Source organism: Mustelus asterias, chromosome 24 (genome assembly GCF_964213995.1).
Source record: "Mustelus asterias chromosome 24, sMusAst1.hap1.1, whole genome shotgun sequence".
Taxonomy (NCBI): Eukaryota; Metazoa; Chordata; class Chondrichthyes; order Carcharhiniformes; family Triakidae; genus Mustelus; species Mustelus asterias.
The window spans coordinates 8344876-8489054 of NC_135824.1; the positions used below are offsets into that span (position 1 = coordinate 8344876).

Below are 144179 nucleotides of genomic sequence, written 5' to 3' on the forward strand. Positions count from 1 at the left end.
GGCCAATGCACTTAACCAGCCCATTCTTTGGACTGTGAGATGAAACTGGAGCACCCGGAGGAAACCCACGCAGGCACGGGTAAATTTGTAGACTCTGCACAGACAGTGACCCAAGCCGGGAATCAAACCTGGGTCCTTGGCGCTGTGAGGCAGCAGTGCCAACCACTGTGGCACCGTGCCGTCCTATGCTAGTGGTGAGTTCCAGAAACTGTGGTCAACTTGTGAATCATGTGACCTGTAGCAGCCATCAATGGCTTCGGCAAAGTCCACTTTTAAATAACCATAAAAATGTTTGATTTACACAGTTTATGATCTCTTTCATGTCTTAGGGATATGACAGTATGAACATACAAATTAGAAGCAAGACATCATTCTGCAAGTATGGGATCAGTGAGGAGGCAGGCTTCCTAACATTCACTATGAGGGCAAATAAAACCCATGGAACTGCATCTTTAGGAGCTGAAGGTGTACAACTCAGCCAGGAACAAATTATTTTGAGGTTGAACAGGGTTTTGATACTAAACAGTATTTCAGGTCTGAGCAGATCACAGAGGCAGTGCAGAAATCCTTTTACATTTCTGCAGGTAACAAACCAAGAAAATCCCAGATTCAAGCTACCTTTTGCCCTAAGTTAATTGACCTCAGCTGCTATGGTAACGGAAGCTCGACAAATGGCCTTAGTACCCTGGGTAAGGCAGAGGAAAGTGGATCAACAGTCCATCCTGAATGTTAACCAATGTTATCTGTTAGAAATGGGAAATTATAATGTACATTATGGATAAATAGTATCCCAACACATCTTATGTGTGAATAATGAATGAAACATCGGACAAGGTGTTGGAGGTTTGAAGGGGTGAAGGACTTTTTATGAGATAAAGAGAAAATAGAAAAAAATGGCTGAGAAAATTAGCAAGGGAATAACTTTTAGACAAGAACTAAGAACATAAATATGAGTAGGTTTTTCTGCTCCACCATTTGATAAGGTCATGGCTGATCAAGTTCTGACCTCAACTCTACTTTCCTGTCTACCCCATACAAACTTTGACTCCTTTGCTTATCAAGAATAACAAAGTCTTAAAAATACGAAATGAACCAACCTCCTTTGCTCTCTGGGGAAGAGATCTTCTGAGAGAAAAAAATTCTCTTCACCTCCATCTTAAGTGGTCAGAGTTGACCTGCCTGGTTTGAATTTAAAGAAAAGCTCAGCAGTTAACTGTTCTCTGGTGCATGCTCAATGGCAATGCCTCTACCAATCAGAGTCCACATCCCAACCAATCAGCACTCTCTTATCATGCCGCATAAATAGTTGTTTCCTTTACAATTAGTATCCTTGCGAACTGTCACTACCAGAAGGATGTGCATGCTTTGGAGAGGGTACAGAAGAGATTTACCAGGATGTTGCCTAGTCTGGATGGTATTAGCTATGAGGAGGGGTTGGATAAACTCGGTTTGTTCTCACGGGAACGACGGAGGTTGAGGGGTGACCTGATAGAGATTTACAAGCTTACAAGTGGCATGGACAGAGTGGATAGTCAGATGCTCTTTCCTAGGGTAGAAAAGTCAAGTACTAGGGGACAGAGGTTTAAGGTGTGTGGGGAAAAGTTTAGAGGAGATGTGCGAGGCAAGTGTTTTTACACAGAGGGTGGTGAATGTCTGGAACGCATTGCCTGGGGTGGTGGTGGTGGGAGCAGATACAATAGCGGTATTTAAGGGGCATCTAGACGAATACATGAATAGGATGGGAATGGAAGGGTACGGACTCCGAAAGTGCATACGGTTTTAGATTAGACAGGCATCATGATCAGCGCAGGCTTGGAGGACCGAAGGGCCTGTTCCAGTGCTGTACTGTTCTTTTGTCCTGATGAGTGCAAGATGAAAAGCTTCGACACTGACCCTTTTTTCAACACTACTCTCAAGTTCCGCACTACCGAGCAACTGTTTGTATGCCTGAGACAGAAATACAACAAAGACCAAAGTTTGGGCTAATAACAACATAGACTCACAGCCGAGTTAAGAACAGGTAAACTATCTATTGAGAGTGTATTAGAGCCACGTTGTGCCAGTATTCATTTAAGAACATAAGAACATAAGAAATAGGAGCAGGAGTAGGCCATCTAGCCCCTCGAGCCTGCCCCGCCATTCAATAAGATCATGGCTGATCTGAAGTGGATCAGTTCCACTTACCTGCCTGATCCCTATAACCCCTAATTCCCTTACTGATCAGGAATCCATCTATCCGTGATTTAAACATATTCAACGAGGTAGCCTCCACCACTTCAGTGGGCAGAGAATTCCAGAGATTCACCACCCTCTGAGAGAAGAAGTTCCTCCTCACCTCTGTCCTAAACTGACCCCCCTTTATTTTGAGGCTGTGCCCTCTAGTTCTAGCTTCCTTTCTAAGTGGAAAAAAATCTCTCCACCTCTACCCTATCCAGCCCCTTCATTATCTTATAGGTCTCTATAAGATCCCTCCTCAGCCTTCTAAATTCCAACGAGTACAAACCCAATCTGCTCAGTCTCTCCTCATAATCAACACCCCTCATCTCTGGTATCAACCTGGTGAACCTTCTCTGCACTCCCTCCAAGGCCAATATATCCTTCCGCAAATAAGGGGACCAATACTGCACACAGTATTCCAGCTGCGGCCTCACCAATGCCCTGTACAGATGCAGCAAGACACCTCTGCTTTTATATTCTATCCCCCTTGCGATATAGGCCAACATCCCATTTGCCTTCTTGATCACCTGTTGCACCTGCAGACTGGGTTTTGCGTCTCATGCACAAGGACCCAAGGATTTCCAAGCATTGTGATAATTACTAAAGTAAGACACTGATCCACAATTGAGCAACTAGTTTATTCAAGATGAGATTGAACTGATTGGCAATAGGGTTGCTAATTTATGCCATTGCCCAACATTGGGCTTGGGCTGAGATGTGCAAATGTCTTTCATTTATCGATTTGATCTGTTTGTGCCGCTATACTGCCTCAGTACAAGACTGCACCATAAATGATAGCTACTTGAAACATGCCCGCACTGTAAACTCACTTAAGCAGTAGCGCTCTTTGGCAGTGCAATCTCTTTGACCAAGTACTCTCAGAAAGCAAGGAGTTTGTTCCTGCGCATAGTTTCAATATTGGTGGGCCTGCATCCCACATCAAACAGGAAGAGGTATTTGCTGAGCTCGAACTCCTCTACTTCCAGCTGTCCCACCATAAACCGAAGATGCTGAACCCTTGAAAGCGTGTCTAACTAACCCAACACACATGTATTGCAGGATCCTGAAGGACTCGGCTAATTTTCAAATGCAAAGCAAATTTCTGTCTGAGCCCTCAAGATCAATGCAGACATACACAGCTGTAAATCTAACAAAGGGACAGCAATAGTTACCTTCAATAGGCATGACTATACCCACAAAATGCATGCCATTATTGTCAGGTTCAAATTTGTTTCTATTGGACCTGTCGCTAAGCATGACCGGATAGCCTGCCTCGAAAGCAAATTACAAAAACTTGTCATATATAAGATAGTGCGTAAAGGGACATTGCATTCTTGTGTCCTTTACATAGGCAGATGCAGTGAGCCATAAAAAAGAATCCTATTATATATACCAACTGCCAGCTCAATACTCTTACCCAAGTCCAACTTCTAAATTATTCTGTACACAAATTATATGACTAGTTCTAGAAACATAGAAGATAGGAGCAGGAGGCAGCCATTCGGCCCTTGGAGCCTGCTCCAGCATTCATCACCATCATGGCTGATCGTCCAATTCAATAACCTAATCCTGCTTTCTCCCCATAACCTTTGATCCCGTTCGCCCCATCTTGCCGCCTCTTGAATACATTCAATGTTCTGGCGAAAAACTGCAACAAAGTCAGACTTTCAGAGGAGGGTCGCACACCCGCTGCCAGATTGCTGTGCGCTGCCTCTTCCTGGCCCAATGAGGGGCTGGGAGCAGAGCTGTCAGTCCTGAGTTCCCGCCTCCTGGCTGCACCCCCTCCTCCCCCAAAACCTTGCTCCTCCCAGGCAACCGTCCCCGCCAACTCCATACCATCCCCCCTCTCTCGTTCCCCCCCCCGATTTCTGCGGAATATGAATTGGCCGAATAGTTGGGCAAGTCGCTACAACCAGTTTTTCACATAAGAGGTGAAGGATCCCTTTAGCAATGATTATAGAGGACTTGCCTAGTGATGGTAATGCTGTGTCCATGTGCTCACTAGACATCGCTAGCCTGTTCAAGAAGAATGGATTAAGAATTGATTTGCAGATTTCATTTTTGATTTGGTGTTTGATTCTCTGTTAATATCTAGCCATGCAAATTTAAAACTCATCTGGACAAAAGAACAGTACAGCACTGGAACAGTCCCTTCGGTCCTCCAAGCCTGCGCTGATCATGATGTCTGTCTAATCTAAAACCGTATGCACTTTCGGAGTCCGTACCCTTCCATTCCCATCCTATTCATGTATTCGGCTACCCCTTAAATACCGCTATTGTATCTGATCCCACCACCACCCCAGGCAATGCGTTCCAGACATTCACCACCCTCTGTGTAAAAACACTTGCCTCGCACATCTCCTCTAAACTTTTCCCCACTCACCTTAAACCTCTGTCCCCTAGTACTTGACTTTTCTACCCTAGGAAAGAGCATCTGACTATCCACTCTGTCCATGCCACTTGTAAGCTTGTAAATCTCTATCAGGTCACCCCTCAACCTCCGTTGTTCCAGTGAGAACAAACCGAGTTTATCCAACCCCTCCTCATAGCTAATACGATCCAGACCAGGAAACATCCTGGTAAATCTCTTCTGTACCCTCTCCAAAGCATGCACATCCTTCTGGTAGTGACAGTTCGCAAGGATACTAATTGTAAAGGAAACAACTATTTATACGGCATGATAAGAGAGTGCTGATTGGTTGGGATGTGGACTCTGATTGGTAGAGGCATTGCCATTGAGCATGCACCAGGGAACAGTTAACTGCTGAGCTTTTCTTTAAATTCAAACCAGGCAGGTCAACTCTGACCACTTAAGATGGAGGTGAAGAGAATTTTTTTCTCTCAGAAGATCTCTTCCCCAGAGAGCAGTGGAGGTTGGTTCATTTCATATTTTTAAGACTTTGTTATTCTTGATAAGCAAAGGAGTCAAAGTTTGTATGGGGTAGACAGGAAAGTAGAGTTGAGGTCAGAACCGGATCAGCCATGGCCTTATCAAATGGCGGAGCAGAAAAACCTACTCATATTTATGTTTTTAGTTCTTGTCTAAAAGTTATTCCCTTGCTAATTTTCTCAGCCATTTTTTTCTATTTTCTCTTTATCCATAAAGTCCTTCACTCCTTCAAACCTCCAACACCATGTCCAATGTTTCATTCATTATTCACACATAAGATGTGTTGGGATACTATTTATCCATAAAGTACATTATAATTTCCCATTTCTAACAGATAACATTGGTTAACATTCAGGATGGACTGTTGATCCACTGTCCTCTGCCTTACCCAGGGTACTAAGGCCATTAGTCGAGCTTCCGTTACCATTGCAGCTGAGGTCAATTAACTTAGGGCAAAAGGTAGCTTGAATCTGGGATTTTCTTGGTTTGTTAACTGCAGAAATGTAAAAGGATTTCTGCACTGCCTCTGTGATCTGCTCAGACCTGAAATACTGTTTAGTATCAAAACCCTGTTCAACCTCAAAATAATTTGTTCCTGGCTGAGTTGTACACCTTCAGCTCCTAAAGATGCAGTTCCATGGGTTTTATTTGCCCTCATAGCGAATGTTAGGAAGCCTGCCTCCTCACTTATCCCATACTTGCAGAATGATGTCTTGCTTCTAATGTGTATGTTCATACTGTCATATCCCTAAGACATGAAAGAGATCATAAACTGTGTAAGTCAAACATTTTTATGGTTATTTAAAAGTGGACTTTGCCGAAGCCATTGATGGCTGCTACAGGTCACATGATTCACAAGTTGACCACAATTTTTGGAACTCCCCACTAGCATAGGGCGGCACGGTGCCACAGTGGTTGGCACTGCTGCCTCACAGCGCCAAGGACCCATGTATGATTCCCGGCTTGGGTCACTGTCTATGCAGAGTCTGCACATTTTTCCCGTGCCTGCATGGGTTTCCTCCGGGTGCTCCAGTTTCATCTCACAGTCCAAAGAATGGGCTGGTTAAGTGCATTGGCCATGCTAAATTCTCCCTCAGTGTACCCGAACAGGTGCTGGAGTGCGGCAACTAGGGGGATTTTCACAGTAACTTCATCGCAGTGTTAATGTAAGCCTACTGTGACACTAATAAATTAACTTCAAACATTTTCAAGGACAAAAGCCGAAACCTCATCCTTGTGGAATCTTACACCTCCCATTGTAAAGATACACTATAATCAACAAAACCCAGGGACCAGCGGATGCTCTGACTCTCCAGCCTGGACTATAACAAAGAGAGAGCCATCAAACCTCATTTTATCTGCAGAGGCGACAACAGCCACCATTTCTCTCCTTTGCCCAGTGGCAGAAAAGCTACTTGTGCAGTTACCTCATTAAAGGGTAACATCACGTCACAAGTGTCTGGGTTTTGGGACAGATTTTAATATCACATTTCCATATTTGCAAGCAGTCCGTTCTTCAGCTCCAGCCGGCAAACATCAACGCAAGACTCCAGATTGAAAACAGACTGCAACAAGTCTCAGTCTCTTCAAAGTCTGTTCCTCTGGAAGACCCAAGCGATCATCTGCACAATTACATGAGCAAAAGTGTCCATGACAGAAATAATCAGAAAATGACTTCTAAATTATTCTGTACACAAACAAAGTAAATTGCATTTATATAGTTTACAGAGCAATTTATTTTTTTCAAGAAGGGAATCTATGAGGGTAAATAGATCCCCTTCTTGAAAAAAATAAATTGCTCTGTAAAACTATATAAATGCAATTTACTTTGTGTACAGAATAATTTAGAAGTCATGTTCTGATTATTTCTGCCATGGACACCTTTGCTCATGTAATTGTGTAGATTTAAACAAAATATACTGTTCAGGGAAGCTGTGGACATTTGCATTCACTAGATCGTGGGGATCAATAAGTGCCTCTATTGTCTGAATGTGTATTCGTTGAGTTTATGAACTGAGAAATTTATGCAGTTTAATTCACTTTAAACGACACCATGTGTGCCCAAATGAATGGCGTTACCGTGGGATCCCCTTTAGGCCCAGCTCTCGCAAGGATCTTTGTCGGTTTCCGTGAGATACATGTCGTTGAGGGAATAACCCTAACCTCCTACGCCTTGCCCTAGTTCAATACATTTGCCCAGTGGGCCGACGGTGGCGCAGTGGTTAGCACTGCCGCCTCACAGCACCAAGGACCCGGGTTCAATTCCCACTTGGGTCACTGTCTGTGTGGAGTCTGCACGTTCTCCCCGTGTCAGCGTGGGTTTCCTCCGGGTGCTCCGATTTCCTCCCACAGTCCGAAAGACGTGCTGCTTAGGTGCACTGGCCGTGCTAAATTCTCCCTCAGTGTACCCAAACAGGTGCTGGAGTGTGGCGACTAGGGGATTTTCACAGTAACTGCATTGCAGTGTTAATGTAAGCCTACTTCTGACATTAATAAATAAACTTTAAAAAAAAGTAATAATTTCCTTGCATACCTTTGAAATGGAGCAGCCGAATGAGCTCTCTTTCCTTGATGTGCCAGTTGAGAAATCTGTCAGTTTGTTTTCTACTACTCTCTACCCCAGCCCATCTCCACTGATCAATGTATGCATTGGGATTCCAACATTTCCACATGTTATAAGATTGATTCTGTCGACTACCTCCTAAACCTGAGCTGTTTGCTCATTGCACAAGTTTGAGGCGACATCAAAGGCATCCTGTGGGCTAATGGCTACCCCAATCAGATCTTTACTCACTGTGTATCGCACAAACTCATGAATGAGCCTAAGGCCAGCACCTTTGGTCCTGAAAAGTTCTCAGTTTACCGCAGATTACCCTGGAACAAAGACCAGTACAGCACAGGAACATGCCCTTCTGTCCACCAGGCGGCACGGTAGCACAGTGGTTAGCGCTGCTGCTTCACAGCTCCAGGGCCTGGGTTCGATTCCCGGCTCGGGTCACTGTCTGTGCGGTGTTTGCACATTCTCCCCGTGTCTGCGTGGGTTTCCTCCGGGTGCTCTGGTTCCCTCCCACGGTCCAAAAATGTGCGGGTTAGGTTGATTGGCCATGCTAAATTGCCCCTTAGTGTCCCGGGATGCGTAGGTTACAGGGATTAGCAGGTAAATATGTAGGGATACTGGGATAGAGCCTGGGTGGGATTGTTGTCGGTGCAGACTCAATGGGCCGAATGGCCTCTTTCTGCATTGTAGGGTTTCTATGGTTTCTTTCACCAGGCCTGCGCCGATCATGTCCTATCTAGACCAACCGCCTGTATCCCTCTATTCCCCACCTGTTTATGTGTCTATCCAGATAAGTCTTAAATGTCACTAATGTGCCTGCGTCAACCACCTCATTTGGCAGTGCATTCCAGGCCCTCATCACCCTCTGTAAAAAACGTCCTCTGCACATCTCTACTGAACCTTTCCCCCCTTTACCTTGAACATGTGCCCCCTTGTAATTGTCATTTCTGCTCTGGGAAAAAGCTTCTAACTTATCTATGCCCCTCATAATTTTATAAACTTCTACCAGGTCGCCCTTTAGCCTCCACTTTTGCAGGGAGAACAATCCCAGTTTATTCAATCTCTCCTCAGAGCTAATACCCTCCATACCAGGCAACATAAGGTAAAGTGTTGGAAATTTGAGCAAGAGGTGAAACAAGCCTTACACGCTGCTACTATGCAGTTGCAACACCAAGTGGACTAACTTCACTGACAGGATGCTGCCATCAAACCACAAAGATGTTCTGCCTATCACACAAAGGAGTATTGTGGTATATGAATTTCAGTGTCATTGTGATGCCGGATATGTAAGTTGTATGTCCCAATGACTGGTCTATCTTATCAAACGCAATGCCCTTTGAAGGTTTGCAACAAGCAAAGTATTGATCGTATCCAACCAGCCCGATGCTTACAAAACTCACAACATATTGTCCAACATTAGGTGTGATTCTGCGATTGTAAAGCACTTGCTATGCAAACCTGATTGTGCTATGATTCACACTGACAACCAATTTAAGATTATCAGTCGGGCTTGTTGTGTGTCACATTTACACATGCTCAAAGTTATATATATTCACACACGGCCCTGTCCTTTGCAGACGGAAGGAGCATGTGCATGCATTGTGACTTTTTCAACGAAATAAAGATTGGAGGCCAGCCATTCCCTAGTTCATTCCCTAGGGCAACGTCTTGGCCAATCAGAGTCGATCTGCCTGATTTGAATTTAAACAAAAGCTTGGCGGTTAACTGTTCCCTGGTGCATTCTCTATGGCAACACCTCTACCCATCAGAATCCATTTGTCAACCAATTAATACCCTCTTCCCATGCAGTATAAATAGTTGATTCCTCTTGTGATTCTGTCCTGATGAATGCGAGTTGAAAAGCTTCAACAGCATATATTTTTTCAGAAATATTCAAGTTCTTCTAGGACAGAGGTTTGAATATCCAACCTCTGTCCTATTGTTGCATTCACTTTGTTGATGTCGTCAGTCCAGTTAATTGTCCAGCCAGGCCTGAACCACAGGATGTTAATTAATGGTTTAAAGGGCAGAAATGGTTTTTGTCTTTTTTTTAGAACAAAGGACAAAGGAAGAACAAAGAAAAGTACAGCGCAGGAACAGGCCCTTCGGCACTCCAAGCCTGTGCCAATCATGATGTCCTAACTAAAAAAAGCCTTCTGCCCTTACTCGGTCCATATCCCTCTATTCCCTCCCTATTCATGTACCCATCCAGATGCCTCTTAAATGTTGCTAATGTGCCTGTTTCTACCACCTCCTCTGGCAGTGCGTTCCAGGCACCCACCACTCTCTGCGTGAAAAACATCACCCTCACATCTCCCTTAAACTTTCCCCCTCTCGCCTTGAACCTGTGCCACTTTGCAATTGACACTTCCACCATTGGAAAAAGCCTCTGACTATCCACTCTGTCTAAGCCTCTCATAATTTTGTAGACCTCTATCAGGTCTCCCCTCAGCCTCTGTCCTTCCAGTGAAAACAATTCTAGTTTATTCAACCTCTCCTCATAGCCAACACCCTCGAGACCCGGCAACATCCTGGTGAACCTTCTTTGCACTCTCTCCAAACCTTCCACATCCTTCTGGTAGTGCGGCAACCAGAACTGCACGCAATACGCCAAATGCAGCCTAACCAAGGTTTTATATAGGTGCAGCATGATTTCCCAACTCTTGTACTCAGTGCCCCGGCTGATGAAGGCAAGCATGCCATATACCTTCATAATCACCTTGGCCACCTGTGTTGTCACGTTTAGGGAACTGTGGACTTGCACGCCCAGATCCCGCTGTATGTTAATGTTCCTAAGGGTTCTGCCGTTTACAGTATAATTCACACCTAAATTTGATCCTCCAAAATGCATCACCTCACATTTGTCCGGATTAAACCCCATCTGCCATTTCTGTGTCCAAGTCTCCAATCTATCTATATCCTGTTGTATCCTCTGACATCCCTAGCACTATCACCAACTCTACCAATCTTCGTGTCTTCTTCAAACTTACTAATCAGACCACCCACATTTTCATATCAGATCATTTATATATACTACAACCAACAGAGGTCCCAGCACTGATCCCTGCAGAACACCACTAGCTACAGAACTCCATTCTGAAAAACACCCTTCCACTGCTACCCTCTGTCTTCTATAACCAAGATGTGGAGATGCCGGCGTTGGACTGGGGTAAACACAGTAAGAAGTTTAACAACACCAGGTTAAAGTCCAACAGGTTTATTTGGTAGCGTAGCTTTTGCTACCAAATAAACCTGTTGGACTTTAACCTGGTGTTGTTAAACTTCTTTCTATAACCAAGCCAGTTCTGTATCCATCTAGTCAGCCCACCCCGAATCCAAGGTGATTTTAGTTTTTGTACCAGTCTGCCTTGTGGGATCTTGCCAAAAGCCTTACTAAAGTCCATATAAACTAGATCCACAGCCCTTCCCTCATCAATTATCTTTGCTATCTCTTCAAAAAACTCAATCAAGTTGGTGAGACTTGCAATTTTGGTTGAAGATAGCCACTGATTGATATTAATGTTACTTGTTACTGCCTGGATGTTGTCCAAGCCTGATATGAGTGGCTTAATTATCTGTGTAAAAAGCTGTAGAATTATGATGGAGATTAGAAACAGTCCCTTATTAACAGACTTTACCAAATATGGGAAATGAAATCCTGGCCCCGAGGAACATTTTTAGATATTTGTTCATGGGGGGGTGGACATTGCTGGCTAAGCCATTTCAGAGAGCATTTGCTGTGGCTTTGGAGTCACATGTAGGCCGGACCAGGTAAGGAGAGCAGATTCCTTCCCTAAAGGACATTCGTGAATCAGATGCATTTTCACAACGTTTGATGTGTGGTCGTCGTTAGATTTTTAATTCCAGATTTTACATTGCACTATCTGCTGTGAGTGGGATTCGAACCTGGGCCTCCAGAGCATTACCCCGGACCTCTGGATTACTAGTCCAATGACTCTACGCTACAACCTCCCCATTGCTGCTGCAGTAATGTACAGTAATGTGTGATGACTTACCTCCAACAACCAGGAACAATCCCCCGTATCGGGTTAAACACCTCCCACTTCAGAGTTTTACTTGGTTCTGATGAAAGGTCACAGATTTTAAATGTTAACCATGTTCCTCTCTCCACAGTCGCTGCCTGACCTGCTGAAAATTCCCAGCATTTTCAATTTTTTTTTACCATTTCTGGACTTCCAGCATCTGCAGTATCTTGCTTTTGTGTTGCCACTTGTGGGGGCTTGCTGTGTGCAGATGTGGCTGCCGTGTTCCCTGCATTACAGCTGCGACAGTGCTTCACTGGCTGCAATCGCTGTGGGACATCTTAAGGTTGTGGAAGGCGTTGTGTAAATGCAAGTTCATCAATAACCACTTGAAAGGTGTAATTGAGAATAGATTGTCAGAACCATCTGTTCCTTGAAGAATCAGAAACCTTGAGGGGAGGAAACGAGAAAATTCAAGATCTTTCTTAAAAGTTGTGAAAATAACAAGAATTACTTGAATTTGTGCCTTGGAAAATATCCGTTTGTTCTGTGGTGACTTTATTTTCTTTGGAATTAGATGATACATTTTGGGAATTAGGTTTTCTGGAACCAATTAATGCTGTCATTGTTTTCAAGAGCAGAAATATTTGAATGGAAGCTTCATTAATATTCAGATTCATGTATAGAACCAAGCGTGCTCCTGAAAACTGCATCTCGCTGTCATCTGAAACTGGAGCCACTTGAAAGGTGTAACTGGGAATAGGTTGTCAACAGCACATGCTCCCCGATGAATCACTCGAAATCCTTTAATCTACGGACGAACGCACGTAACCATCACAAACCAGAGTGTGGGCATAACTTGAAAATCTTCTGTACTACCAGAAACTCAAAGACAGGATATTCCGTACTCGGATAACTCCACTGTACACAAAAGAGGGAAAAGAAAATCGAGGGAAAGAGATATCTTTAAACAGAATTGTCGCGAGATGCTTTGGACAATAGCTACATCTTCCCTGACATGGTTATGAATAATAACAGGTAAATCTGTTCCCTGTGTTTTTTTAGGTTTATTTTTAAAGTAATCCAACTATGTATTCAATATCTGAAGATCCAATTTTATGCACTGTTGCTGGATTCATGTTATTTAGATTTTTTTATTGCAAGAGTTTGATTTGTATGGTGCTAAAAAGCTTGAGGTTGAACCTTTACTTCCGGTTCTGTTGGGTGCATTTTTCTTCCAGCTATCGCCAATTTTGTCCTCTACCCTCTTGGAAAATGAAAGTGCCCATGTTGGCATGGTGGCACACTGGTTCGCGCTGCTGCCTCACAGCGCAAGGGACCCGGGTTCAATTCCCAACTTGGGTCACTGTCTGTGCGGAGTCTGCACGTTCTCCCCATGTCTGCGTGGGTTTCCTCCGGGTGCTCCGGTTTCCTCCCACAGTCCGAAAGACGTGCTGGTTTGGTGCATTGGCCATGCTAAATTCTCCCTCAGCGTACCTGAACAGGCGGCGGAGTGTGGCGACTAGGGGATTTTCACAGTAACTTCATCGCAGTGTTAATGTTAGCTTACTTGTGACACTAATAAAATAAACTTTGAGTCCCACAAATGCTGAGGATCCTTTGGTTCCTCACCAAGCACAATCTTCTTCATTGCAGAAATGTGATGGCCAAGCAGGCTATTAAGTCTGGAAGGAATTAGAGGTTAAACCTGATCATGTTCTGGTGAGACATCTGTGTTCAGGTAGCAGTAACCGGATAGCAATCAGGAGTGGGAAATTAAGCCAATTTCCCCCCCTCTGCAACTCACCATAGCATTCCAAACCAAGCTGTCAACAAAAGATGTTCCGAACCATGCTGTTTGGGATTAATTAATTCAAGGTTGATCATAGTTTGAGTGCCAGACATTCCTGGTGTCAGTATCATACTATTTAATGCAATTACGAATATTCAGTTTTGCACTAAATCCCAGTCGACGAAATTGCTTCTCATTTATTCCCATTGCAGAGACACTTCCCTTCCCATTCACTCCCAATGAATATCAGTTGCACTAATGAACAAATAAATTATTTTATACTCAATTCCTTTAAAGGTTATGAAGGGAGATCTGGTGTTAATTGTGTCGAGGGAGTTTAATTGTGTTCAGGTAGTGGCATTAATTGGAGGCTCATCTGTGCTCCGATATACAACAACAGCTTGTAACTTTGAAAGTTGGATTGCAGGCTTAAGATATCTTCCATCTCTATAAATAAACTGTTTGTACAAAGTGCATAAAGACTTGGCTCCAGGTCCACCCTTCACTATCTGGCTAGATAAATTGGGGCAGCACGGTGGCACAGTGGTTAGCATTAGTGCCAGGGACCCGGGTTCCATTCCCGGCTTGGGTCACTATCTGTGTGGAGTTTGCGCATTCTCCCCGTGTCTGCGTGGGTTTCCTCCGGGTGCTCTGATTTCCCCCCACAGTCTGAAAGACGTGCTGGTTAGAGTGCATTGACCCGAACAGGCACCGGAGTGTGACGACTCGGGGAATTTCACAGTAACGTCATTGCAGTGTTAATGTGAGCCTTACTTGTGACACTAATAAATAAACTTTAAATTGGAACAAGCTGTGCATATGTGATGCATTTTGTTTGTTTCTATACATAACTGAAGTAATGTGAGAATAGAGATCTTTATTTAAGGACTGTGCTTGCTCTCACATCATGACGAGAAAGTGCCGCTCATAGCTCATTGTTTGCCTACAGTAATTAGTATCAGCACAGTAGGACTTTCTGTTGTGCTAAGACCCTATAGTTTAACGGAGCCTTTTCCCAATGCTGTAATTGCTGAACTTCTCTCAGAGAAGATTAAGAGAGAGAAACTGAGAAAGCGTTTGGCTGATGGCTGAGAATTTCAACCAAATCAGGCAGGATGGGTGTTCATTTTTCCTTCAAAATTAGGCTGTCCAGGAGGCCCAATGGTAGCATCTCTGCATCTGAGGTAGAAACTCTGGGTTTAAGCCCCACCTGAGGATTTGATGACCAAGGAAGGTGCGTTCATAACGCGGTCAAACAGTTGAATATCAATCTATAAATCCTTCCAACGCAAGCCAATGGCAAACGGTAAGAGTGTGCTTTTACTCGCAAGGCATTCTTGGTTTAATTCTCTTTTTTGAAGTTTATTTTATGCACCTATTAGTTTTAAAATAATGCCTCCATGAAACACCACCTCTGAAGGCTAATTGGAAGTCCTAATGAGTTTAGCTTAAACAAGTCTAGTGCATTTATGTGTAAAGCACATGTGCAGAACTCCATTGTTTCCCTGTTCCCTCAAACACTGCTTTCAATAATCTTGATTTTTATTGATGAATCCTCATGTCCTTACTCCCCCTACGGTGGCACAGCAGTTAGCACTGCTGCCTCACACCTGGGTTCGATTCCCGGCTTGGGTCACTGTCTGTGCGGAGTTTGCACGTTCTCCCTGTGTCTGTGTGGGTTTCCTCCGGGTGCTCCGGTTTCCTCCCACAGTTCAAAAGACGTGCTGGTTAGGTGCATTGGCCATGCTAAATTCTCCCTCAGTGTACCCGAACAGGCGCCAGGGGATTTTCACATTAACTTCATTGCAGTGTTAATGTAAGCCTACTTGTGACACTAATGAATACACTTAAAAAAAGCCTGCAATCTCTTCAGCTTTTCTGCTTTCGTGACTGTCGTTTGCAGCCCGCTCTCTCAACTCTCCCTCCCACTGCTACTTAATTGTTGGAGCTTTCAGCCTCCTGACTCAATACTCAGAAACTCTTCCTGAATCTGTTCCTCTTTCTCCCCGAATCCCCTTCAAAATCTGCCTCTCCAACCTTCTCTGTAGTCACTGCCCAAATCTTTCTCCTGTTCCTCCCTTCCTCATGACTGTGAAGTGCCGTCATGTTAACTGCACTATACAAATGGGATTATTTGATGTGCACAATACTCCAATCACTTAGCTGTGAGGACAGGCTGAAGCTAATCTCCTCCCGGACCTCTTTGAAATACCACTCTGCTCAAATTAGGCAGAGTTTGTTACCCCACTGTTGTGCCCCTTCCATGGGTGGCAAGGTGGCACATTGGTTAGCACTGGTGCCTCACAGCGCCAGGGACTCGAGTTCAACTCAGCCTCGAGTGACCATCTGTGTGGAGTTTGCACCTTCTCCTCGTATCTGCGTGGGTTTCCTCCAGGTGCTCCGGTTTCCTCCCACAGTCCAAAGATGTGCGGGTTAGGTTGATTGGCCATGCTAAAATTGACCCTAGTGTCAGTGGATTAGCAAGGTAAATATGTGGGGTTACGGGAGTGGGGTCTGGGTGGGATTGTGGCCGGTGCAGACTCAATGGGCCGAATGGCCTCTTTCTGCACTGTAGGGATTCTATGATGACTTGGCCCGCCTTGGCCCCACACTCTCTTCTCAAACCCCTTCAGCTTGCTGCTTCTCTACCTTCCTTGAACCCTGAGAGTTTCCCAGGTAGGAGATTGCAGGTTGTCTTCACCACCTTGCACAGACTATGGGAATGTTGTGTCAGAAGAATCTCAAACCACAACATTTTTCCTCTCATGCGGTCACCGAGAGAATGCAGCCAGTAATTTCATCACGGTGAAAGGAAGACCAAATAGCTGGGGTTTAACGGTTTTGGCGTGATTTATTTTTGTTTCTGATGAGCTATTCAATCCTGACTAACAAGTCAACTGGGAACGAAAGCTTACTTAATCTGCATCTTGTTTCTGACAAATCAGGAAGGCAGCAACTGAATAAGAGCAACAATTCCCAACTGGGATGACACGGATCCAGTGAGAGAATCGGGAGCAGAACCGGAGATTTAGGTAACCTACACACATGTACCCGAAAATAGTTGGGAATTGCAGGTTTCATTTGAGGAAGCGCATAAATCTGAACTCTTTCTGCGTAATCTCAGAGGTCATGATGTGGAGATGCCGGCATTGGACTGGGGTAAACACAGTAAGAGTTTTAACACCAGGTTAAAGTCCAACAGGTTTATTTGGTAGCAAATACCATTAGCTTTCGGAGCGCTGCTCCTTCGTCAGATGGAGTGCCCTGTTTGAGAGCAGATTTCCACTCCATCTGATGAAGGAGCAGCGCTCCGAAAGCTAATGGTATTTGCTACCGAATAAACCTGTTGGACTTCAACCTGGTGTTGTTAAAACGCTTACTGTAATTTCAGAGGTGGCAGAGCAGGTAAATAGGATAGTTAGGAAGGCATATGGGACAATTGTTTTTATCAGACGTGGCACAGAGTATAAGAGCAAGAAGGTAATGTTGGAGCTGTACAGAATGTTGGTTAGGCCACAGCTTGAGTATTGTGTGCAGTTCTGGTCACCACATTATAGGAAGGATTTGATTGCACTAACGGGGGTGCAGAGGAGGTTCACCAGGATGTTGCCTGGGATGGAGCATTTGAGCTACAAGGGGAGACTGGATAGGCTTGGATTTTCTTCTCTAGAGCAGGGAAGGCTGAGGGGGGACATGGTTGAGGTGTATAAGATTATGAGGGGTAAGGACAGGGTGAGTAGGGAACAGCTGTTCCCCTCAGTTTAGGGGTCAATCACAAGGGGGCAAAGTTTTAGGGCGAGGGGCAGGAGATTCAGAGGGGACTTGAGAAAATAAAATTACTCAGAGGGTGGTGGGAATCTGGAATGTACGGCCTGGGAAGGTCTTGGAGGCCAGAAACCTTACAACCTTTAAAAAATATTTGGATCAGCACTTGAAATATCATAACGTTCAAGATGTGGGACCATGCTGGAAAATTGGGATTAGCACAACGTTAGAGGTAGTTAGTGTTGGTGTAGACTCAATGGGCTGAATGGTCTTTTCTGCACTGTATGACTCTGATTATGACTCAATGGGCAGAATTTTCCCATCCGGCCCGCCATGGGAATTGTAGTGGGTGGGAAAGAACCATGCAAAGGTCTGTTGAACTTGGGCGGGGTTTTCCGGTCTTGGGACGAGCACAGCTGGAGAATCCAGCCCTATGACTCTTTTCCTGAAAGCATTGATGGTGGTGAGTCATGAATTCAAACTCGGATATCAGCTCGGAAACAGTTTTTGTGGATTGATTGCTAGAAAGTAATCACAAGCAATAATGCTACCAGCTTCCTGGTTATATTGTCCCCAGCCACTGTTATACCCCGAGAACTAATAATCGAGTGATTTCATGGTCAGTGGCAAAGCAATGATGTTCATCACTGACTTCAAAGAAAACTGCTTACTTTTCTGTAGATTTCCTCTTTCCTCGAGTTTAAATCTGGGACCAAGTCCAAGAGAGCTCTAGGCATCCATCAGCTGCGATGTCAGCAACCAGGCTAAGCAGCCAATCACAATCGAGTATTCTCACAGACAGCAATAAAGGAAGTTAACAGCATCGAATCCTTCATTTAAGTTCACAGATAGTAAAATAAATGATTATGTGGATGGGAGCTAAAATATTCTAAACAAAGATTTAAAAAGTGAAAATACATGGAAGTTTTTAGAATTATAGATAAATCTTCTATTTCATAACACACAATCAACCTTTAGGGACCAGTGAAGGTTCTTTTTAGTAATAATTTTGAAATCAGCGTGCTACAAAAAAGACAGTTATACCTCACTCAACACTGTAATCTTTTTAGGTCACTGATTGCATCAATTACTTGAATAGAAACAATATGCAAGGGTACGGGGAATAGGCAGGAGAGTGGCACTAAGCCATAATGCTCATTTGGAGAACCGGTGCCGACACGATGGGCCAAATGGCCTCGTTCTACGCCATAACAATTGTGTGGTTCTGCTTGGAGATTGCTCTCTGAAGAACCTCAACAGCACGCCCACTAGAGGCAATTTCTGGATTTCTCTATTGTTCCGGACATGTGCGGACACCAAGATTTATTGTCAGTTTCAGTCGACCTACGGTTGTGACGCTGACATTTTGGTCATTTTTACCACTGCAAAGGCAGCTGCACATTTCCCTCTCACAATATCTCCTTTCTTGGATTAATATCTGGTTTGTGATTACACCTCGCACCATTCTTCTATGTTAAATGTGCCCTATCAGTCAGTGCAACCTTCTATCAGTGGACAGTCAGTGCGGATTGATTACTGTGCTGGTGTGCCTGCAATTTCTAGACACTCCTGTGGAGGGCAGAATTCCGGTCACAACACATTCCCGAAAGCTTGGCAGAAAGCCGATCAAAATGAAGAAGGGTCAGGGATTTTAATGCTCCTTGATTCCCACACAGAATGATTTCATTTCACTTTCAGTGTGATTTTGTACCCGCGTCCACCAAGGGCGTAAACAGTGAAGCAAACGCAAAATCCTGCAAGAGTCAGGGGATGAGGTTCTCACCAGAGAGATCTCACTTCCCTCACTTACGCCACTCACCTGGTGACGTAATGAGGTTCCTGCCCACATTTGACTTTATTTTAATATTATTAGCGGGCCTTTCCACCACATGATCCCCCCCGCACCACTGCCCCCCAACCCCCCTTGAATATTCAAACCTTGGCGACATGTCATGCCAAAATAAGTATTGCCCCCCCAGAGGGAGAGGGACATATTGGCTCTGCTCCCTGGGATAGGTTTAAAGTTTATTTATTAGTGTCACAAGTAGGCTTACACTAACACTTCAGTGAAGTTACTGTGAAAATCCCCTAGACATCACACTCCAGCGCCTGTTCGGGTACACTGAGGGAGAATTCAGCACGGCCAATACACCCTAACCAGCACGTTTTTTGGACTGTGTGAGGAAACCGGAGCACCTGGAGGAAACCCATGCAGACATGGTGATAACATGCTGACTCCGCACAGACAGTGACCCAAGCCGGGAATCGAACCCGGGTCCCTAGCGTTGTGAGGCAGCAGTGCTAACCACTGTGCTACCGTGCCTCCCATGGCATTGCCTCTGGCACAAATTCACTACCCTCTGTGAGAAGTAGTTCCTCCTCATCTTAGTTTTAAATCTACTGCCTCTCAAACTATACCTGTGACCTCTTGTCCAAGATTGCCCCATAAGAGGAAACATTTGGTCTATGTTTACTTTATCAATTCCCTTTTTGTATTTTATATACCCTGATCAGATCCCCTCTCACCCTTCTAAACTCCAGCGACTATAAGCCCAAACTGTTTAATCTCTCTTCATCTGTCAACCCTTCGACCTTCAGTCCAAAGATGTGCAGGTTAGATCGATTGGCCATGCTAAATTTCCCCATAGTGTCAGAAGGACTGGTTAGGGTAAATGCATGGGGTGGGATTGTGGTGGGTGAACTGCCTCCAATGCCAGCACATCCTTCCTCAAATAAGGAGACCAAAACTGGACACAATGGAAGCAGCATCTCACACTGCCCTGTGAACCGGGCACGGGTTCCTATGTGCCAGCTGTTTGTTCCTCTTCAACCCAGACTGCTCTGGACTCGATGCGAATGAGTTAGTGGCTGTTCCATGCTGTAAGTATGGTTCATTTTGGCGTGGTTATTAAGGATATTTTAAGAGTGTTGCAGCCTCCTGCGCCACTTAGCTCAAGGCTTAATGTCTCTGGAGTCAGCCAGGATTAGTGTCAAATAAACAAGGTGTGAGTGACGGTAGAGGCTGTAGTTATGAAATATCTGCAGCTAAACTAACCTGACCCAAGTGTGAAACAAATTTAAGTTGACATTAATTGTTTCCCTTTGTCTGAATGTTGTTTGTAGCTGCCACAAGCATGACACAGGGTGTGTGAATGGCTGCAATGGTGCAGAGTCTCAAACTGTTTCGACACCAGTCCTGCCTCCAGGAAAGACAACATTAAATATATGAGGGGCCAGAGTGAGAAATAGCAGAGAAAATGAGCTAAATCATAGCCAGAGGTTCTGTTTCAGAGCAAGGGTCATGCTGCCACCATCCAGAGCGCTCAGCATGTTTGCATCCATGGGCGATACACTTTGCATCATGTTTTAAACTGGCTTGGAATTGAGTGGCAATGGAAAGGCTGTACTTTGAACATTTATATTAAGGGTTCTGTACCAAGATAAGGGGGATACATTAATCCCCACTGCACTTTTGTTTTGGATATTTTGAAGTAAACAAGAGTCTACTTACAAATGAGCAGCAAACAGAACCCTTGACTAAAACTACAGCAACATCTCCCAAAAACATGGGGCAATTTCTCCAGCTAAATGCAGTAAGTGGAGGATAGTTCCTTATACAAGTCAATCCTAGTCACTTACCCCAGAGGTGATTGATGGGGCAATTATTCAATCATCTCCATTCCGGCTGGGAATAGTGGCACTACTGTATGCAACCAAATTGTAGCACTTCCAACTCGAAAGCAGCTTATGGCAAGAATCAACTCTTTATAGAGTCATATAGTCATAGAGGTTTACAGCATGGAAACAGGCCCTCCAGCCCTACTTGTCCATGCCACCCTTTTTTTTTAAACTGCTAAGCTAGTCCCAATTGCCACATTTGGCCCATATCCCTCTCTACCCATCTTACCCATGTAACTGTCTAAGTGCTTTTTAAAAGACAAAATTGTACCCGCCTCTACTACTACCTTTGGCAGCTTGTTCCAGACACTCACCACCCTCTGTGTGAAAAAAGTGCCCCTCTGGACCCTTTTGTATCTCTCCCCTCTCACCTTAAACCTATGCCCTCTAGTTTTAGACTCCCCTACCTTTGGGAAAAGATATTGACTGTCTAGCTGATCTAAGCCCCTCATTATTTTATAGGCCTCGGTAAGATCATCCCTCAGCCTTCCACACTCCAGAGAAAAAAGTCCCAGTCTATCCAGCCTCTCCTTATAACTCAAACTTTATCATGAGGGCTAGAGTGAAACTAAGGGTAGCATGGCCATAAGGAGTCTGAACCTTAGGAGAAAGCGCCACCATGCCATCTCATCTATTGGCAATGAATGGGAGTCTCAGGCAGGGTTGGGCGGCACAGTGGTTAGCATTGCCATCTCACTGTGCCAGGGACCCGGGTTCAATTCCGGCCTTGGATGACTGTCTGTACGGAGTTTGCACATTCTCCCTGGGTGGAATTGTCCGGTCTTGCCCGCCACGGGAATCCTAGCGGGTGGGACAAGACCATACAAAGGTCCATTGACCTCAGGCAGGGTTTTCCGGTCTTGGGGTGAGCGCGGCAGGAAAATCCCGTCCTCTGTATCTGCGTGGGTTTCCTCCGGATGCTCCAGTTTCCTCCCACAGTCTAAAGATTTTGCACGTTAGATGGATTGGCCAAGGTGACTTACCCCTTAGTGTCGGGAGGATTAGCAGCGTTAATACATGGGGTTACAGGGTAGGGCCTGGGTGGGATTGTTGCCAGAGCAGACTTGATGGGCCGAATGGCCTCGTTCTGCACTGTCAGGGTTCTCTGACTCCATGATAATAAACTGCTGTGTCCCAAAACGAAAATATGTAGTTCTAATTTGCATATTTGCGTAATTAACATACAATCTCACAAATCTTATGTCAATTACTCTTAAACCTGCAACTGGTCAATAATGGGAGATAACAGCAAGTGTTACAAATTATACACATTAAAAATAATTCTCATTAAGTAAACTTGGGTAAGATCTTTGAATAAAGTCTGTAGAGAGAGAAGATTTACTCATGCTGTAAATGCATCAGTGACATTAAAAACGCAACAGGATGGTTTTTTATCTTTGTTTCTTCCAGTTCCACCCTAAACCTCTACGAAGAAAGTGAGTTTATGATGTTGGAAATTACAATTGCGAAATCGTCTTTTGAATTTGTTCATGGGATGTGGGCATCATTGGCTGGGCCAGCATTTATTGACCATCATTGAGGGCATTTAAACGTCAACCACATTGCTGTGGATCTGGAGTCACATGTTGGCCAGATCATGTAAGGATGGCAGATTTCTCTCCCTAACGGGCACTAGTGAACCAAATTTTTTTTTACAACAATCGGCAATGGGTTCACAGACTTCATTAGACTTTTAATTCCAGATTTTTTTTTAAATTTCAAATTTCACCATCTGCCGTTGTGGGATTCAAACTTAGGGTGATTACTTAGAGCATTACTCTGGTCTCTGGATTACTAGTCCAGTGATAAAGGGATTTAAGTGAAGGGATTTCTGCCTCTGCAGACTTGGGGTGGCACGGTAGCACAGCGGTTAGCACTACTGCTTCACAGCTCCCGGGACCTGGGTTCGATTGCCGACTTGAGTCGCTGTCTGTGTGGAGTTTGCACATTCTCCTCGTGTCAAAGAACAAAAGAACAAAGAACAGTACAGCACAGGAAACAGGCCCTTCGGCTCTCCAAGCCTGTGCCGCTCCTTGGTCCAACTAGACCAATCGTTTGTATCCCTCCATTCCCAGGCTGCTCATGTGACTATCCAGGTAAGTCTTAAACGATGTCAGCGTGCCTGCCTCCACCACCCTACTTGGCAGCGCATTCCAGGCCCCCACCACCCTCTGTGTAAAATATGTCCCTCTGATATCTGAGTTATACTTCGCCCCTCTCAGCTTGAGCCTGTGACCCCTCGTGATCGTCACCTCCGACCTGGGAAAAAGCTTCCCACTGTTCACCCTATCTATACCCTTCATAATCTTATACACCTCTATTAGATCTCCCCTCATTCTCCGTCTTTCCAAGGAGAACAACCCCAGTCTACCCAATCTCTCCTCATAGCTAAGACCCTCCATACCAGGCAACATCCTGGTAAACCTTCTCTGCACTCTCTCTAACGCCTCCACGTCCTTCTGGTAGTGCGGCGACCAGAACTGGACGCAGTACTCCAAATGTGGCCTAACCAGTGTTCTATACAGCTGCATCATCAGACTCCAGCTTTTATACTCTATACCCCGTCCTATAAAGGCAAGCATACCATATGCCTTCTTCACCACCTTCTCCACCTGTGTTGCCACCTTCAAGGATTTGTGGACTTGCACACCTAGGTCCCTCTGTGTTTCTATACTCCTGATGACTCTGCCATTTATTGTATAACTCCTCCCTACATTATTTCTTCCAAAATGCATCACTTCGCATTTATCCGGATTAAACTCCATCTGCCACCTCTCCGCCCAATTTTCCAGCCTATCTACATCCTGCTGTATTGCCCGACAATGCTCTTCGCTATCCGCAAGTCCAGCCATCTTCGTGTCATCCGCAAACTTGCTGATTACACCAGTTACACCTTCTTCCAAATCATTTATATATATCACAAATAGCAGAGGTCCCAGTACAGAGCCCTGCGGAACACCACTGGTCACAGACCTCCAGCCGGAAAAAGACCCTTCGACCACTACCCTCTGTCTCCTATGGCCAAGCCAGTTCTCCACCCATCTAGCCACTTCTCCTTGTATCCCATGAGCCTTAACCTTCTTAACCAACCTGCCATGTGGGACTTTGTCAAATGCCTTACTGAAATCCATATAGACGACATCCACGACCCTTCCTTCATCGACCGTTTTTGTCACTTCCTCAAAAAACTCCACCAAATTTGTAAGGCACGACCTCCCTCTTACAAAACCATGCTGTCTGTCACTAATGAGATTGTTCCGTTCTAAATGCACATACATCCTGTCTCTAAGAATCCTCTCCAACAACTTCCCTACCACGAACGTCAAGCTCACCGACCTATAATTTCCTGGGTTATCCCTGCTACCCTTCTTAAACAACGGGACCACATTCGCTATCCTCCAATCCTCAGGGACCTCACCCATGTCCAAAGAAGCGACAAAGATTTCCGTCAGAGGCCCAGCAATTTCATCTCTCGTCTCCCTGAGCAGTCGAGGATAGATGCCATCAGGCCCTGGGGCTTTGTCAGTTTTAATGTTCCCTAAAAAACCTAACACTTCCTCTCTTGTGTCTGTGTGGGTTTCCTCCGGGTGCTCCGGTTTCCTCCCACAGTCCAAAGGTGTACGGGTTAGGTTGATTGGCCGTGCTAAAGTTGCCCCTTAGTGCCCTGAGATGCGTAGGTTGGAGAGATTAGCGGGTAAATATGTAGGGATGTGGGGGTAGGACCTGAGTGGGATTGTGGTCGGTACAGACTCGATGGGCCAAATGGCCTCTTTCTGCGCTGTAGGGTTTCTATGATTCTATGATAATACCACTACACCACTGCCTTCCTATCCCCCTGAATCCATTAATGAGGCATATTTTTTATATTTGGTCAGCCACATTATTTTGGAATCTGAAGTTTATTTATGAAAAGAAATATTGGAGATGAGAGGGGGAAAGATGGTTTGACTGATTATTTGTTTTCCATTCACTATGGAAAGATGTGCCTTGGGAAGATGGATGTGTTGGGTGTTATACGTTCTGTACATCTCGGGGCAATCAGAGATGACATTCGTTTATAACTGCGGAACAGATTTATTGATAAGAGTTTGGAGATTTCTCTGCAATCACAAAATGTCTGCACTCATGCTTATAGCTTAGCTTCTGGCAGCTTCCAGCAACTCTGTTTACTTACCACCGAATCAACACCCAGGCTTAACCAATCAAACACAGTGAGCATAGATCAGTTATCAGACACACATAATCAAATGCGGGACAATTGGATTAAATAATTGTGGTGAACCATAGATGGTTACCACTATGGGTACTTGTATATATGTTACCCTCGTTACTGTTGGGGGTTAGGGTTTTGGGATGTTCCACCTGTTATTACTGTTTATGTGGTACAGTCCGTTCGGCTCCGCCCAGGACTCCGCCTTCTTACAGGAGTATAAAGGTCACTTCTACTTCCTAGTAGTCTTTAGTCTGGGATTATATTGTTGAGTAGTGTGCTCCTATTTGTAGTGAATAAAAGCCTTTATTCCCGGGTATGTTCTAGCCTCCCGTGTGAATCGATCGCGCATCAATAATGCTTCATTTTATAAAACCATCTCTTTCTGTTGTAGCACAATGAATGTCGACGATGATGCCAAGTGGTTGGAATGGGTGACAAAGCAGTTTGAAAATATTGCGGGTGAAGATAAAGAGATTAATTTGGAAGAATTCAAGACAGCGCTTAAAGTAAAAGAGGTAAGTTTACCTTCTTAACACACACAGAACATTTTATGACTGTTGCCATTTTGAAACTCAGTAGTTGTAGATTTTATAGTTAAAGTTAAAAATGATTACAGGAAGAATTTTCCTCTGTGTATTAAAGCAGCAGCCGTGTTTAATAAAAAAGTGTAATGACTTCAGTCGGGCCATTGAGGTTGGCCTATTGGAGTATGAACTCCCTGATTAATGACATTGAATATATGATGGACAGGGACCAGAGTAAGAAATTGCAGAAAAAATGAGCTAAGTCATTGCCAGACCTAACGCAGTCCAAAGATGTGCGGGTTAGGTGGACTGGCCATTCTAAATTGACCCTAGTGTCAGGGGGTTAGCAGGGTAATTAAGTGGGGTTATGGGGATAGGGCCTGGGTGGGATTGTGATCGGTACAGACTCGATGGGCCAAATGGCCTCTTTCTGTACTGTAGGGATTCTATGATTAAGAATCCAATTGATGGACCAATCAGGGAGTCTTTGCCTTGTATTTAACTGGGAGTGTCAGTTCCTCTGACACCCCCGGAGGTAGACTGCTGACGGGTAGCATTCTGTGTACAGCTGTTAGAGTCATAAATAAAGGGATTTTGGTGAAGGGATTTCTGCCTCTGCAGACTTATTACAAAAAGAAACATGTTAATGTCTTTAACTACAAACTTACAAGCAGAGGAAATCTTCCTGGCTGTGTGTATGTTCATTATTAGATAATATGTGCACCAATATTTGCAGCAGATTTCATCTTAACTATGTATTATATTAATTGTTAAGTGTATCTGGAGTACTTAGGGAACTGTTCAAAAAGAATTGCCTATTTTGTTTGTAATACTGTGATCAGAAGTTGAATATACAATGAGGTTTGCCCAATGCTGCACTATCCAGTTGCAAGCATCAGCCACCAGTGGGAAAATTCTTTGCAAATTTTCATTTAAAAATAAACTGCCAGCAGACTTAATGAAAGAATCATGGAGTCATACAGAAGGAGGCCATTCAGGCCATCGTGTCTGTGCTGGCTCTTTGAAAGAGCAATCCTTTTTTTTATTCATTCGTGGGACATGGGTGTCACTGGCTGGCCAGCATTTATTGCCCATCCCTTGTTGCCCATGAGAAGGTGGTGGTGAGCTGACTTCTTGAATCGCCGCAGTCCACCTGGTGTAGGTAAACCCACAATGCCGTTAGGGGGCGAATTCCAGGATTTTGACACAGTGACTGCGAAGGAACAGTGATATTCTTCCAAGTTAGGATGGTGAGCGGCTTGGAGGGGAACTTGCAGGTGGTGGTGTTAACCATTTATCTGCTGCTCTTGTCCTTCTGGGTTTGAAAGGTGCTGCCTAAGGATCTTTGGTGAATTGCTGCGGTGCATCTTGTAGAGAGTACACACTGCTGCTACTGAGCATCAATGGTGGAGGGAGTGGATGTTTGTAGACATGGTGTCAATCAAGTGGGCTGCTTTGTCCTGGATGGTGTCAAGCTTCTTGGGTATTGTTGGAGCTGCACCCATTCAGTGTATTCCATTACACTCCTGACTTGTGCATTGGCCAGGCCTTGGGGAGTCAGGAGGTGAGTTACTTGCCGCAGTGATTCTAGCCTCTGACTTTATTAGTCCCAATTATCTGCTCTTTCCCACAATTTATTCATGCAATTTATTTCTTTTTCAGTTATTTAGCAACTCCCTTTTGGAAGTTGATATTGGATGTACTTTTGGACGATGCAATGCATTCCAGGTCATAACAAGACTCTCTGTAAATTCTTTCTCTCACCACCCACCCCCGCCAATTAATTTGTCAATTAACCTTAAATTTGGATGCTCTGGCTACTGACGTTCCTGGTGGTGAAAGCTCTTTCATCCTACCTGCTCTAACAAAGACCCTCATAGCTGTGAACTGCTCTATTCAGTCCCACCCGAACCGTCTCTGCTCAGAGGACAATGAGCCCACCTCTCTCATCTTCCATTTAACTGAATAAAGAAATGAACATGAATATTTTATTTGAAAGTTTACTTATTAGTCACAAGTAGGCTTACATTAATATTGCAATGAAGTTACTGTGAAAATCCACTAGTCACCACACTCCGGCGCCTGTTCAGGTACACTGAGGGAGAATTTAGCATGGCCAACCTACCAGCACGTCTTTCAGACTGTGGGAGGAAACCGGAGCACCTGGAGGAAACCCACGCAGACACGGGGAGAACGTGCAAACTCCACACAGACAGTGACCTAAGCCGGGAATCGAACCCGGTTCCCTGGTGCTGTGCGGCAGCAGTGCTAACCACTGTGCCATCGTGCCGCACCTAATTGCTATGAAGCACCTTGTTGTGTAATTGGGACGTCCCAGAGCGCTGAACAACTAATTGGTTACTCTTCAAGTGGAAGTGGAGAAATTTGCATTCAGCAAAACACACAAATTTAAACAAAATGGTAAATAATTAGTTAATTTCCTTTTCACTTGGAAGTGCTCGTTGAAAGAATATTGGCCAAGAAAATGGGAGATCTTTTCTCAGCATCAAATTGCATCCAACAGGGATGGTGGGACATTGGGTAATGCACCGTCTACTCTGGCCATATTGCTCTTAATTTATTTGACAGTCAGAGTGTACATGATTACAGCTGTCTGATTCAAAGTTGAGTGTATCACCTATTGTCCCTAGCTGAGTTATCATGTGTATTTAAAGGTGTAGGGGGTTTCTAAGTGTTAAATGTGAACCTTGGCTCATTTGGTAGGTGGGAGGCCTGAGCTCATTAGCCAGGCTGACACTCCCAGTGCAGTGCTGAGGGGGTGCTGCACTGTCAGAGGTGCCGCATGAGATGTTAAACTGAGGCCTTGCCTGTCCTTGGGCTATGGGGAAAGAGCTAAACAAAAAGGAAAGATTGCGTCTAAATAGTGGCGCTTGTGACCACTGGACATCTCAAAGCACTTTACGGCCATTGAAGTACTTTTGAAGTGTAATAAAAGCAAAATACTGCAGATGCTGGAAATCTGAAATAAAAACAGAAAATTCTGGATAAACTCAGCAGGTCTGGCAGCATCTGTGGAGAGAGAAACAGAGTTAATGCTTCAAGTCCGTATGACTCTATAGTAGTTAACTCTGATTCTCTCTCCCTACAGATGCTGAAAGACAAGCCGAGTTTATCCAGCATTTTCTGTTTTTCACTTTTGAAGTGTTGTCACTGTGGCAATGTAGAAAATACAGCAAAGAGGACGTAGAATCAACTGGATAGCTCTTCCAAAGAGCTGGCACAGCTATGATGGCCTCTTTATGTCGTGGGGCTAAAGGAATCAAGAGCTATGGGGGGAAGATGTGATTGAATTTGATGATCAGCCACGATCATAATGAATGGTGAACCAGGCTCGAAGGGCTGAATGGCCTTCTCCTGCTTCTGTTTTCTATGTATGTTTCTATATATGTCCTGTATGATTCTAGGAACATGCTGCATCACTCATGGCTTTCTTTTTTTGGCAGGTGTGCTAATAGACTCTGTCTCCTTTTCTCAGTCCTTCTTTGCAGAAAGATTTTTCACTCTGTTTGACTCTGATGGAAGTGGCAGTATAAGCCTGGATGAATTACTGAAAGCTCTGAACCTCCTCACTCATGGAAGTGAAACAGACAAACTGCGATTCCTTTTCCAAGTCTATGATGTTGATGGTAAGATTACATTCCTTCACTGGCACGCCTTTGACAGGAAAAGCAAATCAGAGTTTTTGATTTGATTTTGATTTGCTTTATTATTGTCACATGTATTAGCATGCAGTGAAAAATATTGTTTCTTGCGCGCTATACAGACAGAGCATACTGTTCATAGAGAAGGAAATGAGAGAGTGCAGAATATAGTGTTACAGTCATAGCTAGGGTGTAGATCAACTTAATGCAAGGTAGGTCCATTCAAAAGTCTGATGACAACAGGGAAGAAGCTGTTCTTGAGTTGGTTGGTACGTGAGCTCAGACTTTTGTATCTTTTTCCTGAAGGAAGAAGGTGGAAGAGAGAATGTCCGGGGTGCGTGGGGTCTTTAATTATGCTGGCTGCTTTGCTGAGGCAGTGAGAAGTGTAGACAGAGTCAATGGATGGGAGGCTGATGGATTGGGCTACAATCATGACCTTTTGTAGTTCCTTGCGGTCTTGGGCAGAGCAGGAGCCATACCAAGCTGTGATGCAACCAGAAAGAATGCTTTCTATGTTGCATCTGCAAAAGTTGGTGAGAGTCGTAGCTGACATGCCAAATTTTCTTAGTCTTCTGAGGAAGTAGAGGCATTGGTGGGTTTTCTTAACTATGGTGTCGGTATGGGGGGACCAGTTTTGAAGCCCTTACAATGTAATGGAAATCAGTGAGCTGTGCACACAAGCAGTGGGAGAGAGCACAGCCTGAGTGAGACACAGCCAGGGTGAGTGTGAGTATCAGAAAGTTGGAGCACATTGGGGATTGGACTAGCAAGTCTCTCTCTTTCATTTGTAAGTTTGGTCGTCTAGTTAAAAGATTGATAAGGTAGCTGACTGAGTGACAGTTAACTGTCAATCAAATGAAGCCTGATTAGGGCCTCAATAGGTTTATCTCCTGCAGCCATGTTTTCATCCCACAGTTGATAAACCTTTAAACCCCATCGTAATAACTCAGGAGGCCAACTGGAAAGAAACAACGTTTTATTCATCAAAGCAGAAGTTAAACCACAGCCCTGTGGTACTGTACTGGAGTCCCATCCAGGACAATAGATCACCGGAGCTGCCCAGGGCTTCACTTTATCAAGGGCTCGTGATACAAGATGCATCCGGTTAGGTAATCGCCTGTTACCATGGGAACTCGTATTCCAATGGTCCCACAGGGAGGTCAGTTAGGGATTCCCCATGTCAGTCCTCGGGGTTACCACAGCACGGTGGCACAGTGGTTAGCACTGCTGCCTCACAGTGCCAGAGACCCGGGTTCAATTCTCGGCTTGGGTCACTGTGCAGAGTCTGCACGTTTTCTCTGTGTCTGCGTGGATTTCCTCCGGGTGCTCCGGTTTCCTCCCGCAGTCCGAAGATGTGCAGGTTAGATGGATTGGCCGTGCTAAATTGCCCCTTAGTGTCAGGGGGACTAGCTAGGGTAAATACATGGGGTTTTGGGGATTGAGCCTGGATGGGATTGTGGTCGGTGCAGACTCGATGGGCCAAATGGCCTCCTTCTGCACTGTAGGATTCTATGATTCTATGATTATCACTGAACATCTCTCATTTATTTCCTTGTATCTCTCGCTCTTGGTAACCTTGGTGATAACCTATACCTTAAACATTTGCTTAGATTTTCAACACAAGAAAGCTTCACTCATACAGCTTGCAATGGAAGAATTGTGGGACTCCTGTCTTGTTCCTCAAATTGCACATTATCATTTTATGTAAGGCCTATTTTTAGCCCTCAGTGAAATTACTCCCTTTAATCATTCCCTGGCAACCACTGATGTATGTGTATCCATCCAATCATCCCAATAAATGACAGCATACACATTGTTTTAACTCAAGTCATTCGAATTCCTCAGGTACATGATTACTTTGTGATGAATTCCAGTTATCCATTATTCTCGATACAACACTGAAATCCTGCTCTCACAGTTAATAAATTTGTCATAAATTTGAGTCGTAATTTTTTACTTACTAGCGTGTTTTTAGTAATATAATAATTACAAACTGGAAACAACCAGTTCAACCCAACCAGTGCACGTTGGTGACCACAGGAGCATAGGAATTAAGAGCGAGAGTAGGCAATTCAGCTCTTCGAGCCCGCTCCGCCATTCTATATGATCATGGTTGATCTCCGTCTCTTCCTAACTCTACTTTCCTGCCTTTTCCCCATAGCCCTTTATCTCGCTTTTGATCAAATGCTTATCTATCTCTTTCTTAAATCCATTGATTGATTCTGTAACCACTGCACTCTGGGGCAGTGAGTTCCATAGATTCATGAATCGTGAGCCATAGTCCTCATCTCCTGTTCTCACATCCCTTATAAACACTTCGCCTCAACCAACTCGCTCATCTCTACCTAAACGTTGACATGATTCCTGCTTCAATCAGAAACTCCCGTAGTTCCTATTGCATCCTCACAACCCTATGTGTAAAAATAGTTCTTCTGCTCCATCACCTAAACCTTCTAAAATAGCAACGTGAATTTATATCACATCTTTAACGAAATAAATGTCCCCAAGGCACTTCACAAAAGTGTTATCAAACAACATTTGACATTGAACCAGATAAGAGGTATTATAAGCTTGTGTTAACAGGTAGGTTTTAAGAAACAATTTAAAATGGGAGACAGAAGTAGAGATTCAGAAAGGTTTGGGAATGTAATTCCAGAGTTTAGGATCCCGGCAGCTGAAAACAGGATTGCCAATGGCAGAGCAAAAATAAATCAGGGATGCACCAGAGGCCAGAATTGGAGGAACGTAGAGATGTTGGAAGGTTGGAGGGATGGAAGACAGTCACATAGATCAGAAGGGCAAAGCTATTAAGGGAGTGGAACACATGGATGACATTTAATCTTGTATCTATGACCTCTTGTTCTCTATCCCACAACAACTGGAAACAGTCTGTTTCTCTCTAATTTTAAACATTTGTCTCAGTCGCCCTGTAATCTCCTTCATTTCAATGTAAACAATCCTGATTTACTATTGCTGTAAATATCGAATCATAGGCAGTGGATCCATAGACCCTGATGAATTACGCATTGTCCTCAAATCCTGTTTACGAGAAAGTGCCATCTCATTACCAGAGGAGAAACTCGATGACTTAACGTTGGCACTTTTTGAGTCTGCCGACAAAGACAACAGTGGCGCCATCACCTTCGAGGAGCTCAAGGAAGAGTTGGAGAACTTTCCAGAGGTGATGGAGAACCTGACAATAAGGTAATGTTCGAAGAATGAATTTCGGTTTCTGTCCAATTCCATAACCATTGCCAAACCACAGCACAAATTGCTTATAATTTTTTAAGTTTATTTATTAGTGTCACAAGTAGGCTCATATTAACACTGCAATGAAGTTACTGTGAAAATCCCCCAGTCGCCACACTCCGGCGCTTGTTCGAGTACACTGAGGGAGAATTTAGCATGGCCAATGCACCTAATCTGCACATTGCTTTATAAGTAACAAATGAAAAAGAAAATGGATGAGGTGAAATTTTTGGAAGGTCCCCATGATTTCTCTCCCAGGCGTTCCTCACCTCTGTACCCTGGAGATTAATCTTTCATTTCTGGAAGGGTTAACAAGCCTATGACATATTCACTGGATGTTGTTATGGTTCAGGTTAAAAACTCCAAGTAGTTTATAAAACCCATCTGAATAATAGGTTTTGCATCTTGAATTTGGCTCGGATAAGCATGAGATGCTTCACTTCAGGTGTGATTCAAAAGACCCACTAGGGAGCTTTTATCAAACAAAGTTTATTTAGGAATATAGTTAACACGTATGGAAAGAAAATTAGCAACAGCTTCTATCAATTACAAACAAGAAACAAAACAACCACAATAATATCTAACCCTTAACAAATATATCTAATGTGTTCCAATCAAACCAATCCCATAGACAAAAGACCCTTTTCACAGGTTTGGCACAGCACAGACTAATGCTCACGTGACAATGGGATCAAGGCTGTTAGTTGAATTGTGCAGTCAAATGCTCTTGAGACTCAGAACAGTTTGAAGACAAGACAACTTCCCAAAACACCTGACAGACTCTGGTCCAGATCCCAACAACAGCAGATTTTTTTCCTTCAGCAAGGAAAAATCTTGCTTTAAGATCACCAGCAGAATTTCCAAATCAAACAGGGAGAGAGGGAAAACACTTCTTTTCAGCTTGCTGACCCTTCTGAAACTGAAACTCAAACCTGCAGCTCCAAACTGAAAATAAAAAAAACTGTCCAAAAACACATGACCGTCCTCCTAACAGTGCAAGATCATAAAACTAATCCCAGAGTAAACACAAACAACCCCATTTAAACTACTTAAGTAGCAATAAAAAGACTCATCGCAGACAACCCGGCAACAATGACATCACTGAAGCTGTGAGCTGCAGAAATCATTTTTTTTTTTGAAAACCTTTCTTACAGGTACACTGATGTCACAGTGTCAACCTTGTAAATTGGCCTTTCCCTAATTTAAGCATCCTCACTTTAAAAGCATAAGATTTGCCCAAGGAAAGCTCACAGGCTGCTGAGGCCAAGTATAGTGCCTTCCCAGTGGAGATTTCCCTGAATAAATGATTGAATCTGTGACCTCTCTGTACGACCTCTGGGCTTGCAGAGTTTAATCTTCGAGGCACCTTCAATTTGACCAGAATTATCTACTGGCCCCACCAAGACTCTCAACCAAGTGGGTACAAAGGTGAAGTTTGTACAGATGCTCCCTGCACTTGCTTGACATTTGCAATAAATTCTTTAATTGCTTGCGACCACAGCATTGTTTAATTAAGCACTGATGAGGAGCTATATGGTAAGCAAATGTGTGATGTCTTTGACAATTGAAACGGTTAATTATATTTATATATCCATGGCAGAAAGACCCAGAGCTCCAAGTGTGCATGTACCCTCCTGGGGGTTATTATGGAGCTGTGTATCATTGGACTGTCAAATCATTACAAGGCTTTTATTCCAAAGCTTTTAAGATATTCAGGTGAAATTGCAAAGCTCTGAAAGCAGCCATTCAAAGACTAATATTCAAATCAAATAGTCAGTGTGTAACACCTAATGTTACACTAATACTTTAAAGAATAGACATGTCGACTTTCACATCACAGGAGTGGAGGCAAGGATCTCCACAGTCTGTGCTTCACTGGCACGAAGAAACCAAGGTTCCAGGGACAGATGGCTCCCTGAAGAAAATGTCTCTATGATTCTGTTGCTAATGTGAGGAATCAGGTTTCTTTGGTGTCAACAGATCTCCCATGTTGACTCTCTTGAATAAACCTTTCAAAGCCAAGCAATGGTAATCCTATCAACCGTTCTATACCCTACCCAAAGTTCTTTTCGATTTGCTTTAGACAGGGCGTTTAACAGGTGGTCCATCTGCTGTCAGCAGTTTTATGCCCAGTGGTAAACGTTAATGCCTTCTGTTTTATTTTAAATGACAGCAGAGCCCAAGACATCACCAGGAGAGCTTGTGCTCCGAGTATGACGCTGGGAGGGTCTGTCAGGCTACCTGAGGCAGCAGGTGTAAAGTTGCCCAACAGATCAGCTGCACACACACCTCTCTGTAACGCAGCTTTGAGCACTGCATGGATTAAGAGGTCCATCATTCCTCATAATTTGTTGGGGTACATTACCTGATTATTACATTACATTAACCTGTTAGTAAAACGCTCACATGAAGTGCTCATGCAGGAGCAGGTGGCAATCGGAAAATATATATCCTGTCATCTCTAAGGACTTAAAGAATTAGCAGGTTGTAATTAAATTACTCATAGCATCATAGAATCCCTACAGTGCAGAAGGAGGCCATTCGGCCCATCGAGCCTGCACTGACAACAATCCCACCCAGGCCCTACTCCCGCAACCCCATGTATTCACTCTGCTAATCCCCCTGACACTAAGGGGCAATTTATCACGGCCAATCCACCTAATCTGCACATTTTTGGATTATGAGATGAAACTGGAGCACCCGGAGGAAACCCACACAGACACGGGGAGAATGTGCAGACTCCACACAGAGAGTGACCCAAGCCGGGAATTGAACCCGGGTCCCTGGCGCTGTGAGGCAGCAGTGCTAACCCACTGTGCCACCGTGCCGCATTTCTTTAGTTATAGTAAAAACACAATCACAATGCAAACAGCCCCATTGAAGTTAACTTCACTCGTTTATTTACGTTTGTCTACATTTTCCACATTGCTTATTGTCCATGAACGTACAGTTACTGATGCAGGGGGAGACTCATTATGAGGGTGCAGGGCTGCATCTGTGAATCCTTTTTTTGCGTAGAATTACATCACGAAATTAGGCCATTCGGTCCAGCTGGTCCATGCTGATGCTTATGTTCCACACTTTCGTTCATCCAGCCCTATCAGTGAAATATCTTGCAAAGACAGGCAAATAGATTAACGAATGGACAGTTTATTAAGGTAAGTAAATATGTACAGAGAGTGATATAAAGGCTATCGTACTCCACGATTCCAGACTCAGAAGCAGCTCCAGGATTCGCGCACTCCAGCTCAGTTGACTGAGTGGGTCAAATGACCCTCCAAGAGCGTGCCCTAAGGGACACACTGCCACAAACAGCATATTTTCTTCCTCATGTTGTTACCTTTAATGTAACAATATAGTTTTCCTCAGCTATTCCTAGTGGCAGCGAGTTCCACTTTCTGGATGAAGATGTTTCTCCTGAACTCACGATTGGATTTATTAATGACTACCTTAAATTTATAAACTCTAGTTTTAATCACCCTCACAAGCAAAAGATTATTCTCAATCCCTATCAAACCTTTCACAGGTGCCCAGCCTGTCCACTCTTTCCTGATAGGTATAACCTCTTAGTTCTGGTAAATTCTTATAAATCTTCTTGGGGCGGCATGGTGGCACAATGGTTAGCACTGCTGCCTCACAGCACCAATGACCCAGGTTCAATTCCGGCCTTGGGTCACTGTCTGTGTGGAGTTTGCACATTCTCCCCGTGTCTGCGTGGATTTCCTCCCACACTCCAAAGATGTGCGGGTTAGGTTGATTGGCCATGCTAAATTGTGTCAGTGTAAATACGTGGAGTTACGGGGATAGGGTCTGGGTGCGATTGTTGTTGGCGCAAATTCAATGGGCTGAATGGCCTCTTTCTGCATTGTAGGGGTTCTATGATTCTTTGCATCTTTTCAATTGCCTTATATTCCTTTTATGATATGGAGATCAGAACTGTTCACAATACTCCAACAAACACATCCTGTCATGTGCTGAGATTTGGGACCTTTCTGTACAGCTCAATATTGCTCTTGTTTTTGTGTGTAGACTCTTGTGGGGTGAGCAGGGCAGTGGGATTATTAGGCCTTGACTGTCCTAGCAAAGATCCAACAGACATACCAACATACAAATTAGGAGCAGGAGTTGGCCATTTGGTCCCTCAAACCTTCCATTCATGGTGGCACGGTGGTTAGCACTGTTGCTTCATAGCGCCAAGGACCTGGGTTTGATTTCCGGCTTGGGTCACTATCTGTGTGGAGTTTGCATGTTCTCCCTGTGTCTGCGTGGGTTTCCTGCGGGTGCTCTGGTTTCCTCCCACATTCCGAAAGACGTGCTGGTTAGGTGCATTGACCCGAACAGGCGCCAAAGTGTGGTGACCAGGGGAATTGCTCAGTAATTTCATTGCAGTCTTAATGTAAGCCTTACTCGTGACTAATAAGTAAACGAACAACTTTTTTTTAACAATAAGATCATGGCTGATCCAATTTAACCTCACATTCTCACCTCACCTTTCAGCCCCTTGCTTATCCAGAATCTATCTGCTTCTGCCTTACAAATATTCAAAGACTCTACCTCAACCAGCTTTTGAGGAAGAGAATTCCAAAGTCTCACGACCCTCTGGGAGAATTCATTTTCCTCAACTGTTTTCAGTGGGCGACCCCTTAATTTTAAACAAGTTCTAGATTCCTCCACAAGAGGATCCACCCTGTCAAGTCCCCTCAGGATCCTAACGGTTTTGATCAAGTTGCCCATACTCTTCTAAACTCCCGTGGATACAAGTCTGAGCTGTCCAGCCTTTTCTCATAAGACAAGCACCCATCCCAGATATTGGTCCAGTAAACCTTCCCTGAACTTCTTTTGATGCATCTTTTCTTAAAAAAGGAGACCAATACTCTACAGAGTACTCTTATTGTGGTCTCACCAATATCCTGCATAACTGCAGCAGAACTTCCCTACTCCTGTATTCAATTCCCCTTACAATAAATTATAACATTATATTAGCTTTGCTAATTACTTGCTGTACCTGCATATTAGCCATTTGTGAATCAGGCACTAAGCATGCAGATCTCTCTACATCTCAGAGTCCTGCAATCTCTTCCCATTTGTACAATAAGTTTTTTATTTGTCCTGCCAAAATGGACAACCTCCCACATTGCCTCACAGCACTAGGGACCCGAGTTCGATTCCCGGCTTGGGTCACTGTCTGTGCGAAGTTTGCACATCCTCCCCGTGTCTGCATGGGTTTCCTCCGGGTGCTCTGGTTTCCTCCCACAGTCCGAAAGGCGTGCTGGTTAGGGTGCATTGGCCACGCTAAATTCTCCCTCAGTGTACCCGAACAGGCGCCGGAGTGTGGCGACTAGGGGATTTTCACAGTAACTTCATTGCAGTGTTAATGTAAGCCTACTTGTGATGCCAATAAATAAACTTTTAAAAAACTTTAAATTATTCTCTAGTTGCCAGGTCTTTGTCCACTCACCTAACCTATCTACAGCCTTTTGTAGCCTCCTTATCTCCTCTTTCCAACTTGCTTTCCTACCTATCTTTGTGTCTTCAGCAAAATTAGCAACCATACCATCAGTCCCTTCATCCAAGTTATTTATATAAATTGTAAAGAGTTGAGGCCCTATCACTATCCCTGTAGCACACCACTTGTCACACATTCTGCCAACCACAAAATGAAACAATGGACCAAATAGCCACCTGCCCTGCAGTTAACCTTTAAATTAAAAACAGAGGAGATGCTTAAAAAGAGTGCGTTGAAATAAACTGAAAAGCTGAAATGTCTGAAAGCAACATGGAGAATTTCTGTGTCATAGTTTGTGTCAAATGTGAGTTGAAATTCAGCATCTCCAGTAAGTGTAATACACTGGATGACATAGAATCCCTACAGTGCAGAAGATGGCCATTGGGCCCATCGAGTCTGTACTGACCACAATCCCACCCAGCCCCTATCCCTGTAGCCTTCCGTATTTACCCTGCTGGTCCCCCTTGACACTAAGTGGCCATTTAGCATGGCCAATCAACCTAACCCGCATACCTTTGGACTGTGGGAGGAAACCGGAGCACCCAGAGAAAACCCACGCAGGCACAAGGAGAATGTGCAAACTCCACAAAGACAATGTCTTATGTCTTATACACAGAATGCCTCGCAATCATAAAGTTCTAATCTGACAATAGAAGGTTGAATAGGAAAGTCCACTGTAGATCACAGTGTCAATTGTTACAACACGGAGGTGATGTTTCCCTCTGTGCGATTTTGGAACGCCCAAAGGGATATACCTCGCCTCATAATCTTAAGTAAGTGTGCGTGAGATCGTAGGAAGCTACTGGTTTTGGTAAATTAAAGCAGGATCTGCCACTATCATGAACAATTAACAGGTCTTTATTTTTACAACTGGTGACAACCATATTGAAACAATTAACAAACTAAATCAACTCCCCAATACAATGCTGTTCTAATTACAAGACTCATTCAGGAATAATTAAATAAATCACTACAGAATATAGTCACTCTCAAATAATATAATACCAGGCATCTGTTGGAAGTATGAACTTTCTTCTGATGCTTCTGTCTGGAATACTTTCTGAGTTGGTTTCTCCTTCAATTTAGATGGTGATTTGATGAAGCTATATATTGCCGCAGAATTCCACATGAGAGACTCGCCACTCCCTCCTTCAATCTAAAGAGGTGGCACGGTTGCTCGAACCGTTATTTCTCCCTGTCTGGGTTTAAATACTTAGAATTACCTCACAGTATTCCAGCTTGAGGCTGTCAACAACACTCAAATTTGAATTCAATTAGTTCTGTGTCTTTGAGTGCTTGCTTTAAAATCATTGGTCCAATTCAAAAGCCTGTTTTGCTCTGCTGGAACTCTGTGCAAATGTTGCAAAATTGGCTTCTGCAGTTGAAAATCCCAAGCACAAAGACACATGTTTTAAAGAGACAATGCAATATGATTTCTTATTTTGGTTTCAGCATTTCTTTTCAATATGTACATTTGTCAAACACCACATTTTTAACCTGAAACATACAACTTCATAACACAGTTGACATGGAGTGCAATTGATATCAGCCTTGGGAAGCCCTAGAGTTAATACATCCCATTCCACTGAAGGATAGTGGCTAACTTGATGACATTTGTTCTCTCTCTACAGTGCAGCCAACTGGTTAAAGCCACCAACCACAGAGAAACACGCCAGGCAGACCCCGCGGTATCTGACGCCCGCCTACTGGCACAATAATATCCGCAAGCTGCTCTTCATGTGTTGCTACATCCTCGTCAACATCTTACTTTTTACATTCGCAGCCTTGAAGCATACCAGCTCTGGTGGGTGGGTTATGTTGGCAAAAGGCTGTGGGCAGTGTCTTAACTTCAACTGTACCTTCGTCGGGGTGAGTACTGATAGACGTTCCCGTTGGAACTAAAGCTTTTGACAGTGAATTTACATCATGAAGGATTTGTGCATTTGTTTAGCAGGTTGGTGTGAAACCCAGTGGGTCACACCAGAACAGGAAAGCTCTGATATTTAACCTGAGTTGAGTTCATTACGACCAGGTTGACAATGGTTGTGCACATATTGGCAACAAGAGTGGGAAATCAATCAGGGTTCCTGTTTCCGAGTGGTCACTGCTGAAATTGTCAGGATGGGCTTATGCACGCCTGGATTCTCCCTCCTGCCCCCACATCATCTGCTGGCTCTCAGGAGGTCATAGAATACAAGGAATCCCTCCAGTGCAGAAGGAGGCCTTTCGGCCCATCGAGCCTGCCCACTTTGGATATGGTTCATGTAACGTCCGAACTATGTTAGGGCTTCTGGGTTTTAAACGAAAAGAAAAACATGTGGTTTGCCCACGTTAATTCAAAGTAACACACAACAGGTTTATTGAAAAGCTGTTCCCTGCACAGAACAGAAACTGAAACTAAACATCAGCCTGTGAAACACCCTAACGACATTACCATCAAATGTGCAATTTGCTCTGAAAGCAATCATAAGACTATTTAAATATATAACAGTTCATGATCCAGGGAGATACAGGATTAAATAGAAAGAAAATATCTTGTTAAGAACATAAGAAATAGGAGCAGGAGTAGGCCATCTAGCCCCTCGAGCCTGCCCCGCCATTCAATAAGATCATGGCTGATCTGACGTGGATCAGTACCACTTACCCGCCTGATCCCCATAACCCTTAATTCCCTTACCGATCAGGAATCCATCCATCCGCGCTTTAAACATATTCAGCGAGGTAGCCTCCACCACCTCAGTGGGCAGAGAATTCCAGAGATTCACCACCCTCTGGGAGAAGAAGTTCCTCCTCAACTCTGTCTTAAACCGACCCCCCTTTATTTTGAGGCTGTGTCCTCTAGTTTTAACTTCCTTACTAAGTGGAAAGAATCTCTCCGCCTCCACCCTATCCAGCCCCCGCATTATCTTATAAGTCTCCATAAGATCCCCCCTCATCCTTCTAAACTCCAACGAGTACAAACCCAATCTCCTCAGCCTCTCCTCATAATCCAAACCCCTCATCTCCGGTATCAACCTGGTGAACCTTCTCTGCACTCCCTCCAATGCCAATATATCCTTCCTCATATAAGAGGACCAATACTGCACACAGTATTCCAGCTGCGGCCTCACCAATGCCCTGTACAGGTGCATCAAGACATCCCTGCTTTTATATTGTTAAAATAACAGTCCCTAACTAACTAGGGCAGTTGATGTTGAATCTGATGGGAATTCATGGTATTATTTCATATTCACAACACATTATCAGAATATTCAGCCAACAAATGCATGTTATTGTTTATGTTCTGCACAAGTCTCTTGCCATCCTTCATCTAACGCCACCATCATATCCTATTTCCTGTTTATCTAGCTTCCCCTTAAGCAATTATGCTAGTAGCCTCAACTATTTCTTGTGAAACCGAGTTCTAATCTCTGGGTAATGAAGTTAGCACAGTGGTTAGCTCTGCTGCCTCACAGTGCCAGGGACCTGGGTTCGATTCCCAGCTTGTGCCACTGTCTGTGCGGAGTCTGCACATTCTCCCTGTGTCTGCGTGGCTTTCCTTTGGGTGCTCCGGTTTCCTCCCGCAGTCCAAAAGATGTGCTGGTTAGCTGCACTGGCTGTGCTAAATTCCCCCTCAATGTACGCAAACAGACGCTGGAGTGTGGCGACTGGGGGATTTTCACAGTAACTTCATTGTGGTGTTAATGTAAGCCTACTTGTGACTAGTAAATAAACAGCAACACTAATAAGTTCCCCTTGAATTCCCTATTAGGTTTGTTTAGTGACTATCTTAAATTTATGGCCCGAATAGAATATACAATAGAAAACAAGTTGATTAGAGTAGGACCTCCGAACACATTTGTGTCATGACGATTCTTCCTGTTATTATCGGTGTTAAGGCAATTTCAGATTATTTTAGCCAAACCTTCATTGCTTTTCCATCTCAAAGGTCCTGATGCTGCGCCGATGTCTGACCTGGTTAAGAGCAACCTGGGTGGTGAGGGTTTTGCCTTTGGACCAACACGTACTCTTACACCAGCTGGTGGGATTTGCAATATTTGGACTGAGTGTTGTTCACACCATTGCCCATATTTTGAACTTTGGTAAGTTCAAACAAAGTGACAGACAGCATTATGTACATGTTACAGCATCTTCCTTGTGAAATAAGAAAGTGTTTTCAATCAATTTTTTGAAAGTTGGCTCGAAGATGAGTATTTTGTTTGAAGAGAACAGTCTGCGTGAGTTGATTGTAGGAACATCAAGAATGGGAGCGGGAATAGGCCTAACAAGCCCCTGGAGCTTCCTCCAGCATTCAATAAGATCATAGCTGATCCCCCAAGTCAAATCCACTTTCCTGTCTGATTCCCACATCCCTTGATTTCCTTTGAATCCAAAAGCTATTGATCTTGACCTTCAATCTATTCAAAGCCTGAGCACCCCCAGCCTCCGGGACAAACAATTCCAAACATTCACAATGTTCCGAGTGAAGAAATTTCCCCTCGTCTCAGTCAGAAATGATCGTATTCGTAGATCCCCAGACTGTCCCTCTGGTTTTAGGATCTCGGCATCTGCTCTGTCAAGCCCTCTCAGAAACATACATGAATAGAATAGAATCCCTACAGTGCAGGAGGAAGCCATTCAGCCCATTGAGTCTGCACCGATGCTCTGACAAAGCTTTTTACCCAGGCCCACCCCGCCCTACTCCCTTAACCTCACGCATTTACCCCACTAATCCCCCTAACGTACAAATCTTGGGACACTCAATGACAATTTAGCATTGCTAATCCACCTAACCAGCACGTCTTTCGGACTGTGGGAGGAAACCGGAGCACCCGGAGGAAACCCATGCAGACATGGGGAGAACGTGCAGACTCCACACAGACAGTGACCCAAGCTGGGAATTGAACCCAAAGACCCCTGGCGCTGTAAGGCAGCAGTGCTAACCACTGTGCCACCGTGCCGCCCATATATTTCAACGAAAGCATCTTTCATTCTTCTATAACCCAGGGATGATAGATCCATTCTGCTCAAATTAACTTGGCATGATCATTTTATACAATATTACTTACTGAACTGCCGTAATATTTCATTTACACATTTTGGGTTCTTTTGCACTTGCCAAGGAGGCAGAGTAATAGTCTTTTCTTCTGCCAGTACTTCCAATTTGACCCAAAGTGAAGCTTCAAAACGATCCTTGAATCTTAGATAATTTTTTCTTGTACCAGAGTTACACACTTCATTTTCAGGATGACATGAAAGAATTCTCCCAGCCCGTGGCGAGTTTGATGGTGAGTGGGCAGGTGCGGAGAATCTGGTGAGAGCCAAACAGTTGGACACCCGCTGGTGTAAAGTTAAGTAGAATTCTCCCTGTGGCAGGTTAATGGTGGGTCGGTCTCTCAGTAGCGGGTTAATGGTGGGTCGGTCTCTCAGTAGGGGGTTAATGGTGGGTCAATCTCCCAATGGCGGGTTAATGGTGAGTCAATTTTCCTGCTGGCTGGAGGCATGGACAACATTTACACCTCATGAATGCTCCTTAAAACAGCATCCCGCTGGCGTTCCAATCTTGTGCCATGCCAATGAGAAATCACTCTGGCGTCAAACCCGATTGCTAAAGAATGACATGCACAAGGCGGTCCTCAATTGGCAAGAGGCTTTGGGGTGAGTGCAACATCTTTCCGCCACAGTGCTGCGCTGCTCTTGATGCGCTGTTCACCACTCTGCCGGGGCAGACCAGCTCCTGCCTCTATCTCTATGCCAACCTAGTCTTCATGGCAGCACCACGCTGCTGGACCCATGGACCTTCCTGTGTCATCGAGTTGGATCAGTACAGCACCTGGGGTTGGGGAGTACAGGGATCTCCTTCCCCTGGCGCCGCATAGCAGTGTCTATCTGGACAGCACCGTGCTGTGGGAGTCATGATGCCATGTGACAAAAGTCCGACGTTTGACCAGGGGTGAAGTGCGAGTTGAGGTGGGTTGGGGTGTGGTGTTCTGACCAAGCCAGGGGGGTGGCAATGTGGGAGGAGGGCTGTGCAAAGAGGGGGGGGGGGGTGGATGATGGGTCACGATGGCAGACAACGGGGCAAGGAGGTGGATGAAGAAGATGAGCAATGGAAGGCAGAGGGAAGACTGAGGGGAGGGGAGCTGGACCCTGACAAGAATGCATGAAAAGCTCACAAAGGGATAACACATGGACAGGAACGCACAAAGACTCCAGAGGTGGTGGTTAGATGTCCCAATGGGATATGGGTGCCTCGCAGGTGATGGGCTCGGGGAGGGGTGGTTGAATCCAGGAACAGACTTTCTCTTAAGGCTGCTAGCTTTTTCTGCTGCATTGCTGCCATCCTTAACTGTCTCGTGATGACAGATGGGCCGGAATCAGTGTTGGACTGGTGTTAAATATGGCAGCAGGATCTGCGAACCCACCAACTGATAATGGGCGGACGAATCAGCTGCCGGCCTGCCAGGAGGGTCAGAGTGGAATGTGTCAGTGCATAAGCAAAGAGATTCCAAGCACAGAATCTGCCGCGGGATCTTGCCATTCGGGTCGGTGGGATAGGCCCCCTTGCACCTCACTTACTCCCAGAATGGGAGAATTCCATTCCACATCTCTAGTAACTTTCTGAATGAGAATAAACATTCCCAATCTTGTCCGTAACAACAACCTGTATTTATATAGTGCCTTTAACATCATAACATGTCCCAAACTGCTTAACGGGAACATTATCAAATGAATCTTGGCACCAATGGATGACCAAAACCTTGGTCAAAAAGTTAGATATTAAGAAGCTTCTTCAAATGAGGAGACAGAGATAAAGATGTTGATAGGTTCAGGGTGGAATTTCGAACCTAGGCAGCTTTTTTAAAATTAACTTGTGGGACATGGGTGTCACTGGCTGGTCAGCATTTATTGCCCATCCTTAGTTGCCCTTGGAGAGCAGTTGAGAGTCAACCACATTGCTGTGGAGTCACATGTAGGCCAGACCAGGTAAAGATGGCAGATTTCCTTCCCTAAAGGACATTAGTAAATCAGATGGGTTTTTCCGACAATCGACAATGGTTTCATGGTCGTTGGTAGATTCTTAATTCCAAATGTTTTTTAAATGAATTGAAATTTCACCATCTGCCATGGTGGGATTTGAACCCGCATCCCCAGAACATTAACTGAGTTTCTGGATTGATAGTCTAGCAATAATACCACTGGGCCATCACCCCCCTTAAAGACAGGGCGTGAAGACAGAGCTACTGAAGCAATGTAATAGGTGTTTCAGTGGCTGCCACTGAGGGACACAGTGGTCCCAGATAGTGAAGGCTACAGTCAGGACCATCCCAACACTACCTGGTCTCCATTACCCTGGTGTTAATGCTCAACACCAGCCTCTAACGCCCCACAACCCTATCGACATATCCTTCTCTTCCTTTCATCCTGTCACTATCAGCTTTCCCTGAAACGTATGCCTATTATTCACCATGGCTGCTGTAAGAAGTAGCAGGTTTATTGAGATTTATTTCATTTTACAGGGTTACTGTCTCAAAATGGTGGCACCTACCAGCTGTGGGAGTACCTCTTTACAACAAGACCTGGGATTGGTTGGATTTATGGAACATCTTCCATTACTGGAGTAATCCTGCTGCTTCTGATCATTTTGATGTTCATCTGTTCGAGTCCATTTGTTCGCAGGAGCGGACACTTTGAGGTACAAGAAACTGCAGTCAGCGTTCTTTAGAGTTCGGTTTAATAATCAGGAGCAATAATTTGGTTTTTGATTTTTTTTGGGTACCTTTTGGTACTTTAATTCTGATCAAAAAAGGCAATTCAAAGTAAGTTCGATCATGGTCCCCAATTGAGGCATGAACCAGATCCAAGCTGAGAACACAAGACATTGCATTCCATCTTGGGCTTGACCAAAGAAGATCCAAGCTGACAGGATGAGGCATTGCACCCCCCTCCCGGGCTTGATCTAATGCTTCATCTCAGCCAAAAGGCCGAGATGGCTTTGAAAAAAATTGCATCAGGTAAAGCCTCGGTTTAACCTCATTGGCTACCCTGATCTTTTACTCTACCCTAGCTTAAGCAAATCACCATCGCAGGCGTCAGCACCCCCAGTGCAATGGGCTGGCCTGTCCCCCTGCTTGATCATGGTTTCACCCATGCCAGTAATGTCAGACCATTGGAGTGAGCGAGTCAATTTAAGATGGGAAGGAGAGGGCTGTTTGACTCACGGTTCCCCATTACATTACGGTCATTATTACTGTCCAAGTGCTTTGTTCCCACTCTCTTCCACTGTGTCACATTTTGGAGTGGAAGCAAAGGGCCCAGTGCGAACTCCACTCTTCTGTTCAGTCACTTTCCTGTATCATGGGGCTCTAACAATCACATTCTTCTCCTTGGACTAAAACAATAACAGATAACAGATAATGAGGGCAACTAATGAGGGCACCTTGTCGGTGGCACAGTGGTTAACACTGCTGCCTCACAGCTCCAGGAACCTGGTTCGATTCCTGGCTTGGATCACTGTCTGTGCGGAGTCTGCACATTCCGCCAATGTCTGCGTGGGTTTCCTCCGAGTGCTCCGGTTTCCTCCCACAGTCTGAAAGATGTGCTGGTTAGGTGAATTGACCATGCTAAATTCTCCCTTAGTGTACCCGAACAGGCGTTGGAGTGTGGTGACTAAGGGATTCTCACAGTAACTTCATTACAGTGTTAATATAAACCTACTTGTGGCACTAATAAATAAGCTTTAATCCAGACAACACTTATTACCTGTCAGTGAATTGCAAGGGAATAAATGAGGGCAAGTTATTTGCTGTGGCAGATAAACACCCACACTGAAGAGATGCTTGCAGTCTTTCTGTATCTCTGTAAATCTCCTCCTTTCATCCCAAAGTCTAGACTTTGCACCCCTGGTGCTGCTTGGTTTCACTACTCAGTCCCTGAATTCATAGAATCATAGAATCCAAACAGCGCAGAGGAGGCAATTCGGCCCATCAAGCCTGAACCGACAACAATCCCACCCTATCCCTGCAACCTCACATATTTACCCTGCTAATCCCCCTGACACTAAGGGGCAATTTAGTGTGGCCAATCAACCTAAATTATGGCCGGAATTCTCCCATCCCACCCGCCACTGGAATGCTAGTGGGCGGGAGGCAGACCAAGTAAAGGTCCATTGAAGTCAGGTGGGAATCTTGGGACTTCAGATGAGTATGGCTGGAGAATCCCACCCTATATATTGACTTTGGACACCTGCTGGTGATATACTCACTTTCTCTCTGCCTATCAGATTGTCATGATGTGGAGATGCCGGCGTTGGACTGGGGTAAACACAGTAAGAGTTTTAACAACACCAGGTTAAAGTCCAACAGGTTTATTTGGTAGCAAATGCCGTTAGCTTTCGGAGCCCTGCTCCTTCGTCAGATGGAGTGGATATCCTGATGGAGAATTTAGCATGGCCAATGCACCTAATCAGTCTTTGGACTGTGGGAGGAAACCAGAGCACCTGGAGGAAACCCACCCAGACATGGGGAGAATGTGCAGACTGCACAGACAGTGACCCAAGCCGGAAATCGAACCCGGGTCCCTGGCATTGTGAGGCAGCAATGCTGAGATATTGCGGAATAATCTGAGCACTAAACAGTTTTTACAGAGTCCGATTCCACTGGATTACTGCCTCTAGTAAAGGCGTTTACATATTTACTGTGATTTACAGGTTTCGATCAGTATTCACAAACCAGTATACATTTTCTGTATGACCTGCTGGTAGCCATGACATTGACTGGAGATTCCTTGATGCCAAATTGGGTTCTATTGTTTGAACTTCCGAAGTTGCTAACCCCATCCCAAATCCTTCTGTTCCAGGTGTTTTATTGGACCCACTTTAGCTATATTTGGGTCTGGGCTCTGTTAATCCTTCATGGTCCCAACTTCTGGAAGTGGTTTGTGGCCGCAGGATTCTTGTTCCTTATGGAAAAAATAGTCGGAATCGCAGTTTCGCGAATTGGTGGGACTCAGGTCGTGGAGGTCAACTTGCTGCCGTCTAAGGTGAGTGATACTGCAGTGCGCGTTCACACTGTGACTGAATGAGTGTACAGACCGATAGATAGCAGGTCCTTCCTTCAAATGGACTGGGAGACCAATGCTCCTTGATTTTCAAGAGCAAAACACTGCAGGTGCTGGAAATCTGAAATAAAAACAAAAAGAAAATGCCGGAAATAGTCTGCAAGTGACAAAAGGTCATCCCAGTTTGAAATATTAACTCCGTTTCTCTCTGCAGAAGCTTCTTGATTTATCTCATACTTGCTACTCTTTTCAACCTGGGGCAATGGGACCTGAAGGTGCATTTAGGTTCTCACTAAAGAAGGGTTGCCTGTTCTTTCCTGCTGTTGAAGTCAATATGGAAAAGTGGCTTAAAATTAATTTTATGGGACTAATATTTAAATTTCTCTGCCATTACTGGCCAATTCTTCTCATGGAGCCTTCAAATGGATCCCTCCATGATCGAGGGTTGTTCCATTTGAGGAAGGTAGCAAAAAGAATTTTCTATATATTGGGGCGGCACAGTGGCACAGTGGTTAGCACTGCTGCCTCACAGCGCCAGGGACCTGAGTTCAATTCCAACCTCAGGTGACTATCTGTGTGGAGTTTGCACATTCTCCCCGTGTCTGCATGGGTTTCCTCTCACAGCCCAAAGATGTGTGGATTAGGTGGATTGGCCGTGGTAAATTGCCCCTTTAGTGTCAGGTGGATTAGCAGGGTAAATACGTGGGGTTACAGGGATGGGGCCTGGGTGGGATTGTGGTTGGTGCAGACTCGTTGGGCCAAATGGCATCTTCTGCACTGTAGGGATTCTATGATTCTATGATATACGAAGCAGAGTCAATGGGCTGAATGGCCTACTTTTGCTCCTATGTCTTAAGATCCTATAGTCAGACTGTCTATAGTAGAAACTCATATGAGGAATGGTTGAGGACCCTGGGTCTGTACTCATTAGAATTTAGAAGGATGAGGGGGGGATCTTATTGAAGCTTACAGGATACTGCGAGGCCTGAATTGGGTGAACGTGGAGAGGATGTTTCCACTAGTAGGAAAAACTAGAACCAGAGGGCACAACCTCAGGCAAAGGGACGATCCTGTAAAACAGAGATGAGGAGGAATTTCTTCTGCCAGAGAGTGATGAACCTGTGGAACTCTTTGCCGCAGAAGGCTGTGGAGGCCAGGTCATTGAGTGTCTTTAAGACAGAGATAGATAGGTTCTTGATTAATAAGGAGTTCAGGGGTTATGGGAAAAAGGCAGGAGAATGGGGTTGAGAAAAATATCAGCCATGAGTGAATGGCAGAGCGGACTCGATGGGCCAAGTGGCCTAATTCTGCTCCTATGTCTTGTGGTTTGATGGTCTTAATCCAGCCAGCGTTATTTTAAGGTGGGGGCAGGAGATTCTGAGAGCTGAGGAAAGATTTCTTTCACCCAGAGGGTGATGGGAGTCTGGGATGCATTGCCTGGGAGGGTAATAGAGGGGAGAAACCTCACAATCTTTAAAAAGTACGTGGGTGAGTACTTGAAATGTCATAACATTCACGGCTCTGGGCCAAGTGCTGGAAAGTGGGATGAGTGTAGATTTAGTATAGTCTTGTCGGTGCAGACTCGATGGGCCTCTTCTGTCGAGTATGGCTATACGGGCGCCGTTCATGCCCCGTTGCTGCTGCTGCAAGCGAGGGGGGAGAATTTACCCTGTTAATCCCCCTAAGCTGCACACCTTTGGACACTAATGGGCAATTCAGCATGGCCAATCGACCTAATCTGCACATCTTTGGAGTGTGGAAAACTAGAGCACCCGGAGGAAACCCACGCAGACACGGAGAGAACGTGCAAACTCCACACAGTCACCCAAGGCCAGAATTGAACCTGGGCCCCTGGTGCTGTGAGGCAGCAGCATTAACCACTGTGCCACCGTGCCGCCCTTATAGATTTCCATCTGCTTTTCATTTGGAAGAAAGATGTTGCATTTGCCCTGCTATCTGTTCATGTTCTTCCTTCGTGTTGATAGACTTCATCCCACTCTTTTCTCCGTTGGCTTGCAGCTGGCCCTTTAAGCGGCCGCAGATGCCCCAGACTTGCCCTAGCAGTTGACTTTCCTGTCCCAATCTCTGCTGAGGGACCACTGAGAGTCAGAGGGAAAAGAATCCAAATTAGGCCACCCACAGGAGATACACTGGAGTCAGTGGCAGAAGGTTGGGGAGGGGGAGAATAACCAATCTCACCATGTTAGCCCAGTGTGATGCCAAAGAAGATATCAGTTCCTGGGGCTGGATTATCAACTTTGCCAGGGCCACGGTCAAAGGCAGGTAGGCGTGGAATTCCGTGCCACTGGTCATCATTCCAATTCCTCAGCCGTATCTCGTCCTTGGGCCATTTCCCCTGAGACATGATGTGGGGAGCAGCAGGCTGCAACAGTGGATAGGCCTAGAGGCCTGACAGAGAGCAGCAGCAACCACAAGCCATTCAGTGGACAGGTTCTCCCTCCACAATTGTGGCCCAGTCACAAAAACCATTCTGAATTTCAAGTTTGATAAAGTTGGAGAAAGCTTGCCTCCATTTTGGAGCGCCCCCTCCCTCACTAACCCACCATGGCATCCACTGCTGCTTCTAAGCTGGAAGGCCTCTGATTTGCCTTCCAGTTTCTAGAGCCTGCCTGTTGTCCATAATTGGACAATTAGCCTGTCCTCTGGCCATTAGTTGGTCCCTCTGGGGAAAGTCACTTTCTCTTCCCCCCCCCCCCCCCCGGCAGTGCGGGTTTCAGAGCCCCATTTAAATCTGACAGTAGGGTTCAGAAGCCCACAGGGAAAATCCCATGTGAAGTTTTCAATCAATTGCGTCAAATAGACACTAGAACCAATTGACATCCGTATATGAAATTGTATGAAAATATCTTTCTTAATATTCAGGTTACCCATCTAGTTATCAAGCGATTGCCATTCTTTCACTATAAACCAGGAGATTATGTGTACGTCAACATCCCAGCAATAGCCAAGTACGAGTGGCATCCATTTACAATCAGCAGTGCTCCAGAGCAGCAAGGTATGATGGGAGTAATGTTAAGCCGTCTGTTGTATCGGTGGGTCAAGGGTGGGTGTCAATACAGTAGAGAAGGCATCAAGATGACCCAAGTGACATTTCCAAAGTTTTGAAGAGAGCTGACAAAAGTTGATCAAAGATGTGCAGGTTAGGTGGATTGGCCATGCTAAATTGCCACTTAGTGTCAGGGAGATTAGCAGGGTAAATGCGTGGGGTTACGGAGATAGGGCCAGGATGGGATTGTTGTCAGTGCAGGCTTGATGGGCTGAATGGCCTTCATCTGCACTGTAGGGTATTCGATGATTCCATGAACTTGATCACTGTGATAAAGAGTTCAAATACCAGGGGATGCAAAAGAAATAATTTAAGAGTAGGAATATATGATGGGTGGAAGTTCTTTAAAGCATGATAGACTGAAATAAATTTCCAGGAAAGGATAATTTGTGGGTTCAAGATACAATTGGGTTTGTTGTTGAAGAGATAAGATTGAAGGATCAAAAGAGGAAGAGTTAAACTGAACTGACCTGTTAAAAGGACCATATGCACATTCCTGTTTCTGAAAAGCACCCTGCTCCAATTTGCACCTTATGCACTCACAGCGCCAGGGATCTGAGTTCAATTCCAACCTTGGCTGACTGTCTGTGTGGGGTTTGCACGTTCTCCCCGTGTTTGACTGGGTTTCCTCCAAAGATGAGCAGGTTAGTAGATTGACCATACTAAACTGCCCTTAGTGTCAGGGGGATTAGCAGGGTGAGTACTTGGTGTTATGGTGATAGGGACTGGGTGGAATTGTTGGTGCAGGCTCACTGGCCTCCTTCGGCACTGTAAGGATCTATGATTATTCTCCTATCTTCTACTCAACCCATTAAAACATAATACTGGCGCGTGCCAGTGGATGGAGTAAAACTTTTTTAAATGATTGTTCTCTAACTATGATCCCATGAACAAGTTTTAAGTTTATTTTAAAGTTTATTTTATTAGTGTCACAATTAGGCTTACATTAACACTGCAAAGAAGTTACTGTGAAAATCCCCTGACTCTAACCAACTCTATGAATACTTTAATAAGATTAAACACATTTAATTCACTCTGATTATTTCATAATGAGTTACAGAAAATGCTTCATCATTTATATATTAATAGAACTATCATCAACTTCAAATGGTAAAAACAAAAGAAATATTTACGCTTTGGACACAGAGGGAGCGCACGGCTCTCACAGTCAGTGTTGTGAGCGATCAGCACACACCTCACTTCACTCGCCCTTGCTTTATGTGCGAATCGTTTCAGTCAGAGTAGTAGGAAAAAAATTACATGGACAGAAATCAGCAGAATGTGACAACCCCTGCACCTGGGCAATGGCCAACAAAATGTCTCCTGGGCCACGCTCAGAACCCAGGTGGGCTGCAGGTTGCCCATCAATGTTTCTTCAGAAGGAACTCTTCAAATGCAAACAATAAAAATATAACAAAACATACTCCAACTTATAAATCAAAGAAAGGGTTTAATAAAGAAACTTCATTACTCCAAACCTGGGGCCTCGCCCTCGGCCACTCCCCTCAATTCCCAACAGGTTCGTATTTATAGCGAGTCAGCTGACCATCACATCATTCTGTAATTGGTTCCATGGTTTACTGGATCAGCTGACCCTTACAGCTTGTTACCATTGGTCGCATTACATCCAATACAAAGTTGTCACCGGTTACATTCTAACAACCACTGCCGTGAAGCTTCAGGACGTGACCTTACCGGCCGTCCACGCCCCCTTCCCGCTGCAGCGAAGGATTTGGCACCCAGCCAAATCTCTGTTCACTGTAGTGGGACCAAAAAATCCACCAGTGTGAACAGCAGAAAGATTCCGGCCTTCGTTTTTATACTAAATATTGAGAAAGGGGAAAGGAGATCTGATCGAGGTATATAAAATTTTAAAAGGGATTGATAGAGTAAATGGAGACCAAATGTTTCCCCGTGTGGGGCAATCTAGAACAAGAGGTCACAGGTCTAGGTTGAGAGACGATAGATTTAAAACTGAGATGAAGCGGAACTACTTCTAGCAGAGGGTGGTAAATTTGTGGAACTTGCTGTCCCATAGCGCGGTAGATCTGAATCATTATTGAATGGTATCAAGAAGGAGATAGGTATATTTCTAATAAAAATAAGGGAAAGAGGGATATGGGAACGGGTGGAGAGGTGGATTTGAGACCAGGGAGAGATCAGCCATGATCTGATTGAATGGCGGAGCAGACTCGAAGGGCTGAATTGCCTACTTCTGCTCCAAATTCCTGTGGTGAGTTTGTGACAGTTCATTCACTGGACTCTGAATCATGTGCAAAGAGTGACATCTGGTGGCACATCTTTGCGACCGTTTATTGAATCGTCCCTGTTTACAGAAAGAAGAAAGATGTTAGTGATGTTTACACTTGTTTTAATCTGCAGACACTCTCTGGCTTCATATCAGGTCCCTGGGCCAATGGACCAACCAACTCTATGAATACTTCCGACAACCGGAGCTACTGGCAAATGAACCAAAGCGGCTGACAATAAACCTGAGGAACAAGAAACACCAGATGAGTGCTCAGGTCCGCCCTCCTGTTTTTGCTGCTTTTGTCAGTGAACTTGCTCCTCGCTATATATATATATTAAACCCTGGTTTTATAACTGAAGTGATAACAGGTTGATTCTATTTCCCAAGGTTGACGATTTGTTCATGATTGATGTAACCACTTCCCATATTGTGTGGGATTTTATGGCATCGCTCGTCCCGCTTGTGGTCAACAGACCTTCCCATGCTCCGCCCCTCGCCCATTCCATAGCGGGCGGGAGGGTAAAACTTTGTCAATTGACTCTGACCTGGTCAACTTCGTGCTGGGATTTAAGCTTGGCGAACCCATAAAACCATAGAATAGAATCATAGAATCCCTACAGTACAGAAGGATGCACCAACTCTTCAACAGCGCATCTTCTTACCCAGGCCCTCTCCCCCACCCTATCCCCACAACTCTACACAATCATCCTACTAATCCATCTAACCTGCACACCTTTGGACACTAAGGGGCAATTTAGCATGGCCAATCCACCTAACCCGCGCATCTTTGGACTGTGGGAGGAAACCGGAGCATCTGGAGGAAAGCCACGCAGATATGGGGAGATCATACAAACTACACACAGTTACCCAAGCTGGAATTGAACCCGGGTCCTTGGTGCTGTGAGGCAGAGGTGCCATTGTGCCACCATATCATGGCTGCTACCATTAACCTTGCATTGGACTAAACTGAAACTTTCCAGGATAACTATTCCAAATCTAATGGGTCACAAAACCTGTACCTATCAATTATTGCATTTATTAACTCTTACCTCGGTGTATAGCAGTCTTGTGGCAGAGTGGATTAGCGTCCCTACCTCTGAGCCAGAAGGTCCAGGTTTGAGTCCCGCCCCAGAACTTGATGGCCAAGGAAGGTGCGTTCATAATGCGACCAAACAGGTTGAGAGTCAACCTGCAAAATCCTTCCAAACACGCCAATGGCAGGCGGTAAGCTCAGGAGAGACTCATGGTCAGCCAGGCTAGGTGTGGAGTGGCACCCCTCAAGCTATAAGCCTCTGGTGATAGGTTAGTCACCTGTTCTGGGGACAGATGAAAGTCTGCTTTGCGCACCACTGGGTGTGGGAATCCAGGGTTTATCAATATTATACATGGAGCAAATGGTCTGCGATCCTACAGGAATGTACATTGACTGATTCGAACATCATCATTTCCCCTGTCTCTGCCTTTCCAATGTCCTTCCGACCTCAGAATATTTGGGAAAATAATCCCAGAGGAAAAATGTCCTGATTTTACAAACAATGCAAAGCCAAGTGTCACTGCTATTCAGTATTGTTCCTATCAAGTTAGATGGTAATTTCCTGTTGCTATATCTTCTGCTGAATATGATTCTGTTCTGATTTTCGGAAATCGATTGTTCGGGTCTGCCATCTGTAATGCCCGAGGGATAGCCCAAGAGAGCCACAAATGACATGAAGTTGCCACGGTCTCCCATGTGTTCCTAGGCAACAACAGATTGAGGAATTGTGATGTGGAGTGACAAATTGTTTGAGCTTCAGACTTATTGGGGGCTAGCTCTTGACTATGTGTAAATAGCGAGTGGGCAGCCTTTTTTACATTGACTTCAATGGAAATAAAAAATTGAGAGAGACCCATTTTGCATCAAGTACAGATATACCCCATGTTCTATATCGTCATCCAAAGACACAGTCTGTACCTGGTAACTGGAACTTGATGGTTTGAGTTATAAGGAGAGGCTGGATAGACTGGGACTTTTTTCTCTGGAGCGTAGGAGGCTGAGGGGTGATCTTATAGAGGTCTATAAAATAATGAGGGGCACAGATCAGCTAGATGGTCAATACCTTTTCCCAAAGGTAGGGGAGTCTAAAACTTGAGGGCATAGGTTTAAGGTGAAGGGGGAGAGATACAAAAGGGTCCAGAGGGGCAATTGTTTTCACACAGAGGGTGGTGAGTGTCTGGAACAAGCTGCCGGAGGTAGTAGTAGAGGCGGGTACAATTTTGTCTTTTAAAAAGTGTTTAGACAGTTACATGGGTAAGATGGGTATAGAGGGATATGGGCCAAATGCGGGCAATTGGGACTAGTTTAGGGGTTAAAAAAGGGGGCGGCATGGACAAGTTGGGCCGAAGGGCCTGTTTCCATGCTGTAAACCTCTATGACTCTATGATTCTAACATGTAATGAACACTACACTTGGCATATTTATCATTTGCCCTCCTTACAGTTACTTTTCATTCCTTCCTAGACTGCTTAGTTAAGGCTCTTTTCCTGTTTTTTGCTGTCTTTAGGAGCATCTTCGTAACTTGGCTGCCTCGAATGATTCAGTGGCGACCAGCAAGGAGGACATAGTGGAGCTGACATTGTATAAATCCCACATGAGCTGTCAGAATGAGTCCTTTGACGATAACATCAAACTGGTTGGTCTAGATGGTCCTCCGCTCAGGGAGGTATGAAGCATTCCTGGCTATAGAGGAATATGTCAATGGGGTTAGATGATATTAGGGTGAAGGGTTGGTGGGTGCCCATGTATGGAACTAATATGGACATGGAGCCTGAGGTGCCGAGTGACTGGTTTCTGCGTTGTACATTATCTGTAATCAATAATGTGGAAAATCCAAGTTATAGAATTATTGTTACTGCTCTTCTCTAATAACTCCACAATGTGCCAAGGTATTCTTAAAGAATTAATGGGAACCTGAGGAACAACTTTTTTACTCAGAGGGGTTATGTATGTGGACTGAGCTGCCGGAGGAAGTGGTTGAGGCAGGGACATTGACAACATTTAAAAGGCATGTGGACAGATACATGGATGGGAAAGGTTTAGAGGGATATGGGCCAAATGCAGGCAAATGGGGTTAGCTTAGATGGACTTTTTGGTCGGCATGGACCAGTTTGGGCCGAAGGGCCTTTCTCCGTGCCGTAGATTCTATGATTCAATGAATAATAAATATGCAGATAAAGGGTGGATTTTTCTCGAAGGGCAAGGACATGTATTTTTTAAGCTATTTCATTGGCTGTGAGGCATTTTTGTGACAACTAATGGACATGCGAAGAATTATACAAATACGAGTCTTTCTTTACCAAAAGAGTAAAGTGAAGGGTAGGTCGTGCCTCACAAACTTTATTGAGTTCTTTGAGAAGGTGACCAAAGAGGTGGATGAGGGTAAAGCGGTTGATGCGCTGTATATGGATTTCAGCAAAGCATTTGATAAGGTTCCCCATGGTAAGCTTTTGCAGAAAATACGGACACATGGGATTGAGGGTGATTTAGTGGTTTGGATCAGGAATTGGCTAGCTGTAAGAAAACAAAGGGTGGAGGTTGATGGGAAATATTCATCCTGGAGTTCAGTTACTAGTGGTATACCGCAAGGATCTGTTTTGGGGCCACTGCTGTTTGTCATTTTTATTAATGACTTGGATGAGGGCGTGGAAGGATGGATTAGTAAATTTGCGGATAACACTAAAGTCGGTGGAGTTGTAGACAGTGCGGAGGGAAGTGGCAGGTTACAGAGGGACATAGATAAGCTGCAGAGCTGGGCTGAGAGGTGGCAAATGGAGTTTAATGCGGAAAAGTGTGAGGTGACTCACTTTGGAAGGAGTAACAGGAATACAGAGTACTGGGCTAATGGTAAGATACTTGGTAGTGTGGATGAACAGAGGGATCTGGGTGTCCATGTGCATAGATCCCTGAAAGTTGGCACCCAGGTTGATAGGGTTGTTAAGAAGGCGTACGGTGTGTTAGCTTTTATTGGTAGAGGGATTGAGTTCCGGAGCCAGGAGGTCATGCTGCAACTGTACAAAACTCTGGTGCGGCCGCATTTGGAGTATTGCGTACAGTTCTGGTCGCCGTATTATAGGAAAGATGTGGAAGTGTTGGAAAGGGTGCAGAGGAGATTTACCAGGATGTTGCCTGGTATGGTGGGAAAATCGTATGAGGAAAGGCTGAGGGGCTTGAGGTTGTTTTCGTTGGAGAGAAGAAGGTTAAGAGGTGACTTAATAGAGGCATACAAGATGGTCAGAGGATTAGAGAGGGTGGATAGTGAGAGCCTTTTTCCTCGGATGGTGTTGGCTAGCACGAGGGGACATAGCTTTAAATTGAGGGGTGAGAGATATAGGACAGATGTTAGAGGTAGGTTCTTTACTCAGAGAGTAGTAAGGGCGTGGAATGCCCTGCCTGCAGCAGTGGTGGACTCGTCAATGTTGAGAGCGTTCAAGTGGTTATTGGATAAACATATGGATGATATTGGAATAGTGTAGATTAGAGGGGTTTTAGATTGGTACCACTGGTCGGCGCAACATCGAGGGCCGAAGGGCCTGTACTGCGCTGTAATGTTCTATGTTCTATGGGTGTTCAGTATACTTCTGCCTGATATTAAACTCATGTCCTGTCCACCACATTGGAGGTTTGACGTACTGTCTGGAAAACGGGCACTGGAATGACCCCATTTCTAGGTCAAAGTATATTTGTAAGAATGTTTGTTCCATTGAATGTTTTGCCAGCAATTAAGACCACCTTTCGGGCGCAATCTTACAATCCCATCCTGTCCAACTTGCGTTGAGACAAGGTGGTAAGATCGGGCAGGAGGCGAAAATCGAGAAACACGCCTTGGTTCTCGCCTCTCCCGATCGTACCGGCACTGTTTTGCCACTGAAAGCCAATTTAAATATTAAATATTGGTGGTGGCGACGTCCGTGGGGTAGGTGGGCTGTGGGAGAAAGGCAAGGGTGGGGGGTGCAATCGGTGTACACTGGGAGATTGGGGCACCTGCGCAATGGCGTCCATAAAGCTCAGCAGTCGGTTTCCCCGGCGAGCTCAAGCCTCCCGCCATTGCTGGCGAGAATCGCATCTTGGCACTTTTTTGCAGTAAGTGCCATAAGATTACATTTTCAAACTCACCTGAGAAAGTGAGTCTGAAATGCTCCCATTTTCTCGCTCATTCAGCATTTAGAATTTATTCGGAAAATTCCACCCTCATCTTGAAATAAATATTTTAAAACTTATTACAAGTTTATTTATTAGTCACAAGTAGGCTTACATTAACACTGCAATGAAGTTACTGTGAAAATCCCCTAGTCGCCACACTCCGGCGCCTGTTCGGGGACACTGAGGGAGAATTTAGCATGGCCAATGCACCTAACCAGCACGTCTTTCAGACTGTGGGAGGAAACCGGAGTACCCGGAGGAAACCCACGCAGACATGGGGAGAATGTGCAAACTCCCCACAGACAGTGACCCAAACCGGGAATCGAAGCTGGGTCCCTGACGCTGTGAGGCAGCAGTGCTAACCACTGTGCCACCGTGCCGCCCCTAGAATGTTGGCTGCTTTAGTGAATGTCCCACTTGCAGCCCATTATTTGAATGACTGAAGTTTCTTGGCAGCTTTACTTATTAATCAACTAGCAGCACCTTGTTAGACAGCAGTTCGCTGGGACACTGCAGTGATTTAAGTATTTTCAAATGAAAAAGATGAAGAAAACCCACAGATGATGGACACACCTGAGGCTGGAGCCTGAGCCCCCGCCAGGGCTAGGAATGAAGATGGACAGGAGGTTAAGATATTGAGTTGGCCTGCATGCCAGTTTCTCTGTGCCATCTCGCCTCCAGGCCATATACCGAGAGGCAGGATGAAGGGTTGGCAGGATGACACTGAATACAGAAGTTGGGACCTCTTGTTGAAGTTGTACAAGACATTGGAATACTGTGTACAGTTCTGGTCACCCTATTATAAAAAGGATATTATTAAACTGGAAAGAGTGCTTAAAAGATTTACTAGGATGCTACCGGGACTTGATGGTTTGAGTTATAAGGAGAGGCTGGATAGACTGGGAATTTTTTCTCTGGAGCGTAGAAGGCGGAGGGATGATCTTATAGAGGTCTATAAAATATTGAGGGGCATAGATCAGCTGGACAGCAATATCTTTTCCCAAAGGTAGGGGAGTCTAAAACTAGAGGGCATAGTTTTAAGGTGAGAGGGTAGAGATACAAAAGGGTCCAGAGGGGCAGTTTTTTCACACAAAGGGTGGTGAATGTCTGGAACAAGCTGCCAGAGCTAGGAGTAGAGGCGGGTACAATTTTGTCTTTTAAAAAGCATTTGGACAGTTACATGGGTAAGATGGGTATAGAGGGATATGGGCCAAATGCGGGCAATTGGGATTAGCTTAGGGGTTAAAATGAAAGGGCGACATGGACAAGTTGGGCCGAAGGGCCTGTTTCCATGCTGTAAACCTCTATGACCCGGTTGTGCATGACCCAGTAGCCAATTTAACTCATTAACAGCCATGTTAGACAAATTGAAAGAGACAGGCTGGGATTTCCAAGGTTCACTGAGGCGATGGGGGTCAGTAGGCAGACTGAGGAGGCCTGTGTTTCAGGTAAGCCTGGAAGCCATTCTGTGAACTGTGGTGCAAGTTGTCCTGTAGAAGGGCAACCCACCCCCATCAACAGTCCCCCCCCCATCCCCCCTTCCCACCTCCTCAGTGGTGGCCTGACTGCAAAGACTATTACTTGTGGTCCAATTCAAAAACATTGGAGAGACAGAGCCTCCATTTTGAAGTGCCCTGGCTCTCACCTCTCACGGTATCCTGCTAGCTATGCTTCTTTCAAGCTAGATGGTCCATGATTCACTTTGAGAGGCTATCCAATGGATGGTTGGCAAACCTGGCCTCTGGCCATTAAGTGGCCAGACCAGGACAATCGTGTGTGAGTGACGATTCCCCAGACTTCCGTCTCTCATGTTCAAGTTAACATTTCAAGGAGGAGGACACGTCAAGGTTCGGAATGGGACCCTCCAACGCTGTCAGGCTGGAGGAACACTTTGGTGGGGCTGGAGAAAATCAAAATGGGAGGAATGGAACAGTAAGGAGGAGGAGGGTGGAATAACCCTGTCAAAACAACTCTCGACAACTGTGCAGTGACCCCTGCACAGAGTTAGTGATTGGCTCAGGGAAGAGTCAGGTTAACAGTTGCGATGACACTGTGCCTTTCATGTTTCTTGTGGGGGGTATGTTTAAAGTTCAGCTGTTTTGAATGGTGCCAATTTGTCTGGGTACCAGGCAGCTCACATGCTGAGAATGCAGGCTAATGATTGATTTTAGCTCAGGATGTGCTTGTTTTAATCTGAATTCATGTATTTGTGTTTATTTGGTTTTTCCCCTGGGGTTTCAGAGTAGGTTGATTGACAAAGTCATGTACTTAAGGGGAGGAGCTAAGCTCATGGGGAAAAGCAGGTAGTTACTGCTGGGTTCTGAAAGAAGCAAGAGGTGTCTCTCTCTCTCTCTGTAGAGGCTGCTGTTTTGGAGCTATCAGAAGACAGGTGTCTCTCTGTCTCTCTCTCTCTCTAAAGGTGTTAGGAAGGTCTAGGACTGTTAACAAGTACAAGCACCTAAGCCTGTGTTGTTTGCTAACTGATTTTGAAGAGGGGTTTTAAGTCTGTAAAAGGAATATCGCTTCATTTGGAACTAATAGAGATAGGTTAGCAGTTAAGAATTTTACCTTGTCGTGTTTAAATATTTCAATTGATAAAAGTTAAGCTAATTCATTCGTTGTAGTTAAACTGTATTGTTAAAATAAAGTTTGTATTGATTAAAGTTTCCAAGTGAGTCAATAATATCACACCAGGAGTGGAACATCTTAGTGTCACAGTCATAGAGGTTATAGCATGGAAACAGGTCCTTCAGCCCAACTTGTCCATGCTGCCCAGTTTTTACCACCAAGCTAGTCCCAATTGCCCGCATTTGGCCCACAACTTTCTGTACCAATCTTACCCATGTAACCGTCTAAATGGTTTTTAAAAGACAAAATTGTACCCACCTCTACTACTGCCTCTGGCAGCTTGTTCCAGACACTCACCATCCTCTGAGTGAAAAAAATTGCTCCCCTGGACCCTTTTGTATTTCTCTCCTCCCACCTTAAACCTATGCCCTCTAGTTTTAGACTCCCCTACCTTTGAGACTTTATCCTCAGACTAATGCCAAAACAAAAACTAGTCAGGCCTCATCACATACTTTGGGGTTTCTGATCCGTACTTTAACACTATGACAACCCTCATGGCCAGAATCTCTTTTCCTTTCGTTCTGGAGACTTTGCCAAGGCAACATTTACTGCCCGTGACTGAGGAGGTGGAGGTGAACCTTCACCTTGAACGCCATCAACCAATGGTGTTTAGTTGGGGATTCTGGGCTTTTGATCCAGCAGTGATGAAGGAAGGGCAATATATAGCCAAGGCAGCATGGTATGCGACTTGGAGGGAAACTTGAAGGTGATGGTAATCCCTAGACATGGCTGCTTGTTCTTGGAGATTGCAGGGCTGAATCATAGAAAGAAATCATAGAAACCCTACAGTGCAGAAACAGGCCATTCGGCCCATTGAGTCTGCACCAACCACAATCCCACCCAGGCCCTGCTCCCATATCCCTACACATTTACCCGCTAATCCCTCGAACCTACGCATCTCAGGACACTAAGGGGCAATTTTAGCATGGCCAATCATCCTAACCCGCACATCTTTGGACTGTGGGAGGAAACCGGAGCACCCGGAGGAAACCCACGCAGACACGAGGAGAATGTGCAAACTCCACGCAGACAGTGACCCAAGCCGGGAATCAAACCCAGATCCCTGGAGCTGTGAAGCAGCAGTGCTAACCACTGTGCTACCGTGCCGCCCCGCTAGGAGGTGTTGAAGTTTGTTTAGCCTCAGTGAATCTGGACAGTGCATGAATTCACTTAAATCTCTCAGAATTTATTTTGGGCAAAGTCAGCAGGGAAAGGGATTTAGAAACGGAAAGAGATTTAGGGAATGGAATGAGGTTGCTGGGGATGGGTGGCAGGGAAACATATTGTAGCTTAGCAACCCTAATGTTGGAGACGTCACAACATGGGCAGAAGAATGTCGCATGATGGCATCTGGACTCGGACTTGGTCAGCACGGTGGCACAGTTGTTAGCATTGCTGCCTCACAGTGCCAGGGATCCGGGTTTGATTCCGGCCTCGGGTGACTGTGTGGAGTTTGCACATTTTCCCTGCGTCTACGTGAGTTTTCTCCAGGTGCTCCGGTTTCCTCCCATCCTCCGGGGCTGAGGGGGCCTCAGTTCAACCGGAGAGATGGGGAGAAGCTGGGATTGTTCCCCTCGGAGCAGAGAAGGTTAAGGGGGAGATTGAATCGAGGCGTTCAGAATCACGAGGGGGAAGGAGGTGGTTTGGATGGAGTGAATGAGGAGCAAGTGTTTCCAGTGACAGGAGGCTCGGTAACCAGACAGGACACAGATTGAAGAGAATCGGGAAAAGAACCAGAGGGGGGGAGATGAGGAGAATTTTAGTTTTGACACACAACCAGTTGTTGTGAGCTGGAAGGCGCTGCCTGAAAGGGCGGTGGAAGCAGATTCAATAGGAACTTTCAAAAGGGGCAATTGGAGAAGTACTGGAAGGGGGAAAATTTGCAGGGATAACGGGAGAGAGAGTGTGGGGGCTAATTGGAGAGATGTGCAGGTTAGGCAGATTGTCCATGCTAAATTGCCCTTTAATGTCCAAAGATATGTAGGTTAGGGGGGATTAGCCATGGTAAATGTGTGGGGTTACAGAGATAGGGTGGAGGGGAGAGTCTAGGTAGGATGCTGTTTGGGGCTAAAGGGATCTAGGGATATGGGGGGAAGGTGGAATAAGGATACTGATTTTCATGATCAGCCATGATCCAAATGAATGGTGGAGCAGGCTCGGAAGGCCGAATGACCTACTCCTGCTTCTAGTTTCTATGTTTCCATGACTCATCCGCCCTCTAAATGCCTGCTTTTCTCTTTTTTTCAGTTATTGTTGCAAGTTGCTAATGATATAAATAAGTAGAAAAGAAAACATTAATTAATCTGGAACGTGGAGATGCCAAAGGCTGCCGAGATGCTTATTTGAAGATTTGTTAAATTTATCAGCCTTGTGGCAAAGTAACTTTATCTCCAACTGCACACTGTTCCTGCCTGGATTGACACCATGAACTGCTTTCATGCCTGCATATTAATTATCATTCTTTATCTCCAGCGCATTTTTAATTAAGTTATCTCCCCTCGCTTTGTTGTTAGAGCATTGCACGCCATTCCTTTCTGCGCCTGTCATCTTGGAGTTATCCACAAGGTGATGCTCAAGACCAGCCTTGAGATGACCTGCAGAGCGAAGAAAGAATTTACATTTATATAGCATCTTTCATAGCCTCCGGACATCCAAAAGTGTTCTACAGCCATTAAGATGCTTTTTTTTGCTGTCGTACAGAGAATGTGGCAGAAAATTTGTGCACCGCAAACTCCAACAAACAGCCAAGTGATAATCATCAGATCATCTGCTTTGGTGTTGTCCCCTGAGAGATAAATATCGGCCAGGACATCTGGAAGAGTTTCCCTGCTCTTCTTCATGTTAAAAAAAAATCATTCATGGGACAAGGGCATCGCTGGCTTGACCAGCATTTATTGCCCATCCCTAATTGCCCTTGAGAAGGTGGTGGCAAGCCGCCTTCTTGAACCGCTGTAGTCCCTGTGGTGTAGGTACACTCACAGTGCTACTTGGGAGGATTTTGACTCAGTGACCGTGAAAGAACGGCGATATATTTCCGAGTAAGGATGATGAGTGGCTTGGAGGGGACCTGGTGTTCCCAGGTATCTGCTGCCCTCATCCTTCTAAGTGGGAGAGGTCACGGGTTTGGAAGGTGCTGTTGAAAGAGCCTTGGTGAGTCGCTACAGAACATCCTGTAGATGGTACACACTGCTGCCTCTGTGCGGATGGGATACCAATCTAGTGGGCTACTTACTCCTGGATGGTGTCAAATGTCTTGAGTGTTGTTGGAGCTGCACTCATCCAGGCAAATGGAGAGTGTTTCATCACACACGGCATGGTGGCACAGTCCTCCGGGTGCTCCGGTTTCCTCCCACAGTCTGAAAGACGTGATGGTTAGGTGCTTTGACCCGAACAGGTGCCGGACTGTGGCGACTAGGGGAGTTTCACAGTAACTTCATTGCAGTGTTAATGTAAGCCTACTTGTGACCAATAAATAAAACTTTAACTTAACTTGTGCCTTGTAGATGGTCTTGTGGGATCTGTTATATTTACCTGAAAAAGCAGATGGGGCCTTTTTTTTTCATTTTCTTTGAATGTTTTTGTTTATTAGTTATCAAAAATATATACATGGGAACAATGACATAGTCACTGGGCTAGTCATCCAGAGGCCTGGACGAATGATCAAATCCCTCCACAGCAGCTAGGGAATTTAAATTCAATTAAATAAAATGGGAATAAACATTGTATCTAATATCAGGAATGTGCTCCACCTTAGTCCCAGGTGGTGATTTAATCTGAGGGTCATTACACCTCAGGCGAGGGGCAAAGTTGAGAAGATGGGACCTTTGTGGATAACCTTGGCCAGTGCGGGAATTGAATCCGCGCTGTTGGTGTCGCTCTGCATCACGAACCAACCGTCCAGCCAACTGAGTGAAACCGATCCCCCAACATCTGTAATGAAATTACAGATCCCCCAACATCTGTAATAATGACCATGAAATTAGCAGATTGTCGTAAAAATTCGTCTGGTTCACAATACTCTTCAAGGAAGGAAATCTGCTGTCCTTCCTGGGTCAGCCCTAAGTATGACTCCAGACACATAAAAATGGGGCTGTCTCTTAACTAACCTTCAAATGATCTAGAAAAAAACTGCTGCAAAAATGTCCAATAAGAATAAAACTGGACAGACCACCTGGCATCGGCCTGGGCACCACTCAAAAGGCACCTCCTGTTGACCCCACATGTTCCCTTCACTAACGTCTGGGGAACTTGTGGCAAAATTGGGAGAGTGGTTCCACAGGTTAGTCAAGCAAGAGCCTAACATGGTCATCCTCACCGCATGACATCTTATTGTCAAAGTCGCAGTCTCCATTATCACGATTATGTCCTGTTCCACTGGCGGAGGTGGAAGGCAGCTCTCTTGCGAGTCCTCATTGCTTGACTCAATGGCATCAGGTCAAACGCGGGCAAGGAAACGCGCTGCTGATTACACTCGTCCTGAGTGCTGGGCACTCTCTGGTCAGGTGGAGGGAGTGACGGAGTCAGAATCAGCCCTAGCTCTGATATTCTCTTGACTGGCAGGGTGAGAAAAAAGATCTACTCTGTGCTGGAAGATTGCTGGCACCCAATGATTAAGACCTGAATCAGCACCTTCAGGGAAGGAGGGGAGGAAACTGGGTAGCGGAGTGTCGTTGAATATACAACTAGCTTGGTAATTAATCCTCTTTTCTTCTTAAGGTCTCCACAAAGCTGAGTGACAATCATCGATACTGCAACATCAAGGTAAAACCGAACATTCCAAGTAGTTGTTTAAAGTGCATTTCAATTACTTTGTATGCAATATATCACTTTTGGGCATTGCCACTGCTGTCATTTATATTTATTAATCACAAGTAAGGCTCACATTAACACTGCAATGAAGTTACTGTGAAATTCCCCTAGTCACCACACTCCGGCGCCTGTTTGGGTCAATGCACCCTAACCAGCACGTCTTTCAGATTGTGGGAGGAAACCGGAGCACCCGGAGGAAACCCACGCAGACACGGGGAGAACGTGCAAACTCCACACAGGCAGTGACCCAAGGCCGGAATCGAACCTGGGTCCCCGGCGCTGTGAGGCAGCAGTGCTAACCACTGTGCCACCGTAAGATGTTAATCATAGATTAGAGAACATAGAACAGTACAGCACAGGAACAGGCCCTTCGGCCCACGATGTTGTGCTGAACATGATGCCAGATTGAACTAATCCCTTCTGCCAGCCCTTGGTCCATATCCCTCTATTCCTTCTTTATTCATGAGCCTATCTAAAAGCCCGTTTATGTTTGCTTGAGGCTGATTTTGTACTTTGCACAAGATATGAGCTTATACACATTTAATTACCAGTAATATTTCCAGAATTTACAGAAAATCAACAGCATGAATGTGGATAATCAAGACTCAGGGTTGGATATGATATTTTTCACAACAACAACTTATTTTTATTTCGCACCATTTTTGTAATAAACATTCCAAGGTGCTTCACATGAGCATTATAAAACAAAATATGAAACAAAATATACATAAGGGGATATTAGGCTGACAGTTTGATCAGAGATAGGTTTTACAGAGTGTCTTAAGAGGAAAGGGAGATAGAGAGAGTATTCCAGAACTCAGCGCCATGGCAACTGTAGGCAAGGCCACCAATGGTGAAGTGATTAAAACCCAGGATGTTCAGAGGCCTGAATCAGAGGAGTGCAGATATCTGCTCAAAGGGCTGAGGTCTACTCCTGCTTCTAATTTCTATGTTTCTATCTCAAGAGGCTGGTAGGTTGGGGGAAGTTACAGAGATACGAAGGCCCTGGAAAAGTTTAATAAGGAGAATTTAAAAACTGGGGCATTGCTTGTTGGGGAGCCAGTGTAGATCAGTGAGCACGGGGGTGATAGTTAAACAGGGCTTGGTACAAGTTAAAGATATGGCAGCAGAAGTTTGGGTGACCTCACGTTTAGAGAGGATAGAATCATGGAATATCTACTGTGCAGAATGAGCTCGTTCGGCCCATTGAATCTGCACTGACCACAACCCTGCCCAGGCCCTATTGCCACAACCCCTCATATTTACTCTGCTAATCCCCCTGACACTAGGGTTAATTTAGCATGGCCAATCAACCTAATACACACACCTTTGGACTGTGGGAGGAAATCAGATCACCCGGAGGAAACCCACACAGACACGGGAAGAATGTGCAAACTCCACACGGACAGTAACCCGAGGCCGGACTTGAACCCATGTCCCTGGCGCTGTGAGGCAGTAGTGCTAACCACTGTGCCACCCCACGTGCCCCCAGGATGTGGGAGACCAGCCAGCAATGCATTGGAATAATCACGTCCCAAGGTAACAAAGGCAAGATTGATTCATTGAAGATCCCGCTGATTGGGTGTTAGGAAGAAGGAAGTGATTCCTCCTATAGTCACAAACCCTGAGCTGAAATTCAACATCTCGAGGAAAAGGAGGGGAATGTGAGAAGAGCTGAGAAATTAACATTTGGAAATAAAGTACAGAAGCGCCGTATTCATGTCTTTCTGAAACCTCACAAACTATCGAATCTACAACTGCTTGTTAAAAGGTGAAGGATTGCGGGAGAGCTTTCAAATGTTCTTGAAAAAATGGGAGAGATCTGAAATGTTGCTTTGATTTCAGACAAATAGTTTGTCTGTATATTCAGGAATGGTGTATTTTTGGTATCTTTTTCTATTTAAAAGTAAATCCATTAATGAATTGTGATCCTCACCAGTGTTACATTGATGGTCCGTACGGAACACCAACTAGGACAATCTTCACCTCAGAACACGCAGTGCTGATTGGAGCCGGCATTGGTATCACCCCATTTGCCTCCATTTTGCAAAGCATCATGTACAGGTGAGCGTGGACCTCCAGTAACAACATGAGGAGCAAATGTGACACTCCGTCTGATTGCTGTACATGTCTCAAGGTGAGATGTACCTGGGCAGTGGGGTGGAAACATTCCTTTACAGAAATGGCACTACCAGGTCACCTAAAGAACAAAATAAATAACTTACATTTACATAGTGCCTTTTTAGGGGAGGCGATGGCCTAGTGGTATTATCGCTGGACTATTAATCCAGAAACTCAGCAAATGTTCTGGGGCTCCGGGTGGCACAGTGGTTAGCACTGCTGCCTTACAGCTCCAGGGACCCAGGTTTGATTCCCGGCTTGGGTCACTGTCTGTGTGGAGTCTGCACGTTCTCCCCGTGTCTGCGTGTGTTTCTTCCGGGTGCTCCGATTTCCTCCCACAGTCCAAAGATGTGCGGGTTAGGTGGATTGGCCCGTGCTAAATTGCCCCTTAGTGTCTCGGGATGCATAGGTTAGAGGGAATAGCGGGGTAAATATGCGGGTTACGGGGATGGGGCCTGGGTGGGATTGTAGTCGGTGCGGACTTGATGGGCCGAATGGTCTCCTGCACTGTAGGATTCTATGATTCTATGATTCCTGCCACGGCAGATGATGGAATTTGAATTCAATAAAAAATATCTAGAATTAAGAATCTACGGATGACCACGAAACCATTGTCAATTGTCGGAAAATCCATCTGGTTCACTAATGTCCTTTAGGGAAGGAAATCTGCTGTCCTTACCCGGTCTGGCCTACATGTGACTCCAGACCCACAGCAATGTGGTTGACTTTCAACTGCCCCTCTGAAATGGCCTAGCAAGTCACTCAGTTCAAGGGCGACTAGGGATGGGCAAGAAATGGTGGCCCAGCCAGCAATGCCCTTGTTCCATGAATTAATTTTTAAAAAGGCATAAGATGTCCCAAAGTGCTTCAGATCCACTGAAGTACTTCTCAAGTGTAGTCACTATTGTAATGTAAGAAATGCAATAACCAATTTGCACACAGGAAGCTCCAACAAAAGCACTAGGAGATAATTTGATTGAGTTTTTTGAAGGGGTAACCAAGAAGGTAGATGAGGGCAGTGCAGTTGATGTTGTCTACATGGACTTTAGCAAGGCATTTGACAAGATAGCGCATGGTAGGCTGTTGCATAAGGTTAAATCTCACGGGATCCAGGGTGAGGTAGCTAAATGGTTACAAAATTGGCTTGATGACAGAAGACAGAGGGTGATTGTAGAGGGTCGTTTTTCAAACTGGAGGCCTGTGACCAGCGGTGTGCCTCAGGGATCAGTGCTGGGTCCACTGTTATTTGTCATTTATATTAACGATTTGGATGAGAATATAGGAGGCATGGTTAGTAAGTTTGCAGATGACGCCAAGATTGGTGGCATAGTGGACAGTGAGGAAAGTTATCTAGGATTGCAATGGGATCTTGATCAATTGGGCCAGTGGGCTGACGAATGGCAGATGGAGTTTAATTTAGATAAATGCAAGATAATGCATTTTGGTAGATTGAACCAGGGCAGGACTTACTCAGTTAATGGTAGGGCGTTGGGGAGAGTTACAGAACAAAGAGATCTAGGGGTACATGTTCATAGCTCCTTGAAAGTGGAGTCACAGGTAGACAGAGTGGTGAAGAAGGCATTCAGCATGCTTGGTTTCATTGGTCAGAACATTGAATACAGGAGTTGGGACGTCTTGTTGAAGTTGTACAAGACATTGGTAAGGCCACAACTGGAATACTGTGTACAGTTCTGGTCATCCTATTATAGAAAGGATATTATTAGACTAGAAAGAGTGCAGAAGAGATTTACTAGGATGCTACCGGGACTTGATGGTTTGCATTATAAGGAGACGCTGGATAGACTGGGACTTTTTTCTCTGGAGCGTAGAAGGCTGAGGGGTGATCTTATAGAGGTCTATAAAATATTGAGGGGCATAGATCAGCTAGACAGTCAATATCTTTTCCCAAAGATAGGGGAGTCTAGAACTAGGGGGCTTAGGTTTAAGGTGAGGGGAGAGATACAAAAGGGTCCAGAGGAGAATTTTTTCACACAGAGGGTGGCAAGTGTCTGGAACGAGCTGCCAGAGCTAGTGGTAGAGGCGGGTACAATTTTGTCTTTTAAAAAGCGTTTAGACAGTTACATGGGTAAGTTGGGTATAGAGGGATATGGACCAAACATGGGCAATTGGGACTAGCTTAGGGGTTTAAAAAAAAAAGGGCAGCATGGATAAGTTGGGCCGAAGGGCCAGTTTCCATGCTGTAAACCTCTATGACTCTATAATGATCAGGCATTCAGCTTTTACTGACGTTTATTGAGGGATAAATATTCCCGGGGCACCAGGGAGAATTCCCCTGGTTTCCGATGAAACAGTGTCATAGGATCTATTACATCGCCCTGAAAGTGTAGACAGGGTCTCAGATCAGCAGCTTATCCAAGAGACAGCACTTCAGGATAAACTACAGTTAGAAGTGAAACATGGCTACCTGAATTCTGAATAGGGCAGCACGGTAGCACAGTAGTTAGCACTGCTGCCTCACAGCGCCAGGGACCTGGGTTCGATTCCCAGTTTGGGTGATTGTCTGTGCGGAGTCTGCACATTCTCCCCATGTCTGCATGGGTTTCCTCACACATTCCAAAGATGTGCGAGTTAAGTTGGCTGGCCATGCTAAATTGCCCCTTAGTGTCAGGGGGATTAGCAGGGTGTCTGGGGAGTTACGGGGATAGGACCTAGGTGGGATTGTCGTGAGTGCAGCCTCGATGGGCTGAATGGCCTCATTCTGCACTGTAGGGATTCTGTGATTCTATGAATTCTGTTCCAACAATATACTTCACCTTCACCTTGTGAAGATAATGGATTGAGTTTTCCGCCGTTCCTGCTGCAAGCTAGGCTGGAGAATCTGGCGCTCAGCCAAACCTCCGTTCATTGCAGCAGGACTGGAGAATCCAACCAGCATCAGCAGCTGGAACATTCTGGTCACTGTCTTTCTACAACGGGGTGACAGTTCATAATTTCCCGTACCAGTCGCACAGAATGGATAGAAAGACCTATTTCCCCCAGCAAAGAAGTCGATTACCAGGGACGTTAAACAATTGATGCTAATCCCAGTTATTGTATTTTTAAAAATTTATTCGTGGGACATGGCCAGCATTTATTGCCCATCCCTAGTTGCCCTTGAGAAGCTGCCTTCTTGAGTCGGTGCAGTCCATGTTCTGTGGGTTGACCCACTATGCCATCAGGGAGGGAATTCCAGGATTTTGACCCAGCAACTGTGAAGGAACAACGATATCTTTCCAAGTCAGGATGGTGAGTGGCTTGGAGGGGAACTTACAGGTGGTGGTTGTATGTTGAGGCAGAGTGGGTCTGAAGCTGGCCTGTACTTTAAAACAGGTTCATTTCCAAGGCAGCGAAGTAGAGTCACAGACTCACCCAGTTCCTCCCAGAGCTTATATACCCATGTAATGATTCCATAATCCTTCCCCATTTGAGGACAGCTCCTCTTAATCACCAACTTAAAGCCTGTATTTAATTGCATTAGCAATTGACAGAAGCATGAGAGGGGAGTCAAGGAGAAATTGTTTCAGCCAGAGGGTGATGGGTCTCTGAAACTCACTGCCGGAAACGGTGGAAGAAGCAGAAACCCTCTTTACAATTAAAAAAACATTTGACTATACACTTCAGATGCCAGGACATGTGGAGGCCCTGCACTGAGAGCTGGTAAGTGGGATTAGGTTAGCACCAACATGATGGGCTGAACTGCCTCCTTCTATGTAGTAAGTTTTCTTTGTTTCTTTAGTCTGTTAGAGTAAAAAGTTCCAGTTTAGTGCAAGCTGGGGGCAATTTGTGGTGTAAAACCATGCCCAGGAAAACTGACCAAGCAGAGTCTAATTATCACAGGAGTGTGGTCATTCGATCTATGTCTGTAAAAATTCAGTTCAGTGGTTTTTGTGTGCTGGCAGTTTAGTACATAGCTCGCCATCATTTGTCTTGAACTTGGTGTGTTGCTGTAATAAGTCCTCGGAGGCAGAAGTCCCTTCACCAAAGTCCCTTTATCTACAAGTCTGACAGCAGCATACAGAGTGCTCTCAGTTAGCAGCCTACACTAGGAGTGCCAGAGGAACTGACACGCCTGGTTAAATATAAAGCAAGAGGCCCACCAATTTGGCCCTTAATCAGGCAGTTCATATTCTAACAGGCCCACCTCAATCGCCTGATTAAAGTCATTACAGTTGCCCTGTAAGAGTCAAAGGGTTAGAAATTTGTACCAGGCAGTGGCAACATGGGCACTATCATACTCGCCATCCGTTCTACTGCAACGGAAATGAATATCTAATGTTGTATATAACAAGGCGCTGATCGGATTCTGCCTGTATTCCACCATCGCCTGAGACAAAGCTTGGTCCCAAATTATTTGAGGAAGTAGTTTCCCATTATATAGGTGAAATTCACACTTTAGCGGTTCTGACACAGAGCATTATATGATGGAACTACTCACTGAGGTACACAGGGAAGCACTGGCAATGATTCCAATCTATTTGTAGACTTGAAAATCATGAGAATTGAACACAATGCCCTCCAATTCCCAAACTGCTCGACTGTCATCTAGTCAGACAGTGATCTGCATTCACACTATCGAGCTTTATAAATGTACGCATAGAGTGGAAAGGCAAGGAAGTTCACCACTTACTTCAATTCAGGATGGTGGGGTGTCTATCGGAGCCAATCCTGACAGGCAGTGGGCATTAGGCAGGGTACACCCAGAATGGGATGGCAGGGCACACACACACACATGCACACACATGCACACAGACACATGGGCACGCATGCACGCACGCACACACACACAATTTAACACGGCCAATCCACTTAACTTGCACATGTTTACATGTTTGGACTGTGGGAGGAAACCGGAGCACCTGGAGGAAACCCATGCAGACATGGGGAGAACTCCAAGGCTGGAATTGAACCTGGGTCCCTGGAGCTATGAAGCAGCAATGCTAATCACTGGGCCACTGTACCGCCCAATATTAGATATTGGTTTGGCCTCAACTAGGGGATAGTGTCGAATTCTGGACAAAGCGTTTCTGGAAGGATGTGAAAGTTTTATAGAGAGAGCAGAGCAGTTTATGGGAATAGTTGCCGGGGTACAGACTTCCAATACTGGGATAGATTGGAGAAGATGGGGTTGTTCCCTGAGAGAAGGTTGAGCAGAGATCTGACAGAGGTGTCCAAAATCATGAGTGACCTAGACAGAGTAGAGAGGAAGAAAGTGGTCCCCATTGGCAGAAGGATCGAGATCTGGAGGACACCAATTTAAGGTGAAGGGCAAAAGAACTAAAAATGACACGAGGAACAATGTATTTACATTGTGTTTACAGTGGTTAGGATCTGGAATGCATGACCTGAGAATGTGCTGGAGGCAGGTTCAATTGTGGCTGCCAAAAGTGCATTGGATAAGCATCTGGAGAGAAAATAGCCAAGACATGGGAGCTGAGATGAAGTCATTTGCTCTTGCAGAGAGCTAGCATGGACATGAGGGGCCAAATGGGTCCCTTTCGATGCTGCAACATACTTTGATTAATTGTAGTTTAAGATTCATCCAATGGAGAGTTATCCTGCGCGTGTTTCTTTTCTCACTTGTCTTTAAGTGTTGAGACCCTGTTTGTATTTAATTATAAAAATAATAAAATATTTTAATAATACATGAAATAATATTCACTGTAGTAATTTTGTGCTTCTTATTTGTCACAGGTATCGCATGCGAAAGCAGAATTGTCCGAGTTGTAGCTACTCTTGGTGTGAAAAAGTCAAGGATAATGAGATGAGTTTGAGAAAGGTAAATGGATGTGTGAGAGGTCAAAGCCACGTCTGGCCAACCCTCCAGAGTTGTCAGGAGGCTCCAGACATTAAACATTAAACCAGGACAAACTGATGAGCAAGCCAGGCAGGGAAATCATGGGAGCAATAAAAATGTGTTTTTCATTTTCTTTGCATATTTGAATTTATTAGTAGAGAACTCACTTGGAGCTGGCAGGTCCAGTGATAAAACCTCCAGAAATACATCCAACCAGAGTTGGCAACCTTATATACCCAAGGGCATAGACCCCAGGACCAAGGTAAGACATAGCAAGTGATGAGCTAGGATGTTGGAAGGCAGGAGGAAAGGAAGAATGCTGGGAATGGGAGAGGTAATGGACTGAGGAGGTGATGGCCTCGTGGTATTATCGCTAGACTATTAATCCAGAAACTCAGCTAATGTTCTGGGAACCCGGGTTCAAATCCCGCCACAGAAAATGGTGGAAATGGAATTCAGTAAAAAGAAATCTGGAATTAAGAATCTTCTGATGACCATCTTCTGATGAAACCATTGTTGATTGTCAGAAAAACCCACCCGGTTCACTAATGTCCTTTGGGAAAGGAAATCTGTCGTCCTTACCTGGTCTGGCCTACATCAGCCTACACTGCAATGTGATTGATTCTCAACTCCCCTCTGAACAAGGGCAACTAGGGATGGGCAATAAATGCCAACCAGCCAGCGATGCCCATGTTCCACAAATGAATAAAACAAAAGGTGCAAGATTTCCCTGTGGAAGGTAGGTTGTGACTATTCTGAATTAAATCATCGGACCCTAATACTTGAATTTTTATGAGGCCACTGTCACCTCTCCTTGTGGCGCAGTGGGTAGCGTCCCTGCCTCTGAGCCAGAAGCTCCGGGTTCAAGTCCCACTCCAGCTTCTGATGAGAGGGAAGGTGCGATCTAAACACAGCCAAACAGGTTGAGTGTCAACCTGCAAATTCCTTCCAAACACTCCAATGGCTGGCAGTAAGAGCAGGAGAGACTCCTGGCCAGCCATGTTTCATGTGGAGTGGCGCCCCTCAAGGCAACAGACAAATGTCTACTAAGTGCGGGAAGAGAATTGGAATTGGAAGGGTGACCTCTGGTGATTAGCTCTCAGTGTCCTGAGAGTTAAACTAGTTGCCCATGGGAATATGACACAAAGTGGGATGTAAATATTCACCCCCTATTTTAACCCCTGCTTACGCACAACTTATATTGAGGGATGGGAGGGGGTTAAAATGAGGGCTACAACAGTTTTAATTTACTTATTCTTCTCCTTATTTGTGCATTTCAAATGAGAAAGCTCTGATTTGCAGCTAGAGGCTTACTCTATGGGAGGTTGGATGACCATTTTCCCACTGCAAAATACACATTGTTTAAACTTTTTTGGAACACAGAAAGCAATAATGGCAGCACCCGTCTATTGCAACACTGTCAGAGCAATACTGTTACCGATTCAGGCTGCACTTGCCTCCCCTTTGTGTGAGGTATGAGTGAGCTGTGTGAAATCAGTAATTCAGTTGGCATCAGGTTCTGGGTGATTTGGGTAGCTTGGCTGTGATTCCTGAGGTCTAAAACTGAATAAGCTCCAACGCACTTGCCCATCGCTCTGAGAATGGTTCTTGCTGCATAGTTAGCTGGTGCCATACAAGGGCATTTTATTTCAAGTACAGAAGTTAATTAATGAATTAATGTCATGAAAGATTAACTGGCATTTATATTCCCTGATAATCAACTGGTTTATAAGAAAAATAGTGAACAACAAAAAATTATTTTTTTTATAATTCATTTCTGTTTTACGCCTGTCGCTGGCTGGCCAGCATTTATTGCCCATCCCTACTTGCCCATGAGAAGGTGGTGGTGATCCGCCTTCTTCAACCACAATCCATATGGTACAGGTACACCCACAGTGCAGTTAAGGAGGGAGTTTCATTACTTTGACCCAGCGACATTTTCATTACTACTTCCTTAGTGAAGGAACGGCGATATATTTTCAATTAAAGGTGGTGTGTGACTTGGGGGGGAGCCATGTATGTTTCCATGTATCTGCTGCCCTTGTCCTAGATGGAATTGGTCGTGGGTTTGGAAGGTGTTGTCTAAGGAAAGATGATGAGTTTCTGCAGTGCATCTTGTAGATGGTACACACTGCTGCCACTGTGTGTGTCGGTGGTGGAGGGAGTGGATGATTGCAGGTGGGGTGCTTTGTCCAGGATGGTGTTGAGCTTCTTTAGTGTTGTTGGAGTTGCATTCATTAGGAGATGGTCATTTCTGTGAAGAATTAAGGGAAGGCAGTGACATAGTGGTATTGTCACTGGGCTAGTATTGAAAGTCATGATGTGGAGATGCCGGCGTTGGACTGGGGTAAACACAGTAAGAAGTTTAACAACACCAGGTTAAAGTCCAACAGGTTTATTTGGTAGCAAAAGCCACACAAGCTTTCGGAGCTCTAAGCCCCTTCTTCAGGTGAGTGGGAATTCTGTTCACAAACAGAGCATATAAAGACACAGACTCAATTTACATGAATAATGGTTGGAATGCGAATACTTACAACTAATCAAGTCTTTAAGAAACAAAACAATGTGAGTGGAGAGAGCATCAAGACAGGCTAAAAAGATGTGTATTGTCTCCAGACAAGACAGCCAGTGAAACTCTGTCGGCCTCTGATATTCGGGTAAGCGTTCTCCAAGGCGGCCTTCGCGACACACGACAGCGCAGAGTCGCTGAGCAGAAACTGATAGCCAAGTTCCGCACACACGAGGACGGCCTCAACCGGGATATTGGGTTCATGTCACACTATTTGTAACTCCCACAGTTGCGTGGACCTGCAGGGTTTCACTGGCTGTCTTGTCTGGAGACAATACGCATCTTTTTAGCCTGTCTTGATGCTCTCTGCACTCACATTGTTTTGTTTCTTAAAGACTTGATTAGTTGTAAGTATTCGCATTCCAACCATTATTCATGTAAATTGAGTCCGTGTCTTTATATGCTCTGTTTGTGAACAGAATTCCCACTCACCTGAAGAAGGGGCTTAGAGCTCCGAAAGCTTGTGTGGCTTTTGCTACTAGTATTGAAACTCAGAGTCATGCTCCAGGGACCTGGGTTCAAATCATGCCATGGCAGATGGTGAAATTTGAATCCAATAAAAATCTGGAATTAAAATTCTAATGATGTCGATTGTTGTAAAAACCCATCCGGTTCACTAATGTCCTTTAGGGAGGGAAATCTGCCGTCCTTACCTGGTCTAGCCTATATGTGACTCCAGATCCACAGCAATGTGGTTGACTTTTAAATGTTGATGCAATTAGGCTTGGGCAATAACTGCCCGTGGCCCACGAGAGCATTCCTAAAAGAAATGTGGCAACAGAAAGCATGAGGTGGGATTCTCCGGCCATTCATGCCAGTGGGATTCTCCTGCCCCTCTTTGGCAGCGGCGGCGAGGAGTGAACGGCCGGAGAATTCCAGCCATGATGGTAACAGGATCCAGTCGATTAATGAAACCAAAACCAAGACACAGAGCTTTTCTTTATGAAGAGAGTTTATTGACTTGATAAATCTCATGGCACTCCTCCCATTCAACCCAGTATCCCAGCTATCCTCTATGTGTTCAGAGGCAACTAATACCCATCACCTGTTCTCTTAACCTTAAGAATGTAATGGACATTAAAAAATCTGGAGATAAATGCTTATTGTTCATTTGTAAAATTAAGTGTCAATTTTCTTTGTGCTTTCCTTGAAGTCCCTGAGGTTGGTCACACACGCATCACTCACTAAAAGGCTTCATGTGTGAGCACTTGCTCAGTTATACAACTATGAAAATCGTGCTATTGCGAAGCCTGGTTTTGTTGTCAGCTGCTGTACTCGTTTTTACAGTGTCTGCGCTGTCTCACCACGATCCTTCCATTAAGCAGATGGATGAGCACCTATTACAGTGTGTAGTGATGCATCCAACCTTTAAAGAATCATGCTGAACCAGCTCAGCCACTGAAAAACAAAGCCCCGTGCATTCTAATGTAATCAGATTGCTGGTAAAATTACAGAAAAGCCTGAAAAAAATTAAGAGTTACCTCGCGGTGAAATGTTTTGTTTCTCTGCTTCTGAACCCTGTGTATTTTTTTAAAATTTGAAATTAGTCAAAGTTTTCACTCATATCTGTTGGGTATATTGCGTGATTGGAACGCAAATGCAAGTGGATTAGAAATTATCTGTATATAAATAACAGAAATAGCAAAACTATTGAGGCCATCCGTATAAAATAGTCAGGCAGAAATCAAATCAGGGATTCGGAAGAAACGATTTTGTAATGACCTGAACGGAGCCCATGAGGTTGGCCTCTTGGAGTATGAGCTCCCTGATTGAGGTAATGATCACTTGTGTATATATTGAGGAGTGTTGGGGCTACTGGCACTTCGGATTCTGACTTTGTACCTGAAACACTCCTAGGACTGGAGATAAGTTTGTAAATAAAGGGAATCTGGTGAAGGGACACCCTGGCCTCTGAGGAGTTATTTCAATCTTTACCCAGAGAATTCTGAGAATGTGGGAGTCGCTACCTCAGGGAGTACTTGTAGCAATAGTATAGGTGCATTCAAGGGGAAGCTAGTTAAGTACATGAGGGAAAAGGGACTAGGGGGTTAAGCTTGATGGATTTCAATCAAGAAGGATGGGAGAATAAACACTTGCTTGGGCTTTTGTGTCATATTACCTGTTTCTGTAATAAAACCAAAACAGTGAGTGGGATTTTCCAGCCGCGCTTACCCCGAAACCTAAAAATCCCGCCCGAGGTCAGCGGACTTTTCTATGGTCCACCCGTCGCTTGGAACAATTCCTGTGGCGGGTGGAACGGGAAAATCCACCCGAATGTGTCTACTTTTAGATGTGATTCTGCAATTGGGCAGCCCTTGTTGAACAATCCTGAGTTTGCTAATAGCCCCACTAGAAAATCAATTTAAGATAGATGAACCAAACTCATAATATTGCTCATTTATGCTTGCTAGATGCAGCATACACAGGGACCCACTCTTTGCCAACTAAAGGAATAAGTTCAACCCTTGTTCTTTTTTGAATTAAACTGTAGCTTGGGGGAGCGTGTTATGGCTTCAGTCAGGCCATTGAGATTGGCCTATTGGAGTATGAACTCCCCGATTAAGGACCCAATTGCTGGGCTAAACAGGGAGTCTTAGCCTTGTACTTAACTGGGAGTGTCAGTTCTTCTGACACCCCCGAAAGGGAGACTGCTGACTGCTAGCACTCTGTGTACTCCTGTTAGAGTTGTAAATAAAGGCATTTTGGTGAAGGGACTTCTGCCTCCACAGACTTATGACAGAGCCTATAGTTCAGCCAATCAGAGTCATCTCGCCAGTCAATCTTTTCACCTACAGTATAAATTGTTGTGATTGTTTGAAATTTGGCATTCCTGCATTTGTCCTGATGAGTGCCAGATGAAAAACTTCAGCAAAATGTCTCACTTTCGTTCTATAATCAAGTTCTGCACCACCAAGCAACATTTTTTGTTCAAGTTGAACCAAATGTGCCGTTCCCAAAGCTACAACTGTGAGGACATGAAACATGTTTAAGGTTTGCCTGTTGGGAATTAATGGTAAAATACTCAGACACTTCCATTAACAAACTATCTAGTAGAGTTATTTAGATCTCTTGTGTGTAGTTATTTTCTTCTTTCTGCCAACACTGATTGAATGCAGTTTGTGTGCAGCTAGTTGGCAGTTTAGCGCAGCTTGTAATGACTGATTTTTCAATTATCCCTCCCTCAATGGGAGGAAATATCCAATCCAATTTCACCCGCTTAAGATGGGGGGGTGGAACAGATTTTTGATCTCTCAGGGAATCAATAGATTATGGGGAACAGTCAGGAATATGAAGTTGAGGGAGGCGATGGCCGAAGGGTATTATCGGTAGACGATTAATTCAGAATCTCAGCTAACGTTCTGGGGATCCGGGTTTGAATCCCGCCACGGCAGATGGTGGAATTTGAATTCAATTAAACAAAATCTGGAATTAAGAATCTACTGATGACCATGAAACCATTGTCGATTGTCGGAAAAACCCATCTGGTTCACTAATGTCCCTTTAGGGAGGGAAATCTGCCGTCCTTACCCGGTCTGGCCCACATGTGACTCCAGAACCACAGCAATGTGGTTGACTCTCAACTGCCCTCTGAGCAGAGGCAACTAGGAATGGACAATAAGTGCTGACCCAGTCAGAGACACCCATGTCCCCCAAATGGATAAAAATAAAAGGCAAACTAGTCATGATCATACTGAACGGAGGGACCAAATGGCCTATTCCAGCTCCAATTTATTACGTTTGTATGGTTCTTGGCACAGTCTGGTAGATTCGGAGATCATTTGGACTGTGGTGAATTTTGTGCGGCATGGTGGTACAGTGGTTAGCACTGCTGCCTCACAGTGCCAGGGACCCCACATTTAATTCTGGGCTTGGGTGTCTGTCTGTGTGGAGTTTGCACATTCTCCCCATGTGTGTTTCCTCCGGGTGCTCCGATTTCCTTCCACAGTCCAAAGATGTGCAGGTTAGGTAGACTGGCTATACTAAATTGTCCCAGTGTCTAAAAATGTGTAGGTTGGCTGGATTAGCCATGGTAAACTGTCCCCTAGTGTGTGAAGATGTGTAAGTTAGGTGGATTAGTGGGGCAAATACGTGGGGCTATGGAGATAGAGCCTGGGTGGGATGATATGTCGGAAAGTTGGTGCAGACTCGATGGGCCAAATGGCCTCATTCTGCACTGTCGGGATTCTGTGATTCTATGAAATGCTACTTCCAATTAAGCAGAGATCATGAGTTAGAATCATAGAATCCATACAGTACAGAAGGAGGCCATTCAGCCCATTGAGCCTGCACCGACAACAATCCCACCCAGGCTCTAGCCCTGTAACCCCACATATCTAACCTGCTAGTCCCCCTGACAACAAGGGGCAATTTGGCATGGCCAATCCACCTAACCTATACAATCTTTAGAGTTGCAACTGGTTGTTTTGTAAGAGATTAATGATGATGGTTTGTGATTGCAGGTTGATTTTATCTGGATCAACAGGGATCAGAAATCATTTGAGTGGTTTGTTAGCCTCCTAACTAAACTAGAGATGGACCAGGCCGACGAAGAGCCTCAAGGTATGTTGTTACCAATGGAAGAAGAGTAGACTCATCCTCTTATACTGTGTCATTGCCAAGTCACAGCTGGCAACAGTAAACTGGCCTATCTACTTTTTAGTTATTATCACACAATGAGATCCTGGATCACAGGTAAGAATTAAATCACTGAGAGCCTATAGGTTTCTACCCGAGTCCTCAATAAGGAAATAAACAAAAACTTGCATTTATATAGCACCTGTCATGATTCTAGAACGTTCTGGAGTACTTTACAGTCAATGAAGTACTTTTTAAGTTTTGTCATGCAGAAAACCTGATAACCATTTGTACACAAAGAACTCACACAAACAGACTGGATAATAGAAACATAGAAACGAGAAGCAGGAGTAGGCCATTTGGCCCATCGAGTCTGCTCCCCCAATCATTTTAATCATGGCTGATCATTGAATTCAATATCCTGATCCTCCCTTCCCCCCCAAATCCCTTGATCCCTTTTGCCCCAGGAGCGATTTCTCATTTCTTCTTGAAATCACACAACGTTTTGGCCTCAACTACTTTCTGTGGTAGTGAATTCCACACATTCACCACTCTCTGGGTGAAGAAATTTCTCCTCACCTCAGTCCTAAAAGGTTTACCCCTTATCCTCAGACTAGGACCCCCTAGTTCTGGACTCCCCCACCATCGGGAACATTCTTTCTGAATCTACCCTGTCTAACCTTATTAGAATTGTATAACTTTCCATGAGGTCCCCTCTCACTCTTCTGAACTCCAGTGAATATAATAGGTGATGTTGAGGGATAAATTTTGGCCAGGACACTAGGGAAACCTTCCCTGCTCTTCTTCAATCTTGTGCCATGAGGTTTTTACATCCACCTCAGAGGGCAGACGGAGCCTCAGTTTAATGTTAATTCACAGTTCAGTAATACCTGCTAGATTTAATTCAAGTATAAACATGGATATGAGAAATGTTCCTATTATTCTCACCTGTGCACCTGGCAGTACAACTATAGGTTTTTATCTTTCCAGAGCTGGATTGTGTTTGGAGAGTGTTTTGTGTGCAGTTTTGGTCTCCCTTTCTGAGGAAGGATGTTCTTGCTCTCGAGGGAGTGCAGCAAAGGTTTACCAGGCTGATTCTGGGGATGGCAGGACTGATGTATGAGGAGAGATTGACTAGGTTAGGATTGTTTTTGCTGGAGTTCAAACAAATGAGGAGGGAGTTTCATAGAAACTTATAAAATATTAACAGGACTAGACAGGGTAGATGCAGGGAGGATGTTCCCGATGGTGGGGGAAATCCAGAACGAGGGGTCTCAGTCTGAGGATTCGGGTAGACCATTTAGGATGGAGATGAAGAGACATTTCTTCACCCAAAGAGTGGTGAGCCTATGGAATTCATTACCACAGGAAGTAGTTGTTGCCAAAACATTGAATGTATTCAAGAGGTGGCTGGATATAGCATTTGGTGCGAATGGGATCAAAGGTTATGGGGAGAAAGCAGGATTAGGCTATTGAGTCAGGTAATCAGCCATGATCGTGATGAATGGCAGAACAGGCTTGAAGGGCTGAATGGCCTATTGCTGCTCCTTTCTTCTATGTTTCTAGGAATTGTATAACACTGTGATGAAATACTGGTGGTTATGAACAGCTACATCATAAATCACTGATTAATTAAATATATGGCTACAGATCAAACGCTGGAAAATTGAATTACACCGGATAATTAATTTTTGGCTAGCATAGATGGGCTGAATGGCCTTCTTCTGTGCCGTAGACATTTATTATTCTATGAATTAAGAGTATTAATATTAAAACATGTGCTCCTTTTTTCTAAATTATACTGTTACGAAGATACTGACTGAGTCCAGGACTGTACTTGCATGCACGCCTTATGTGGAAGTCATAGAGGTCTACAGCACAGATAAAGGCCTTTCAGCCCATCGCATCTGCGCTGGTCAAAGCAAACCACCCAACCATTCTAATCCCATTCTCCAGCACTTGGTTTATAGCCATGTATGCCTTGGCATCGCAAGTGCAAATCTAAATGCTTCTTAAATGTTAAATCTTCTCCTTCTTCTTCTGTAAGGGGATTTTCTGGGGACTTCCATCTGGTGCCATGTATTGAGCTGAACTCAGTTAATACAAAGACTCGCAAATGACAGTATGCAGTTAAAGACCTTCTTTATTGACCAACTTGCATTGGGAGAGAGACAGTCGGAAGAATCCAACTTCTCTCTGATGTTACAGTATATGTGTAAAACGGATATACCTTTTTGAAGGTTCGTTTCTCCCGTCAAATCTATCATCCAAACTGTGAACCCTAGTTCTAGACATCCCCAACATCGGGAACATTTGTCCCGCATCTAGCCTGTCCAGTCCCATCAGGATTTTGTATGTTTCTATGAGATCCCCTTTCATTCTTCTAAATTCCAGTGAGTACAAGCCCAGTCGATCCAGTCTTTCTTCATATGTCTGCCCTGCCATTCCAAGAATCAGTCTGGTGAACCTTCGCTGGACTCCCTCAAAAGCAAGAATGTCCTTCCTCGGACTAGGAGACCTAAACTGCACACAATACTCAAGGTGTGGCCTCACCAAAGCCCTGTATAACTGCAGCAAGACATCCTTACTCCTTTACTCAAATCATCTTGCTATGAAAGCCAGCACGCCATCAGCTTTCCTCACCGCCTGCTGTACCTGTATGCCAACCTTCACTGACTGTTCCACCAGGTCACGTTGCACTTCCCCTTTTCCTAAATGCCACCATTCAGATAATAATCTTCCTTCCTGTTTTTGCCACCAAAGTGAATAATCTCACATTTATCCACATTATGTTGCATTTGCCAAGTATTTGCCCACTCAGCCAGCCTGTCCAAGTCACTCTGCAGCCTCTTGGCATCCTCCTCACAGCACACACTGACACCCAGCTTAGTGTCATCTGCAAAGTTGGAGCTATTGCATTCAATTCCTTCGTCCAAATCATTATGTGTGATTTTAAACATATCCAGAGCCATAAGATCAGCAATATGCCTGTGCTGAATTTCCTCATGAAAACAAGTCTGGTGAAGTTTAATTCAGGCCATGAGTCCATATTATGAACCTGTCCACAAATGCTGTTAACAGATTGATGTGGGACAATGGAACTAGGGCACTGTGGGTTTTCTTTGAGATCAAAACGTATGTTTAGGTTAGACTAAAGTCACTTCTAGTCTGCTGTTTCCTTGTGAGATACCTGATACGGAAGTGCTTGATGCCAATAATAGGTGTGATATGTGGAAAATTATTCTATGCTTTTGCAGGTGTTAGCCTTGGCTCAGTTGTAGATCTCCTAACCTCTGGGGTGGCACAGTGGTTAGCACTGCTGCCTCACAGTGCTCGGGACCCGAGTTTGATCCCCAGCTTGGGTCGCTGTCTGTGCAGAGTCCGCATGTTGTCTCCGTGTCTGGGTGAGTTTCCTCCAAGTGCTCCAGTTTCCTCCCACAATCTGAAGGACATGCAGGTTAGGTGCATTGGCTGTACTAAATTCTCCCTCAGTGTACCCGAACAGGTATCAGAGTGTGGTGACTTGGAGATTTTCACAGTAACTTCATTGCAGTGTTAATGCAAGCCTACTTGTGACACTAATAAATAAACTTTAAACTTTAAGCTCTGAATTAGAGCCCATTCCGACCTCTTGAACACATAATCTGCGCTGACAGTTTAGTGAAGTATTGAAGGAGGGCTACACTGTTACAGGTACTGAAATTTGGAAGCTGTGTTAAGTCATGGCCACATCTGTCCTCTCAAGTAGACAGAGGGAAATCCCAAAACACTGTTTGAATTGTCCTGGCCAGAATCTCTCACAGAACACCAGAAAACAAATCAGGTGCTCATTTATCTCATTGCTGTTTGTGGGCTCTTGCTGTGCACATGTTGGCTGCTCTACCTTGCTACATTGCAATGGTGAAAGCTCTTCAAAAATACTTAAAATATTCTTAAAGTAAAGTTTATTTATTATTCACAAGTAGGCTTACATTAACACTGCAATGAAGGTACTGTGAAATTCCCCTAGTCACCACACTCTGGCGCCTGTTCGGGTACACTGAGGGAGAACTTAGCACGGCCAATGCACCTAACCAGCACATCTTTCGGACTGTGGGTGGAAACCGGAGCACCCGGAGGAAACCCACGCAGACATGGGGAGAATATGCAGATTCCACACAGACAGTGACCCAAGCCAGGAATCGAACCCCGGTCCCTGGCGCTGTGAGGCAGCAGTGCTAACCCCTTTTGAATATCCTGAGGTCATGGATAAATACGCAAGTTCTTTCTATATTAACATGCCTCATATTTATTAGAACAAAAGTCATTAAAGGTGTTACAAGGAAGTCCTTCAGAAAAAATAAAGTTAATATTCATTTACTGAATCATTTTTGTCCCGGAAATGGAGTGGCACGGTGGCACAGTGGTCAGCACGGTGGCACAGTGGTCGGCACAGTGGTCAGCACTGGGACCTGGGTTCGATTCCTGGCTTGGGTGACTGTCTGTGGAGTTTGCACATTCTCCCCATGTCTGCATGGGTTTCCTCCGGCTGTTCCAGTTTCCTCCCACAGTCCAAAGTTGTGCAGGTTAGGTTGATTGGCCATGCTAAATTGCCCCTTAGTGTCCCAGGATATGTATGTTAGAGGGATTAACAGGGTAAATATGTGCGGTTTCGGGGATAGAGCCTGGGTGGGATTGTTGTCGGTGCAGACTCGATGGGCTGAATGGCCTCCTTCTGCACCGTAGGGATTCTATGATTCTATATGGATAGCATTGGAAAGGCTGAATTTACTGCCTATCTGTGATTGCTGTGGGAAGACTTTCAATGAGATGGTGTTGACAAAACTGCCAAGATTGACAATGTGTAAGAAAAGGAGAATACTTAATTAGTGCAAAACCCTGTCACTAAATTATTAGCGGCTCATTTGATTCTGTCCTTAACATTCAGAATCAAACTTCAGAATTGTTAATTGGTCATTTCTGACAAATGGACCTCAATCCGGATGGTGAAAGAGGAAATTAGATGCAAATTATTTTCTTGATAATTGGTTTATTTACAGAAAACAGCATTATATATGTCTGCCTCCTACTTAGCAGCCCAGTGTCCCAGCAGTCTCTCCTTGTATGTGCTCAGAGTACTTAATTAAACCATGCCCTTCACCTGTGTATTATATAACAATATAATTAACATATCATTAATAATTTCTTCCTCCCAATGTGTAGGTCGATTCTTGGAGATGCACATGTACATGACCTCTGCCCTCAGTAAAAACGACATGAAAGCTTTAGGTCTGCAGATGGCTCTGGACCTGTTGGCCAAGAAGGAGAATCGTGATTCCATCACAGGCCTACGGACCAGGACACAACCAGGTCGGCCGGATTGGAGGAAGGTAACTGTTTTCATCCACAGAGGGAAGAGGAATGCTCTTTATTGCAAGAGGATTTGAGTACAGGAGCAAAGATGTCTTACTTCAATTATATAGAGCCTTGGTTATACCACATCTGGAGTATTGTGTACAGTTTTGGTCTCCTTACTGAAGGAAGGATATACTTGCCATCGAGGGAGTGCAGCGGATGCTTACCAGACTAATTTTTAGGATGGCAGGGTTATCTTATGAGGAGAGACTGAGATAGCTGTGTCTATACTCTCGAATTTAGAAGAGTGAGAGATGATCTCATTGCAACTTACAAAATCCTTAAGGGGCTCGACAGAGTCAATGCAGAAAGGATGTTTCCTCTGGCTGGAATGTCTGGAACCAGGAGACACATTCTCAGAATAACAGGCAAGTCATTTACCATGCTGGGGCGGCATGGTGGCATGGTGGTTAGCCCTGCAGCCTCACAGCGCAGGGACCCAGGTTCGATTCCCGGCTTGTGTCACTGTGTGTGTGTGGAGTCTGCATGTTCTCCCCGTGTCTGCGTGGGTTTCCTCCGGGTGTTCCGGTTTCCTCCCACAGTCCAAAGATGTGCGCGTTAGGTTGATTGGCCATGCTGAATTGCCCCTGTGTCAGGGGGACCAGCTAGGGTAAATGCATGGAGTTGTGGGGGTGTGGCCTGGGTGGGATTGTGGTCAGTGCAGACTCGATGGGCCAAATGGTCTCCTTCTGCACTGTAGGGATTCTATATTTAGGACTGAGGAATTTTTTCATCTGAGGGTAGTGAATCTTTGGAATCCTCTACCCCAGAGGGCTGAAGCTCAATGATCAGGTATGTTCAAGACAGAGATCGATTTATCCCTAGATACTAATCACATCAAGAGTTATAGGGATAATGTAGGAAAATGGCGCTGAGTTAGATGATCAGGGGGATCTCATTGAAACTTACAGAATACTGAAAGGCCTGGATAGAGAGTACGTGAAAATGATGTTTCCATTAGTGAGTGAGACTAGGGTCCGCGGGCACAGCCTCAGAGTAAAGGGACGACCTTTTAGAACCCAGATGTTGAGGAATTTCTTCAGCCAGAGGGTGGTGAATTCATTGCAGCAGAAGGCTGTGGAAGCCAGGTCATTGAGTGTATTTAAGACAGAGATAGGTAAGTTCTTGATTGGTAAGGGGATCAAAGGTTATGGGGAAAAAGCGGGAGAGTGGGGTTGAGAAACAAATCAGCCATGATTGGATGGTGGAGCAGACTCGATGGGCCGAATGGCCTAATTCTACTTCTATATCTTATGGTCAGCAAGGATCTAATTGAATGACTGAGCAGGCTCGAGAGGCTGAATGGCCTATTCCTGGTCCTATGTTACTAAGTAAATGGAACTACAGGATCTTTTCCCTGTGGGTGGTGCGATGTACAAGTCCCAGGTTTGTGATAAGTTCCCTGATCCCACCCGAGGCAACGCCTGAGGTGCTACAATTGGCTTTATTGTCCCGACGTCGGGGAACTGTCAAGGAAAGAGCAGCTGGAGGTAGGGTGACAGAAGAGGTGGTGACAAACATGAAACGGGCTCACAGACACCAGTCCATCTTCTGCAAACACTGGAGATCCATCTTGGACTCTATGGGCCCAATTTTACCATCAAGTTGCGCCCGTCTTTGGGTGTGAAAGCTTGGTAAAGTCGGGCGTGAGGCGCGTAGTGCAATCCGCGTTCGCCTCTGCGCTTTGGCGTGCATTTAAATTGACTTAATGGGCTGCATGTCCAACCTTACCGGCTCTTCCCCCTTTACCACCACGTTCGCCCATCCAGAATCGGCGTGAAACAGACATGCTCCACAAAGGTCCGATTCAGGCGCTCCTGTTAGTGAGGAGGTAGGTGCCAAGCGTCCGACAGCTCCCTGCTTGAGAATGGGGGGCGGGGGAAGGTGGGTCCGATGGATCTCTGGTTGAGATCGGTGGGAGGGAAGTGGGGATCCGCTGCCACTCTGCCTTAGATCAGTGAGAGGGAAGGGGGGCCCGCGATCAGTCTGGGTGGCAGGAGTGTGGGGGGGGGGATAAGGTGGTCAGTAATGTTGTGGGGGTGGGGCAATGTCTGTGGGGGCCAGGGGGAGGCATTATCCGGCCTGGGAGGGATGTGGCAGGGGAGCTGCATTCTATCTTTTTATCTTGCACATTCGTGGTTGGAGGCGCCGATCGGAGCTGCAGCATTTCATATTTTTTCAGGCAGAGTGCGTATGGGGGCGCCTGAGAACGGGTCTAAAAGTCAGATCTGAAACACTCCCAGTTTCAAGTCTGCCCAGCACCTAGAATCCAAATGGTAAAATAGGGCCCTTGGAGTCAGTTTGTTTTCCTCATCGCTTTACAGCCTAGTAACCGGCACATTTAATAGAAAATTTGGTCTACATCAATTTCTCATCTCTTCCTTTTCCCCTCTCGCTACCTTAGTGATTGTAACATTCTTTGTTTCCCTGATTGTTTTAATGTTTCTGTCCATTGACAGATGGAAAGCTCATTTCCAATCCGTAATAATGCCTTGTTTTCCTGTTAAGCATCTTATCACCCTTTCCACTCAATCCCCTTCTTAAGTTTCCCTACTTCCTCTTTTCTATTTTACTGATTCTGTTCCCTGCTCCTTTGGTGATGGCAACATCATGGGATTGTAATCCAGACGCTCAGATTTATGCCCCAGACATGAGTTTCAATTTAAATAATTAATAAATCAGAATAAAATGCTAATCTTATTAATAATGATCATGAAAGTACCAGATTGTGGTAAAGACTCACGTGATTCACTAACGTCCTTCAAGACATCTGCCTTCATTAGCTGGACTGTGCAACATGTAACTCCAGACCCAGGGCAATGGCCGAAATCTCACCACCGTTCACACCGATGGGATTTTCCCATCCCGCTGCAGTGAACGGAGATTTGGCTGGCTGCCAAATTCTCCAACCTCGCTGCAGCGGGAGCGTGGCAGATAAGATCATGCCCATTGTAGAATCATAGAAGAATCTCTACAATGCAGAAGCCATACGGCCCATCGAGCCTGCACTGACCACAGTCCCACCCTAGTCCCCCTGACACGAAGGGGCAATTCAGCATGGCCAATCCACCTAACCTGCACATCTTTGGACTGTGGGAGGAAACCAGACCACCCAGAGGAAACCCACGCAGACATGGGGAGAATGTGCAAACTCCACACAGACAGTGACCCAAGCCAGGATTCGAACCCAGGTCCCTAGCACTGTGAGGCAGCAGTGCTAACCACTGTGCCACCGTGTCGCCCCTGTGTTTGACTCTTAACTGCCGACTGAATTGGCAAAACAAGTCACCTCTTCTGCTTCAGAAAAACACACTGCGGGCTGGATTTTCCAACCCCACTAAGATCAATGGACGTTTGAATGGCTTGCTACATTTCATGGCCTCGCCTCCGCGGTAACATGGCGGTAAACTTCCGTCCTGTACCGGCAGTACATGCACTGCAGTGGCTCATGTAGGCGGTTCACCCAACTTTTCCAAGCACTGTTAGAGATGGACACTAACTGCTGGCCCTGCCAACCATACTCATATCCCAAGAATGAATAGAAAGGGCAAGAGAAAGAGAATTTGAGAAGAGCTTTAGCCTCTCTGATAGGGTATATCAATGATGTGGAGATGCCGGCGTTGGACTGGGGTAAACACAGTAAAAAGTCTAACAACACCAGGTTAAAGTCCAACAGGTTTATTTGGTAGCAAAAGCCACTAGCTTTCGGAACAGGCTGTTCCCTCGTCAGGTGGGTGGGAGTTCTGATCACAAACAGGGCACAAAGACACAAACTCAATTTACATGAATAATGATTGGAATGTGAGTCTTTACAGCTAATCAAGTCTTAAAGGTACAGACAATGTGAGTGGACGGAGCATTAAGCACAGGTTAAAGAGATGTGTATTGTCTCCAGACAGGACAGCTAGTGAGATTTTGCACATGCAAGCAAGTTGTGGGAGTTACAAATAGTGTGACATGAACCCAATATCCCGGTTGAGGCTGTCCTCATGTGTGCGGAACCTGGCCATCAGTCTCTGCTCAGCGACTCTGCGCTGTCGGGTGTCGTGAAGGCCGCTTTGGAGAACGCTTACCCGGAGATCAGAGGCTGAATGCCCGTGACCGCTGAAGTGCTCCCCAACAGGAAGAGAACAGTCTTGCCTGGTGATTGTCGAGCGGTGTTCATTCATCCGTTGTCGTAGCGTCTGCATGGTTTCCCCAATGTATCATGCCTCGGGACATCCTTTCCTACAGCGTAACAGGTAGACAACGTTGGCCGAGTTGCAAGAGTATGTACCGTGTACCTGGTGGATGGTGTTCTCGCGTGAGATGATGGCATCCGTGTCGATGATCCAGCACGTCTTGCAGAGGTTGCTTTGGCAGGGTTGTGTGGTGTCATGGTCACTGTTCTCCTGAAGGCTGGGTAGTTTGCTGCGGACAATGGTCTGTTTGAGGTTGTGCGGTTGTTTGAAGGCAAGAAGTGGGGGTGTGGGGATGGCCTTGGCGAGATGTTCGTCTTCATCAATGACATGTTGAAGGCTCCGGAGGAGATGTCGTAGCTTCTCCGCTCTGGGGAAGTACTCTTCGTCATCCAGTAATGGCCATACAGCCCACAATGCTACGTGTTGAAGTCAGTTTGAGATTTCTACCCCCTCCATTTATATCGTGGAATCAGCTCTGTAGGTAGGTGAGGCTACTAAAGTGATGAATTTTGTGCCTGTTTACACTGCAGATGGATCCAGAGATTGCAATAAACAATAGTACAGCTGAAGGATTTGCACAGGGACATTTGTTTTAAAGATATATTTAGAATGTTGCCATTCTGCTGTTGAATGTTCCTCAATGTCAAGTGCCCACCTATTCAATGACAGCGTACAGTTCCATCAGTAGAATGAAATGTTTCACAGGAGCATCATCAAACAAAAGTTGACACCAAGACACGTAAGATGATATCAGGAAAGATGAGCAGAAGCTTGGTCAAAGGGTTAGCTTTTAAAAAGCGTCTTAAAGGAGGAGAGGGAGATGTTCAGACTAAACAATGTCAACACTGCACTCTGGGTGCCCAGTGGTTCCTGCAACAACAACCTTTGCCACTTAGCAGGTCTGACAGCATCTGTGGGGAGAGAATAGAGCCAATGCTTCAAGTCTAAATGATCCTTCTCAGAGCTGAGAGCAAAGAGAATCAGCGGAGATTTACACTATGAGGGTGTGGGGGATGGAATGGGACAGTATTTTGCTTTTAACTTTTACCACTTGCCAGACCATCCCGGTATGGGGGCAGCACAGTGGCACCGTGGTTAGCACTGCTGACTCACAGCGCCAGGATCCCAGGTTCAAATCTCGGCTTGGGTCACTGTCTGTGTGGAGTTTGCATGTTCTCCCGTGTCTGCGTGGGTTTCCTCCAAGTGCTCTGGTTTCCTCCCACAGTCCAAAGATGTGCGGGTTAGGTTGATTGGCCATGCTAAATTGCCCCTTAGCGTCAGGGGGGACGAGCTAGGGTAAATGAATGTGGGTCTGGGGTTAGCGTCTTGGTGGGATTGTGGTCGGTGCAGACTCGATGGGCCGAATGGCCTCCTTCTGTACTATAGCATTCTAAGATTCTATCATGGATGAGCATTTGTTTCCCAGTTCCTGCAGATGCGAGCCCCATCTCATAGATTCATAGAAACCCTACAGTGCAGAAAGAGGCCATTTGGCCCATCGGGTCTGCACCGACCAGAATCCCACCCAGGCCCTACCCCCATATCCCTACATATTTTACCCGCTAACCCCTCTAACCTACTCATCTCAGGACACTAAGGGGCAATTTTAGCATGGCCAATCAACCTAACCCGCACATCTTTGGACTGTGGGAGGAAACCGGAGCACCCGGAGGAAACCCACGCAGACACGAGGAGAATGTGCAAACTCCACACAGACAGTGACCCAAGCCGGGAATCGAACCCAGGTCCCTGGAGCTGTGAAGCAGCAGTGCTAACCACTGTGCTACCGTGCCGCCCATTTGCATCATAGTTCTGCTTCCAAAGATAGGGCTGTCTCAGGAGACAGGATGTGATGAGGTTGGGGTTAACCAGCTAACTAACTCCCATCAAAGCATTGTGGTGGGCTGCCATGCCTCAGCTGCCTTTTAAAGCTGAATGTTGGTGTTGGGGAGTTCAGGGATGTGGGATAATTGGGACAAAAACTCAGCAGGTCTGGCAGCACCTGAAGCAGAGTTAATGTTTCGGGTCCGCGGGATTCTGGAGACATATGAGCCGGAATTCTCTGGCCGTTCACGTAGGCAGGATTTTCCGGTCCTGCCGATAGTGTACCCCGCTGGCGTGGGGTGACGTCAATGGGAAATCCCATTGACAGCGGCGAGACCAGAGAATCCCACCTCTGGCAAACAACATGCCACCTCTCGCCAGCAGGAAACATGCGTCTGGGAGGCTGGAGAATCTCGGCCATGGAATCGGAACGTGAACTCTGATTCTCCAGATCTCCGCAGATGCTGAGATCTTTTTTCAGATTTCCAGCTTCTGCAGTATTTTGCGTTTATCTGGGGAGATAATCGAAGCACAGTCATGCACATCATAAGAACATAAGAACTAGGAGCAGGAGTGGGTCATCTGGACTGTCGAAGCTGCTCCACCATTCAATAAGATTATGGCTGATCTTTTCGGGAACTCAGTTCCACTTACCCGCCCGCCCACCATAACCCTTAATTCCTTTACTGTTCAAAAACTTATCTATCCTTGCCTTAAAAACATTCAATGAGGTAGCCTCAACTGCTTCACTGGGCAGCGAGTTCCACAGATTCACAACCCTTTGGGTGAAGAAGTTCCTCCTCAACTCAGTCCTAAATCTGCTCCCCCTTATTTTGAGGCCATGCTCCCTGGTTCTATCATGTCGTGATATAGGCACAGCTTACAATCCTTAAGCCTTTGTTACAGAGGAATACTACCAAGGAGCAAGCACAAAGGAAAGGACAAGAAGAGGATAATTTAATTATATAAACTAGTAATTGTTACTTGAGCAATATAGTGTGCGTGCCAACTTTTTTATATTCCGAAAGCAAAATGTTGAATGGACACATTAAAAATAATTTATAGCAGGGACACTTTACACAGCATCTTAAATTACATAACAACTGTAAAAAGAGCTTTTAGATTATGACAGAGTGACACATTGATTGCTCTCCTGTTAGAGCTGTAAATCATTGATTTTTATTCTCCCTATCTTTCCTCTGTACTATCGATTTCAGTCAGTAATTATGTGGGTGTGAAATGTGTATCAAAGCCGACACAGCAATTTAATCTAATGATACATGTTTTACAGTAACAATCACTAATGCATTGCGAAAAAGAAGTTGCATTAAGAAGTATTTTAATAATATGTTGTAAAACTCACAGTCGCTCAACACAAGCAGCAGTAACCTTGCCTTTATTAACCTCCCGCAGGGGAGTTTGTGGCATTTGTCTGAGTGCTTTATTTGTATTAATTCACATTTGGAGGTTTCCTGCACCGCAAATATAACAATTGATGGTTAAACTCACTTCCTGTGGGACCGAGATGAGCTGATTAGATTTTCAGTGCATTTGGGTCAAAGAAATCAAAAAATTGAACTTCAGACAAGAGCCCTTAATGAACTGAGCATTTCCCAGTATAGTGCACAATCAGCCTGGAATTGTATTTAAATTCAGGAGAAGGTGCAGAGTAGATCTAATAATTACTTGAGGAATACATCATGTACTATAGTTTGTACAAACTGAACCTTTGCTACTCCAGTCTCGCCTTTCATCCTTAGTCCTGGATTTATGCACTGTATTGCACAGAATTTACAGCACAGGAACAGGCCATTTGGCCCAGCTGGTCTATGCTAGTGATTTATTTATTTATTAGTGTCACAAGTAGGCTTACATTAACACTGAAATGAAGTTACTGTGAAAATCTCCTAGTCGTCACACTCCGGCGCCTGTTTGGGTACACTGAGGGAGAATTTAGCACGGCCAATGCATCTAACCCGCACGTCTTTCAGACCGTGGGAGGAAACCGGAACACCCGGTGGAAACCCACGCAGACACCGGGAGAACGTGCAGACTCCACGCAGACAGTGACCCAAATGAACCCAGGGTCCCTGGTGCTGTGAGGCAGCTATGCTAACCTCTGTGCCACCATGCCATAGTGTTTATGCTCCACACGATGCTGTGCCCAACCTACTCCCAATTTCATCTCAACCCCGATGTGGTGATTGCCCCTTAAGGGCAACACAGTAGAGTAAGGGTCACCTGGTCTGGGTGACCAATCAGGATTCAGGGTGGGGAATCACCCAGGGGGAGGAGCTCTTTTAGGTGGCGGTATTTTAGAGCTAGCTGCAAACATGCTGCCAGTCCTGAAGATCACTAAACAAATCCTGTTCTGTTTCCCAATGAAATCTCTGAAAGAGCGTCATTACAACCTATCGGCATATTTCTATTCCTATCTCCATTGTGTACATTCCTGAACTCTAATTCATTTCCCACATCTTATGGTTCGCAAAGGGAGGCTTTAATCTGTTTCCATACCTAGTAATTCTTCAAAAAAGTTGCTAGTCTATTACTAGGGTCTTATGGCTTGAGGGGGGCAATTCCACAGCAAGCGTGGCTGTCCAGGAGCCTCTCCCACTCTTACCGTTAGCCATCGGCATGTTAGAAAGGACTTGCAGATTGACAATCAACCTGTTTGGCGGTGTTATGAATGTACCTTCTTCGGCCATCAAGTCCTGGGGTGGGACTCAGACCCGGAGTGTCTGGCTCAGAGGCAGGGATGCCACCCACTGTGCCACAAATGGCACTGATGCCTCACAGCACCAGGGACCCGGGTTCAATTCCAACCTCCGATGTAACTGACGGTTACTGAAAAGTCAAGTTCCATTTCTGTTTGGAATTTTTGCAGGCGCTTTAGGGCTTGGATTCCATGTTGTTCCCCATTTACAATGAGGCCCGGTGATAAATAGGCATTGAATAAAGCCAAATTCCATTTTGATTGCTTGGAATTTCTCCGGGTGCTCCGTTTTCCTCCCACAGTCTACAGGTTAGATGGGACCAAAAGAGAAAATGCTGGAAAATCTCAGCAGGTCTGGCAGCACCTGTAAGGAGAGAAAAGAGCTGATGTTTCAAGTCCAGATGAGCCTTTGTCAAAGCTGTCATCTGGACTCAAAACATCAGTTCTTTTAAGAAATCATAGAAGAAATCATAGAAACCCTACAGTACAGAAAGAGGCCATTTGGCCCATCGAGTCTGCACCGACCACAATCCCACCCAGGCCCTACGCCCATATCCCTCCACATTTTACCCGCTAATCCCTCTAATCTACACATCCCAGGCCACTAAGGGGCAATTTGAGCATGGCCAATCAACCTAACCCGCACATTTTTGGACTGTGGGAGGAAACCGGAGCACCCGGAGGAAACCCACGCAGACACGAGGAGAATGTGCAAACTCCACACAGACAGTGACCCAAGCCGGGAATCGAACCCGGGTCCCTGGAGCTGTGAAGCAGCAGTGCTAACCACTGTGCTACCGTGCCGCCCTTTCTCTCCTTACAGATGCTGCCAGACCCGCTGAGATTTTCCAGCATTTTCCCTTTTGGTTTCAGATTCCAGCATCCGCAGTAATTTGCTTTTATACAGGTTAGGTGGATTAGCTATGCTAAATTGACCCTACTGTCGGGGGATTAGCAGAGTAAATGTGTGGGGTTACTGGTGGGATTGTGGTCAGTGCAGACTCGATGGGCTGAATGGCCTCCTTCTGCACTGTAGGGATTCTATGATTCTAAATTTCCCCTTAGTGTCTCAAGATGAGTAGATTAGATTGATTAGCCATGGGAAATGTGTGGCGTTACAGGGAGAGGCTACTCTGTCAGAGAGTCAGTGCAGAAATGCAGAAACACTCATTCGCAATCAGACTGATATCTTTGCAAGTCAAGTATCCAGCAACTTTCATACTCGTTGAGTGGCATGATAAATTATTATGATGAGTTGTGTTTTAACTTCCAGGTTTTCCAAAAGATTGCTGAAGAAAAGAAGGGGAAGGTCCATGTTTTCTTCTGTGGTTCTCCAGTCTTGGCCAAAACAATCAAGGCTGAATGCGAGCATTTCGGCTTCAAGTTCTACAAAGAGAACTTCCAGTGATGTGGTAACGGTGGTCAATAAAGCGGATCTCCCTCTGGTACAATGTACAGGCTGCAAACACCCAACTGGAACCTCCACTACCCAACATAAGTGGAAAGGATTCACCCGGTGGGCAATGGGAATTTGGTGATTTGATTCGATTTATTATTGTCACATAGGGCGGCACGGTGGCACAGTGGTTAGCACTGCTGCCTCACAGCACCAGGGACCTGGGTTTGATTCTGGACTTGGGCCACTGCCTGTGTGGAGTTTGCATGTTCTCCCCATGTCTGCTTGGGTTTCCTCTGGGTCCTCCGGTTTCCTCCCACTGTCCAAAGATATGCAGGTTAGCTGGATTGGTCATGCTAAATTGCTCCTTCATGTCCCAAGATGTGTAGGTTAGGGGGATTAGTGGGGTAAATACTTGGAGTTACGGGGAACAGGTCTGGGTGGAATTTCCCCTTAGTGTCAGGGGGTTATGTGTGGTTACAAGGATTGGACTTGGGAGGGATTGTTGTCGATGGGCTGAATGGCCTCCTTCTGCACTGTAGGGATTCTATTATTCTCTGTATGAGTATACAGTGAAAAATATTGTTTCTTGCGCACTATATAGACAAAGCATACCATTCATAGAGTACATAAGGGAGAAGGAAAGGAGAAGGTGCAGAATGTAGTGCTACAGTCATAACCGGAGTTTGGCCATATCAATCTGCGACAAAAATAATCTGGCTCAGGAATGAATAAAAGTGACAAAACCTTTCATTATTTATGAGGTTGATTAATGTCTGCCCAGAGTTGATTGGCTGAGGCAGTGAGAGGAAGTCTTGTCCAAGTTATTTTCTTCCATAATTTTTGCCCAATAATCAGGCAGGCAGATAGTTGGAGTGTGGATAGTGGAGGTTCCATTCTCTTTGTTCCTTCAGCATAATTAACCATACAGAGCTGAAGATCCCAGGAAAATTCCATAAAACATGCAGAGTTGGTTGACCTTAGCCAGGGTAGTGGTTGACTACTGCTGTTAGCCTTAATAATGCTGAACTATTAAGTTCAGGTGCGTGTTGTGTTAAATTGTGAGGTTTGGTGCGTGTTGTGTTAAATTGTGATGCCCGTTACAGTTGAATATCTTCCCACTAACCAGCTCCACACATAAAGTATGGACATGAAAGCTTTTACAGTTAATTTATTAGTGTCACAAGTAAGGCTTACATTAACACTGCAATGAAGTTACTGTGAAAATCCCTTAGTCGCCACACTCCGTCTCCTCTTTGGGTACACTGAGGGAGAATTTAGCATGGCCAATGCACCTAACCAGCACCGTCTTTCGGACTGTGGGAGGAAACCGGAGCACCCGGAGGAAACCCATGCAGACACGGGGAGAACGTGCAGACTCCACACAGACAGTGCCAGGAAGCGAACCCAGGTCCCTGGTGCTGTGAGGCAGCAGTGATAACCACCGTGCCACCCATGAAGATGTCAGCGAGGGTATAAGTCTCAGGGAACTTGCAAAATATCCCAGTGTGAATTGGGATGGGAGGGCCAGAAAGGGGGGGTCACAGAATTTAAAAATAATACTTTATGGCCGGAATTCTCTGGCCGTTCACGCCCTGCCGCTGCAAGCAAAGGCGGAGAATTTGGCACTCAGCCAAATCTCCGTTCACCGCAGCGGGACTGGAGAATTCCACTGGTGTGAACGGTCAGAGAATCCCACCCTATGTACAACATTATTTTGGGGTCTTTCTTTTGAATCTCCAGTTTATTGAATGGTTTGTGGGTGGAATAATGGGCTGGATCCCTGGGCAGGTGTGTTTCCCATCAGAGGGAGCACATAAAATAAGGTAGGTGCCCATTGCCCACCCCATCACCCACCCCTGTGCTGACCCCCATAGGGGTGCCCATTGCCCACCTCATCACCCCCACAGGGGTGGGGTGCCGAAATTGACAGCCCACCACCATATCCAAATACATAAACAAGAGTCAATTAAACTTGCTACCAAGCGAATTGGCCCCAATAATGCACTGCCCACTGGGCAGTGGGATATTTGGCATCAGCAGCTATCGGGGGCAGGCAACCCAATCGTTTTCACTGGAATGTTTAAAGGGTGGGAAAGAAGTGGTTGGGGGACGGGGTGTCTCTCTTTAGGGGCTCCCCTTTGCTGACTGTGGACGGCCCCCCTCAGGTCAAACCTCCCCTTCCTTCCTACCCGCTCCCTCCCTTAAACCTATCCCTGCGCCATCTCCCCCAGTCCCCCTCCCTAGACTACCCAAGCCCCAACTCAAGACCCCATATTTACATCCTCCGGGGCCGCACAAGCCTCGATCTCCCCCTTCTCCAGCAATTCCAACAGCTGCCACTGACAACTTCCTAAATGCCCTTCCTGGACATCTCCATGGCTGGTTTAATTGACTGGCAACTCCAGAGGGCGGGTTGAAGCAAAGCATGTCGGCTCCACACCAACAATGTTTCTGGGGGGGGGGGGGGGGGGGCACATGCCATCTGCACTCCCCCTCACCCCAATCCTCCCATCTCCCCCCAGTTTTATTCCGCCCAGTATTCATTGTAACAGAGAGAAGCTCTGATCTACACAATAATCAATGACAATCTGAAAGCTGCAGACAGTTTGTATGTTCGGTTGACCTATTCTCCTGATATATCTCGATGTCTCCAGAAATTATAGTCAAAGCAGCAACAGCCTACTCACGTCACTGACCTTCATCTATTACAGCATAACGCATACTTTTGAAAGATGATGCTACTTTCTCCTGAGAGGTTATGGTCTCCGAGAGCCCACGGCACTTCGGAATCATTTACACGTTTATCACCTTTTCAAATATGTATAAATCCGACTCTGCATCGATACCCGTGCAATACCCGACTGACTAGAATCATAGAATCCCTACAGTGCAGAAAGAGGCCATTTGGCCCATTGAGTCTGCACCGACAACAATCCCACCCAGACCCTATCCCCGTAACCCCACATATTTATCCACTAATCCTTCTAACCTACACATCCCGGGACACTAAGGGGCAAATTAGCATGGCCAATGCACCTAACCTGCACATCTTTGGACTGTGGGAGGAAGCCGGAGCACCCGGAGGAAACCCACGCAGACATGGGGAGAATGTGCAAACTCCACACAGACAGTGACCCGAGCCGGGAATCGAACCCAGGTCCCTGGAGCTGTGAGGCAGCAGTGCTAACCACTGTGCTACCGTGCCGTCCCAATGAATCAATGTCATTTCTGTTAAACTCTTCACTCTGGGTACTATCCTCAATAACTCCCTTCACAGACAGGTGTCAGGGAAAACAGGTGAAAAGTGTGAGATGATATACTTTGGAAGGAGTAATTTGACATGAAAGTACCCAATGAATGGTAGGACACTGGGAAGTTCTGTGGAACAATAGGACCTTGACGTGTTTGTCCACAGATCTCTAAAAACAGAAGGGATGTTACTAAGGTGGTGAAAAAGGCATATGGGACACTTGCCTTTATCAATCAAGGCATAGATTACAGAAGCAAGGAAGCCATGTTGGAGTTGTTTAGTGGAATTCACTACCACAGAATGTAATTGAGGCCTAAACATTGCTGATTTCAAGAAGAAATTAGATATCGCTCTTGGGGCTAAAGGGATATGGGAGGAAGGGGGGATCAGGATATTGAATTCGATGATCAGCCATGGACATAATGAATGGCGGAGCAGACTCGAAGGGCCGAGTGGCCTACTCCTGCTTCTAGTTTCTAACTCTGGTGAGGCCATAGCTAGAGCACTGTGTGCAGTTCTGGTCGCCATATTATAGGAAGGATGTGATTGCACTGGAGGGGGTGCAAAGGAGATTCACCAGGATGCTGCCTGGGATGAAACATTTAAGTTATGAAGAGAGGTTGGATAGGCTTGGTTTGTTTTCTCTGGAGCAGAGAAGACTGAGAGGCGACCTGATCGAGGTGTACAAGATTATGAGGGGCATGGACAGAGTGGATAGGGAGCAGCTGTTCCCCTTAGTTGAAGAGTCAGTCACGAGAGGACATAGGTTCAAGGTGAGGGGCAGGCGGTTTAGGGGGACACAAGGAAAAACCTTTTTTACCCAGAGGGTGGTGATGGTCTGGAATGCACTGCCTGTGAGGGCGGGAGAGGCAGGTTGCCTCACATCCTTTAAAACATATCTGGATGAGCACTTGGCACGTCATAACATTCAGGGCTATGGGCCAAGTGCTGACAGGTAGGAGTTCAGGTGTTTCTAATGTGTCAGTGCAGACTTGATGGGCCAAAGGGCCTCTTCTGCGCTGTATGATTCTATACTCAATCCACACCCGAAATGACAACTGCCCTCTCAGGGCGGTCCCCAGACAGATCACCCCACACCCAGGGTTTCCTGACCCATTCCCTTCAAGGGGCTATGCCCCAACATACATAACAGTTTCAGCCACCTGACCTGGTCTGAACTGGACAGCCTGATGTTTCCAGGTAGGTTCCCTTGGTAATTATCGCTAATTTGATGCTAGTCGGTAAAAATACAGTTCCCCGAAAGCTGCTTGAAAAATGCAGGGAGCAAAAACATTTTAATTTCTCCTCATTCCGCGCAGCAGCTGGTTGGCAGTTTGGTTTGAACGCAATAGTGTTTGAATAGGAACAGTTAACAGAAGAAAGGCAATTTCTACCAAAGCTCTTGGTACCAGATTCCATGTGTCTGCTATTTTAACAGAGAAATCATCTGCTTTATTGTAAAAAGAATATTGGATATGGGTTATTGAAAATAATGTCTATACTGAACTATTAATAAGTGCTTCAGGAGTAATTAAACTCTGGTCTGTATCTTGTTTCCTTTTAATGTCCTTCACCCTCGTGATTTAATGTCATTTCTATTTTGTCAAGATTTTGAAACATATAGATGTATTGTCCTGTGTTTCTGTAGCTCCTATAGCAAGAATCAGAGCCGTCAAGGTTAATATAAATAGTACAAAGCAGCACTAGGCATGGATTCCACCTGACCCCACACATCATGGGGCAGGTGGATGAGATACAAGAATTTACTTTACATCTTGTAAAAAGAATGATCACCGGAGAGTGATGTCTAAAATGTTAATTTTTGGCATTAAATGATTTTTACCTGTTCAAATTACAGGAATGCAAGAGCATTTGTGCAAGGAATGTTCTGTTATTAAATCGTGAGGTAGTATTGTTCCACATTAGTCTAGACTTGTCTTCCCATCAGCAACAGTGCCTCTGGACTTGGTCCATTTATGTGCTTTATATTTCATGGGAAATAGATATCTGCTTGCTAATGGAATTAAACATGGATGATTGTTTCTCCACACTGTTGCTTCTGTATCGTTCTTTATTTCTTAATCTTAACTTGATTGGCACCCCACTCACCATCCTAAATATTCATTCCCTCTACATCTGGCACATAATGCATATGGTGCGTGCTGTCAACCAAGCCCCTTTCAACAGCACCTTCCGAACCCATGGCCTACCAGCTAGAAGGATGAGCACAGGCAGCATGGTGGTGCAATGGTTAGTACTGCTGCCTCACAGCTCCAGGGACCCAGGTTCGATTCTGGCCTTGGATGACTGTTTGTGTGGAGTTTGCACATTCTCCCCGTGTCTGTGTGGGTTTCCTCCGGGTGCTCTGGTTTCCTCCCATAGTGTGGAGATGCCGGCGTTGGACTGGGGTAAACACAGTAAGAAGTTTAACAACACCAGGTTAAAGTCCAACAGGTTTATTTGGTAGCAAAAGCCACACAAGCTTTCGAGGCTCTAAGCCCCTTCTTCAGGTGAGTGGGAATTCTGTTCACAAACAGAACTTATAAAGACACAGACTCAATTTACATGAATAATGGTTGGAATGCGAATACTTACAACTGGATTAGTTGTAAGTATTCGCATTCCAACCATTATTCATGTAAATTGAGTCTGTGTCTTTATAAGTTCTGTTTGTGAACAGAATTCCCACTCACCTGAAGAAGGGGCTTAGAGCCTCGAAAGCTTGTGTGGCTTTTGCTACCAAATAAACCTGTTGGACTTTAACCTGGTGTTGTTAAACTTCTTACTGTGTTCCTCCCATAGTCCAAAGATGTGCAAGTCAGGTGGATTGCTAAATTGCTCCTTGGTGTCCCATCATCCATGGGAAATGTGAGAGGTTACAGCGATAGGGCAGGTGAGGGGGCCTGGGTAGGATACTTTGTCAGAGAGTCAGTGCATACACCTGGGGCCGAATGGCCTCTTCCGCACTGTAGGGATTCTAAAAGCACCAGAGACATGGGAACGCAACCTCCAAGACACACACCATCTGGATTCGGAATTAGATTACCATTCTTTCACTGTCGCTGGGTCAAAATCTCTAACAGCATTATAGTTATGCCTACACCTTAGGCCAGCAGTGTTCCAAAAAAAGGGCTTACCACCACCTTTTCAAGGGTAATCACGAATGGGCAATGAATGCCGGCCTAGTCAGAACACCAACATCCCAGGAATGAATGAAAAAATAAATAAAATTAGCTATGCTGACACATTGTTCACTCTCATACATCTGGTCACCATGATTATAGTTACTCTCTGGTCTGAAGCCATTCATAAATCTGTGTAACTCTTGTGAATCCACATGTCCTTTATTCTGCCTGGACCTTCCATTGTGATGTGGAGATTCCATTGTGCACAGTTTTGCCTCTTCAAATGTTTAGTCCAACAGGCGTAGGGGTGCTTAACCCAAAGTCTGGCTTCTGATATGTTTTTCTACGGCAGCCTGATAAAATATTGTCCAACATAGCGAAAAGGTCACCACTTTGATTCCCGCAGCCTGCGCTGCGTTAGCTGGGGCTACAACTGAGCAAGCTCTGTGCTTAAAGAGATTAGAGTCAGCCTGAACTTATCCAGAGAGTGGTTAGAAAATGGAACCTGCTCCCTCACGGAGTATTTGAGGTGAATAGTGTAGAATCGTTTTACAGGAAGCTAGATAAAGGTAGCGAGGGAGAAAGGAATGGGCAGATACAGTATTCCGATACATGGAGATGAAGCCAGGAATGAGGAGGCTTGTGTGGAGTGTCGACATCAGCGAATCCCGTCATGGCAACTGGTGGAATTTGAATCCAATAAAAAAAATCTGGAATTAAGAATCTACTAATGACCATTAAACCGTTGTCAATTGTTGGAAAAACCCATCACTAATGTCCCCGAGGGAAGGAAATCTGTCGTCCTTACCTGGTCTGGCCTACATGTGACTCCAGATCTACAGCAACGTGGTTGGCTCTCAACTGCCCTCTGAAATAACCTAGCAAGTCACTCAGTTCAAGGGCAACTAGGGATGGGCAATAAATGCTGGCCAGCCAGCGACGCCCATGTCCCACGAATGAATTTTTAAAAATTGACCTATTGGGCTGAGCAGCCTGCTTCTATGCTATGGGCAGAATTTTCTCATCACGCCTGTTGCAAGACTGGAAACTCCCGCCCGAGGCCAATGGGGCATTAAATAGTCTGTCAAATTTTCCACCCTGCTGCGATGATTCCTGTGGCAGGCAGGACTGGAAAATTTACCTCCATACCATTCTGAGTGAAGCGGTAACCAATGTTACTTTAAGGTATACTTGCAAACAGTAAAGATTGCTTGAGGCGTAGGGGAGAATCCAGACCAGGAGAGGGAAGCACTCTCCAATGATCTATTCCATGTTTCCTATGTTCACTGGCATATTTCCACAGGCAAGTTCCCATTGCAAGGAGCTGCATAATCAAAACATTCAAGTTACTGGTGCTTTCTATTCTCCCTCTATCTCAAATACAATTTAATGGAGTTTTGCTGCCAGTTTAATGCCAGGAAGAAACTTTTGATTCTTACGTTGACCAAATTTGATTGCATATTCATGAGTTAATTAATGACAGGAATTATAAATTAGCATCTGAGAAATAAATACCCAATTAGATCAATAAGGGCAGCACGGTGGCACAGTGGTTAGCACTGCTGCTTCACAGCTCCAGGGACCTGGGTTTGATTCCCGACTTGGGTCACTGTCTGTGTGGAGTTTGCACATTCTTCCTGTGTCTGCGTGGGTTTCCTCCGGGTGCTCCGGTTTCCTCCCACACTCCAAAGATGTGCAGGTTAGGTTGATTGGCTGTGCTAAATTGCCCCTTAGTGTCTTGGGATGCATAGGTCAGAGGGAATAGCGGGGTAAATATGTGGGGTTACGGGGATAAGGTCTGGGTGGAATTGTTGTCGGTGCAGACTCAATGGGCTGAATGGCCTCGTTTTGCACTGTAGGGATACAATGATCAATTATTAAAACCTGGAGCAAACTGAGCTGGCCATTTTGTACAGTTCTTTACTACAAAATATTACACCATTCACATAAAAACATAGGAAGCAATATACATTCAGAGCAAAAACAGAAAACGCTGGAAAATCTCAGCAGGTCGGACAGCATCTGTGGAGAGAGAACAGACCCAACGTTTCAAGTCAGCTCTAACGAAGGGTCATCCAGACTCAAAACATTGGCTTCATTCTCTCCACAGATGCTGTCAGACCTGTTGAGATCTTCCAGCATTTTCTGTTATTGTTTCAGATTCCAGCATCCATTGCCTTTAAGTTTAATACAAGTTGTATCAGCCAGCGAATTAATAAAGAAAGACTTGCATTAATATCATGATTTTCATGAGCACTGAATGTCTCAAAGTATTTTACAGTCAATGGAATACTTTTAAAAGTTAACGTTTATTTATTAGCCACAAGTAAGGTTTACATTAACACTGCAATAAAGTTACTGTGAAATTCCCCTAGTCGCCACACTTCAGCACCTGTTCGGGTCAATGCACCTAACCAGCACATCTTTCAGACTGTGGGAGGAAACCGGAGCACCCGGAGGAAACCCACGCAAACACGGGGAGAATGTGCAAACTCCACACAGAGAGTGACCCAAGCCGGGAATCGAACCCAGGTCCCTGGCGCTGTGAGGCAGCAAATGCTAACCACTGTGCTACTGTGCCACCCTCAATACTTTTTGAAATGTAGCCACTGTTGTCGTGTTAAAAAACACGACAGCCAATTTGCATTCAACAAATTCACAGGAACATAAGAATGATACCTGAACTTCAGGGGTTAAGTTAAGAGGAGAGATTAGACAGATTAGGCTTTTATTCTCTTGAATTCAGAAGGATGAGGGTTATCTGATAGCAGTCTACAAAATATTTACAGGGAAGGACAGGGCGGAAAAGGATAAATTGTTTCCACTGGTTGAAGATACTGGAACCAGGGGCCATAATCTAAAAATTAGGACCAAGCCATTCAGGAGAGATGTTAGAAAACACTCCGACATGCAGAGAGTGGGGGAGGTTTGGAAATCTCTTCCTCAAACGGTGGTGGATGCTGGTTCAATTGTTTGGTTTAAGTCTGAGACAAACAAATTTTATTGAGCAGGGGTATCAAGGAGTATGGGCTTAGGGAAGATGCAGGAAGTTAGACCACAGATCAGCTATGATCTTATTGAATGGCGAGCGGGCTCGAAGGGTTGAATGGCCTACTCCTGTTCCTATGTTCCCAGCAAGTTCCCAAACGCAGCAATGTGATAAAGACTTGATAATCCAGTTTGGTGATGTTGATTGAGGGATAAATATTGCCCCAGACACCAGGAAGAATTCACCCCTTTGGTACAGTACATCCACTCGAGCAGGTAAATAGGGCCTCAGTTTAATGTCTTATCTGAAATACAGCACTTCTGACAGTGCAGCACTCCCTCAGCACTGCACTGAAATATCAGCCTTGATATTTACGTTGAACCCCTGGAGTGAATCTTGAACCTTGGGCGACACGATGGCAGGCACTGCTGCCTCACAGCGCCAGGGACCCAGGTTCAGTTCCGGTCTTGGTCACTGTCTGTGTGGAGTTTGCACTTTCTCCCTGTGTCTGAGAGGGTTTCCTCCAGGTGCTAGGGTTTCCTCCCACAGTCCAAAGATGTATGGGTTAGGTTGATTGGCCATGCTAAAATTGACCCTAGTGTTAGGGGATTAGCAGGGTAAATGTGTGGGGTTATGGGAATAGGGCCGAGATGGGATTGTGGTCTGTCCAGACTCGTGGGGTTACAGGGATAGGGGCTGGGTGGGATTGTGGTTGGTGCAGACTCGATGGGCTGAATGGTCTCCTTCTGCACTGTAGCGATTCTATGATTCTCTGAACCCGGAACCTTGTGCTACCAACTGAGTCACTGAGTTGACTGGTTTGATCATCCCTGCTGAACACCTCTGGTAAGAAGTTTAACAACACCAGGTTAAAGTCCAACAGGTTTATTTGGTAGCAAAATCCACACAAGCGTTCGGAGCTCCAAGCCCCTTCTTCAGGTGAGTGGGAATTCTGTTCACAAACAGAGCATATAAAGACACAAACTCAATTTACATGAATAATGGTTGGAATGCGAATACTTACAACTAATCAAGTCTTTAAGAAACAAAACAACGTGAGTGGAGAGAGCATCAAGACAGGCTAAAAAGATGTGTACTGTCTCCAGACAAGACAGCCAGTGAAATTCACACGAGGACGGCCTCAACCGGGATATTGGGTTCATGTCACACTATTTGTAACCCCCACAGAGTTTCACTGGCTGTCTTGTCTGGAGACAATACACATCTTTTTAGCCTGTCTTGATGCTCTCTCCACTCACGTTGTTTTGTTTCTTAAAGACTTGATTAGTTGTAAGTATTCGCATTCCAACCATTATTCATGTAAATTGAGTTTGTGTCTTTATATGCTCTGTTTGTGAACAGAATTCCCACTCACCTGAAGAAGGGGCTTAGAGCTCCGAAAGCTTGTGTGGCTTTTGCTACCAAATAAACCTGTTGGACTTTAACCTGGTGTTGTTAAACTTCTTACTGTGTTTACCCCAGTCCAACGCCGGCATCTCCACATCATGAACACCTCTGGTAGCAGACGTCCCACTTTTGACTTGAACAGGTAGTTACACTGGCTTGACGTGTAACTGACATAAAAACTTGCAACTTGTGACTCTTGACAAAGATGTGTAGGTTAGGGGGATTAGCAGGGCAGATATGTGGGTTTACATGGATAGGGTCTGGGTAAGATGCTATGTAGATGCAGACTCGATGCCCTAGAGACCTCGGAAGTATTTTGTATGAATGACGTCATGGTCTTAAATAGTATCGAGGAACCCATTATTTTTTCAACAGCAAAAATAATTGGCAAGCTCAAGCCAGCGTATAGTTTGTTGCCGTTTCTGCCAAAGTTGGTTCTCAGTATGTTCTTCAATGGTCTCAAGAGGAGGTAATTCAGTGCTGAGGAAGCATCAGTCTGCCCTTTCAGATAAGTGAAAGAGAGAGCCTCAAGATGGTGGCACCCTCTCTCCAGTTTATTGCCTTAGCAGCTTGGCTGCTATTGTGTTGGGAGCCACCACAGAGTAGGTTGTGGTTGCTGAAGCGAGGCATCGAATCATACAGTGCAGAAGAGGCCATTCAGCCCATCGAGTCTGCACTAACCACAATCCCACCCAGACCCTATCTCCACAACCTCATGCATTTACCCTAGCTAATCCCCCTGACACTAGGGAGCAATTTAGCACGGCCAAACCATCTAACCCGCACATCTTTGGACTGTGGGAGGAAACCAGAGCACCCAGAGGAAACCCACGCAGACATGGGGAGAACGTTCAAACTCCACACAGACAGCCACCCAAGGCCGGAATTAAACCCGGGTCCCTGGCACTGTGAGACAGCAGTGCTAACCACTGTATCACCCATATAATAGGCCACTAAACCTACCTGCAGTACTGACCCCACACCCTGCGCCCCCCCCCCCCCCCCCCCCCCACCTCCCCCCCCACCTCCCTTAATCCTCAGCCTGCCGCTAGGAAGCCGCTTCCAGGTGTCTACACCATTGTCCCATATGCCGAGGACCTGGAAAATTCCGGTCCATCTCTGTGAGTCGACCTCTCCCCCACAGAGGGTTGTGGAAGCTCCATTGTTGAATATATTTACGGCTGGGAGATAGACAGACCTTTGATCTCTCTTGGGGAATCAAGGAGTATGGAGAGCGGGAAGGAAAGTGGAGAGCGGGAAGGAAAGTGGAGTCGAAACCCAAGATTAGCCACAGTGGTGTTGAACAGTGGAGCAGGCTCGAGAGGCTGTGTGGACCATTCCTGCTCCCATTTCTCATGTTCTGCCAAGTGACAAGTTGGGTGAATTTGCTCCCCACCATCCTGCCATCTCCCATTCCTGTTCCAGGAAAATGGCCATGTTATGAGGGCCACTGGGGGGGATCATCAATAGATCTCCAGTGGACCTCATTGAGTATGAGCTTCCCTATTAGGTGAGTAGAAGCTGACCCTTTAGGGAAGGAACAGCGGGGTGGGGGGGGGGGGGGGGGGGGGTTTAATACCAGCTCCACTCAGGCCAGCAGTCCATAGACTCAATTCGTATCTACACGCTGCGGCCATTGAACGGCCCTCGACTGCCATTGTAAATAAACAGGCGACTGATGATGGAAATATGAGCCTTGGTGAGATTATTACAGACTAGGGGACAGGAAATGCCAACTCCTGCCCGCTTACCTGCCTGCTCCCATCAGGGTCTAAAAATTTAACCCAAGAAGCCAACACCTTCAGCGGAAGAGGTTGAGTCAAATTGGACTTTATAAATCTTTGTCCTAATTCAGAACATCACTGGCCAACCATGCAATGATTAACAGAGACTGACACATTAACCTGTCTGGCATCAATCACCTCGATTCCTATCATAATTCTACTGGTGACAAGAGTGGTGGCATCACAATATCCACACTGAGACTTCAATCAATGGAGTTACAGCTCTCATTACAACAGTTGTTAGCATTGCCACTACAATGGAAAATATGAGGGAGAGGGAATAAAATGAGTTTCAGGTCACTGTTTAATCTAGGGTTTAATATAGCATCCATCACAGTGTCACAACAATTGATTCTTCAATTTGCATAGCAGTGAACAACAGAATGAAGTAACTCTCCTGATATTCACTGTACATTAAAGGTACCACGGATTCTGTTCCAATTTCTGGATTTTTTACAAAATTACATATTCTCTGTACAAATTCACAGCTGTTCCTGTAAACAATCAATTTCTGCCGCATTGGAAAACCAGAGGTGTTGACAGGCGAAAACTTTGTAAACTCCAACTCACTGGCTAGTCGGACACTCCACCCGCTTTGATTTTCAAACGAACCTGGAAACGCCCTGAGAACTGTTCAGAATCATCATAGAATCCCTACAGTGCAGAAGGAGGCCATTCGGCCCATCGAGTCTGCACCAACAGCAATCCCACCCAGGCCCTATCCTCGTAACCCCACGTATTTACCTTGCTGATCCCCCTAACCAACACATCTTGGGACACTAAGGGGCAATTTAGCACGGCCAATCCACCTAACACGCACATCTTTGGAGTGTGGGAGGAAACCGGAGCACCCGTAGGAAACCCATGCAGACACGGGGAGAATGTGCAAACTCCACACAGAGAGTCACCCGAGGCCAGAATTGAACCCGGGTCACTGGCGCTGTGAGGCAGTAGTGTTAACCCACTGTGCCATCATGCCGCCCCATAATATAGGAACAGAATATTGGTCAAAATCAGAATTTCATTTTTAAACTCTCATGAGCAAATCTGTGTTTGTTGCCAAAGCTTTGAAACAATTTTGACCTGACTGAGTGGTAGAGATCATTCTCCAAGATTATAATGCTCAAACTTCAAAGTAAGAGTCAGTGTAAGCCTCTGCCTGTTGCAGCTGTAACCTAACCTGAGCCAACACTTTCAGGAGAGATAGAAAGATGCAATACTTTGTGAATAGCCATTAATTACAAAGATTTGGAACTCGTTTAAAAATATTCCTGCTTCACTCTTTATCAGAATCGTTCAATTGAATCATTAATTTCTATCTCTTGTTATTTAATCACCACCAAATATCCATTATTCATTGGTTATTCTCTATTTTTCTTCTGTCAAAATATTTGCAATTGGAAGCCAAGAGTGAGAAGAAATGTTTTTTAAATTCTCAATTGACTTTACTCCATCAGTAACTTGTGTCTCTCTCCATGCAGCACCTGCTAATTTCCCACCTCTGCATTGGTAAACTCAAGGATCTACTCAAGGTTGGGGCAGAATCGTAGAATCCAATCCCTACAGTGCAGAAGGAGGCCATTTGGCCCATTGGATCTGCACTGACTCTCTGACAGAGTATCTTACCCAGGCCTTCTCCCCTGCTCTATCTCCATAACCCCATACATTTACCATGGCCAGCCCACCTAATCTACACATCTTGGGAGCGTAGGAGGAAACCGGAGCACCCGGAGGAAACCCATGCAGATACAGGGCAAAATGTGTAGACTCCGCACAGAGGCCAGAATCGAACCCGGGTCCCTGGCACTGTGAGACAGCTGTACTGTTGTGCCATCATGCCACCCAAGGTCCAGTTGCAGAGGCAGGGTGGGATAGAGGAGTTTGGGCCTAAGAGTTGAGGACTTTGGGGAAGTGTAGAGGAGGTTGGGTGGGGGGATGAGGGTTGTGGGTTTGGGATAATGATGCTAAGGAATTAAGGGTAGGTTCAGGTCAGTTAAGGCATGACTGGTGGACACGAGAGCAACAATTGGCCCAATATAGAAGAGACAATTCCACTCACCTCACTAGTTGGACAACATCAACCAAAGCAGCAATTCAAATGTTAAAAGTAGGCTTAATAGGTTTACTCCTCCTAGGACTAGCAGTGGGCAGTCAGGGGTGTTGTAGTTGGTGGCAGGGTGGAGGGAAAAGTGTTCAATTGTTCTGTGTTTGATTTTCAGAGTCTGGTAACTGATCTATGCTCACTGTGCTTGATTGGTTAAGCCTGAGTGTTGACTCAGCACTAGAGTAACAGGGAAAGTATAAGAAACTGAGCGAGATAATCAGGAGTGCAGACATTTGGTGGTTGCTGTGATATCTTAGAACTCTTGTACATAAACCTGTTGAAATGAGTGCCACCTCTGCTCCGGGGCAAATCAAGCTGCCTTCCTGATACTTCTGATGTGGAGATGCCGGCATTGGACTGGGGTAAACACAGTAAGGATTCTAACAACACCAGGTTGAAGTCCAACACTTTGTGGACTCTAACCTGGTGTTGTTAGACTCCTTTCTGATACTTCACCAGCCTCAAGGAAGCTTGACCCTCGTCCTCAATCTACCTCATCCCTCAGAAATAAAAATGGCATTAAAAATAGACAATTGGCAAGAATGGGATGAATAATGGACCCACTTAAACTGCTCCCCGACCCTCACTGATCAGTAAGATTTAAAATTTCCCTCCAGTGCTTCAACCTTGAGACTGGGTCAGATCGACTTTGGACTGAACAAGTTGCAAACGGCACGAAACTTAGCAACATCAGAGCAATCACCCTGAAGAGCGACGATCAATGGAGTGAATTTAGCAGCTTTGGGAGAAAATGTATTTTCTTGTACCTTGTTTGAAGGCAGACAGTTCAGTATTAGCACCACATCGGTTATTGAAGACTCCTAATGGGAGGTAACGCTGACATTTACAAGGTAACATCAAGAAAACAGAGCCTTTGCTTCAGAGGTCAAAGTTAGAACAGTTTTCAATCAATTCAGAGTGATTTTTTGAATGGAAGGATTTGTCTGCATTTCAGTGTATGCGACTACGTACAGAAGCCATAGTTACTACATGATGCTTCATGACAAATTAATGTGATTGTGGGTGACTCTGCTATAGCTGGGGACACTTCAATGCAGCAGAGTCATATTGAAGAATATTAATTAATTGAAGAATGAAAAAGTTGAGTGTGTTAATTGTGAAATGAGACCGACATACAAGAATTTCCCACCATGTACAGATGTGTAAAATACTAGTTCTTATCACCAGTGCGATTTTTGATTGTAACTGCAGTATACTGTAAGGTGTGGGATTGAGCAATGTGAAGCATGAATGAAAGAAAAGATTGGAGAATTTTTTTCAAATAATAGAAAAGACTCCCCTGTTATTGAGGCTAGGGCACATACAGCACAGACTGTTATGGTTCAGGTTAGAAACACCAAATTGTTTTATGAAGCCCGACTGAATCATACATTTTGCATCTTGAATTTGGCTAGGATAAGCATGATATGTTCCACTTCCGGTGTGATTCAAATAACCCACGAGGGGCTTTTATCAAACAAAGTTTATTTAAGAATATAGTTAACATGTATAGTAAACAAATTAGCAAGAGCTTTTATCAATTACAAACAAGAACCAAAAAAAACCACTATAATGTATAACCCTTAACAAAGATATCTAATGTGTTCCAATCAAACCAAAACCCTTGCCATAGACAAACCCCTTTAAACAGGTTCAATACAGCAAACTCTACTGCTCACGTGATAATGGAAATTGAGTCTTTTTGGTTGAAGTCTGCAGTTCTCTGGATTCACTCCGAACAGTTTGAAGACAAGACAGCTTCCCAAAACACCAGAGAGAGACTCCGGTCCAGCCCCCAACAACAGCAGATTTTCATCCTTCAGGAAAACAAGAGAATTTCCAGAGGAAAAAAAAACAAGGAGAGAGGGAAAACACTTCTTTTTAGCTTGCTGTCCCTTCTAAAACTAAAAACTCAAACCTGCAGCTTCAAACTGAAAATGGAAAAAACTGTCCAAAAACACATGACCGTCCTCCTAACAATGCAGGATCATAAAACTAATCCCAGAGTAAACACAGACAACCCCATTCAAACCACTTAAGTCACAATAAAAGGACATTTCCAGTCAAGCTGGCAACAATGACATCACTGAAGCTGTGAGCTAACAAACTACTGAAGTTGTGAGGACTGTAGAAATCATGTTTAAAAAGAAAATTCTTAAAGGTACACTAATGTCACAAAAAAGAGGCCCTTCAGCCCATCATGTCTGTTACAGCCATCAAACACCTATTTATTGGAATCCCATTTTCCAGCGCTTGGTCTATATCCTTGTATGCTATGGTGTTTCAAGTGTGTCTTAAAAGTTGTGAGGGTTCCCGCCACTATCACCCTTTCAGGCAGTGAGTTGCAGATTCCCACCACCCTCTGGGTGAATAAGTTTTTCCTCAAATCCCCTCGAAATCTCCTGCCCCTTACCTTATAATCCGTGCCCCCTGGTTATTGACCTCTTTACTAATGGGAGAAGTTCCTTCCTATCTACCCTATCCATGCCCCTCATCATTTTACACACCTTGATGAGGTTCCCACCTCTGCCTTCTCTGCTCTAAGGAAACAACCCCAGCCTAACCAGCCTCTCTTCATAGCCGCAATGCTCCAGCCCAGGCAACATCCTGGTGAATCTCCTTTCTAATGCAATCACATCCTTCTTATAGCGTGGCGACCAGAACAGCACGCACTACTCCGGTTGTGGCCTGACGAGTGTTTTATACAGCTCTATCATAACCTCCCTGCTCTTACATTCTATGCCTCGACTAATAAAGGCAAGTATCCCATATGCCTTTTTAACCACCTTATCTATCTGTCCTTCTGCCTTTAGTGATGTTTGGACATACAACCTAAGGTCCCTCTGGTCCTCTGTACTATCTAGCAAGCTACTGTTCATTGTGTATTCCAATGCCTTGTTAGTCCTCCCAAAACGTATCACCTCACACTTTTCAGGGTTATGTTCTATTTGCCACTGTTCTGCCCATCTGGCCAGTCTGTCTATATCATCCTGTAATCTAAGGCTTTCCTCCTCGTTATTTGCCACACCACCAATTTGTGTGTCATCTGCAAACTTACTGACCATACCCCCCGCATTCGCATCTAGATCATTAATGTACGCTATAAACAACAAGGACCCAGCAGCAATCCATGCAGTACATCACTGGACACAGGCTTCCAGTCACAAAAAACCTTCAACTGCCTCCTGCCACTGAGTCAATTTTGGATCCAATTTGCCACATTGCCCTGGATCCAATGGGCTCTTACCTTCTTGACCAGTCTCACATGAAGGACCTGTCAAAAGCCTTACTGGAGTCCATGTCGACTATATCAACTGCACTGCCCTCATCTACACACCTAGTCATCTCCTCAAAAAATTCAACCAAATATGTTAGACATTATCTCCCCTTGACAAAGCCATGCTGACTATCCATGAGTAACCCTTGCCTCTCCAAGTGGAGATTAATTCTGTCCCTCAGAGTTTTTTTACAATAATTTCCTTACTACTGATGTTAGACTCACTGGTTTGTAACTATCTGGTTTTTGCCTACTTCCCTTCTTGAATAATGGCACCACATTAGTCGTGCTTCAGTCTCAGGCACCTCTCTTGTGGCCTCTCTTGAGGATTTGAAAATTAGTATCAAAGCCCCTGCAATCTCTGCCCTTGCCTCACACAGCAGCCTAGGATAGATCTCATCAAGGCTTGGGGATTTATCCACTTTTAAGGCCACTAAAACTGCTTCTTCTCAATGCTAATCTGTTCAATTATATCACAGCCCCCTCCGAGCTCTCCACACGTATGCCATCCTTCTCCATAGTGAAAAATACTCATTTAATATTGGGGCTGAGCAGAGACACCAGCACCAGTGTGAACCTTGCCCAAGGACTCTTGGTAGGCAAACAAATGGACTCTTTTTTTATTCATTCATGGGACATGGGCGTCGCTGGCTGGCCGGCATTTATTACCCAACCCTACTTGCGTTTGGAGGGCAGTTGAGAGTCAACCACATTGCTGTGGATCTGGAGTCACATGTAGGCCAGACCAGGTAAAGATGGCAGATTTCTTCTCTAAAGGACATTAATGGACCAGATGGGTTTTTCCCAACCAGCAACAAGGGTTTCATGGCCATCAGTAGATTCTTCATTCCAGATATTTTTATCGAATTCAAATTCCACCAGCTGCTGTGGCGGGAGATGGTGGAATTTATGGGAACAATATTAGAAAGTGGATGGTAACTGGGAAGAAAAGTGCAAGTGTGAGGCAGGTCATGTTTGTGAAGAAAGGAAATCCATCCAAAAATAAAAATAAAGTACTGCTGATGCCGAAATACTGAAATAAAAACAGAAAGTGCTGCGGAACACTCAGCAGGCTCGGGAGCATCTGTGAACAGAGAGAGAGATGGACGGCTTGCTGACCTTTCTAATGTTCCGTTAGTTCATCCTGCAGTGAAACAAGAGGCCTTTACACCACCACCATCCAGGCCCTACCTCCGTAACCCCACATACTTACCCTGCTAATCCCCCTGACTTTAAGGGGCAATTTTGCATGGTCAATCAACCTAATCCGCACATCTTTGTAGTGTGGGAGGCAATCGGAGCACCTGGAGGAAACCCACGCAGACACGGGGAGAAAGATCATGAGGTGAAATGAGACCGTCCCGTTTTTTTATACCAGCATCACTCATCCCTGATACACACACGTATCGGCATGAATAAATGGAAGCGGCTGACACACTCCTGGGATGAACTTTCACAGATCTGAGAAATGGCTGAGAATTCACTGCACCAACTAGTAAGAGGCAAAGGTCACAAACTCTCTCTGCGGAACAGTCATTTACTGGAAAGGCTAACCCACCCTTGGCCTTCAACCCAAGACCACCAAGAAGGCTAAATTGTTTATTGTCTACCCTGTACGCGCGCACACCAAGAGAAAGATGTTTGCATCCTGTGGCAATTTGTTCCAGCTGCCCCCCCCCCCCCCCCCCCGCCCCCACCCCACCTGCCCCCGCTCCCTGCTCTGAACGGTTTGACGAGCCTTGACAGTTGTCAGAACTCAGACGTGCCGAGACTACGGAACGCAAGTCTGAGTGAACACCCAGCTTCTAAAGCCCGCTGCAGGCATCGAACACGTTGTGTAACAGGCTTTTCAAGATGCTGTTTCTAGGGGCATCAGCGCGGCTCCGAGTTCACCAGCTTTGTTTCATCCATCGCCTTAGGCCGATGCTGTAAGTTCTGGGTCTGGCGCCAGTAGCAGGGCGCCAAGTTGTGCCCCTCGAGGTCGGCCCACTTTGTGTTGTGGGGTGCCATCTGTAATGAGATGGCTGGCAGTCCACTTTGTTCATTCTCTGTGACGCACCAGACAGGCTCTCAGAGCCTTTTCTCCTTAAAGAGGCTGGCTGGCATCGCGTGAGCATTCTTACAAAGCCTCCTGCCACTTTCATTATTTAATCATTAACAGAATGCTGCCTGGAGTGATTGTGTGTTAAAGACCATGAGACAGAGGCCTGCTTTGGTTGATAATGATATTTGAAAAAGACATAAGCGTATCGGAATCTGTCAATACACTGCAAACTGGATGGCTGCAAAGAATTGGAGAGTCAGGCATTCAACTTAATTCAGCAACATCTCATGATGAGGGGTTTCTGCTTCTGCAAGAGTTTTTATATCACAAGAAGGTTCAGAAAGAGTAAAGAATTGTTATTTATACAGCTCCTTTCATGACCTCGGTTCGTTCCAAAGCACTTTACATCCAATTAAGTACTTCTGAAGTGCAGTCACTGTTGTAACGTAGAAAACACAGTGCCACGCTTCTGCATAGGAATAGGGATGTTTTACTGCAATTCTACAGGGTGTTGGTGAGGCCACACCTGGAGTATTGTGTGCAGTTTTGGTGTCCTTATCTGAGGAAGGAAGTTCTTGCTATCGAGGGAGTACAGTGAACGTTTACCAGGCTGATTCCTGGGATGGCAGGTCTGTCATATGAGGAGAGACTAAGTCAGTTAGGGTTGTATTCACTGGAGTTTAGAAGAGTGAGAGGGGATCTCATAGAAACTTATAAAATTCTAACAAGGTTAGACAGGGTAGATTCAGTAAGAATGTTCCCGATGGTGGGGGAGTCCAAAGTCCGTAGGGGAGTCTGGGGGTCATAGTTCGAGGATAAGGGGTAAACCTTTTAGAACTGAGGTGAGGAGAAATTTCTTCACCCAGAGGGTGGTGAATGTGTGGAATTCACTGCCACAGAATGGAGTTGAGGAGAAAAATAAAATTCTAACAGGGTTAGACATGGTAGATTCAGAAAGAATGCAAGTATCATCATCATCTAAGATTCAACGATGAGAAGGATTAACTTATGTAACATTCCAAACTGGTTGACAACAGCAGCGCAGCCTCTGATTACCAACTCCAGCTTGTAATCACCTTCCAAAACTTGGGTTTGAATTTCATTCTTATCTCTGAGTTAGAAGATTACACAGGGTTCATATCCCCATACACCAGACAACTGAACATATATTCCAGGCTGACATTCCAGTGCAGCAATGCTGCATTGTTGGGGGTACAATCTTTCAGATGGAATGTTAAGCCAATACTCATTTCACCATCTCAGGTGAGTGTCAGATCCCACACCAGTATTATGAAACAGAGGAAGGAATTTGCCTCCAGCGTCCTGTCCAATAGTCATGCTTCACCCATAATCACAAAAAAACCAGATCCTGTCTGTTATTCATCTAAGTGTTGTTTAGAAACGTAGAAAATAGAAACAGGAGTAGGCCATTCAGCCCTTCGAGCCTGCACCACCATTCATTTTGATCATGGCTGATCATCAAATTCAATATCCTGATCCCACCTTCTTCTTATCTCTTGATCCCTTTAGCCCCAAGAGCTATATCTAATTTCTTCTTGAAATCACACCATGTTTTGACCTCAACTATTTGGGGTGGCACGGTAGCACAGTGGTTAGCATTGCTGCTTCACAGCTCCAGGGACCTGGGTTCGATTCCTGGCTTGGGTCACTGACTGTGTGGAGTTTGCACATTCTCCTCGTGTCTGCATGGGTTTCCTCCGGGTGCTCCGGTTTCCTCCCACACTCCAAAGATGTGTGGGTTAGGTTGATTAGCCATGCTAAAATTGCCCTTAGTGTCCTGAGATGCGTAGGTTAGAGGGATTAGTGGGTAAATATGTAGGGATATGGGGGTAGGGCCTGGGTGGGATTGTGGTCGGTGCAGACTTGATGGGCCGAATGGCCTCTTTCTGTACTGTAGGGTTTCTATGATTTGCTGTGGTAGTGAATTCCTTAGATTCACCAATCTCTGGATGAAGCAATTTCTCCTCACATTAGTCTTAAAAGGTTATCCCCTTTATCCTCAAACTATGACCCGCGTTCTGGACTCCCTCACCATCGGGAGCATTCTTTCTGAATCTATGCTGTTAAAATTTTATAAGTTTCTATGTGATCCCCTCTCACTCATCTAAACTCCAATTAATGCAATCCTAACTGACTTAGTCTCTCCTCATATGACAGACCTACCATCCCAAGAATCAGCCTGGTAAACCTTCGCTGCGCTCCCTCAATAGCAAGGACATCCTTCCTCAGATAAGGACCCCAAAACTGCACACAATACTCCAGGTGTGGCCTCACCAATGCCCTATACAATTGCAGTAAAACACCCCTATTCCTATACTCAAATCCTCTTGTGATGAAGGCCAAGATACCAACAACAGGGCAGAGAGGTGACAGGACTGAACAGAGATGGAGCAGCATGCTGGTTTAATTACTGAGCTAACACAAGAAGTCTGTCCACTTGAGCAAGGTACCAGTGGGCTACCTGGACATGGACCCAGTGTAAGTCAGCACCTTCAGAACAGAAAGTGACTGGAGACAGAAAGTGTTCAAAAATGCTGCAACAACAGCCAATGTAACTCAGGCATTGATAGAACTATTCAGCACTGAAAGAGACCATTTGGCCCATCATGCCTGTGCTGCTTCTTGGGAAGAGGGCTGGAATTCTCCAGCTGTTCACGTCAGCGGGATTCTTCATTCCCGCCAGCAGCCACGTGTTTCCCGCTGGAGAGAGATGACGTCAATGGGAATTCCCTTTGACAGTGACAGGACCAGAGAATCCTGCCGCTAGCAAACATCATGCCCATTCCCATGGGAAACACGCGGCTGGGGGGGCAGGGAGGACGGGGGCGGGGTGGAGGGGGGTGGCGAATCTAGCCCCAGATTTCCATTTAATCCCACTCCCTGCTCTTAATTTCGCTGTAACCCTACCATCTTTCTCCCGTTTTTGAATATTGATCCAGTGAATCTGCTTCCACCAGTCCACCACGAAGTTGTGCCGAGCTTTATCTGAAACCAAGATCAAGCTATCCCACTCCCTATCATCCTGGTGTGCTCCATGTGCCCATCCAATAACCGCTTAAATGTTCCTAAAGTGTCTGACTCCACTATCACTGCAGGCAGCCCATTCCACACCCCAACCACTCTCTGCGTAAAGAACCTACCTCGGACATCCTTCCTATATCTCCCACCATGAACCCTATAGTTATGCCCCCTTGTAATAGCTCCATCCACCCGAGGAAATAGTCTTTGAACGTTCACTCTATCTATCCCCTTCATCATTTTATAAACCTCTATTAAGTCTCCCCTCAGCCTCCTCTGCTCCAGAGAGAACAGCCCTAGCTCCCTCAACCTTTCCTGATAAGACCTACCCTCCAAACCAGGCAGCATCCTGGTAGAATGAATTCTCCACGACACCCCCCTACCCCCCAACCAGCCTCTGTCCCCCCCCCCCCCCACCCCCCACCCCCCTCCCCACCTCCCACCCCAATCCTCTTACCATGTTAAAAACTGCTTGTCTGGTTTTACCTGCGTCTATTTGTACAGAGCGCAGCGGTATATATTTATATGTCCTGCCTGCACAATGCATTAATCCAACTGAAGTGAGGTTCAGGAATAAAACAGTTTCTGAAAGCACATTGTAAAGAATGATGGAAAGGGATGGGGCCAAAATAAAATCTCAAACGCATAGTTATCAAAACGGCATTCTCTTTATCATTGTGAGAAATGGCAGCTAAAATGTCACAGTGTCAACCTCTAAGTGGCAACAGCACACTCAGACCGCAATGGTCCAGCAACTAGGAAATTTATTGGTTTAGGTGAATGATAATGGATCGGAATGTGGTATAGATGTCTGGCTGACCTTCAGGTCATTCGCAGAATCGTACAGCAGGAGAGACCATTTGGCCCATTATGTCTGTACTAGCTCTTTGAAAGAATGATGCAATTAGTCTCGCTTTCTGCTTTTTCACAACGGACCTGCAAACGCTTCAATTTTTAAAACTATTTATCCACTTCCTTGCTGAAGTTTATCATTGAGTCTGTTTCCAGCAGTACATTCGAAGTCACAACAAGCTGATACAGTGAAAAAGAAATCTCCTCATTTGCCTTCTGATTTTGTTTTAACCAATATCCTTTCCTCTGTACCCTCAGGTTGGCATAGTAATCCTGGTTATAATAACCTCTGGTTTTTTGTGTGTTTGTTTTGGTGCATTTTCTGCTAATTGAGGTGGATGATTTTGGGGTAGAAATTCACCTTGGCGGTTGGCGCAGAATGGGTGATATCAGATTGGGCATTGGTTACATACAGCGCCTGATGTTGACAGCAATGAAACGGAATATCAGGCACGGGTAACATGAGCAGTGATTCAAGAGCATCCACTTTGCGCCAACAAGCAAAACAAATTTCTGCCCCTTGAAGTTATGGGGCGATATCATCAAGGGCGGCACGGTGGCACAGTGGTCAGTACTGCTGCTTCATAGCATCAGGGACCTGGGTTCGATACTGGTCTTGGGTGACTTGTCTGTGTGGAGTTTGCACATTCCCCCTGTGTCTGCATGGATTTCCTCCCACAGTCCAAAGATGTGCATGTTAGGTGGATTCGCCATGGTAAATTGTCCATTAGTGTCCCAAGATGTGTAGGTTGTGTGGATTGGCCATGCTAAATTGCCCTTAGTGTCCAAAGATGTCCAGGTTAGGTGGATTAACCATGGTAAATGCATGGGGTTATGGAGATAGTGTGGAGGGGAGGGCCTGGGTGAAATATTCTTCCAGAGAGGTGCTGCTGACTCAATGGGCTGAATGGCCTCTTCCTGCATTGTAAAGGTTCTATGGTATGGATTCTATGGGATATGATCATTTCTGCCAGTTTATTTTTACCAATGGATAAGCTGCTTTAATATTACACCACAATCATGCTAAGGCCACCAGCTCCTGATGCAAGGGTCTGGTAGCAGAGCAAACTTGCAGGATTGAGGCTACATTCAGTTACTGATAAGACCCAGCCTACTGAGACCAAGAGAAACCTATTATAAAAATTGCTGTACTGTTGAAGTAACGGTTCAGTTTCTCTCCGAGGTCAGTGGTGTCCAAGAGGCAAATATAACCCCAATTCAACCTCATGAGTCTCGCTCTTCCTTCTCCTGACTGGTCTCAACTTCTTTGTGTTTGTGAACAAAACTGTTTCAAGTTAGTGAAGCAGAAAGGTTTACCCCCTGATTAATGATCAGGATGAAGCAACATTTACTTGACTTCCAGCCCAGGAGATCTGGAAGAGTAGCTTTCTGTTCTCTCTGGCCCCCTGCAGCCAGTTCCATTTTGAAATAGGAACTTTATTCTCAAAGCGATCAAAATCCTTCCAAAGATGTCGCATGACCTCCGAAGATGTGCGGGTTAGGTGGATTGGCCATGCTAAATTGCCCCTTAGTTCCCAAGACATGTGGGTTAGGGGGCTTAGGGGGATAAATGCGTGGGGTTATGGGGATAGAGCGGGGAGGGCGGGTGCGGAGGATGGGCCTGGGTAAGATGCTCTGTCGGAGAGTCGGTGCAGACTCAATGGGCCGAATGGCCTCCTTCTGCACTGTAGGGATTCTATGATTAAAACAGGAGAGGGAAAAATAGGACGGTGAGATGGAAGTGGAAGATGAGAGCGAGGAGGCAGAGAAAAGAAAGAGGGAGAGGACGGAGGAGAGCGAAGGAAAGTATCTGAGGGTCAAAAAGGAGGATAGGGGCAAAATAAAAAGAGAGAACACCAGGGGACAACAAGAGACAGAATATAAAACAAAGGATTGCATTTATATAGTGACTTTGCTGACTACAAGACATCCCAAAGCACCTTTCAGCTAATGAAATACTAGCAAAGTGTAGTCGCTGTTGTAATGTAGGAAATGCTGCAGCCAATATGCGCACAGCAAGATCCCAGATACAGTGATGTGAGTTCATCCGTTTTTATGATGTTGTTTTGGGGTTAAGTATTGGGCTTATTAATACTCCTTCACCTTCTGTTATACATAATAATGCAATGCCATCTTTTACTTTCAGCTGAGAGGGTAGATGTCACCTCGGGTTAATGTTTCATCTTAAAGTTGGAGACAGAAGAGAAGCAAGAACTCCGAGCAGGGTGGAAGAGGTCCAGTTGGAACTGTTGGCTGTTTCTGCTGATGGAATCTTCCGGCACCGCTGACAGCGACCCCCTAACCCCCCACAGACGCGGGTTCCTTGGCGACGGAGGGTGAAAACAATGGGGAACCCCATTGACAGCAGCAAGATCAGAAGATGCCAGGCCAGATGTTGGAATGCTCCTCTTGCAGGATGTGGGAGATCAGGGAGACCTCCGGTATCCCTGACGACAGCACCTGCAAATGATGCATTCAGCTGCAGCTGCTAGCAAAGCGTGTTAGGGAACTGGAGAAGGAGCTTGATGACCTCCATCTAATTCGGGAGAATGAGAAGTATATAGACAGTAGCTTTAGGGAGATAGTTACACCTAAGCAGCAGAGCACAGGAAATTGGGTTACTGTAAGGAGAGGAAATGGCAGTGTGAAAGGACAGGCAGAGCAGGGTTCCCCTGTGGCCATACCCCTCCACAACAGGTATACTGAATTGGATATTGTTGTGGGAGATGCTTTACCTGGGACAAGCTGCAACAGCCGGAACTCTGATGCTGAGTCTGGTTCTACAGCGCAAAAGGGTGGGATGAAGAAGAGGAGAGCAGTAGTGATAGGGGACTCGATGGTCAGAGGTACAGACCGGAGGTTCTGTGGTCGGGACAGAGACTCCCGCATGGTTTGTTGCCTCTCAGGTGCCAAGATCAGCGATGTCTCTGATCGCGTGCACAGCGTTCTAAAGTGGGAAGGTGATCAGCCAGATGTCGTGGTACACGTCGGTACCAATGACGTGGGACGGAAGAGTGAGGAGGTCCTAAAGAGTGAGTACAAAGAGCTTGGAAGGAAGTTAAAAAGCAGGACCCCGAGGGTAGTAATCTCAGGATTGCTACCTGAGCCACATGCCAGTGAGGGCAGGAGTAGGATGCTTGGGCGGATGAACACGTGGCTGAGGAACTGGTGCAGGGGGCAGGGTTTCCAATTCATGGATCATTGGGACCTCTTCTGGGGCAGGTGGGACCTGTACAAGAGAGACGGGTTACACCTAAACTACAAGGGGACCAATATACTTGCAGGGAGATTTGCTAGTGTTATTGGGGAGCGTTTAAACTAGATTTGCAGGGGGATGGGAACCAGAGTGCCAGAGCAGATAGTGGAGCAGGGGTAAAAAGACAGGTTAGTTCAAGCAAAATCACAAATGGAAGGGTAGAGTGTGGTGGAAATAATTTTTTGAGGTGTGTCTATTTCAATGCCAGGAGTATTGTGTGGAAGGCAGATGAGCTGAAGGCGTGGATAGACACATGGAAATATGACATTATAGCCATTAGTGAAACTTGGCTACAGGAGGGGCAGGACTGGCAGCTCAATGTTCCAGGGTTCCAATGTTTCAGGCGGGATAGAGGCAGAGGGATAAAAGGTGGGGGGGTGGCATTGTTGGTCAGGGAAAATGTTACAGCGGTACTCAGGCAGGATAGATTAGGGAGCTTGTCTACAGAGGCCCTATGGGTGGAGCTGAGAAACAGGAAAGGTATGACCACATTAATGGGCTTGTATTATAGACCACCCAATAGTCAGCGAGAATTGGAGGAGCAAATCAGCGGAGAGATAGCTGACAACTGCAAGAAACACAAAGTTGTGGTAGTAGGGGATTTTAATTTTCCACATATAGATTGGGACTCGCATACTGTTAAAGGTTTAGACGGGGTAAAGTTTGTAAAATGTGTTCAGGAAAATTTTCTACATCAGTATATAGAGGTGCCAACTAGAGAGGATGCGATATTGGATCTCCTATTGGGAAATGAGTTAGGGCAGGTGATGGATGTGAGTGTGAGGGAACACTTTGGATCCAGTGATCATAATGCCATTAGTTTCAACCTGATCATGGATAAGGATAGATCTGGTCCTCGGGTTGAAGTTCTGAACTGGAAAAAGGCCAAATTGCACTTTGGAAGGACAAACCAAAGAAAAACGTACAGGGTAAATGGTAGGACTCTGAAGAGAGCAGTTGAACAGAGGGATCTGGGAATACAGGTACAGAATTCCCTAAAAGTGACGTCACAGGTGGATAGGGTCGTAAAGAGTGCCTTTGGTACATTGGCCTTTATAAATCGGAGTATCGAGTATAAAAGTTGGAGTGTTATGGTAAGGTTATATAAGGCATTGGTGAGGCCGAATTTGGAGTATTGTGTACAGTTTTGGTCACCCAGTTACAGGAAGGATGTAAATAAGGTTGAAAGAGTGCAGAGAAGGTTCACAAGGATGTTGCCGGGACTTGAGAAGCTGAGTTACAGAGAGAGATTGAATAGGTTGGGACTTTATTCCCTGGAGCGTAGAAGATTGAGGGGAGATTTGATCAAGGTGTATAAGATTTTGATGGGTATAGATAGAGTGAATGCAAGCAGGCTTTTTCCGCTGAGGCTAGGGGAGAAAAAAACCAGAGGGCATGGATTAAGGGTGAAAGGAGAAAAGTTTAAAGGGAATATTAGGGGGGGCTTCTTCACGCAGAGAGTGGTGGGAGTGTGGAATGAGCTGCCGGATAAAGTGGTAAATGCGGGGTCACTTTGAACATTTAAGAAAAACTTGGACGGGTTCATGGATGAGAGGGGTGTGGAGGGATATGGTCCAAGTGCAGGTCAGTGGGACTAGGCATAAAATGGTTCGGCACAGACAAGATGGGCCAAAAGGCCTGTTTCTGAGCTGTAATTTTCTATGGTTCTATGGTTCTAAGATCCCACCACTGGCCAATGATTGGCCATCTCCACTGCCCTTGCACAGGCCCCGGTGGGCAGGGGGGGTGGGGGGGGGGGGGGGGGGGGGAGTTTATCCCACCCAGTATGTGAAGAATCATAGCATATAATCCCTACAGTTCTGAAGAGGCCATTTGGCCCATCGAGCCCGCACATTTCCCATAGCTAAACCATCTAACTCAGAGATCTTGGGACACTGAGGGACAGTTTAGCATGGCCAATCCACCTAACCCGCACATCATTGGACTGAAGACAGAGAACACCTTGAAAGAACAGAGAAAAACAGACAAAGAGAAGGGGCGGGAAAAAAAACACAGGAATGAGGACTAGAAAAGGTTTGGAAAGAGGAAAGCAGAGAATAAGGTTTTGGGGATAATGAAACGGAGAAATGAAAGTGAAGGATGAGGGGGATCTTTACACAATTTTGCTTTTTTGTGTTTTACCTTATCACTCACTCACCGACCTCAATACATATACCCACAGCTGAGTCAGATCAAATACTATAATACATATTATTTACAATTTGATTCCCATCATGTCACTATGGGGCATCTAATATTTTTTATGTAACTCAATTGTTACCAATAATTCTATTTTCTCTGTTATAAATATCTTGTGTCCTTTTCCTTCCCAGTGAAAATCTAATTGCACAGAATTCTTTGAACCTCACATCGGTTCCCAGGCCACAGTGCTGACCAGGAAATCGATTCTTGTTTCCCTGTCTCTTTCTCCGGTTCGATGCTGGCTACAGTCACCTGAATGAGTGTGAGTGCAGATTCTGTATTATCCAAATGAGGACAGGATGTGCAAAAGAACTGACAAATCAAACACCATTGAAAGCCTGGAAAAAAGTCATCAAGTAGTCATTACTTATTCACTCCGGGTGTCCCTAACACCCAATGAAGTGCTAAGTTGAAGTGTCGTCACTGTTGCAATGTTGTAACCACAATATTTTGGTTTGGGGCAGCACGGTGGCACAGTGGTTAGCACTACTGCTTCACAGCTCTAGGGACCCGAGTTCGATTCCCGGCTTGGGTCACTGTCTGTGTGGAGTCGGCATGTTCTTCCCATGTCTAAATGGGTTTCCTCCGGGTGCTGCGGTTTTCTTCCACAGTCCAAAGATGTACAGATTAGGTGGAATGGCTAAATTGTCCCTTAGCATCCCAAAATATGTAGGTTAAATGGATTAGCCATGGTAAATGTGTGGGGTTGCAGGAAGAGGGCAGGGGAGAGGAACCTGAGTAAGATTGTCAGAGAGTCGGTGCAGACTCGTTGGGCCAAATGGCCTTTTCTGAGCCGTAGGGATTCTATAATTCTACGAATCAATTTTCCCACAGCAAGCCCCACAAAACAGCAATGTGATGATGATGAGATTATCTTTTTTTAAGTTATGTTGGATGAAAGATAAACATTAGACAATAGAAAAGCTCTCCCAGTCTACTTTGAGATGGAGCCATGGGATCTTTCACATCTATTTGTGGCCTCAGTATAAAGGCTCCTCTGAAGATGACAGCTCCAACAGTTCAATGATCCCACAGTACTGACCCGGAGTGCTGAACTAAAATTGTGCTCAAGTTTCTGGAATATTCAATTTGTTGCCTTGGGGACAATCCTTCAAAGTTGCAAACTCTTTAGCTTATATACAACTGACTTGATTCAGACTGTTCAGGCCCTGTGTTGACTTGGCTGGTTTCAGTTGGGCTGTAGGGGAGTGGGATCTAATTGCCATTTATCTATGGGAAGAATTCTGTTCCTGGTCGCTGTGAAGTGAGGGCTGCACTGAGCATCGTTGTGAGATCCCCTCCTTACCCACACCTCTGCAGAGGAATAACTAAATGATTGTCACACAGTCAACAGGCTCACCTAAAGGACAGTGACTCCCATGGAACTAGACAAGCGGAACATGCACAAATCACTGGATGGCCTCATTCTAAGCTCTGAACCAGTACAGCCAGTGTGGTCATTGGGCATCAGAGTTTAACATCATCATAATCTGTGCCTTGGGAATCAGGAACAATAAGGTGTCCATCATACTTAAAAAATAGCCCAATGGACATTGCTGAACCAAGAAAACAAGAATTAGGAGAGGAGTGGGACATTTAAATTGTTTTCCACTATTAATGTCATTCTGCATCATACCTGAGCCAACGAGCTAACCAAGCCCCACCAATTTACAGACACAGATGCGCACACATGCAAACACACACGCACATGCGCACACGCATGCACAGACACATGCACAAAAACACACACACGCACACACACAAACACAAACACATGCACATATACACAAACACAAGCACAGACACGCACACACAAATACACACACACATATACAGACATACAACACACACATGCATACACACAGAGAAAGGCAAAGATACAGACACACACAAACATACCCAGCCAAACACAGGTACACACAAACACACACACACATACACACACAGTGGAAGGCAAAGATACAGACACACACAAACACACACACACGCAAACACAAACTCACATGCACATACACATACAGACACACACATGCGCACAAGTACACTCATGCACACCCACACAGGAAGGCAAAGACATAGACACACACAAACACACACACACTGGGGCAAATTTTCCCATTCCGCCTGCCAATGGAATTGAAGCGGGTGAGGGGCGGACCATGGAAAGTTTCATTGACCTCGGGCAGGATTTTCCGGTTTCGGAGTGAACGCGGTTGGAAAATCCCGCCCATAGATATAACACACACATTTTAATATAGCACATACAGACACACATAGATATAACACACACATATAGATATAGCACATACAAACACACATAGATATAACACGCACACACATAGCTATCACACACAAACATAGATATCACACGCTCTCGCATAGATATAACACACAAACACACATAGATGCAAAATGCACGCACATCCAGTGCAGTAGACAAACCTGACGTCCAGTTAAGGATGGCAAGTGGACTCTGGAAACTGGAGGATTATTGAGAGGTCTTTTAATTTAAAAAGAAGAGTAAGTTGCAATAAAGGTTAAGATATGGAGAGAGTAGGCCCCAACTCCAGGCTTTTTAAATCTTAAATTAAAAAATGGCTCTTGCAGCCAGGCCAGCTCTGTGGGGTGGAGAACTCTGTCCCCAGACAGGCAGGGAACGTCTCTCGTCCACAAGGTCCTCCAGGTAGTTAAATTGGCCTCTTTCACCTGCAGGAACCTGGAGGTCAGTTGGGGAATCCTCATTGGCCATATTTAGTTGCCCTCATCTCTGAACCGTGTCAGCGACCTGCCTGCTGTGTTCTGGCAGGTAACCCTGCTCCACTGCCCAACTCTGCAAAAATCACCTGCAGAGGGACTGAGCCGGGGAATCAATGCAGCGGCTGGTAGCAATATTTTTAGTCTCTACCTACCTCTGTTCCCACCCTCATTGGGGGCTCAACAGATACAAACACACACACACACACATACACACCCAAATAGACACACACATACACACCCAAATAGACACACATACACACACACAGGTAGTCACACACACACACATACACACAAATAGACACACACATACACACCCAAATAGACACACATACACACACACAGGTAGTCACACACACACACATACACACAAATAGACACACACATACACACCCAAATAGACACACATACACACACACAGGTAGTCACACACACACACATACACACAAATAGACACACACATACACACCCAAATAGACACACATACACACACACAGGTAGTCACACACACACACACACAGATAGACATACGTACACACACACACACAAATAAACACATACACACACAGTCATACACACACAGATAGATATACATACACACACAAATAGACACACGTGCGCACACACACAAACACACAAATATACACACACACACACACGATAGATACAGACACACACATAAACATATACACACACATACACACAAATAAACAATCACATAACATGCACACACACGTGTGCTAGAAGGTCCATGACAGGGTGGAATAAGATGGTGAGGGGAGCACCAAAAAAAACCAAAAGATTGGTATAGAAGGGGAGTAAATGGCACCTGCTGAATAATAGAGGGAGGGCGACACTGACAATCTGATTCAGAGAAGAATCTGTGACTCAAGAAGATGCTAACAGCATTAAAACATTTGAACGTTAAAACATTCTCAAGGAGCAGGGAAAGGTGGATAAACCCCAGAGGTATAGACCACCATGCCAGCTGTGCACATTAGGAGATGCCTACCTCATGCAGCAGCCTGCACCCCCTCCGCTCCCACTGATCCTTGCAGGAGCCCTCCTCCAACACCAACAGCCACTGTCTGAGTGAATGGGAAAATGGGAACCAGATGGAAACTTAGTAAACTCAGTGTTAAGGCTAGAAAGTGCCTAATAGAAAGATACGGGCTGGAATATTCCCTCCCACTCACCACGGGAATTGTAGTGGGTGGGACAGGACCATGTAAAGATCCGCTGACCTCGGGCGGGATTTTCTGGTCTTGGGGCGAGCGTGGCCGGAAAATTTTGCCTCCGCTGCTCATTGGAATAGCATTGCAGGCCAGGGACAGAGAGGCCAGTGAGAAAGCGGACCGGAGAATTAAAGCTTGTGTCCTTAATATGTCATTCGTGATCCCTAGAAACTTGCCCTTAAATTAGGAGTCTGTCCTTGTGGCTCAGAAGGGAAGGGGGGAGAGGAGTAGAGGATTAGTCATTGGGGACTCCATAGTTAAAGGGACGGATAGGAGATTCTGCGGGAACGAGAGAGACTCGCGGTTGGTGTGTTGCCTCCCAGGAACCAGAGTCCGCGATGTCTCGGATCGTGTTTTCGATATCCTTAAGGGGGAGGGGGACCAGCCCCAAGTTGTGGTTCACATAGGCACTCAAGACATAGGTAGGAAAAGGGATGGGGATGTAAGGCAGAAATTCAGGGAGTTCGGGTGGAAGCTTAGGGCTAGAACAAACAAAGTTGTTATCTCTGGTTTGTTACCCGTGTCACGTGATAGTGAGGAGAGGAATAGGGAGAGAGAGCAGTTAAACACGTGGTTACAGGGATGGTGCAGGAGGGAGGGATTCAGATACCTGGACAATTGGGGCTCTTTCTGGGGTAGGTGGGACCTCTACAAACAGGATGGTCTGCACTTGAACCAGAGGGGTACCAATATCCTGGGGGGGAAATTTGCTAATGCTCTTCGGGAGGGTTTAAACTAATTCAGCAGGGGGGTGGGTACCTGAATTGTAGCTCCGGTGTACAGGAGGTTGAGAGTAGTGAGGTCATGGATGAGGTTTCAGGGTCGCAGGAGTGTACTGGCAGGCAAGAAGGTGGTTTGAAGTGTGTATACTTCAATGCCAGGAGCATCCAGAATAAGGTGGGTGAGCTTGCAGCATGGGTTGGTACCTGGGATTTCGATGTTGTGGCCATCTCGGAGACATGGAAAGAGCAGGGACAGGAATGGTTGTTGCAGGTTCCGGGGTTTAGATGTTTCAGTAAGTGCAGGGAAGGTAGTAAAAGAGGGGGAGGTGTGGCATTGTTAGTCAAGGACAGTATTACGGTGGCAGAAAGGACATTTGATGAGGACTCGTCTTCTGAGGTAGTTAGGGCTGAGGTTAGAAACAGGAAAGGAGAGGTCACCCTGTTGGGAGTTTTTTATAGACCTCCGAAAAGTTCCAGAGATGTAGAGGAAAAGATTGCAAAGATGATTCTGGATAGGAGCGAAAGTAACAGGGTAGTTGTACTGGGGGACTTTAACTTTACAAATATTGACTGGAAAAGCTATAGTTCGAGTACTTTAGAGGGGTCGGTTTTTGTCCAATGTGTGCAGGAAGGCTTCCTGACGCAGTATGTAGATAGACCAACAAGAGGCGAGGCCACATTGGATTTGGTACTGGGGAATGAACCAGGCCAGGTGTTAGATTTGGAGGTAGGTGAGCACTTTGGTGACAGTGACCACAATTCGATTACGTTTACTTTAGCAATGGAAAAGGATAGGTATATACCAAAGGGCAAGAGTTATAGCTGGGGGAAAGGAAATTATGATGCGATTAGGCAAGATTTAGCTGGCATAGGTTGGGGAAAGAAACTGCAGGGGATGGGCACAATTGTAATGTGGAACTTGTTCAAGGAACAGCTACTCCGCGTCCTTGATAAATATGTACCTGTCAGGCAGGGAGGAAGCAGACGTGTGAGGGAACCGTGGTTTACTAAGGAGGTTGAATCTTTTGTGATGAGGAAGAAGGAGACTTATGTTAAGATGAGACGTGAAGGCTCAGTTAGGGCGCTTGAGAGTTACAAGTTAGCCAGGAAGGACCTAAAGAAAGAATTAAGAAGAGCCAGGAGGGGACATGAGAAGTCTTTGGCGGGTAGGATCAAGGAAAACCCTAAAGCTTTCTATAGGTATGTCAGGAGTAAAAGAATGACTAGGGTAAGATTAGGGCCTGTCAAGGACAGGAGTGGGAAGTTGTGCGTGGAGTCTGAAGAGATAGGAGAGGCACTAAATGAATATTTTTCGTCGGTATTCACACTGGAGAGGGACAGTGTTGTTGAGGGGAGTACTGAGATGCAGGCTGTTGGACTGGATGGGATTGATGTTCATAAGGAGGAGGTGTTAGCAATTCTGGAAAGGGTAAAAATAGATAAGTCCCCTGGGCCGGATGGGATTTATCCTAGGATTCTCTGGGAGGCTAGAGAGGAGATTGCAGAGCCTTTGGCTTTGATCTTTGTGTCGTCATTGTCTACAGGAACAGTGCCAGAAGACTGGAGGATAGCAAATGTTGTCCCCTTGTTCAAGAAGGGGAGTAGGGACAACCCTGGTAATTATAGACCGGTGAGCCTTACTTCTGTTGTGGGCAAAGTATTGGAAAGGATTATAAGAGATAGGATTTATAATCACCTAGAAAGGAATAATTTGATTAGGGATAGTCAGCACGGTTTTGTGAAGGGTAGGTCGTGCCTCACAAACCTTATTGAGTTCTTTGAGAAGGTGACCAAAGAGGTGGATGAGGGTAAAGCGGTTGATGCGCTGTATATGGATTTCAGCAAAGCATTTGATAAGGTTCCTCATGGTAAGCTTTTGCAGAAAATACGGACACATGGGATTGAGGGTGATTTAGTGGTTTGGATCAGGAATTGGCTAGCTGTAAGAAAACAAAGGGTGGTGGTTGATGGGAAATATTCATCCTGGAGTTCAGTTACTAGTGGTGTACTGCAAGGATCTGTTTTGGGGCCACTGCTGTTTGTCATTTTTATTAATGACTTGGATGAGGGCGTGGAAGGATGGATTAGTAAATTTGCGGATAACACTAAAGTCGGTGGAGTTGTAGACAGTGGGGAGGGAAGTGGCAGGTTACAGAGGGACATAGATAAGCTGCAGAGCTGGGCTGAGAGGTGGCAAATGGAGTTTAATGCGGAAAATGAGGTGATTCACTTTGGAAGTAGTAACAGGAATACAGAGTACTGGGCTAATGGTAAGATACTTGGTAGTGTGGATGAACAGAGGGATCTGGGTGTCCATGTGCATAGATCCCTGAAAGTTGGCACCCAGGTTGATAGGGTTGTTAAGAAGGCGTACGGTGTGTTAGCTTTTATTGGTAGAGGGATTGAGTTTCGGAGCCAGGAGGTCATGCTGCAACTGTACAAAACTCTGGTGCGGCCGCATTTGGAGTATTGCGTACAGTTCTGGTCGCCGTATTATAGGAACGATGTGGAAGTGTTGGAAAGGGTGCAGAGGAGATTTACCAGGATGTTGCCTGGTATGGTGGGAAAATCGTATGAGCAAAGGCTGAGGGGTTTGAGGTTGTTTTCGTTAGAGAGAAGAAGGTTAAGAGTTGACTTAATAGAGGCATACAAGATGATCAGAGGATTAGATAGGGTGGATAGTGAGAGCCTTTTTCCTCGGATGGTGTTGGCTAGCACGAGGGGACATAGCTTTAAATTGAGGGGTGAGAGATATAGGACAGATGTTAGAGGTAGGTTCTTTATTCAGAGAGTAGTAAGGGCGTGGAATGCCCTGCCTGCAGCAGTGGTGGACTCGTCAACGTTGAGAGCGTTCAAGTGGTTATTGGATAAACATATGGATGATATTGGAATAGTGTAGATTAGAGGGGCTTGAGATTGGTACCACTGGTCGGCGCAACATCGAGGGCCGAAGGGCCTGTACTGCGCTGTAATGTTCTATGTTCTATGTTCTAATTATGGAATTATAAAATTACTGACTGTCGGTCACCAGAATCCTGAGTATGTGGCTAAATTATAGGAAACAATCCTGTGTGTGCAAGCAACGCATGGGATTCAGATCTTGTTGCTCTCTTAGACAGGCAGTTAGAGCCACAGAGAGGGGAATGGGGAAGGGTGAAGTCTGAAGTAATCTATTAATCCGGCCTGCCTCTCCACATCACAGCCAGCTTGCAGCAAACGCAGGCAAATCCCAAGGTATGAATACGCTTTCTATTCTGTTCTTAATTTGTATTCTGTCTCCTTGCACTCGTTGCAATCTTACACCTGAGAATAAGGTTGAGCACCACAATCTCGCAATACAATCGTTATGATTTTAAAGGAATTAGATGTGTACTTGAAAAGGAAATACTTTCAGCGCTGTGGGGAAAGACTGAGGGAGTGGAACTAATTGGATAACTCTTTTAAAGTGCTGACGTGAGCACAATGGCCAATTGAAAGAGAAATGAAAGATTTACATATATACATAGCGCTTTTCACAACCACCGGACAGTTCAAAGTGCTTCCCAGCCCAAGAGGTACTTCTGAAGTGTTGTCCTTCTTGCAATTAAGAATTGTGGCAACCAATTTGTGTATAGAAAGGTCCCACAAGTAGCAATGTGTTAACAACCAGATTGTCTGTTTTTGTGTTGTCGATTGAGGGATAAATATTGATCAGAATACCAGGGAGAACTCCGCCCCCATGTTATTATCATCATGGGATCTTTTCCATCCACATGCGAGAACACTCAGGGCCTCGGCATAATGTCAAATCCAAAAGCAGCACCTCCAACAGTGCAACACTCGTTCAGTACCTCACTGGAGTGTCAGCCTTGATTCTTGTGCTGGCTTAAAAATAGGTATGGAGAGTTGGGTCAGTTCACTTTAGGGATAAGTAGCCTTGACGGAGAAGTAGGGGAATTATTACATTGTGATAAAGACAAATACTGCAGGTGCTGGAATCTGACACACAAACAGAAAACGCTGCAAAATCTCAGCAGGTCTGACAGCACCTGTGGAGAGAGAATAGAGCCATCATTTCGAATCTGGATTACCCTTCATCAGAGCTGAAGGCAAAGAAAATTGGATGAGATTTATACTGTAGGGGTGGGGCTGGTGGCTCCCACTGCCTTGGCAAAGCAGCCAGCATAATTAAGGACCCCACGCACCCGGACATTCTCTCTTCCACCTTCTTCCTTTGGGAAAAAGATACAAAAGTCTGAGGTCACATACCAACCGACTCAAGAACAGCTTCTTCCCTGCCGCTGTCAGACTTTTGAATGGACTTACCTTGCATTAAGTTGATCTTTCTCTACACCCTAGCTATGACTGTAACCTTACATTCCCCACTCTCTCCTTTCCTTCTCTATGAATGGTATGTTTTGTGTGTATAGCGTGCAAGAAACAATACTTTTCACTGTCTGTTAATACAATGAGAATGTGTCCATGGCAAAGCAAAGTTGCAGAGTGTCAAAAGACAACCTGAGAAATGTGGCAAATGGCCCTCATGGGGTGAGGGAAGGAGGGACTACATTGTGATGGGGTTGTTCAATTAGTTCAATTTGAGAGGTTTGGGAAGAATGAGGACCATACAGATAATTTACGCAAGAGCAGGGGTAGATTAGATCCTTATCGCAGAGGGCAGTAGACTTTGTGAGTATGTTTCCAGCTTGTACAGTAACCATGGCATCCTGCAAACCTTCAAACAAATGCTGGGGAGGAGATCACATCTTCTAGAAGGTAGATAGAGTATCAGGTAATGTAAGCACCGACTCCTGGAACAGTATTCAGTCGCTAAAGGGGATCAGAAAGAAATTCTCCAAATTTATTTTTGTTGTCGAGTTTGAAGATTTCTTTTTTTTTGCAATGTTATTTTGTTCCTGCCGGAAGATTCTCTGGCAGCTGTTGAGAATAGACAGGGGGGTGCATGGCTGATCATGCAGCTTCAGGTTATCCTGGCCATGTGTGATGGACTAAATCTCTCCCACTTGTCCTTTACCATGTTGGGCAATGCTGGTTTACAATTTGCAGAAGATCAAGATGGCAGTGGGGTGGGGCGCAGAGGGGATGCTTTAGGGATTAGTTCCTGACTGCTGTCCAGTGACCACCCCCACGTATCGTGCTGTAGTTTCACAGGGGTTGGAGGGGTGGGGGCGGAGGGGGGGTTGGAGGGGTCCGGGGGGGGGTTGGGGGGGGGAGGTGGAGGTTAGGTTCAGATGTGAAACCAGGGAATGTTACATTCTTCAAGGCATCCTTTGACTCTGAACCTCTTCTATCTTTTACACATTCTGAGCTCTTAATGTACACTATTAGCAAAATTCTTAGCCTTTATCGTCACTATTTACATTCCCTTTGTATTTTTGTCTAAAAGTTTATTTATTAGTGTCACAAGTAAGGCTTACATTAACACTGCAGTGAAGTTACTGTGAAAATCCCCTAGTCACGACACTCCAGCACCTGTTCGGATACACTGAGGGAGAATTTAGCATGGCCAATGCACCTAACCAGCATGCCTTTCGGGCTGTGGGAGGAAACCGGAGCACCCGGAGGAATGCCATGCAGACATGATGAGAACGTGCAGGCTCCACACAGGCAGTGACCCAAGTGGAATTGAACCCGGGTCCCTGGCACTGTGAGGCAGTAGTGCTAACAACTGTGCCACCGTGCCTCATTATGCCATCCCTATCAATTACAGCCCTCCCCTCCCCACCCTCACAGTATAAATCTCCTCCTGAATCAGTCTGCTAACAGTTGCTCTCACATTGGTTGGGGAGCAGGAAGCCGGATGGTTCCTATGGCAGCCAAAACCCCCAGCATCCTCAGGGCAGGCGACAGAAGCCGGGCAGAATTGTCACCGGCTTCAAAGCGTTCAGCGAAGACCTGCGTTGCACAGCCCTGCCTCCAGCCGGCCTAGTTAAAAAGAAAGTGATCGTAAAAATTGTCTTATTTCGGGACTCCAGTCCCAAGAGCTCAATCTATTTTTCATTAGGAGGATGAAGCATCAAAGTGGCTCCAGAGACCAGTTTTAGCTGGTTTAATTAAGGCAAGAGAATGATTAGATGCTGTGGAGGTTATAGCAACAGAATGGGACTGAGGGGTTAGACCAGTAAAGTGCAGATATTGTAAAGCTAAGGATTCAGCTGGGTGTTGTGATTTATGTGCAGGTTATTCTAGATTCATTCCAGTCTGTGTAATGATGGCTTCCAGCTGTGCGGTGCTTGCAAAGTGACGTCTTTCTCACTGGGGCTGTGTGGTATTTGGACGATTGCGGCTGAAGGCTGGGAAGTTTGTAAATGCCAGTGAGGTTCAGTGGGTAACACTCTTACCTCTATGCATGATGGTTGTAGATTCACGCTGACACACCCAGTGCAGTATTTTTGGAACACAAGAATAGGAAGCAGTAGTAGACCATTTGGCCCATCGAACCCGCTTCACCATTCAATGTGATCACGGTTGACTTTGGGCTTTGTTAGGGACCAGATCAGAAACCCCAAGATATATTTATGAAATTAGAACTAGACCCCAACTATTTCTTTATTTTTGGCGTTAGTATGAGGATAGGGTGTTTCAGTCCAGGTGTGACTCTATTGACAAACTAGAAAGCTTTTATCAATACAGACTTTATTTTAACAAGACATTTTAACTATAATGAATGAATTAGCTTAATATTACCATTTGAAATACTTAAGCATGACAAGATATAATTCTTAACTGTTAACCTATCTCTATTAGTTCCAATTCAAGCAATATTTGGGGCGGCACGGTAGCACAGTGGTTAGCACTGCTGCTTCACAGCTCCAGGGACCTGGGTTTGAATCCCGGCTCGGGTCGCTGTCTGTGTGGAGTTTGCACATTCTCCCTGTATCTGCGTGGGTTTCCTCCGGGTGCTCCGGTTTCCTCCCACAGTCCAAAGATGTGCGGGCTAGGTTGATTGGCCATTCCAAATTGCCCGTTAGTGTCCCGGGATGCATAGGTTTGAGAGGTTAGTGGGTAAATATGTAGGGATATGTGGATAGGGCCTGGGTGGGGTTGTGGTTGGTGCAGACTCGATGGGCCGAATGGCCTCTTTCTGCACTGTAGGATTCTATGATTCCTCTTATAGACTTAAAATCCTCTTCCAAATCAGTTAGCGAACAACACAGGTGTTTTTACTTGTTAACGGTCCTTTGGACATTTCTGGAGAGAGACAGAGACAGGGGATTTTCCAGCCATGTTCACTCCAAAGTCAGAAATTCCAACCTGAGGTCAACGAACCTTTGCATGGTCCCCACCCGTCCCCATCCACTACGATTTCTGTGAAGGGAGGGACGGGAAATTTTCGCCCAGGGAGACACCAACTGCAGCCTCCGGAGAGAGAAAGAGAAAGATCTCTTGCTTTTTTCAGGGCTACGCAGAAACTGCTTGCTTTTCCCTGTAAGATTAGCTCCCCCCAGTAGCACATGCAATTATAGAATCCCTACAGTCCAGAAGGAGGCCATTCAGCCCATTGAGTCTGCACCGACCACAATCCCACCCAGGCCCTATTCCCATAACCCCTCATATTTAACCTGCTAATCCCCATGACACTAGGGTTAATTTAGCATGGCCAATCCACCTAACCCACACATCTTTGGACTGTGGGAGGAAATCGGAGCACCCGGAGGAAACCCACACAGACACAGGGAGAATGTGTAAGCTCCGCACACATAGCCAGCTGAGGCTGGTATTGAACCCGGGTCCCTGGTGCTGCGAGGCAGCAATGCCAACCACAATGCCACCGTGCCGCCCCATGACTTGTCAATCAACCTAATCAAAACCATACTCTGAAACTCCATGGGGAAAAAACAAAAATAAGCCAAAAATACGTCAACTCTGATTAAAACAAACACCCCAGTAGTTAAGATCAGTTATTAATCCGCACTCTCGGTATGTGAGATGCCGGTGCAGGCAAATCAGCTGAGTTCTAAACTTACCCCTCACAAGAAACATGATATAAATAAAGGGACATTATCGTCACATCGTCAACTCCATTTTCCCGCCTGCTGCCCATATTCCTTAATTCTCCGAGAGTGCAGAATTCCGTCTATCCCAGCCTCAAATGTATTAACAATGGAGCATCCTCACCACTCGAGGGTAAAGAATTCCAAAGATTCACAATCCTTCAAGTGAAGCAAGGGGAAACTGTTCTCACTTGTGAAAGGATTGAGAGGGGACTGGTTTAAAATAACTGGCAAAAGAAGCAAAAGCAATGTGAGAGAAGACTTTTTCACACAATGGGTGATTGGGGTCTGGAATGCAGCACCTGAAAGTGTGGTAGAGGCAGGTTGAATCGAGGCATTCAAAAGGAATTAGATGATTAGTTGAAAAAGAAGCAATCTGCAGGGGTGGGGAACAGGCAGGAGAATAGGTGCTAGATGAAATGTTCATTCAGAGAACCAGTGCAGGCATGAGGGGCCAAATGGCTTCCCTCGGTACTGATGTCAATGCTGTGATTCTGCGATGGAAAGATGGAGCATCATTATTTGTTTCCACTAGAGGGAGCATGAGAACAGTTTAAGAGTTTGAGTTGTCATCAGCCAATCGAAGATGTCGCTGGGGGAGGATTGAGGTGACATCAGCAAACTACCCAGCCTCCAGGAGAGCAGTGACCACGACACCACACAACCCTGCCACAGCAACCTCTGCAAGACGTGCCGGATCATCGACACGGATGCCATCATCTCACGTGAGAACACCATCCACCAGGTGCACGGTACATACTCTTGCGACTCAGCCAACGTTGTCTACCTGATACGCTGCAGGAAAGGATGTCCCGAGGCATGGTGCATTGGGGAGACCATGCAGACGCTACGATAACGGATGAATGAACACCGCTCGACAATCACCAGGCAGGAGTGTTCCCTTCCGGTCGGGGAACACTTCAGCAGTCACGGGCATTCAGCCTCTGATCTTCGGGTAAGCGTTCTCCAAGGCGGCCTTCACGACACACGACAACGCAGAATCGCTGAGCAGAAACTGATAGCCAAGTTCCGCACACATGAGGACGGCCTCAACCGGGATCTTGGATTCATGTCACACTATCTGTACCCCCCACGACTTGCCTGGGCTTGCAAAATCTCATTAACTGTCCTGGCTGGAGACAATACACGTCTCTTTAACCTGTGCTTGGCCCTCTCTCCACTCACATTGTCTGTACCTTTAAGACTTGATTACCTATAAAGACTCGCATTCCAACCACTATCTTGTAAATTGAGTTTGTGTCTGTATATGCCCTGTTTGTGAACACAACTCTTCATTCACTGAAGAAGGAGCCTGAGACTCCGAAAGCTTGTGCTGCCAAATAAACCTGTTGGACTTTAACCTGGTGTTGTTAGACTTCTTACTGTGACATCAGTGTGACAGAGGTTTCGGCGGGCCGCCCTCGTGTGTTGGGTACACATTATTGATTCATAGATCTGATTTGTTTTTTATTCATTTTTGGGACAAGGGCGTCACCAGCTGGCCAGCATTTATTGCCCATCCCTAGTTGCCCTTGAGAAGGTGGTGGTGAGCTACCTTCTTGAATTGCTGCAGCCCATGTGGTGTGAGTACAACTGGGTGGCGTGCTAGGCCATTTCAGAAATTTCCACTCCATCTGACGAAGGAGCAGCGCTCCGAAAGCTTATGGTATTTGCTACCAAATAAACCTGTTGGACTTTAACCTGGTGTTGTGAGACTTCTTACTGTGTTCACCCCAGTCCAACGCCGGCATCTCCACATCATTTCCAACATTACAGCAGAGTTTGCATTTCAAGAGTACATCATTGGCTGTAAAGTACTTTGAAAGTTTCTGGAGTCATGAAAGGCGCTATACAAATGCGAGCCTTTATTTTTCTTTTACAGGCTGTGCAAACTAACGCCAGGATTTTCCCAATTGGGTCACAGTCCCGACATCAACCTCAATTTCAGCTCAGCGGGCGGCTGTGGTGGGAGTTACGCTGTGATCGTTCCGGAGGGGCGGAGAATTAGGAAGTTGCCTTTGGGAGCACTGTCCAGTTAGGGATGGTGGGAAACTACTGGCAGGAAAATGATCCTCAAGTGGGGCTTTAATTGGCTGTCCTGCTTTGGGAAAGTTCCTTGCACGTAGGAATCTGCCCAGGGGACGAGCCCTCCAGGTCCACACCTCCCACCCCCTCCATCACCCCCCCCCCCCCCCCCCCCCCCCCCAAAAACCCACCTACTCCATTGTCAGAGGGCCAGGAGAGTCCAGCTCTGTAAGCTCTTCGAATGATGAAACATCACATCTGTATAGTTACCCCGTAACCCTTGTAAAGTAAGTGCGCTTTCTTAAGATCAATCTGTGTGTGTAATTTAGAGATCCAGCCTTTACTTTCAGTATCTGACAATAGAATCGGTTAGGCCGCTGCTTAGAGGCAAGCAACACAGGCCGAGGGCCTGAGGGTAGAGTCTGTACAGAGACAGAACTTCCTGTGTACCAGGTTCTCTCACCCTGAATAAATTATTCAATTTCCATTCAATCTTGAATGACAAAGAACCATTCAAGATAAGTGGCAGAGGGGGCACGAGGAAGAACTTCCTTACACAGAGGGTGGTGGATGTCTGGAATTCATTGCCCAAGTTGGTGCTGGAGGCAGAGACCCTAAACTCTTTTAAAAAGTACCTGGATCTGCACCTTAAGTGCTCTAAGCTACAGGACCATGGGCGGGTGCAGGAAGGTGGAATTAGAAAGAGCACCTGGGTGTCCTTGGGCTGACATGGACATGATGGGCTGAATGGCCTCTTTCTGTGCTGTAACTTTTCTATGGTTCTAAAAAGCAATGTCAACCAATCGAATTAACTTCTCCTTCTAAACCCTTCAGTTGAAGTAAAAATGTGAGACTTGTCCACCAATGACATCTCACTTATTACAGGGCTGACTAATTATCCCCTGATCCCATAGAATTATAGGATCTGTACGGTATAGAAGGAGGCCATTCAGCCCATCGAATCTGTATCGACCACATCCCACCAAGGCCCTATTCCCGTAACCCACACAGTTACCCTGCTAATCTCCCTGACACTAAGGGGCAATTTAGCATGGCCAATCCACCCAACTGCACATCTTTGGACTGTGGGAGGAAACCGGAGCACCCGGAGGAGACCCAGTTAGGGGCCATGGATTTAAACCAGACCATCTGTTTTTTATTTATGGCAGCCCAATTTTTGTCCTCAGGATGGGTCCACTGGCTCCATTCAGCTTCTCATTCTGAGACCACATAATGAGCCCCAATCCAAACACAGCTCTGAACAACGGCAAGATCGCTTGGCCCACTGGTGCATGCTGCATGTCAAGGCCTCAATTCTAAATGCTTTTTCTTTGTTTAGTTTGCCTCCTTCACCCATATATTGATGATAATAATGAATGACTTTCTCTTCAAATCTACCAGGAGAATATCAACTCTCCCTGTGGCAGCTTTCACACAACTCGAGCTGATTTTGCTGTTTGAATTAACTGTACCACAAATTGATCCGACAGAAATCTGCTGATTGATTTTGCTTTTCCTTTACACAAACTAATTAATCATTCTCGAAGTTTCCACTTCTGGCTTTAATAAGACAGTGACGCTGTTCACACCAACTTAACAAGGACGCCTTCTCCATTTCTGGTGTGAATGAATTCCTGTTCAAATCTTGCTGTTATTGCACTAAAGGGATTAACCCATTTAATATAAAATAGACATTACTCCATTATTGTGAGTTAACCGGCCATAGTAATATACTGCACCAGGCACTTACTTAGGCTTAAGTTTAGAGTTTATTTATTAATGTCACAAGTAGGCTTACATTAACACTGCAATGAAGTTACTGTGAAAATCCCCTAGTCTACACACTTCGGCGCCTGTTCGGGTACACTGAGGGAGAATTTAGCATGGTCAATGCATCTAACCAGCATGTCTTTCGGTGTGTGGGAGGAAACCAGAGGAAACCCACGCAGACTTGGGGAGAATGTGCAGGCTCCGCACAGGCAGTGACCCAAGCCGGGAATCGAACCCGGGTCCCTGGCGCTGTGAGACTGCAATGCTGACCATTGTGCCACCGTAATCTTAGTTCCTCTGGTCCCATTCAGGACGATGGACTTGAGTGCAAAAATCCAAACTGCCTCACTCCAGTGCAGTATTGAAGGAGTGCTGCACTCTCTGAGATCCTGTCTTTCAGATGAGACATTCATTTGAGGCCCTCTCGGGTGGATATAGAAGATTAGTTTGAAGAAGAGCAAGGGAATTATCCCCAATGTCCTGATGAATGTTTCTCTCTCAATCAGCATCACAGTAATGGATGACCTGGTTATTACCACATTGCTATTTGTGGGAGCCTGCTGTGCACAAATTGGCTGCTGAATTTCCTACGTTACAACACTTGAAGTAGTTAATTGACTGTGAAGTGCTCTGGGATTGTCCTATGGTCATGAATGGTTTGATGCCTTTTCTAATCAGGAACCCTTTCAGACAGGAACCTGCCTGCCCCCAGGAATAGCTGCCACTTTGATCCACATACTTCCCGGTGATTTCCTATCACAAACTGCTGTGCCTTGGTCCTGGAATTCTTGTGAACTTCAGCTCAGCCCATCAGCAAGAAAACCAAAGGGGGCCAACGCCAACAGGTGCAGATCATTCTGTAGCATTGGCAAAGATCCACAGCTAGAATGCTTCAATCCTGAATGGGACTTTATGTGATTGTTGGCACAGATTTCATGGAAGGAACAAGCTTTGCAATCTTAAAAATTCCTAACATAGTTCAACGTTTTCCCCTAGTTAAGTTACAGTGGGATCTCAGCATTAAGTCCTCATAACATGATGCATTCAGAGGGAACACTGCAGCCTCCCAGCCCCCCCATACTATCAGAGTCATTGACCACCTCCTTGAGAAATAGTTCCCTTTGGGTGCCTCTGACAACAAACAACAACTTGCATTTATTTTATTCATTCATGGGATGTGGGTGTCGTTGGCTGGGCCAGCATCTATTGCCCATCCCTAATTACCCTGGCTTGCCAGCCATTTCAGAGAGCATTTTTAAGAGCTATGGACCAAGAGTCACATGGAGGCCAGACCAGGTAAGGACAGCGGATTTCCTTCCCTAAAGGATATTAGTGAGCCTGATGGGTTTTTACAATAATCCACAATCATTAGACTTTTTCAATTCCAGCATATTATTGAATTCAAATTTTGCCATCTGCCATGGTGGGATTCCAAAATAGGTTGCCAGAACATTCATAAAATCATAGAACAGAATCATAGAATCCGTACAGGTTATTCAGCCCATTGAGTCTGCACCAATTCCCCAACAGAGAATCCCACCCAGTCCCATCCCTCACCTCATCTTCACAACCTCACGCATCCACATCGCCCAATCCCCCAACCTAGGGACAATTTAGCATGGCCAATGCACCCAACCTGCACATCTTTGGACTGTAGAAGGAAACCGGAGCACCCGGAGGAAATCCACACAGACACGGGGAGAATGTGCAAACTCGACACAGATAGTCACCCAAGGCTGGAATTGGACCCGGGTCCCTGGCGCTGTGAGGCA

At 45.4% G+C, this 144179-nt stretch overlaps 1 protein-coding gene across 1 annotated transcript; it reads left to right on the forward strand.

Moving 5' to 3' along the window:
* Positions 1-25394: 25394 nt before the first annotated feature.
* nox5 (NADPH oxidase, EF-hand calcium binding domain 5) lies at positions 25395-96743 on the forward strand. Its single transcript, XM_078241245.1, has 17 exons — positions 25395-25408; positions 25487-25610; positions 29116-29266; positions 32275-32485; positions 39668-39905; positions 41965-42118; positions 45536-45711; positions 47874-48056; positions 50958-51090; positions 53524-53666; positions 55933-56091; positions 65913-65957; positions 67945-68069; positions 73818-73902; positions 80950-81049; positions 86267-86433; positions 96453-96743. The coding sequence occupies exons 2-17, from the start codon at positions 25491-25493 to the stop codon at positions 96585-96587; spliced, it is 2325 nt and encodes a 774-aa protein (XP_078097371.1). The 5' UTR covers positions 25395-25408; positions 25487-25490; the 3' UTR covers positions 96588-96743.
* Positions 96744-144179: the final 47436 nt, after the last annotated feature.

Coding starts and splice junctions, on each gene's coding strand:
- nox5 (XM_078241245.1), top strand. CDS start 25,491: ATGAATGTCGACGATGATGCCAAGTGGTTGGAATGGGTGACAAAGCAG. Junction 39,906..41,964: donor TCAACTGTACCTTCGTCGGG/GTGAGTACTGAT, acceptor TCCATCTCAAAG/GTCCTGATGCTGCGCCGATG. Junction 81,050..86,266: donor GGCCGACGAAGAGCCTCAAG/GTATGTTGTTAC, acceptor CCCAATGTGTAG/GTCGATTCTTGGAGATGCAC.